Consider the following 144179-nt stretch of genomic DNA (forward strand, 5'->3'; position numbering starts at 1 on the left):
CAGACACTTGAGAATCTGGTAAATTTTGTGGAACTGCCCCCCCAAACAACAACAACAACGCTGTAGTGGGTTGAATGGTGGCTCCCTAAAAGATATATTCATGTCCTAATCTCCAGAACCTGTGAATGTGACCTGATTTTGAAAAAGAGTCTTTGTAGATACAATTAAATTAAGGATTTTGAGAGGAGGAATTTATTCTGGATTATACACGTGGGCCCTAAATCCACTGACAAGTATCCTTATAAGAAATGCACAGAGGAGACAGAAGAGGAGGAAGCAGTGTGAAGATGGAGGCAGAGATGTGGCCAGAATGGAAGCGGCAAGGAACAGAATCTCCCTTAGAGCCTTTGGAGGGAGCACGGCCCTGTTGACACCTTGATTTTGGATTTCTGGCCTCCAGAACTGTGAGAGAATAAACTTCTGTTATTTTAAGTCACCAAGTTTGTGGTAATCTGTTACATCAGCCACAGGAGACTAGTAGAAACGCACATATTCACTCACAGTCTTGTAGATTCTAGTTAGTCCGTGAACCCCCGATTGAGAAACACTGCTCTTATCCTCCTTTCTCATTTACTGATCGGGAACCAGGGACTCGGGTAAGCCGCAAGCTAGGTATTCAACTAGGAGGAGGGAGGGTTGATTACAGCAACCCGAAGGCCCTGATATGAGATAGGATATGGAAGAATATATGGGACAGCCATGCTAACCAGGCCTGGCAAATCAAAGAGTAGGACAGGAACTTTTTCTGTGTATTTCATCAGCATCTCGATACTTCCTGCTTCCTCAAGAGCCCTCCTTTCCCCACCCCAATATTTGCAAACCAGAGAAAATAAACACATTGTCACACTGAAAGAATTTGAACAAAGAGCACTTAAAAAAAAAAGTAAGCAAACCTAACACAATGGGGATGGACGTACCATTTGTCCAAGTGAATTAAGATATTAAAAATGTGGCCATTCAAAAAAGATTGTACCTATATTTTTCCCCTTAAAAAAATCTTTGGGAGAGGAAGTGAGAGCTTCACTGTAGTAGAGATCAAGCCTGAAGCTAGATTCAGAGAAAGATTGTGCTCTCCAAACTTAATAACCAGGAAATGCAATCAGGGACCTGGGTTCATTTGGGCCCTGTTGTGACATGAATTATGTTCCCAAAAAGATATGTTGAAATCCTGACCCCAAGTACTTGTGAATATGACCTTAGAAATAGGGTCTTTGCAGATATAATCAAGTTAAGATGAGGTCATTAGGGTGGGTCCTAATCCAACATGACTGGTATTTTTATAAGGAGAGGAGAAGAGACAGAGAGGAAAATACTGTGTAGAGACACAGTGACACACAGAAGGAAGATGGCCATGTGAACACAAAGGCAGAGATTGGAGTTGTGCTGCCAGACGTGAAAGAATGCCAGAAGCTAGAAGAGGCAAGAAAAGATCCTCCCCTAGAAGCTTCAGAGGGAGTATGGCCCTGTCAACACCTTGATTTTGGACTTCTGGTCTCCAGAACTGTGAGAAAATAAATTTCTGTTCTTTTAAGCCATGTAATTTGTGGCACTTTGCTGCAGTAGCCTTAGGAAACTAAAGCACACCCTTATTTGGGTATCCATGAGACATTTACTGAATTTACTCTGTGCCAGGCACTATGCTAGGAACCGGGGAAAGAGAAAGATAAGACAGGTTCTATTCTTGCTTTAAAGCAGACTTGTCTTCTGTGATGGATTAGGACATTTCCAGGGCCCCACAGGTGCTTTTCCCTACCCTGTGACCTGGCAAACACATATTTTTTTGTCTTATTTGCTCATATATAGAGGGTATATAGTTGCTCTAAAGACTAGATTTCTCCTGGCATTTCTGACGATTCCATTTATCCAACGACACATTCACATAGCTCTCTGTCCCTCTGAAGTGGCCATGGGAGGAAAGTAGGGAAGTGGAAAGGGGGAAGGTTCTAGGATAGCTTTACATTTGGTTTTCTGCCCATATCTTTCCCAATGAATCCATATTCCCAATGATCTATCTCCTGCTCTAAAATGAGGAACTTCTCACACATTTTATGAAACACTATGCAGGGACCACACTGTGGCACTGTTTCATTCCCAAAATTTAATAAAATACACAGTTCATTTAGTGCACATTATGAGGCCTTCACCTCAGGGTTTATGGTGCAAATCTAAGGCCAATTAAATGTCACCCTCAGTAATAGAGCCCAAGCCAGACCTTGCTGCCTCCATGGCAAGCCTTTGACAAACTGATGAAATAGGCAGTATTTGTCTTATTGCACTCCCATATACATAGTTAGGGACCCCCATTTTTTTACCATGCTCCACCTTCTCCCCTCTGCCTACCCCCAGGAAGGTGCCCTTACTTGTGTCCCTGTCATGTTCTTGCTTTGCCTGGCTTTGGTAATTTTGCCCACTAAGGTACTAACTGATAACAAGTGTCAGGTTGAGTTATGACCCCCTCAGAGAAGTATTTTATTTTTAAACAGGGCTATCTTAGAGATCAAAACGCACTCAAAACCAAAAGGAATATGGCTCTAATGATGCACTGACATGCGGTGGATAAATCCTTTGGGGCAGGGGTTCTGTAACCTCTCATATTCATGTATTCAGTTCCAACTGACATGTATTGAGCATGTGTTCTTTGCCTGATCGGACCAGGTATTTTCTTTCACTCACTCAGCTCACTGTATTCTTCACAACAACCTTGTGAAGTAGATACTGACATCTTAATTTTAAGGAAGAGGAAACTGCAGGACAGAGGACTGAAGTGACTTCTCATGGTCAGACAGCAGGAATGTATAAAAGTTAGAACTAGTTACCAATGTCTCTCTGACTCCCAGTCCAATACTCTTTCTTCTATACCCCACTGCCTCATTAAACATGTTATAAATTGAAAGAATACCTCCTTATGTTCAAGACTCTGCCTCGAGCCTTATGGGATGAGGCAGAAACGAGTAGAGCATGTCTATGCCCTTCAAATCACATCATGTAGTCAGTGCCTCAAGGCCAGTCCTGGCATCCCTTGAATATCTCATGGATTGTCTTACACAGGTCTAAGGAACTCTCATTCTAGAGAATCACTCAGGGGTGGGGGAGAAGGAGGAGGTCGTTGATGATGCATTCATTCAGATGCTTTCTTGTGACCAGAATCTGAAAGTCTTCTTCCTTCTATAGCCTCCTGCTAAATCTCCCAGGAAGTCAGCTGGCTCTCCTAACGAGGCTGCACTCTTTCTCTGTTGTAACAGAAATTCCTAGATTGCCAAGGCTTGCCCTCTCCAATGATGGGCAGTTTCTATGGACCGTTCAGTATGATTTTTTTCTCTGCTCATAGCATCCCCTAATACTCCACATACCAACATTCCCCCCATATTTTCAATCCTCTGTCACCATCATGATTTCCCTGCTCTACCTATCAAAACTGCTCTCCAGAGGGATCGGGTATTGAACCTTTACATATCACTGTGAATATGGTCAAATTCATTTATTCATCCATTCCAATAATATAAATACTTTGAAGGATGTACTATGTGAAGACATCATTGATAGAAAAAATTCATGGACATTTTCCTTCAAGAAACTCATTTTCTAGAGGGAAAGACAAACAGACCATTACAATAGAGTTGAATGTCATTATTTTATATTCAAACTATAACCAGAATACTGCAGAGGCCACAGAGGAACATCTAACACACACTAGGAGAATTGAGGGAGCGTTTCCCAGGGAGGCAATAATTTCTGGAGAGAGAGAGAGAGAGAGATTTTTGTAGGTCTCCTGTGATTCTGTCTTGGGTAATGAGGCAATAAGGTAGATGGTGGTGTCATTCAAGGAGATGGGTAATACAGGAAGAAGCAAATGAGAATTACGTGTAGGGATGGAGGCAGATGATATGTTTGGATTTACACATGTTAATTTTGAGATGCCTATGAGACATTCAGGGGATTTCAGCATGCAGTTTGATACCTGGGTCTTATAAGAGATATGACAGATGGTATTGATTTTGGAATCAGTGAACATGTCCCCTTGTTGTTCTGTGAGATCATAAAAAGTCTGACTTCTGAAGGCTCAGTAGCAGGTGGAAGAGACATTGTTAAGGGGGGAAAAACTTGCAGGTATCTTTGAAATACTTTTATGATCTTGGCCACCGGTTGGCCTTGTGCACCCTGCCCCACCGCCGGTCCAACTGAATCTGCTCTTGTCCCAGGATAGGTGGATAGGTGTGTGGACTTTGGTTGTGAAATGTGATGTACGCAGTAATTAATGTATTCTTCAAAGGGTGGTAAATGATCCAAGAAAATCAAACTTGGTACCTGTCAGTCTTGGTCCCTCACTAAATAGCATTTATGCATCAAGGAGAACTTGACAGAATGAATAAGAGGTTGTATACTCCTGCTTTTGGCCTTTATTGTTCTTAATGCTCTGTAAAGTCTTCCTGACCCCAGTTTACAGACCTTCTAAACCATTCTGTACCATAACCAGGTTACTCTTCATAAAATACCATTTTCATTAGTCTCCCAAACCTCCAAAAGAACAAGTTCCAATTGTTCTAGTTGTCATGCAAGTTCCTGAAAAATCTGGTCCAACCTTACACATCTGAACTGAAGTATTCCTAGCCTCTACACAAACTGACAACTCACTTGTACTGAAAACAAACCAGAGTTTTTCAAATTGTAAACTCTTCTAATGCAAGAGTTAAATAGCTATTCCATGAGCTTGAAATGTCCTCTACTAACTTCTCTACGTAGCTACAGTCATTCAAGGAATCTTCATTGAACACATACAATATACCTTCTTTGCCATTCAAAGTTCATACAGCTCTCTCCCTTCTCTTCCTTGCTATATTATATAGCAAGCATGGTTACAGCAACCACATATTCAGGATAAAATGACAGTTTGACAAATAAATTTGTGTTATGAGACAATCAGGAGAGATTATCTAAAATTGAGGATATTCATTCACCTAAATTATATCAGAGAACCCTTTACATATTTATCTTAGCATTTTATCTTTCTAGCTACACTGGAGTTTCTGGAGGCTGAGTCCAAGTTTAGACTTCTTTGTACGCCACATGGCACCAATCACATGCTAGGTATCTAATAGTTGTTCATTGTTCGGTAAGTATTTGTGTTTGGACTAAGTACTGATGTACTTTGTTTGAGTCTGGCAACGTTCTTTAGGTGTGGCCCACCCTCAATAACTAGGAAGGTAGTGCACGAGGAAAACCAATGAAAGGAAGATTAAATTCGGCAGAAAAATACATTTTAACAGAGGAGATTAGCCCTTCTGCTGAGTAAGCTGAGCCTTAGTGAACTGATCCTGTCTTCTTCCAAAGAGCAATGGAAATAAATCACCTTGTGGGTGAAACAGAGTTAGTCTCCATAGCAGGGGGATTTTAAGTGTCTCCATGGTTTAGTCCTCCACAGAAATCTCCCCATATTAACATCTGCTCCGTCTTCAAGTTACCTTGGGCATTTTTCTAAGATTCTGTGAAAATGAGCAAAGAGCTCTCACTTTCCAAAATGTCCACCAAAGTCAAAAGAATATTAATTAGAGGCAGAAGGGGAGGGAGCAGGGAGCTGGCCTCACCAAAGGAAGTTCATTTATTCCCTGGGAAAGAAATGAAATGTGAGTTCAGGAGGTAGAAGAGAAACCTTTTAAACTCTTCATGGCCAGGCTAGAAATTGAATGGAAGAGAGAGATGAGATGGTTAAATGTGGCAATAAATAAGTCAGAGATTTCCTGTAGCCTTGGAAGAGAAGGTGATAGGGTCAAAACTGCTTCAAACTCTGTTTTTGGATATTGAGGAAAAGTCTAAGAGTCAGCAAACTTTTTTGTAAAGGGCCAGCTAGTAAATATTTTAGGCTTTGCAAGCTATAGACCTATAGTCTTGGTTGCAGTGCATTCTCCTTTGTTTCTTTTAACAACTCTTTAAAAATGCTTTTAAAAGAATTCTTAGCAGCAGTTTGTCCACCCTTGCTCTAGAAGGTGGTGTGTGTGTAAATTTCAATTGCATTTTAGCTTGAAGAATGCTTATGGTGAAGAGGATTCTGAATGAGGGAAAGACTAAACTCAAAGCTAACTACCCAGTGATCCTCAGACCCTAAATAGGGCAACACTCCCAGCACGAAGAACTAGTTGGAGGAGGGAGCCAGATTTGAGTGAATCTAACGGTCTGTGCAAAAGCTGTTCAAAGTGGAAAAAAAATCGGTGAGTGTGATTTGAGCAGGACACTGAGCATCTGGCCAAATTAAAGCTGGGGAACTCCCCCAGGAGCTTTCAGAGCAGGCCCAAACGTAGTCTGGACGCTGGGGTCAAGGAGAGGCAAACGCTCAGGGTGTTTTTTGACCGCAAAGCAGGGGAAGTCCTGGGCTTTGTAATTACCAAGCAGCTGAGACTGCACTTTGGGAATAAGTAAAAATCTCTGCAAAATGTAACTCACCTGCCTGGGATCAGTCTAAAATACCTTATGGGGTAGACCCTGATGGATATAAAGAAATCATGCCTGAAAAATTGGAGTCTGGGGACCCTGGGAGTTCTGGTGCAGGAGAGGAAGAGGTTAGAAATGTTCCCTTCCCATTCCCCCACAGGAACCACTTTTCACTAGGGAGGACAAAGCAGGCCTGAAGGTAGAAAGTACAGAGTATCTAAAGAACACCTGACAAATACGCTTCTGAGAAACCAAGGGAGGGGCTCCCCCCAGATGCTGACTGAAAAGACCTGAGGGCAACAAGTCTTAAGCTGAGATCAACTTGTCAAGAAGATAGGAAGAACAATGCTTCCCCCACCCAGCTATAGCCTGGGGCTAGAGCATTTAAGACTAAATAAATGTTTGGTGCCTAATTGCAAGGAGGAAGGGTTAGTGTGGGTGGTAACCACAGTAACCACAGGTGTCCTGAAAATAACCATATATTTCAGTTTCCAAGGTGTTTTCACCACCACTGTTTGATCTGAAGTTCACAACAAGCCAGTGTGGTCCTAAAACATGACAGAGATTATTCTCCCAAGTTTTACAGAAGAGGAAATTGAGGCTCAAAAGGGTTGAGCTACTTGCCCAAGTTCTCACAGCTTGTAAATAGCAGCGCCACACTCAAATCTCTCAAGAGTTCATATCCAGTGCTACTTTTACACTACTGCCAGTGTTCTTAGTGACAAAACACCAAGGTGGGAAATGGCCGGCAAAGAAGTACATCCACGGGGAGAGGTGACCCACTTGGGAGCTGGAGAGGCTGGGGACAGAAATGAAGTTAGAAGGTCAGGATGGTAGGGATTTCCCTGGTGGCGCAGTGGCTAAGAATCCGCCTACCAATGCACGGTTCGAGCCCTGGTCTAGGAAGATCCCACATGCCTCGGAGCAACTAAGCCCAGGTGCCACGACTACTGAGCCCGCATGCCACAACTACTGAAGTCCACATGCCTAGAACCTGTGCTCCGCAACAAGAGAAGCCACCGCAATAAGAAGCCCGCACACCTCAACGAAGAGTAGCCCCCACTCGCCACAACTAGAGAAAGCCCACGTGCAGCAATGAAGACCTAACGCAGCCAAAAGTAAATAATTTATAAAAAAAAAAAATAGGTCAGGATGGTAGAGCTGTGAAAAAACTTCAGGCTTTCAGAAGGCTGGGAATTGAAAAAGGTTTTACTTTGAAATAGTTCTGAATCCAGATTCTGCATTCCAAGGAAACAGGGAGATGAGTTTTTAAAATATTGAGGGTATCCCGGGAAAGCCACCAAGATAGGGTTGGAATGGCTTCAGGGTTTTTTTACCTGGGGCAGAGGGGTACACCGGAGCAATGACTTTGCCTGCTCGGTTCATCACAGATGCTGAGAAAAATAGCTTTGATTTTGGTTTTAAACACAAAGTGAGATGGGGAATTGGAAAGGCTTATAAATGACTCATTTACACAAAAAACCTGTGTCATGAAATATGTTTCCTTGACCCGACAAATATCTCCTAGGTACCCACTATGGGCCAGATACAGGGTGTGCTAAGTGTTGTGGATACAGCAGTGATTAAGACACTGTCCATGACCTTCGGGGAACCTAAAGTCTGGTTGGGAATCAAGAGAATAAATAGCTACAAGACAGTATGAAAAGTAATCTGATAGAGAGAGGAACTAGGAAGGGAACTGGAGCCTACGGAAAGAGGGAGGGAGCTAGGGATGAGGTGCCGTTAGCCCACAGCACACCCTGACTCAATGCCTGTCCCACTCCCGAGGGAGGGGAGTGGTAATTGAAATGTTGGAAACCCTATAGTACATGAAACATGACACCTTGTGAAATGAACTACATAAACTGTGAAACAAAAGTTGTGGTTCTATTGTTCTGCAATGAGGTAAAAATTGAAAAAAAATTTTTTTATCCAACTAGAAACCATGAAGCATGAAAAAGTATGAGCAGCCTTCCCTTCTTTCCCACCCCTCTGACACTATGCTTCTAGAAAGGGGGCTAGGGGAGTAGAGGCATGGAAAATCAAACTTTTGTAAAACGTTTGGTTGGTTAATGTCACCTGGGGAGGAGCATGCCAGGAGTGGGTGGAGGGGGAATATCATGATCCCAGATTTATGCTCTTTGATCTGGAGATAACGAAGAGGAAAGTTTATCCAAATGGAGGTTAAACCTATGGCTTAGGGTCACCCTGGGTTAAATTTTGCCACAGAGGGAACTGCTACTAAATAATAGGAAAAAATATTGCCACTTAGGATGGAAAAACTCATACAAGCCACCTGTTATTACTAATTACATGAATCTCAAGTACTTTGTTCAAGCCATCTATTATCTCTTACGTAGAAATTACCTGGATTCACCTGAGTTTATTTCCTTGTTTCTTTTTAACAACCCTTTGTATAGACATTTGAGTTTGTATAGAAATTACCGGGCTTCACAGATGTTGATTGCTTTACTAAAAATATAATAATAATAACTACTATTAATACTATTATTATTTATTGAGTACCTACCATGTTCCGGGACTGTGTGGACAACACTCTGAATCCTCACAGATCTTTAAATATCTACTCACCATTCCCACATCCCTCCAAAATGTAAGGGCAGGGATTTTGCCTGTTTTGTTCACCAATGCATTCCAAGTGGTTAGAACAGTGTTGAGCACATAGTGGATACTCAATACATACTTGTCCAACCAACAAATTATAATTCAGACTTGACAGGTTAAGTGATTTATCCAAGGTCATATAGCCACTTGAATGTGGGGATCTTAACCCAGTTTGGCCTGAATGAAAAACTGCTTTGTTTCTCCCACTATACTAGGCTGCCTTTTGGTAAAACTATTCCTGGTTTACGGTTCTGATGGGAATACAGGAAGCGACACCATCCATAAAGTCATCTGGAACAATCTTCTTGCCATCAAAGGCCTTCAGCCAGCCAGTCACACTCAAATGAATCTACTCCCTAGCGCTCATACTTACACTGTCTTCCCTCTGATCTCACAGCACTCATTTGCTAGCCACCAAATAAATATACCACCTTGTGCTTAAACAGTTCACACCCACATTTCCTTGCCATACTTCAAAACTCCCCGTTATACACCAAGATCAAGGAACTGGGAGGCAGGAGGATATGGATGACACTTCTGACATAGCTTCCCACTCCAGCATTCGGCAAACTTGTCAGCATCTGACAACTGTCAGCAGTCAAGAGTTGCAAGGAACCCTAAAGATCATCTAGTTCAATGTGCCCACCTAGTACAGGAAGAACTCTAACAAATGACCAACTCAGGCCAGCCCATGTGTATCCCTAAGGAAGTACGCAAGAGGGTGCCAGGCCATACACAAAGCTATAGGATACGCCTGAAGCGTCTTCCTGGACCAATGATTTTCCAGACTGGAAGACAAAATTAAATAATTTACCTATTGAATAATTTAAGTATTATTTGTATACTAAAACCACTTCTGATATAGTTTATCACATAGAATATGCAATTCACATGAATGTTTAAACAGGAGACTAGGGTAGAGGTTCCTGCTTAGGGAATATTTCCCTGAAGAAGTGACATTTAAGTTGAGGCCTGAGAAATAAGATTGAGTCAGCGAGGTGAAGAATGGAGTGGAGAGAGGTATGTGTAGGGTCCTTGTCAGAAAGAATAGTATGGGCAAGTGTTCTAAGGCAGGGAAAAGTGTGAGATTCAAAGAGCTGGAGGCCTGAGTGTTTCAGGCCCACACTCCACAACAAGAATACTCTATTATCCCAGAATCTCCTGCAACACCTCCTAGGAATCCCTGTTTCGTTCATATCCTTCCAAAACACTGTGAAAATCTTGGGAGAGGGGAGAAGCTCCAATTGCCTGGAACTGAGATGTCTGTAGCTGCTCCAGCGGCACCCCAAATTCCTTAGCCAAAACCAGGAAACCAGGAACACATCGCTGTTAATGCTTAAGGATTTTCAACACTCTTGCTAAAACCATTCACTAGTAACTGCTTGGTATAAAAGTAAACTCTAGTCAGCCATTGCACAAAATATTAGCTAATATTTGCACATGGCTGTCATTTTATCCTCATCACTCCCCCAGTGAAATAGGTGCTGTTATTACTCTTTTACAAATGAGGAAACAGGCTCCAAATGGGCCCAAAGTCACATAGCTAGTGAGTGACAGAACAAAGACTGTGACACTAGGTCCATTTGGTGCTAAAACCCATATGCTTAGTGCGACACTGCCCCACTGAGCAGGGTTAGTAGGGAAGAGTGATTACCAGAGCCTTAATCCCTGTAGGCCACTAAGCGAACCCATTGTCCTAACTCCTGGAATTCCCTAAGAAGATTGAACAGAGGGGCATAAAGAAACGGTGTTAAGTGACTACTAAAAGCCAGGAATCATGGTAAGGCCCCTAAATATGTTATTTCATTTAATCCTTACAGCAACCCCATCACGGTGGAGAAATTATTATCCCTACTTTACAGATGAGGGAGACGCGGCCCAGCATGGTTAAGTAATTTACCTCATTGGTGAGTATTTGAGCTGTGACCGAAATCCAGGCTTGAGTGACTCCAAAAGCCTACACCTTTTCCATCAGAGCACACCAAAGATGGCTTAATATTTAACCCTTCCCAGGTTACATATTTGCACTTTAACAGGGGTCTTTCCTGTGCGAATCTCACGGGACCGTGGCGAACGTGAATAGAAGGCTAATTGGGGGCTGCAAGGTGAGCCTGCCTTAAATCACACCGGAATGGCATTGACCTACCCTCTCCGTGTAGTTACTGAAGTGGGGCAGCATGCCAGAGAAGATAAATCTCTACTCCAGTCACAGCCTTCTTCTCCAACTGGGATAACAACTCTCAGACACTCTGGCAACTACAGAAACAGAGAAAGCGCCGAATCAATCAAGAGTTTATTTGCAAAGTGTAATGTCAGAGGATGAACTTCCTTTAAATCCTGCTAACTTTGTACAGTTAAACAGCTTACTGGCTCAGGAATGTGATTTGCCTCTGACTTGCTTTCAGCGATTTATTCTTTATCATTGACTAAATCGTCTTCTTCCTCTCATCCCACCACCTTTTAGAGTGCAGACTTTGATGTGTGTTCCTCGGTCTCCCTACCTCCCTCTTGCACCAGCTAACCTAGGACTTTGCAAACAAACCCTACTGAGAAGTATGGACAGTCTGGGCCTTTCCAGAAACTCAAGCTGCTGAAGGAGATATGATATTTAGTTAAGCTGAAGTGAAGCCCTGCATAAATCATAAAGAGGCGAACCCAGGTTACTCAAACAGGACCCTAGGAGGTGCTTGGGGAATAGACTTGCAGGCAGCTTTATTTTTCTACAGCCGATTTACTTCCAAAATGCTGGGGCCCACAAGTACCCCAGGAGTAACTTGGCTCCCAAATGCTGGAGCAGGTCTTGGCCTTGGAGCACAGTTCTGGTGTTGTTTCCTGAATTCCCACATTGCTGTTTTCCACGCATGGATCAGGCTTCAAACTTCCTGTGTCTGGACTGTGTGTGTGCGCACGTTTGTGTGTGTGTTTATATGCTTGGGAAGGGTGGAAGGGGGGAGGAGGGGAACCCAAAAGGAAGAGAATTTAACTCAATGCTTGTATTGCATATGTATCCCTTTGATCCTTTCCTGTTCAGATAAAGCTGCTATTTTCTAATCAGCTGGCTTCTATATGTGCAACGGCTAGTATCCCTGTGAATAAATAAGAGACTGACTTTAAGAGGTGTCCTGGAGAAGGCTGCTTTTCAGTGTTTGTCGAATATATTTGAAGGGTATTTTTTTTTCTGGAGTTGGGGGGAAGAGGGAGAGTTATGTGGACCCATAAATCCTTAGGATTTATTTTCCCTGGTGTATGTGCTTGCCTCTGCTTTTGTTTCTAAATACATTTAAATGATTGAGTTGTTCACCAGGCAATTAGAGGAAGATGTGCTCATTTCACACTCCCAGTTGACTTGGTGGGTGGGGAAGAATGTCATTCAATACAAAGCACTATGGTTTTGTGGTCTTTCCTTCTAGAAAAATCTAGCCAAGGATCAAGGAATCAACTATAAACCATGTTCTCCTTTGTACTTTTCCTGTACATTGGGGAAAATATTGCATGCAAAGGGCAGATTTTTTAATTAAAATATTTATTAGTTGCCGAAATAAAAAACCAGGAGGTTTTACATTAAAACATTTGACTTCTGGTTTCTCTTGAAAAATCAGATGTCCTCGCTACATTGGGCCTGCATTTCCTGTGGTGTTGACCAAGCTGCCCCCTTTAGAGGGGTCCTGCCTTCTTAGCAGCCTCCATAATTGGCCTTGTCTCTTGACACTGAGCCTGAGGGTTGGTATCTTAAATTTTTTTTTTATTTTGGTAAAATATACATAACAGAAAATTTACCATGTTAACCATTTGTAAGTATACAATTCAGTGGCATTAAATACATTCAAAATGTTGTACAACCGTCATCACTATCTTGTTCCAGAATTTTTTCATCATCACAAACAGAAACTGTGCTCATTAAACAATAACTCCCCATTCGTCCCTCCCCTCAGGCCCTGATAACCACTGTGCTACTTTCTGTGTCTGGGAACGTGCCCATTCTAAGTAACTCAGATAAGTGGAATCACACAATATTTGTTCTTTTGTGTCTGGCTTCTTTCAGTTAGCATAATATTTTTAAGGAAGACCTTGATTTTTTAATTGCCTTTTTTTTAGCGCATAGACATTGAATTTTATTGCATTTTTTGGCCACGCCCCTCGGCTTGAGGGATCTTACTTCCCCAACCAGGGATTGAACCCAGGCCACGGCAGTGAAAGCACCGAGTCCTAACCACTCCTGCTTTTTATTGCATTTTAAAGGAGGAGTTGCATTTCACTGAAAAAAGAAAAAAGTCAAATAGGACAGATAGTTTGGGATGAAGATTCTTGACTTCTTTAAATGATCATTACATCCATTATCGATATGTGGAGGTTCTTAATGTACTTAGGTAACCCTGCATCTTTACACAGGTGTTTTACAGTTAGTGGTTAATTCTCCTGGTATCCCCCAGAGGCTTCTCTATATTTTTACAGTCAGGATATGAAGACACAGGGATGCTCTGGGGATTAGTTAAATGTGTGTGGCATACTTCGCTGTATAAACTCACTCTCTGGAACTAGTTTTCGCTCCCTGCTCTCAACTTCCACAGCTTTTACTGTCAATCCCATTCATTTAGCACTTAGCATATGCTTGTTAGTTGTCTTTTTCTGTATATACCCTTGAAGGCAGGAGCCAAGTCTCATCCCTCTTTGTTTTTTCAGTCTTGTCCATAATAGCAGCTCCATCAATGTTTGCTGATGTTGGCCCCCCTCCCCCTTCCTTTTAAGTAGAGCTGGCAAAGCATAGCTTTACATTCAGACTCAGTTTAAACAAACTGAAGGGTTTTCAGGGTAAAAACAGAAGGAAGTCTTGCGTGGCAGGGGAGAAGGAACACCTAAGACGCTTAGAAGACCTGGGCAAAGACGAGGTATTAAAAAACCTGTTATTAGCCACAGGCTAAGAAAGTGACTCACACGGGGCCTGATCCACCATGAAATTCAGTGCTGTGCTCTGCTCTACCCCAACAAAATTCAAAATTGGAGGAGATCAATAATGCCCAAGGCAGGATTTGAGGAGGGGGGTATTAAAAGAATTAAGTGTTTTAGGGGTTTCCATTGTATGAAGGCCCCACTAGCTGTGGGGAAGGCAGGTCTGGAAAAGTCTTGGGAGGGCAACTTCAAGGCTGGGGACAGGCATTCTGCAAACAGAGCCACCAGACCTTTGCTACCAGGGTTTGTTTCCCAGCATCTTCTGTAATGGCCTGAATCACCTCTCAATAGGGGAATGAGTAAAAGAATTTTGGCACATGTATGCATTGGAACACAGAACTATCATGAAAAAGAATGAGGCAAAGGAAGTTATCCTGAGATGGAAGGATATTTAAGAGACATTGCTGAGTAAAGAAATGCAAAGTGTGTGCGTGTATGCAAATAATATATTTTGAAGATTATACACATGTATGGAGAGAAAGGGACTATGAGAACAGAGTGGTGGAGAGGAACTCTTTATGGTCCTACTTTCAGTACTGTTTTCAGTTTACCATGTGCATATTTTTAGTTTTTAAATATTTATTTCTTTATATATTTTTGGCTGTGTTGGGTCTTCTTTGCTGTGCGTGGACTTTCTCTAGTTGTGGCAAGCGGGGGCTAGTCTTCATTGCGGTGTGCGGGCTTCTCATTGCGTGGCTTCTCTTGTTGCAGAGCACGGGCTCTAGGTGCGCGGGCTTCAGTAGTTGTGGCACGTGGGCTCAGTAGTTGTGGTTCACGGGCTCTAGAGTGCAGCCTCAGTAGTTACGGCGCACGGGCTTAGTTGCTCTGCGGCATGTGGGATCTTCCTGGACCAGGGATTGAACCTGTATCCCCTGCATTGGCAGGCAGATTCTTATCCACTGCACCACCAGGGAAGCCCACATATTTTATTTTTCCCACTTTAATAGCAGTGTTAATTTTAGCAAGTATCCTATTGCCATTCTGATCAGTAGTCGTCTGCAGCATATACCCATCCTATCCAGCTCTGCTGTCCATCCCTCCAAAGCTGGAATAATCTTCCTTTGTTTCACAAACTAGATGTCTCCATGTCTTTAACACTCAAAATCTCACTTTCTCCAGGAAAAGTCACCCAAATAACTTCATCTCACACATAAACTGAATCATATCAAGAATCCACTGTTGCCCATGCTCTGGCTTCTGAATTCTTGCAGCAGCTCTAGCAGAGCCCTCTGCACATTGAGGCTACCCCACTACTTTTCCTGTACCTGGTTATATTCTGGGACCCTGTTCACAGTGAGATGGTATTTCCTCTGAGCACATTTCCTCTTGCATGCTTTGGTCCACAGCCCCTCAGAAGCTCCCGGTAGGCAGGCTTGAATTGGGTGTCATTTTCTCATTGGCATGAGTTCCTTATAATAGTTCTGCATTGTCAAGGCCTTACATACAGACTCGCTTCCTCCTTGTAGTATTTTCTAGGAAATACGGATCTGCAGAGAATGGTGGTTTCCATGGTAAATGTTCCCTCATATTTGTTTTCTTAAGTTCTCTTCAGAGATACACAGTATGATTTCCTCTTTCAGTACCAGCACCACAATAGACTTAGGTCGTGGCACCACTGCAGAACAGTTTAAAGAACAAATCTCACCTACCCTGGATAGAAAAGGAGTAATTTATTATTCTAACTTCAGGGAGCCACAAAGTATAGGAAAAGAGTTGACTTTTTAAAATAAAGCCACAAAACCTACACACCTTGGCTATGAATGCTTAAAACAGATGAGCAGAATATTTGATTCCCAAACACATGTGAGAATCTCCACCATGTGACAGACACAAGTAGGAACACATAACACGTGTGGAGTGCTTTGTGGTTTACAGAGTTTTCACACACAATTCATTTTATTTTCATATACCAGTGCCAGTAAGTTAATATGATATGTTTTATAGCCTTTATTTACAGATAGGAAAATGAAGGCTCAGAGAAGTTAAGGGACTTAACGAAAATCGCACAACTAGCTGGTAAGTGCTTGAGTCTGAAACGAGTTCTTCCTTTAGTTCCAAATTCCATCTTATCCTGCTATTTCTTTGTGCTTTCGTTTCCCGGTTGTAAAATGGTTGATTTTCAGTGTCCCAGGAGGCTGTTCTCAACCCTCTGTGTTCTTCAAGCAATATCAATTTTTTCGCAGCCGGGAAATGTGAACACCACATTGACACTTCTCATACTTTCCCCCCCTCTTGGCCTAATGAATTAAGGGGGGAGAAAAGTTACCTGTTCCCAGAGGGCCGGGCAGTGCCATAAAGGTGTACTAGAGCCGGCCGACACACTGCCGCATTCTCTTAGGAGACTGAGAAACCAAGCGTCTCATCTTTCTTTTCTCAGCAGTAGCTGGGGGAGAACCGAGAGCTAGACAATGGCCTCTTGTTTAGTTTTATTAATTTTGAGGGCGGGTGGAACAAAAGAATCGGATCGACGACGCAAGTAACCAATCGCACAGGAACCCTAGGCCAGGATTCGCCAACCGATAGCTGCCAAAGAATGGTGGGCGGGATTTACTCCTTGGGCCGGCTCCGCCCAGGCCTGTCCTCTCAGTCCGCCCCAGAGGCGGAGGCTTGGCAGAGCTCCGCCCACGCCACCCCTGCCGCCAGCGCGGCCTGCCAACTGGAGGGGGGCCGGGACGCAGGGTGGCGCGGGGGAGGAAGGGGGTGGCTAGAGGGAGTGGAGGAAGAAAGGAGGGTGTCTCGCCGAGTTGCGACCTGGGTGGGGGCCTGCTGGTCATAGGAAGCAAGAGGGGAAGGAAAACCAAGGATCGCTGCTCCTTCCTGAATTATTTTAAGCAACCCTTGCAAGAAGCTGCTTTTCAGCATTTCTATTATTTGTTTTTCTTCCTCCCGCTGTGGGGCGGGGAGCTGCTCTAGCTCTCCCACGCGACTCCGCTCCGCTGTTGCCGTACACTACTATTGGAGTCTTTGCAAAACCCTTTCGTTCCTCCCAGCCAGTCCTTGCTTAGACTCTCAGGGCTACTGTAACCGAGTCGTGCCACTTTAGTGGGAGGACCAGAGTGAGGGCCCCCCACCCCAACTTTCGCCGGAGTGGCCGGACCCCGCCGATCAATTGTTTGAACTTCCCCGCCCCCTAGCCCCGCCTCTCTTCCGCCCCCCACCCCCCCACCCCGCCCCGAGGGTACAGGCCGACTCCCTCCCTTCTTTCCCCGCCCTCTACTCCGCCCCACTCCCTAATCCACCGCCCCCCGGCTCCTGGGCGGTCCTAGCCGCTCACCGCAAGAAGAAAAGCCACCCGTTCGTCCCCCTTGCCTTACCTCCAATCCTTTGCCCAGGAGCTGCCTTCATCGCAGTCACGCCCCTTCCTTCCGAGGAGCTTTCTGGCTGCCTAAGCTGGTAGACCCCCTGATTTATTCCTCCATCTCCGCTCCCTTTCGCCTCATCTTCTCTTAGTTCTCACAGCCCCCTCCACCCCCACCTCCAGTCTGTCTCGCCTCGGACCATCCGCTGCTCCACCCTCCGGCCCGGTATCCTGCCTGTGCACTGCCACCAAGGAGAGCCCGGACGGAGCAGCGAGGAGGGAAGCAGCCGGGAGTTGGGGCTTCCCTCCTGCCTATCCCTGGCCTCTGGCCCGAGACCGAAGCCACTTGAGCGAGCAGAGTCGTCACCTTGTCTTCGTTGCCTTCAGGGGTAGGAGACGCGTGGTTACTTTTCGCGGGGAACTGGGGCAGGAATCCATGGTGGCATGAACTTGATCGTAACCTCCGCGTGAGTGAGTCAATCTAGATGCGTGTGGGGATGCCTGTGTTCTACTTTGCTGGCCGAGAGTTTTCCGGGATGTGCAGCAAGTTAAATAGGTTAAAGAGTCTGCGCACCTTTCCGCGTCCTACAGAGATGCTAATGGGTACCACTACTAGATGGTACTTTTACTTTCTTGCCTCCTGGGGTCCTTGTAGGTCTCTAGGTCATTAAGCACAAAAGGAATTAAAGACCAAAGGAAACTTGAGCTACGTTTAGCTCATCTGGAATGTACGCGCTTATCTCAGATTGTTAGATGCGTTACTCCTAATGCTTGGGGTTGGGGTGGGGGCTCACACTCCCCTCCGCCAGGGGCTGTGAATTCTTGAAGCCTTAGCCTGGAGTGATCTGCAGTGCGACACTCTTTTAGGTATATGAGTGTGTGTGGTCGTGAGGAGAGGGTTGCCCCTTATTTGCTTTATGGATGTTAGTAACTAGTTTTGCCTGATCATGCAGGTGTGTTGAGGGTCCCAAGCCTGGGTCACTGTACGTAGGTACTTCAACAGCAAGATGGACTTATCAGTATATGCAAATGAAGAGAAGGAAAAGTGAGAGGGAAAGTACAGTCTTTGTAGACCGAGCAATCCCTGGTAAATTGCCACTAATAATAATATAATATCAATAGTAATTTGCAGCAAGGGACTAACTACAATTAAATGAGAGAGGAAAGGGCAGTTTGTGAAAAACGGCATTTCCAATCTCTAGCATGTATTTTAGAATTTCTGACACCTTGTGTATCAAGTATCTAATTTAGTTTTCCTTCATCCTCCCTGTCCTCCCCCATCCCCATGAAGAGTGGAAGTCGGGAGGCAGATTAAAGCTTTTTAAAAATGTAACCCTCTTCTCCCATTCAGAGAGGAAGATAATTAGTCACCATAATCTTCAATAATGGAGGGCTAAGTGTATGTAAGTCTCCTTGAACTAGGCTTTGTGAAAAGTCCTTTCTTAGGACAGTCTTTGTGAAGCTTTCCCAGTTAGACCTTTCAGCACCCTCATTTACTAGCTAAGAACAATTTGAAATACCATTTTGGCTGTGGGATAAATCTTCACCCATCTCCCACCTACCTCCAGTTGAGCAAGCACGGCAAACTTATAAGAATGGTGGTGTTCAAAAACCAGTTACAAAGATGTCCCCAACACATTGCTTATTTGGGAACAAATTATTTACTTATATTTTTACCTAAGTTCATTAGTTGGTTTTAATGGGGGAAGAGAAAGCAGGAAGGAGAGAAGGAACGCTACAGGGTGACAATTTTAAAGGCTATCATATTTCAGATCAGCTGGAAAGGAAAAGTTGGCCTGACCAAACTATATTTTATAACTGGCCTGGGACATTTTAATAGCCAGGTGGTTGTAGAGTAGTTGCATCTATTTACAGATGATAACTCAGGTTCCAGCTATTCTGTATGGGTTTATCCGGTGTCATTTACAGACACTTTCTGGCACTACATCATACTTCATTTTAAGATACTTCTTTCTTTGGAAAAGTCTATGGCTCCGTAAAATTGAAAGTGCTTTTTCTTACTTCATAGTCTAGATATGAAGTAAACCTCTGACCATGCTTATATGTAGAGTAACTTTTACGTGAAAGTTGTGGATCTGTTTACCTATTTAAAAGATTTTAGAAGGGAATTTAAAAATTCACATTCAATACTGTTTTGGATTTGGAAATTGAAATCTCATTTCTGGTTTATGAAGTAGGATTTATTAGACTAATGCATTAGTAAGGCGTTTTGTGGAGTTGCTTTTTCTGAAGTTTTGTAAAGAACGAATCAGTCTCTTTCTAGAATGCCTTAAGAACAGTTTATTCAAAAAGCAGAGGGATGGATGCTATGACCTTGAGGTCCCACTGAGTGCCAGAATTCTAAGTGGGTACATCTGCTTCTGTGCCTCTCCTAAGAGCCCTCTCCCAGGGCCTGTGCCTTCTTTAAAAGGGTGTCTTTGTAATTAAGCAGCCCTTCTCCCCCATCCCCCTTTCTTCCTCTGATCCAACTTTTTAAGGGCTTTTTTCCATTTGGAGACAAGAGGAGTTTCTCACATTCTTCTACTTTCCTCTTAAGGTTTCTTTTCCTTTCTCCCCCCAAAAGTGCCCCAAAGTTCTCAGGATGGTTAGAAATTTTGTTTTGTTGGGGTGGGGGGGTGTTACCAATGAGGAAGTGTTGAGGATATATTCCTTCTTGAGAAATGTTTGTGACCAGGTAGCCTCCTCCATGGAGACTGAGCATTTGGAATGCATGAGAACAGTCTATTCTTAGGGACTGTCTGGAAGAAATTGTCCTTTGCACCCATTAAGCCCAGCTTAAACCCACTGAAAGGAGTGGAGAGAGGTGTGTGTGGTCGTGGCTGAGCCTTTTAGGATGGTAAATGGGTAAATGTTCCCAAATCTCCTATTACATCACCTCTTTCCCCCATGGATTGAGTGGGTTTGGAGATCTGCTTGACAAGTTAATTAGCTTGGGACTAAACCAATTTGTTTAGAATTGTGCTCCATTGATTTCCTGTCCCCAGGAATTTTCGTTGGTGGTTTACTATGATGTGTTGTCTTTAGTCTTGCTTACTTCTTCGTTTCTTGCTGCCTTTTGTGGACTTTGGTCCAAAATCTAGGGTCCCACCCCCAAGTCAAAGGTTAGAATTTGGTCTCAGGAACTAAGGGGGCATTAAACAAGCTGCCCATACTGCTTTACTCTCCTCCGTGGTGGGCTTCTGACCCCTTTTAAAACAGAGAAAGGAGGGATGTCTCCCCTTCCACACACAACACACAAAATCTGAACTAGAAAAAAAGGAAAAAGCAGGAAAATAGGAGGTCATTTGCTTTATAAAAGAATCCACTACAGTTTTCTTTGAAAGAAATAGCTTTCCTAGTTAGTGCCTTTGAACTAGTGCCTTGATATATAAAAATTCACTATAACTGAGACTGCTCAGAAACATATTTATTGCATAAAGGAAGGCATTAGAATTTTGTTGTAATGATTATTTCTTGAATTAAGTGAGGCCGTTATTTGGCCTTTGAAATCTTTTAGTTACATGGCATGGAGTTAATTGTCTAAATCATTCTGGCTTGTAATAATGCTGGCCACGTTTAGCCCCAGCCTACATCTACTTGTAGAAGAGAGCTAGTATGATTTTCTGGAAATATATCAGACTTCATGGATTTTGGTGAGTCTAAGGATGGGACTCTATCCCATATAGGTAAAAGATTTAAATTCTAGTTGTTGTATTTGAATAACCGAAGGATCCAGAAAATTTTTTTCTGGTATTCTGTTCATGTATCTAGCAAGGCTGTCGAAAATAATAGCAACTGATGCCATTTTTAATCAAAGAATCCACAATAAGCTTTCCTAGTGAGCCTACTGGTGAGAGGGACTTGGCTCTGGGCCCAACTCTAAATCAGTTTACCACCCTTAGCAAGTTTCCTCCTCTGTAAATTGTGGGAGGTTGGACAGGGTGATTTTGAGAACCAGTTATCAAAAGCTTATGGTTCTCTTCTTAGGCCTCCATTTCTGGTGTGAATGTGAATGATTCCTACTAGAATGAGGTGTAACGGTTGTTAGAAGTGCAATCATGTAGTCACCTGGATGTAAAAAAAAAAAAAACCACAAAAAACAAACAAAAAACCTCTAAGGAGATATCAATAATCAATATATCAATATAAATGCATTGTATTTTGTATTTTAACAACATATCAAATTAAAAAGCTAAGACCCTGCCCAAAACTTCATCAAGAATCCCATCATCCTAACAGATCACCTGTGTTCATTTTATCTAGTTCCTTTCAAGTCCTTGTTTCTGTACTTGTATGAATTTTACAGAGTGAAGGTCATAGAAATGTACAATGCTGATTTTAAATTTTAAAAAGAGCTCACCTAAGACTTAGCTTTGTAAACCTATGTGGAGGAATGAAGTCAGAACCTGTCTGAGTACATATGAGGAATCACACACGCTTGTTCCTCCAATGCCAGAAGAAACTAACAGATTTAGTAAGTAATCCCTAAACCATTTCTGTAATTTAGGGTGTTCATGTATGTAGCAAGGCTTTTAATGCTACTCCCTTGACCTCATTACCCTTCCTCCACTCTTTTTAAGCAGAAAGAGAACTAGGATTCACTGTTTACTTTGTCTAAATCATTAGCAATGATTCTTAAATCACTGTATCATGATATCCCATCAAGAGAGTACAAATTTGGGTAGACTATGAAATCTCCCGAATGAGAAAGGAAAAGCGGAAAAGCACAAAAATTTTTAATAGCTTTGAAAATAATATGTTTAAATTAGAATAAATAATAGTAAGGAAACTAAGGGCTTTAGATAATTAAATAAAAGACATGTAGGTGTAGCAGGATGACCCACACATAAGAGGTTCTTTGTTTGAGGCTTTACCATATAATGAAAGTTCAGTTACACGGTCCTTTAATTTTCCTTTGATAATGAAGGTATAGTATACATATGATCTCCAATTTTGGATGGACTCACTCCTGGAAACCAATGGCTCTTCATAAATTAGATTAAATTTCATTAGCCAGAATAGGAAAGTAAAGTATGGGTTTTAGTACTTAGAAAGTATCAAGTTAAGTACAGGAACATTTTTTATGATATGTGTTCATGGGGAAAATGCAGATGGATATATTTGCTAACATCTCCTAAGGTGTTTTTTGAAAATCTACTTTTTTTTAACTGTATAGGCTGCCCTTGACATTTGTTAAGTCACTTTCACTATTGTCCCAACTCCATGAAATATCATTAGACTGCATGACTTGAAGCCAGGCTCTGGGTTTCTCTGCCCAACCCTTTCTGACTTGCCACGTGACCAAGGGTAAATGAATTAGATGCTCTGAGCTTCAGTTACCCTTCTGGGAAGCAAGGATATTAATATTTCACAGAGGTGTTTAGGCATGCTTCATATTAGGCACATGCTTTGAGGTCATTGGATGAAAGGTGTCTGCACGATGGCGGAGCAGGCTTATTATAGGGTTCTGAGCAGGTGTTCACTTTAATGAGCTTTGCTCTCTTATACAGTGCCCTTTGGTGCCTCAAATCCCTTACTGACTATAATTGATTGTCCCAACATTTGTATTATTGACCCTCTTGGCTTTTATAAAAAATTAAGCATTGTCATTCTGTGTGGTAAGTTGAAGTTCTAATAAGAGGACTCTAGCATCTGCTGGGGTGATGAAAAATAGCTTCAAAAAGAGACATTAGTTGGTATGTGCCATAGAGATCAGTGAGTTCTTCAAAGCTCTTCCAAAAGATTAAAAAGAGTAAAAAAAAAATTCTGCATGTATCTGTGTGTGTGTGTGTGTGTGTGTGTGTGTGTGTGTTTTAAGGGGGAAAGTTTTGAGTAACATTTGCTTGTGACACATACTGATGATAGCCAGTAACTGAAACCCAGCCATTGTAGTGTTTTATACACAGCTGGTTTTTATTAATGATGGAATATTTATGCTTGCTGTACAATTCGTGGCTCATTTCCATGTGTATGTCAGAACTTAAATACCCCCCAAAGCAACATTAAGATAACATTAAGTATAAATGTGGCCAAGCTAGAAAGGGTGGATTGGGGGAGTCCTCTTTATTCTTTTTGGTGTTGCTTCAGATCACAATAACTGCCCCCCAACTTTAGGCATTGATGCTGATCTTTTTTTTTTCCTTTATATATCCCATAGCAAACTTCATATTTTGATCCTTTTGATATGGACAAATGATCCCCCCCCTTTCATAATGCAGATGAAACTGATGTATGTGTTTTTTAAGAGCATATTTTCCCTGCACATGCTTCTCATTATCCGAGAGGCCTGGACTCAATCAGTAAAGGAGCAGAGAAACCACATAATTGAAAGGAGAATGACGGTGGTGCATACTTGGAATATTTGTGGGAAGGAGATTGCTGACATCAGAAAATGTAGTGGCCTGAGTGTTAACAGCATTGAAGAGAAATAAGCTTTCCGTGTTTCTGTGCATTGAGAATTATTTTTAAGGGGATAAAAATATGGGCCAGGTTTGACATCCTTTTATGAAGTTGCCCTGGAAATTTTGATGAAGGCTGTTATAGAATGGTTCAATTAAAACCTTCCCCATTAGGAAGCTAATTAGTACATCACTTACTCATTTTGGTTGTTTTCAAGGGGCATGGATTTGCATTGAATTAATGACATTCTTTTCCATGTGATAGCAAACTAAGATAAAAATCACAGATGGGGAAAATTATTTAGATTGCCTATTTTGAAGAAATCTAATCTCCTTTTTATTACATTTAGGTTTTCAGTTCAGATTTTTCTTTCACTCTGTTTATATACAGTGATCACATTTTAGTTTAGTAGCTAGTTTTACTTTCTGGATCATGGGCTGTAAACCAAAGCTTGTTAATTTGAGTTTCCCATATGAACTGAAGAAATATGACAAATGACAATAAACCATTCTATTAAAATAACATTTGGGGTTTTTTTCCTCCTACAACTAGTTTCTCTTTGGGGTGTGTGTGTATGTGTGTGTGTGTGTGTGTGTGTTTGGTGGAGGCAAATTGCTTTTTTAAAAAATAAATTTATTTATTATTAATTAATTAATTAATTTTGGCTGCGTTGGGTCTTTGTTGCTGCTCGTGGGCTTCCTCTAGTTGCGGCGAGCGGGGGCTACTCTTCGTTGTGGTGCACAGGCTTCTCATTGTGGTGGCTTCTCTTGCTGCAGAGCATGGGCTCTAGGTGTGCGGGCTTCAGTAGTTGTGGCTCACGGGCTTAGTTGCTCCGTGGCATGTGGGATCTTCCGGGACCAGGGATCGAACCCTTGTCCCCTGCATGGGCAGGGGGATTCTTAACCACTGAGCCACCAGGGAAGCCCCTGCTTTCTTTTTAAAACAAAAATTTTTGGAGCTAAGAAAAATTTGATGACCACCCCCCTCCCTTTACCCCCTAGAACATTCTGTCTGCCTCGGGCTCTCAGTTAGGCTTCCATTAGGACAACGTGATGACTTTTCTGTCCTGGTACTTTTTGTGACTACACTGAGTAGTTCTCCCTTGGCAGCCTGAAGGAGAGTGGTTATGACGGGAACTGGAGTGCAGGACTTCTAGCATGTTCTTTCTACTGTACTCCGTCTTATTTAGGGAAATGAATACTTGCTCCTGAGGGTTCAAGGCCATTTGCAATAGAATAAGTGCTCTGTAGCTAAATATGTAATATGGGTCTGCTGTAGTCTTCCTTTCTCCCATAACTAGTAAGGGACAGTCATTCTGTACATATATTCCCTGATGTTATGCCTGCGGCATATGTCTGCACTAGGTCTGGAGAGTAAGTGGGGGTGGGGGTTGGCTGAGTTATCTAATTTGTAGTTTAACTGATTTCACCCTACCCCTTCCTGAGAAGTCAGGGTCTAGATTTAGTTTTGCAGTGGCAACTCAGTCAAGACAGGTTCCTGGGGCTTGCAAGTCAGAGGGAGGAGGGGCAGCTGCCTTTGGGGAGTGACTCAGGCCCTTTGGTATGAAGATATGAAATGCTGGCTTCTGTCCATGCACCTGCTGGATGCCACACCTGCAATCAGCACCTGAGCCCCACGCAGACACAAAAACCAGACTGAAGGCAGATGGAGCTCCCTTCAAAAGGGGTACAACAAAACGGGGAGCTCCCAATTATGTTAGTGGAGCACGACTGTGAATGATTACATCCAGCCGTTCTAGTGTTGGTATGGGGAAATGTCGTAGATATTTTCTTACAGGTGCAGTGCACTGGCTTGCTCGAGAGACTGTTGGAGTCCCTAGGGAATTTGCTTTCCTAATGAATTTCTCCTGTGAACTGTCCTCTTAATAATTGGAGAGTCAGCTCTGTAGAAGTTTGTGTCTAGTAACCCAGCACAGGGCAGCAAGTCACAAGACTTGGGTTCTGATCCTGGCCTCACCAGTAAGCCACAGTGAAACCTTGGTCAAATTAATTATCATGAGCTATCTGTCCTGGACTTAAGCTTCTCCGGTTGTAAAATGGAATTAATCACATCGGCCTTTATTTCCTCACAGAGCTGCAGAGAAGGACAAATAAGATAACAGAAGTGAAAGAGCTCTTGTCTCCTTAGAAGAAAGGCTGAGAAACTTAAGGTAAGAGTATTATCGTTATTGCTATTCTATGTCTTTCATTCCTTTTCTTCTCTTTCTGTTGCCTCTAGCAAAGTCTTTGGAAAGTTATAGGCAATTATTAAACATGCTTTATGTACCAGTTGATATTTTGGGTGTTGGGAATGATACAGAGGAAAATCATGCACCTAGTCCATGCCCTCTAAGATTGCAACTTCCATTTCTGGCTCAGCCTATTATAATGATTTCTACCTGGGTACTTAGAAGCATAAAAGACAAGAATTGACTTCATTTTTTCTCTCTCCATTGTAACTGGGGACTTCTGTCCCTGGAGCGGTGTACTACAAGGTCTAGATTGAAGGTATGCGGGGGAAAAACCGTGCAGTGTAAATAAAGGAATTTCTCTCTCACTCCCACATTAGCAAAGTACCTGCCCCTTGAATGATCACTTTTTTTTCAGGCGTCTATCCTGAGCTTCATCCTTGATTCTGTTCTGCTCCTACTCTATATGATCCAGCCCACTCTTTGACCTTAGCTGTTATCCATATGCTAATAACTCCCAAAGATGTATATCAACCTATCTTTGACTCCTCCCTTTCAGCTTCCCCAACATTGGTTATCAGATTCTATGTCTCCTACTCAGTTCATGAGTTTTTTCCTCTAGGAAGTTTTGTTCAGGTGGCCCAGAGTTTTTTTGCAGGGTCCTCTGCATTGCCTGAGCTATCTGCTCGTACCTCTGGTTTCCCATTGGATTGTGACCCCTCTGCTTGACTGGGAGCTCCTTGAGGACAGGACCCTGTTTTATTTCTCTTTTTTATCCATCCTAGGGCCTATACAGTACTTGGCTATAGTAAGTGCTCAATAAAGTTTGTGGAAAATATGGTGATAAATGTTGTGATAGAGATGTGTGTCCAAAGTCCAGTAGGAAGACTGAGAAGAGAGAATTAAATTTCCATATTGAGCAGAGCTGGGGGCAGGGGGAAGATGGAGAAGGACTAGGGAAAAGTCTTCAAGGAGAAGGTGGAGAGCGGAACTGCCCTCTTCTGAGAGTTCTGACAAAGCAGCCCAGGAAAGAAATGCTTGTTGTGTCTGCTCTTGCTAAGCCAGGGGCATCTCTGGACAGTTGCCTCCCCTGCCTTAGGACTGGATGACTTTTATGGTCGGATCTGCAAATAAACCTCTGTCTATAACACATTGACCATGTAAGACAGGTGCCACTTAGTCATATAATATTAAACAAGGCTGACCTTAAATGTGCCTCTTTAACCGTGGTTGAAAATAGAGGTACACACACAGGCTCATGGGTCATGTATGCTTAGTTCTATACAGCAAAATACCCTTTAAAATATATTGAAGATTGGTTCTGAAAATTAACAGATTGAAGTCTCAGAATGTAGCACATTGGGTCACTAGAACTGAATGTCTTTGAGCTGACTGTCAGATCTTTCCAAGGGCAAAAATGAAACATGATATCAGCCATTACAGGCCATGAACCTGTTCTCACCCACCTGATGCTTTTACTAATTAGCTTCTTGGCTGGGTGGCAATTTGGGGCAAGTGCATGCAAGCTGGATTCACAGGGGAGCCCACATTCCGCTCTGCCATTTCGCAAGCCACTGGGATACTACACTGCTCCTCTTGGCTTCTTTCCCTCCCAGGAGTCCTGCTCTGCCCTGGTGGAAAAATGGGAGCAGGAGAACTTTTCATTAAATGGAGAGATTTCATGGGGCTTTGGTGTTTTGTTAGTTTTATTTATTTATTTTTTTAGTGGGTTGTCTGAAAACATTCATGTTACTTGACCCATTAATTTCACTTCCGGGATACTATCATTAGGAAACAATCCAAAATATTGAAAAAAAGGCTAAATCACAAAGATGTTTTTGTAACATGATTTAGACTAGCAGAAAATGAAAAGCAATTTAAATCTCTTAATAATTGGAGAATGGGTCGGTGAATCTTGATACACTGGTTTAATGGACTGTTACACACAATGTTTGTTAAGAAGTCTATGCCACAGCATGGAGAAAGTGCTGATGACCAAGTGAAATGTCGGACCCAAAATGATATGTACGTTAATATTCCACTGCTTTGTAAAAATACAAAAACACATAGGAAAAAACTAAAGGAAATATTCTATAATGCTAACAATGCTTGGGTTGAGGTGCTGGGATTATGAGTGGGTTTTTTTCTCTTTGTTATCAATATTTGCATGTTGTCCTTATATTACTTGTAGAATAAAGTAAAAATAAAAGTGGGTAGTATGCCAGTGAAGACAGGAGATTGGTAAAGCAGGCAGCTTGTAGGTATATTCTTAAACTTTTCTTGGTTTATGCTCAATCTGATTTCATGGACTGTTTATACTTTTTCTGAGGCAAGAAGAAATAGGACATTATGGTGTGATCTGTTCCTCCCTTGGAATGGGTGTGCGTGGAGGGAGGTGGAGGGGTGGTGGCAACAGGATTCTCCTTGTTACTCAGTGTTTCACTGCTCATGTACACTTTAGGGTTAATCACCTTTGTTGCCTATTACCCTGTTCAAGCTAATTGTTTTAGAGTTCAGAAGAGTAAAACTACCAAATTGACCACGCCTTGAGTTATCTGTGAAACAGATAACTGACACTGGTCCAAGATTTGGAAATGCCAAGGACTTACCGTGGTTCTTAAAATAATTTTCCAACCTAATCTAGATAGAAGTAGAGATAGGAGCAAAGAGGTGGGGCCAACTCAAAGCCTGTTCTTAAGCTAGCGCTGAACTTAAATAACAGTAAGTGCCAAGTTGGTATGATGTTGACAAGACCTAGAACAGGGTCCGGGAAACATTGATCAGTGGAGATTCCTGTTGCTCTCCAACCTACCTGCATATCATAGCCTAAAGAGGAGAGATTTTGCAGGGTCCTTCTGCCATACTTCTGGCTAAACGCCTTCCTCTTACATTTTTGAATTTTCCCTCCTGCCTTTAACATTTTACTTACAATGGAATTGGAAAATTGAAGGTAGCATTAAGCCAGGTTTATAATCTGTTAAAACCAGAGTCAATTCAATTTAATTAATATTTATTAAGCATCTTCTATGTACGAGCTAATATGCTAGATAATATATTGTAGTGGAAGTGCTATTACCCTAGAAGTAATAAAACCTGCACTCTGGTCCTGGCTCTGACCACTTTTAAGCTCTAGGAGCTTCATCTATAGAAAGAGAGGGTTGAAGCACTAGATGGTCTCCCAAGAGTCTTTCTACTTCTAGCCTTCACTTATCTAAGGACACCTGCACAAAAGACTGAGTTGCAAATAAAGGGTTTAAAAGAAAAAACCCTTACTTCATAAAATTGCTGTACCCTTCTAGAAAAAGACCCCTTTGAAAAAATAATATTCATAGATAATATTTATTGAGCCTTTACTATGTATCAGGCTCTGAGCTTAGCACTTTACATAGATTACTTCCCTTAATCTTTATAACAACCCTTTGAGGTATGAGCACCGTTAGCCCTATTTTGAAGATGATGAAATTGAGACTTAGGGAGATCAAGAGACATGTATGAAGTCAGTTAGTAAGTCATAGATCCAGGATTCGGACTTGGGCAGTGTGACTCTAGACCGAGGCTTTTAACCATGGTATTTATACTGCCTGCCCATTACCCAGTGAAAGTTTAGGGATAACCTGCAAAGGGACCATTGTTTCTTACCTCCCAAAGGAAGCAATTAGTATCTTGCATTGCAAGACTCTTGGGAAAGCAGTTCTCTAGTACACTTCAGGCCACAATATGGACCAACGTGAGAGGACATGAGAGAATTCAGTGGGCTGTTTTGCATCTTTGTGTGGGAGGTTGTGTGTGAGTGTGGGTGTGTGTGGGTGTGTGTGGGTGGGTGGAGGCTGTGTGTGTGTTTTATGCACAAATACGTGCACGTAGGTATAGGGAAAACTTTGAACTGGCTTCTTTCCATTTAGCTGGAAGTAAAATGGTATGAAACAAGTTGACCAAGATTTAGCAGAGAAACAGGTTCCCTAGACTTAGATTCTTTATCCTGGTTGGTGGAGTGAGGGGTGGGGGCAGAATAGGAGGAGGAGGTAGAAGGGATAGAAAGAAGATCTTATAGGCAGATTTCAAAATTAATTGAAGGGTAGGAATTCGGTCTGCCCTGCCCACCTTGTAATGTTGATTTTCTGGGTCTTGGCTTGGGAAATATCTGGGCTCTCACTAATGTGTTTCATTTTGGCTCGGCCCCTCAGGTATACTGGGAGTGGCCGATGACTGCAAATGGAGTAAGAATTTAGCTTGGCCTTGCTGCCCTGTTGTTGCTACAAAAGAGTTGAATATATAGATTCCAATTGCATTTTTAAAGAGAGAACCATGGATATCCTTTCTTCCCCTATCAAGTATCCTCAGGGAGTGTCTGTTTGTCCAGGGGAAACAAGGTTATTTTATTGATTGAAGATGATGTCAGACCCCTGGCAGTGGCATGATTAAAGCTGTGGGCAGATTAAAGGTTGCAGAGTTCATAACTATTTTAATTCTTGCGCATGAGACAAGGAATCTTTTCCTTTCCTTTCTCTAATAAATAAATGGAGTAGTGTTCCCCTTCTTATGTGACTCTTATCATGTAGATGAACATAAGTTCTTTAAGGAAAAAAAAATCAGTAAACTGGAGAGGAATCAGCAAAGCTTTTTTCTTAGACGGATTTCTTTTCCTCTTTTAAACAGAAACAAAAAAGGCCAGGGGGTGGGGTGGTGGGGAGGGACAATCTGTGTCCGGTTGACATAAAGTGGTTTGGGTTTTGAAAAGGATATGGAGGAGAGGGGACAAAATTAAAGGAAGAGAGTAAGATTTTGGATATGTAAAGTTTTCTTGGTGAGGAGCTGGGTGCCAGGAGCAAGCCAGTCAAAATCAGCATGAAGAATCTAAATAGTACTGGAAAAGAATTGTAGTGGTTTCTCACCAGGGGCTCAAGTTTAAAAGCCTTGGGCTGTTTTCTGCGTGTTTCAGTTGAAGAAAAAAAAAAAAGACAACTGTTTTGTTCAAAATTGGACAATAGAAGCACAGCGGTTATTTACCATAGCTCTGTTAATAGCCCAGCTTTGATTCCAATTAGAAGTTGTTCCTCTGTTTTGAAATTAGGGGAGACACCCAAAAATAATTACCTTGCATATTGGAGGTGATTTTGCTTTTGCTTGTGATTATACGTTGGACCGAAACAAGATGGAAAGACAAATTTCCATGTTTGTTCACTGTATATCTGTTCATTTTATTTTTGGCAACATTGCAAGGAAATAATGTTAAATTAATCACTGTGTGGTTTTGTGGATTTTCTTTTTTAAACTTGGATGTTTTGGACATGCTCCCAAAATACAGGGATGCTTGTGTGCTTCCTTTGCATTGCTTTGCTCCTCAAATGGTGTCCCTGGTGTGGATTAAAGGCTTTCCTTTAAGTGATACGAGTGAGTCATGGCTAGGCCAGGGAAGAAAATAGGAATGTAGAACATGTGCCTCTCACCTAAACACAAACCCTTCAGTTTCATAACCATTTTGGTTGGACCTGCAGGGCTTTTCTGAGGGTCAAAGGAGTAATTCGAAATGAGGGCTATGTCAGATCCATATCTGGTGGGCGTTTGCATCTAGTCTCTATAATGTGAGTCCAGTAGTTTCCTTTTGTGGAGATACTGGGGCAGTGGAAGTGCTGAGAAAGCAAGTTGAGGCATCTTCTTGGAGAAGAGTTGCTGCTATGTGTGGAGAAGGGCAATCACTTTTGCTACTCCAGTAAGAATGGATGGGCCATTGATCAGATTGTAAGCTCTGTGAGGGCAGGAACTATGTGTTGTGCGTCCTTTGTAACCCTCATTGTGTTTAGCACAAGGCTGGAAAATGTGTGGAATAGCCAGGATGCAAGAAGTACTTAATGACTTGGTTGAAGAGAAGCTTGGGTTTTCTTCTGCCCCCCTGAGGCTGTAGCAGTTAAATCAGGAGCTTCACCGAGTGTTCTTTTTTTGTCTAAAATCTACCTTTTGATGACTGCCTTCCCTTCTGGGATGTGGGCCAGTGAGTCTCACTTACCTTTCCTGCTACTGATAGCAGATTAAATGTTGCACCCAAAAGGTGACAGTAGTTATAGCTTTTGTCGTCACCTACCATTCCAAGTCAGAATGGAAGCAGCTGCTCCTGGGGGCTGTGAGGCTAGAGCAGAGCAATCCTGAACATTTCCATCCCCTGGAGACTGGACGAACCCCTGAACACAGCCGCTGGAGAGTGAGGTTTCTTTTTGTCCTTGTGGAAATGGACTCTGCCACTCACATAAAAGGCAAGCACACGGCGGGTAAAGTCATCCCCTTGGAAGGACTGGTTTGGTTAACTGTTGGCCATTGGTGGCAAAATAGAAACGACGTTTTTATTTCTCCCTCCCTCCCCTTCCTGACCATTTCAGAGTGACCAGTGGTTGGACTCTTGGCGGCGCTTACCCTGAACCTGAGTGTTAGGGGAGAGGGAATCTGCCGTTGCGGTTTCTGGAGCTGCTCATAAGCAAGAATTCCCTATCCTGAGCAAGGCTTTAAGCCTAAAAGAAAGCAGAAATAGGTATGGACCATCGGTGTGAGTGGGTGCCGGTGTGTGAGTGCGAGCCCGGGTGTGTGCAGGGCGGGGCGGGTGTGGGGTGGGAGGGGGTGGTGCGCTCTTCAGAGTCTGCATTTCCCTGCCTTTCAGGAAGGGTTTCTAAGTGATTTTGTTTGAACCATACATGCTCCCATTTCTATTTTTTGGAGAGAAGAGAAGTAGTTTTCTAGTCATCTTTCCAGTTTCAGGCACCAGCAGAAATTTATATGTTATACCTGTCAGCCTAATAGAAAATCGCAATCTGACAGTTTAAGTACAGGAGTCCCAGAGGGTCACTGCGAGAGAGGGAAAGTGGACTTAAGGGCAGGTTGCTCAGCCCCTTGGTGCGTACTTCCCCCCAAAATATGATGAATGGGATTTAAAAGGGGCCTTTGGAAGGTTAACTGTGGGGTGAAACTGCTCAATAAAACAATTAGAAACCAGGTAGCAGTAATCACGCGAGAAGTGCAAAAGGAGGGGGGATGACCTTTTTCCATCTACCACACGCATCTTCTGGGTCACTCCCTGCAAGACTAAAGGAAAAGGGGTCATGTTTCCAGAGAGACTGGAGACTATTTCAAATCATAGAAGTCAGGGCCTGGGAGCCAGGACTCCAAAGTTCTCATCTAGGAACCCGAGGCTGGTTAGGTTGACCTAATTGTGACTTTTTGTGTGACATCATGTCCATTCGCCAACACTACTTAAGATCCTTGAAGTGAAAGTTTCACTACTGAATATTGGTATTGAATTGCAGGACTTAACATGACAGATTCTGTCCAAAGATTTTATGAGCCTCTAATGAATTTGCATAGACTATGCTGTGCAGAGAGAGAGAGAAGAGAGAGGTCACCTACTACCATTTTTCAGGTGGGAAAACAGAAGCCAAGAAAAGAGGAATCAATTGCTTAGGTTAACCTGTAAACCCACACACAGCATGATTAGAATTTGAGTTTTAAGTTGTCTTTACTACTGATATCCATTTCACTCAACCCATATTATTTCCCTAAGAAGAATTGGGGTGGGGGAAGGGATATGGTAATCATACCCTTTCCAGAAGGATGACCTTTTAGTTTTTCAATTTCTAAATGCTGTCAGTGGCACACTTCAAATAAAGAGGGCTTCCCCTTTAAGCTCCTCCTACCCAACAACAACAACAAATTCTCAGTGACTATTTCTGGATGGCTGAAAGAGAAACTTTGTCAATAACAATTCTCCCAAGCCCTTCTCTTACTAAGCCAAGGAGTATCCAAAATGGACAATACAAAAAGGATTTAAAAAAAAAAAGATATGTTTCAGAGTTTTATGAGATCAGAGAAAAAGATTTGCATCAAGCAGAGATCATTTCTATCTGGTGCAAGCCAAGCTCTCTTCACTTTTTATTTATTTGAGTTATTATTTGGCATTTTGTAGCTCCCTCCACATGCTGAACAGCTTTACAGATCCTGCCTATGGGGTAATTTCCCTCACGGTCCTTCCCCCGCTGCCACAACCATAAGAGTTGGATTTTTCATTTCAGTAGAATACAGAGAGATGAACTTTGTAAGGACCTAGGAAAATTGCCCTCTCTGATCACCCTACTTGGCTGCTTCACGTTTCCCCAGTGCTTTTAGGAGTTAAGTCAAGATTGAATACTTAACCCAGGCTAAAAGTAAAAGAGGAAACAGAGGGCTCTTATGCCTCCAAGTTCCTCATCATGTCAATGTTAGAGCCAGAAGCCACCAACAATTAACTGATTAATTCTAGATTCAGTTCTCTACTTTGTCTCTGCAGTGGAATCCTCACCCCCAAATACTCATTTTCTTCCCCTTTAGAGGACTGATTTATCCATCACCTGGATGTTAAGCTTCCTGTTTCCCCTTCCCAGGTCAAGGGCAGCCCAGGTGCCCAATTTCTCTCTCTCTTCACAAGGCACCACCAGCAATAGAGATGAGAAATTCTGAAGAACAGCCAAGTGGAGGAACCACAGTATTGCAGCGTCTGCTACAAGAGCAGCTCCGCTATGGCAATCCTAATGAGAATCGCAACCTGCTTGCCATACACCAGCAAGCCACAGGGAACGGCCCTCCTTTCCCCAGTGGCAGTGGGAACCCAGGCCCTCAGAATGATGTGTTGAGTCCCCAAGACCACCACCAACAGCTTGTGGCTCATGCTGCTCGACAAGAACCCCAGGGGCAGGAAATCCAGTCAGAAAACATCATCATGGAGAAGCAGCTTTCCCCTCGAATGCAGAATAACGAAGAACTCCCGACTTATGAGGAAGCCAAGGTCCAGTCCCAGTACTTTCGGGGCCAACAGCATGCCAGTGTCGGAGCTGCCTTCTATGTCACTGGAGTGACCAACCAGAAGATGAGGACTGAGGGACGCCCGTCAGTTCAGCGGCTCAATCCTGGAAAGATGCATCAGGATGAAGGACTCAGAGACCTTAAGCAAGGACATGTTCGCTCCTTGAGTGAACGACTAATGCAGATGTCACTGGCCACCAGTGGAGTTAAGGCTCATCCGCCTGTTACCAGCGCTCCCCTCTCCCCACCACAACCCAATGACCTCTACAAGAATCCCACAAGTTCCAGTGAATTCTACAAGGCCCAAGGGCCACCTCCCAGCCAGCATAGCCTGAAGGGCATGGAACACCGAGGCCCCCCACCAGAGTATCCCTTCAAGGGCATGCCACCCCAATCTGTAGTGTGCAAGCCCCAAGAGCCAGGGCACTTCTATAGTGAGCATCGTCTGAACCAGCCAGGGAGAACAGAGGGGCAACTGATGAGGTATCAGCATCCCCCTGAGTATGGAGCAGCCAGGTAAGAGAGTTCCCTTTCTGTCATTCCCTGACCTCATCCCCAACCAGCTTCTGCTGTGTGTTGGGAATCTTAAGGGAAGGAATGGGCAGGTGTTTGGTATAACAAACTCTGCAGTGCATGGCTGGCCCCTGGCTTAGCAAATTTCCTGCCAACCTGAATTTCTAGCCTCTTCAGCAGTCACTAGCCCTGTATTAACATACCCTTGACTTTATAGGTTGAGCATGGCCCCAGCTGCCTAGTGGCTGAACAGGAGCGCAAGTCTTGATTTCAGCAGCTTTTCGCTGTCCGGTCTCCTCAGATATTGAAGGAAGAGTCAGTGTTCCTCTTCTTGTGAGTTATTAAGCCCTTCTTTGAGGGGAAGTAAATTATCTTGCGCTTGAGTCTGGAATATCCTATCACTTTCATTTATTCTCCTCCACAAAGCTCTCTTCACTAATTTTTGCAAACAAATCTTTCTGCAGAATTTGTATGATTTTCTCAGACACTAAACAAACATCCAGATATTGTTGGGAGAACTATATATGTGCAGGTTCAGAATGTGACTTGCCGTGTACTTCCTTGCAGTTCCTGAAGTCTGGACTGCTTCATCTTTCTTCTGTAGAGAGTTTGTTAGCTGCCGGTGACGTTTTTAAACATCTAAGTCAAATTCACCTCATATCATATAGATGCTAAAATGCAGAAGGAAAAATATTCCCATGGCTTCTGTACAACTTGCCATTAGTTCAGGAGGACTGTTTTGTATATTCATTAATTCCTAAATGTACTTCTGAATTATTCAGGGACCGATTGACTCATTGCTGTATCAACCGGACCTTAGGATTCTATGATTCTGTTCATTGTTCCTGTTGGGGCCATGTCTCCAGTCAGGAGTATTTCAGCATATGGGACAGAGGGAAGGTTTCAACCTTGGGCAAAAATGATGGCAGTTATGTGTGGTATTCCTGCCTTGTTACCATGGGTAGTTATGGGTGGCTTTTTTCCATAGGCAGCCCCTAGACGAGGCCTGTGATCTCTTTGATGCCTAACTTTTTGCCTCCTGTCCCCTCGTACTCATTTGGGAAAGAGTCTCTTGGCTTGAAGTATAGTGGGTGACTCAAGAAAGAAGGCAGTCAGTGGGTGGAGTAGGGTGAAGGTAAGAGAATGCACCTGGCATTTCCTGGTATTTCATTTTTTTCACCTCTAGGCCCTGTTTTTTAGCCAGAGGCAATTCACTTTGGGCTCCACCCCTAACTTTGCCAGTTTAGGATTTTTTTAATTCCTTAACCCAGGCTGATTTCCTAACCTTTTTCAACCTCCTCTGTGCAGCATTCAAAGGGCAGGAGCCTAATGTCTGATAAGTGGCTTGAAACAGGAAATGGGGTAATGGACAGGGCCCTTCCGGTTTAAATGAGCAAGAACCCAATTCCCATCTGCCCAACGAAATGGAAGACCCAGGGAGGGGTTGGTCCATTGGACTGCTTAGCTTAACGGAAACCCATCCAAACCAGCAACACGGCAGTGAAGCTGGGGGGTTTTATTTTGCTCTTTTCAGCAGCATGGAAGAGCGTGTGGGACTCCCTCCTGTATGTGAGTGGGCTGTTAAGTGTATTGCCTTGTGGGAGGGGAGTGTGTTGGCTGGGGTGTGGAGCAGAATCCAAGCCCCGCTCAACACATGGCCCGCCTTCCCAGGAAAGCTATTTTCAGAACTCATTCACTAGCATTGTTTGTGATCTGAAATGACTCCCACAGTGTTTGAAGCTAGATAGAAAAGCCCTTTGATCTGCCTAAAAAAATATTAAGGAGCCCAAAGAGAGATTTTTTTTCCTCCCCATAGTGATTAAACCACCAGAGAAACTTAGCTGCATATATTTAACTGGAAGGTATTTGTATTTTCTCCTCCCTCCTATGTTATCTGTGGCTCTCTCGCTCTATTCCCCAAAGCAGTAGATTCCACGCTGATTACCCTCTCTTGAGCGGTATTTTAATACACAGGGTTGCTGGAACAGTTTTTTTTTTTCCTCTATGGGAGAGGAATAGGGTGCTTGATATGCTCAAAGAATAGTCAAGCCTAAGACAATCCTAACCAGAAGATGCTCTTTGTGAGCTTTGGGTCTGCAGCAGACAAACTCTGGCAATAAAATTTTTGCAGAGCCTGGGGTGAGGGTGTGGCACGTATTGACAAATTACTGGCAATGGGAGGTCCTTGAATTGCTTTCCGTAAGTATACCACTTTTAGGTGGTGGCACATTCTTCCTCCTTTATTTCCTTTAACCAACTAGCTGGACAGTTTGTGAGTACCTTTCCAAGTAACTGCCGCTAGCACCAAACGATTAGAAGACAAAATCCTTAGTTCTTAATCCACAAATTACAGATCAAGATTCAGAGTAAGCTCTTTGAACAAATTGTTCAAAAAACCTTTGTTGGCCTTTAGAGGTGCGGTGAAATGCTAGAGATTTACTGTTAAAATGAACAAAACGTTATAAACAGTCTTTTTTATTACTTCATCTTCCCTATGCCCTCCTCCCCACTTAAAAAATAAATATCCTGAATGCCCAGAACTCCAGATGGGAAACAAGGCCAAGCCATCTGAAGAATTAAAACTTTTCTGAATCTTTGTCTTTCTAAGTGCTGAGCCTTTTCTGCATCCGGGGTTTATACATTTATCAACTGCTTTTAAAAATTAAATCCTTTCTGTTTGTAAAGCAGCCACCTCCTTTCAATTGTTGAAATCATGCCCAGATCTGAGGTTTCTTGAAATCCTTTTTTAGTGGAATCTAAGGGTGACCTAACTCTGTAGTTCAGAGCGGAGCTGGTTGTGCAAGAGAAACAATCAGGAATTTGCAGCCCTCTCCAGGATTCAGAGAGTAACCATCACAGAGCCTGGGAAAGGCACAATTTCTGTGGGGAGAATAAATTGGGTTCCAGGCTGTTGGCACCTGCTCTGGTGAGAGTGTGCATGTGCGGGCTTGCACACGTGTAGGCCAGGAGTGTATAGTGTGCTTTGGGGGTGTGGGGGGGGGGGGCTGTGTGTCTGGGAAGGGCAGGGGCTCCAGTCAGAGAGGTGGCAGGGTGGAAGTTGCTGTGTCAGCTCAATGGATCTGCTTTTGCTTTCCCTTTGTGTCCTCACAAGCTGTCTCCGGGAGGGATTTCCCCCGGCTTTGAGGAGATGCTGATTTTGGTCACTGGCCTCTGTCCTGCGTATATGTCAGGTCTCCTTTTCCGCAGAGCACCTGGGGCCCAGGTTGTCTTAGGAAGGAGAAGGATGAAGGGAGGGAAGGGGCAGGGAGGCAGGTCAGGGCGTCCATGGGATCATGTGATTGTGTGGTCTACAGGCGGCTTGTTGTTCCTGGTTAATGTGTCAGTGGGGAGAGATTCCTGCTGCTGTGCAGTGGAAGGACCTGGGGAGTGTGCCGCTCACCCAGCTGCCACCTTTATTATTACTATTACTTTGATTATTTTTTAATCTTGAGTGTAGTTTTGCTTCCTCTGACATTCCCCCAGCTCGCTCCCACTCCCGTCATTCCTCAGTCCCCTTCTCTCAGGGGGAAATTCACAGGAGTGTTAATACTGTCCTACTTTTTCATGGTGGGCGGATGCCGGAGTCCAGATGGAGTTCGTTGGCTGGAGGGCTTTCTCTCCTTTTGCGACTGCCCAAACCTTGCTTCGTGTTTGCAAACCTGCCAGGGACGGACTGCGTTGGTTTTCCCAACATCACGGTGCACTGAAATCTGCTCCCTTTTCCAGCCTGGGGAACCCAAGGGGCAGCTGCCTTTTCTCCACTTATCTTTAGGCAGAGCCCAGAGTCGTGGCCGGGGCCACTGCCATCCTGGGCTTATCCTACCCTGGAGACCTCCTCCCAGAGACCTTGTGGTCTCTCCTTTCCCGAGGCCCCTGGGAGGCCATGTTCTGTCCAGGGCATGGAGGGGCCTTTCAGGAGGGAGGCCAGTGGCTGGTCTGTTTGAGAGAGAGGTCTGGGTTGCCGATGGGACCCAGGGGAGCTGTGGGAAGGAGGCCCAGTTCACAACTGGGCATTCAGTCTTTAAAAGAGAACACCTCCCGGGCCTTGGGTTTCCAAACCGTGGCACTGAGGATGAAGGTTAATATGGTCATTTACCCCTTAAAATTTGAAAGCTGGATCGAAGAACATGAAATTTAAGCCCCTCTTTTCTGCGCAAGATATACAAAAGCCCCAGCAAATCCCAGGACATCATGCTTTAACTCTAGGGATGTATATAAATTATAATAGCTCTTAGTAGAAGTGGAAGGAGAGCACATAGTCCATTTTACCTCTGAGGAAACTGAAGATCCACAGCATGAAAAATGCAGAAAGACTCTCCCCCAAGTAAGTTTATAAACAGCTCCCAGGCTTTTGATTGAATGAGTGCTTTGAGCTCTTCGACATAACGGTTATGTATGGTAGCAACTTTCCAGTTGTAATCATAAAAACCATGTAAATTCTTCTGTCTACAAAAACTTTTCCCTCTTCAATATTCAACAATTATTTATAGTGACAGATGTGTGAAATTGGAAGAGTGTGGGCACACCAGACATATTGATGGGGCTGAGAGACAACCTTCGGCTTGAGCAGGTTCGAGGGCTCTGGCGAACATCTGGGTTATTGGATATCTGTGAGCAAGTGTTTGGAATGGTTTTGTAGCTGTAAAAATCCCTCATAGTGAGGATCTCTTGTAGAGAGAGATAAATGAACAGTAATGACAACTGGAGTGTGTGTGGGAGGGATGTGCTTTAGCATCTGGAATGCCTGTTAAAAGTTAATTGCTCCTGGTGATGCGTCCCAGTTTCACCACAAATTTTATGCAATTTAGTGCAAAGATTAAGTGGATATCCCATAAGTAAAATCACTAACAGGGTCAACCATTCTCATTGGGAGGTAGATATGAGACTCTTTGTAATTCCTATGGAGCTCAAAACTGAGAAGAGTCCAGTATTTTTGTAATTCATTTGTGACCTCGGGAACAAAATAGGTTCATGCAGATGAAGTAACTTGAGCAAGGTTACACAGCTAGTAAGCAGTAGGAAAGGTCTCCAAACTCTGTTGGGATCCAAATCCTGTGCTCTTAGCCATCTGTCTTCCCTGGATTGAGAAATATCAACTGTAGGACAGGCATCCACAGGATGTGGGAGTATATGAGGGTAGCCGGGCATGGGCTAGGGGGTGAACAAGTTCTTTTGTTTTCAGTGTATACCGACATATTCTTCCTGGTCATGGTGATGGTAGAAGTGATCCATCTGCATACTCTGATTGTTTCCCTTAATGGCTGATAGTCCAGTATTAGGTACAAAAATGGAAGAGTCACATTAAACCACGTACCAAAGTTCTCTTTCTAGAACTTTCTATAAGCAATAGGCTGGGAATCTGAACATCAGTGGAAATCATTGCATTATAGTAGTGGAAAGAACCAGAAAATGGGACTTAGGTTCTACCCTGGAACTGCCACTAACTCACCCTGTAATATTTGGCAGATCACTTCCCCTCTCTGTACCTCAGTTTCCCCCTCTGTCCAATGACAGAGTTGAACTAAAGGATTTCTTTAAGGCCTTTCCAGTCCTTACATTTTGTGATTCAGTTAAGTCAAAAATAGTATGGTAGTGTTGCCTGTAATCCCCTCCAAATCTTGGGATTATTGCTGCTAAAAGGCATCATTCAATTATTAACTGTAATCAACAATAATTATTTGGTGTCTCTAATGTAATAAGTACCTATATATCCTCAAGTAATTTTCTGTGACTATATGAATTATCCAAGAAAGTTGCAGATAACACGATGAAGGGTTGTTTTGATGACGGTTTGCCGTTTCCTTCTGCGTAAGTGGAACGAACTTTCTAACTGTGACTCTTTCTGTGTGCCGGGCCACATGTAGAATGCCAGCAAAGGGTTAGTTTAAAATCCTGAGGTGACAATTACCTAGTTGAAGACGAATTTGAAATGCTTCCCCTTGAATAACCAGTGTACAAGGATGCATCGCTTAGATTTTCATAAAGCAACCTTGGAGGTCATCTGGTTCCATCCTGCATGGGATCACACCTCTGTCGGTCAGGTATTCACAGGACCCCGTAGTCTAACCCTTCCTGCTCCTCATTTCTCAGCTGCCTGGGGGCCCTGGGAGCCTCGTCTTCTCCCTTTCTTGTTCCCCTCTCCCCAGTGCCTTTAGAGGGATCTTAACCTGAGCACACCCTCCATGTTTTCCAGGCCAGCGCAGGACATCTCATTGCCGTTGTCAGCCCGGAACTCTCAGCCTCACAGCCCTACTTCTTCCCTCACGTCTGGGGGTTCCTTACCCTTGCTGCAGTCTCCACCGTCCACTAGATTATCTCCTGCCCAACACCCCTTGGTCCCAAACCAAGGAGACCACTCAGCTCACCTGCCTAGGCCGCAGCAGCATTTCCTTGCTAACCAGGCTCACCAGGGGGATCATTACCGTCTCCCCCAGCCTGGCCTGAGTCAGCAGCAGCCGCAGCCACCGCCGCCGCCACACCATCACCACCATCACCAGCAGCAGCAGCAGCAGCAGCCAGGAGAAGCCTATTCAGCTATGCCTCGGGCTCAGCAGTCGTCTGCTTCGTATCAGCCAATGCCAGCCGACCCTTTTGCCATTGTTTCCAGAGCCCAGCAGATGGTTGAGATTCTCTCAGATGAGAACCGGAACTTGCGGCAGGAGTTGGAAGGATGCTATGAGAAGGTGGCGAGACTGCAGAAGGTGAGGCCCCCCTATGGGGATATTTGAGTCTTTTTGAAATCTTATTGGTTTAATATCGATGTAAAAGTCTCCACTTGTGGGTCCCTGCGTGACTTATGGGCGCATCTTCAGGATTCTTATATTTCAAGGTTATAGATGGAGCAAACTTTGGAAAAGCGTTCTGCCTGTCTTTCTAGCAGAAGTAACATTTCGCAGACCCCATAGCCCTCAAGAAAGCTTAATTGAGTGTTTGAGAAATACGAAAGGCAGAGAAACTGCTTCAGAAAGTCAAGAACACTGGAGAGGTCTGTGTAGGTGAAGGACCTGCCAGCATAAAGACTTTTCCTTTTGATTATATTTTCCCAAATATTGATTTTGAATGTTAAATATAAACCCATAGTTCCCAGAAAAATCTCACCACTGAAGTTAGATCCTGCCCTGCCTTGTTCTGGAAAGGGCTTAGAGTACTTTTCCGAGTGGCAGTTCTCACAGTAACCCTTTTTCAACACCCTTTCCTTTTCCCTCTTCTTGCTTTGGTCCTTCCCTGCAGATCAAATTCAACATCTGCTCTCTTTCTCTGGTGTGTGGGGGGGGGGCAGGAGGGGCTTAGCACCACAGCTGGGTGACAGGTGACAGCCCTAGGCTGAGGAAGTAGCAAAAGGAGTGTATGTCCCAAGTTCACGTTCTTTCCTGGGCCCCTCCTGAGTCTACTGCAGCTGGGACTTTAGCTCTTGAGTGCCCTAAGCTAGGAACCTTACCCCTTGGCTTCCAGTGGCTGTTGGTGAATGGGGTTATGCCTTTGGCAGCCTCTTTACAGCTTTTGTCATTGTGGAGCTCCTGTGGTTTGATCTCCTGACAATGCAGACTGTTCAGGGAGGTGAGGGTGAAGGTGGAGGAGGGAAGGAATGTTGCCTGGTATTGTTCAGCGACTCTGTCCTTAGAAGACACCCAGGAGTGGAAATTTCAGGGGCCTGAATGAAGCTGACAATATGTAAACACCAGATCTGAGTCCTAATGAAGAGGAGGGCTTACTATCAGCTAAGTATTTTTATGTAGCAAAAAATGCTTACCACCTACCCAGTGTTCCCAAGTCTGGATGGGGGTTGTTGGGTAAGAAATGTTTCTTCCCAGCTTTGCCCACAAGTTAAAATTTTCTCCCTCCTCTCATACCTGCCCCCCCATCACATTGGTACAATAAATTAAGCATACTCACACACTAGAAGCAGACTGGCCCATTGGCTGATTAGGTTTAACAGTTGACACCGCTCCCTAAACTCTCTATTCATGGTGGCCCTGACCCCATCTTTGAGGCAGTAAACAAAGGATGATGGACCCAGATCTTCTGCAGGCTCTCTTTGCCAGAGGATGGTGGATTTTTTTTGAGGGGGAGGGTGGGTGGCAGGGAAGCGGAGCAGAATAGGATTTGGGTTGTTGTTTTGTTCCCCAGTATGGGGAAAGATGCCTCAGCCAAGCATAATCGGGACAGCTTGAGTGTTGGGAGAAGTGAAGGCCGACCCAGTGCTGCAGCGCATTAGAGGCACAGGTTGGGGAGAAGAGGACAAGGAAAGTGGAGAGAATAAGGTAGATATCAGCTGGTGCTAGAAAAAAGAAGGCCCGAGGCTCATGAGGGGAATAAGTAGACAGAATAAGTCTGGAAACCTACCACCATCCTCCCTCTCCCCTGCCCGCAGACCAAACCAATGGATACGCCCTTCTGTGACTTCTTTTCCTGGAAGGTCCTGTTGACAGATGTACAACTTGCCCTTTTGGAGGGAACAGTATCTACAAAGAGGGTAGGGAAAGGATTGGTACAACATCTTGAAAGAGTCCTCTGAACAGCTTGAGTAAAGGGACAGCCTTCCACGAGGATGAGGAGAAAAGGGAACCCTTTTACACTATTGGTGGGAATGTAAATTAGTGTCGCTACCGTGGAAAACAGTATGGAGGTTTCTCAAAAAACTAAAACTAGAACTACCATATGACCCAGCAACTTCGCTCCTGGGTATATATCCGCAAGAAACAAAAACACGAATTCAAAAAGATACATGCATCCCAATGTCCATAGCAAAATTGTTTACAATGGCCAAGATATGGAGGCCACCTAACTGTCCACCAACAGATGAATGGATAAAGAAGATGTGGTATGTATACACACACACACACACACACACACACACACACACACACACACACACTGGAATACTACTCAGCCATAAAAAAGAATGAAACTTTGCCATTTGCAGCAACATGGATGGATTTGGAGGGCATTATGCTTAGTGAAATCAGTCAGACAGAGAAAGACAAATACTGTACATTATCACTTATATGTGGAATCTAAAAAACAAAACAAACTAGTGAATATAACAAAAAAGAAGCAGACTCAAAGATATAGAGAACAAACTAGGGTTAAGAGTGGGGAGAGGGGAAGGGGGAGCGGAGAGATAGAGGCAGGGGATTAGGAAGTACAAACTATTGTGTGTAAAATAAGGTACAGGGCTTCCCTGGTGGCGCAGTGGTTAAGAATCGCCTGCCACCGCAGGGGACACGGGTTCGAGCCCTGATCCGGGAAGATCCCACATGCCGCGGAGCAACTAAGCCCACACACCACAACTACTGAGCCTGCGCTCTAGAGCCCACAAGCCACAGCTACTGAAGCCTGCGTGCCTAGAGCCCATGCTCTGCAACAAGAGAAGCCACCGCAGTGAGAAGCCCACACACCGCAAAGAAGAGTAGCCCCTGCTTGCCACAACTAGAGAAGGCCGCGCATAGCAACGAAGACCCAAAGCAGCCAAAAATAAATAAAATAAATAATATTTTTTAAAAGCTACAAGGATATATTGTACACCACAGGGAATATAGCCAATATTTTATAGTAACTATAAATGGAGTATAACCTTTAAAAATTGGGAATCACTATATTGTACACCTGTAACATAATATTGTACATCAAATATAATTCAATAAAAAACCATAAACAAACAAACAAAAAATGGGGACTGCCTTCCAGGTGTGGCATTCTGTGGGGCACTGGAAACCCTTGTACCCTAAAGGCTGCCCAGAGCAGACCAATACCAAGCCTGCTCTTTCAAATGGAAATAATGTGTATTTTCTCTACTGAGCACTTGAATTTCATGCAAAAGCTTTATCAGGCTCAGGCCTTGCAGATCTTGTCTCTAAATGCCATTCACCAGTTTTCACCTTCTGTGCTGCTATCTTGGTGCCATCTGCAAGGAGAAAAACACTCTCAAGTCTGCTCTTTTCTGTGATGTAATCCTCACTTGTTTGCAGGCAGTCCTGCCTCAGGCATCATTTTGGAGCTGGGACAGGTGGAATCTAAGTTGTTTGGTAACCCCACCTTTCTCCGAGTCTCCCACGGGGGGCCTGATATTTCTCCCCATAAAGTACCCTGAGCTTTGTTAAGGAGGATAGTGGAAAGCTGAGAAGGAATGCAGAATGGTTGCAGGAGTCAAATTTTATTTGAAAATTGCTTAATAGGCCATGAGGTTTACTTATCTTATACAAATCATATGCAAATATCTCTGTGGTTGTGATATGTGCAATGAAACTCTACTGGTTCCAGAAAGACTCTGGAGTCTAATTTCTTATTTTCTTCCAGATTTGGGCTGATTCAGGGCAGGACCCTCTCTTTGAGGTTTTGTGTGTGTGTGTGTGTGTGTGTGTGTGTGTGTGTGTGTGTGTGTTTCCCTTTTACAAGATTTGCTGGGGTGTCATAAAACACAACTCTGATCATGAGTTTCTGTTAACAACTCTGATTGTGAGTTTCTGTTAAAAAATCTGTTCTGGTTTCCCACTGACTACGGGATAAAGTCCAAATGCCTGGCATTAAAGCCCTTTTATGATCTGACTCCAGTCTGTCTTTGCAGCCAGATCTTACCAGCTTCCCCCTGTGTACCCCACAGTGTCCAGCCAAACGAGACTACTGGTCATTCTGGGAATGCATTCGCTCACTCAGAATAGAATACCCTTCCCCTCACCTCTGCTCATTGAAATCTGACCCAGCTTTCAGGATCCGACTCTAAATGCCACCTCCTCCCTGAAATTCTTCTCCTCTCACTTCACCCCCAAGCAGGAATAACCTCTTCCTCCCCTACACTTTATAACTTTACTCCTACTTTTCTTAATAATGTATCTTTCCCTATATTCTTTTACTTGATTAGACTGAAAGCTTCTTGAGGGCAGTTATAATGTCCTCATTCATATCTACACACCCTACAGTGCTTTAAAGAGTTCTTGTAATACTTGGCCCCTGGTAAATGTTTGTTAAATTGAACTGAACTAACTACATGAGGCTGAGGCTTCGGGTTTTTAGGGTTCACCTCTGCCACTGACTTGCTCTAGAAAAGGCCGTTGAAGTCTTCTCTCTGCTAAAATGGGGAGAGGTACCCTTGTGTAGGCCAATATCATCCCGGATTGAAATAAACATATGAAAGCCCTTTGAACACTCTGCAATAACTATATACATTATTATTAATATTTTCAAAATTAAGAAATTCTTATTTGGAAAGGAAAATCATTTATAACTATACTTATGAAATTTATCCTCTCTTACCACCTTCTCTGAAGGCAGAAACATGTATTTGTTTTTAACCTGAGGAAATCTCGTGACCTGGTGAGTTAATTACTGAGCTCAGAGTTGAACTTAGAAATTCTTCCAGGAAACTTTTCTCATCTGACTGTGTTATGCTTGCCTCCTGGCCATCTGTAAAGCCCTGGGAGAAGTTGTCATTAAGGATTTACATATATGTTTTCAGATCGTCTTCCCCATCAACTTCCTGTCATCATCACTATCTTTCATTTTTGTTGTTGTTCAGGTGGAGACAGAAATCCAGCGTGTCTCAGAGGCATATGAGAACCTTGTGAAGTCATCCTCCAAAAGAGAGGCCCTGGAGAAAGCCATGAGAAACAAGCTTGAGGGCGAGATTCGAAGGATGCATGACTTCAACAGGGATCTGAGAGGTGAGGGAATCACTTCTGAAGCATCAGTCAAGATGGTGAAGGGAACAATAAGGTCCTACTGTAAACAACGAGGTCCTACTGTATAGCATAGAGAAGTATATTCAATATCCTGTGATAAACCATATGAAAAAGAATATGAAAAAGAATATATATATATGTATATATATATATGTGTGTGTGTGTGTGTGTATATATATATATATATATATATATATATATATATATAAAATCATTGAATCACTTTGCTATAACCAGAAACTAATACAACATTGTAAATCAACTATACTTCAATTTAAAAAAAAAGGATGGTGAAGGGAAGGGCTAAGCTAAGGAGCACATGGCGAGGCTTCTAGGTCTTGTCCAGCCCACTAGGATAGTCAGCAAATTGCAGAGCATAGACCAGGCTAGGTTTTCGTGACTACAATAGTGTCTGGTCCTAAGCTTTCTTAATCAAAGTGGGATGAACTGATGTGTGAATCAGACAGTATCCCTCCCGGGTCTCCTGGACCCACTTGGCCTGTCCCCATAGTCTGTATTACCTCTCTTCCTTTCCAGGTTTAAAGATTTTGTAATAACTTTGATGATTTTTTTTCCTGGTGAATGAAAGCTATCATATATTCAGGGATGGATTCCTTGGTTGGAATTTAGAAATCTGCACTAAGGTTTTGTCAGTGAGGAGTGAAAGTAGTAAAGTACTCACCTCCTCCTTCCCCGTCATGGTCTAGTATGGTTTTGGGATCCACATTTGCAAACCTATATCTGTGTCACCCCTTCTTGTGTAACAAGAAGAGACAGGCTTGTTTTGCCCAAGATCACTGTTTAGAGGGCAAATAGCATGTGCTTGGAAGTTTGTCCTTAGGGCCCTGTTGATTGTCTCCAAATTCCACAGAGCGTCTAGAGACGGCCAACAAGCAGCTTGCAGAGAAGGAATATGAGGGGTCAGAAGATACCAGAAAAACCATCTCTCAGCTCTTTGCAAAAAGTAAGTCTGAAAGCTGCAGCAGCAGGTATTAATATGTGGGTGGGAGTGAGGTGTATGAAAAGGTTACACAGTTCTATTTAGCCTTCTAGAACAGCCAGGGCAGAGTGAATGTCATCTAAGGATTCTTTTTCCTGTTCAAGCATGAAGTTGGGAGATTGTGTTCTTTTCCTTCCGGCCAAGAAGGCTGCTTGCTGCAACATCTAGTCACATCAACATAACTCCTTCTGTATTGAAACAGAGAAGCCCCTTGGAATCCCTGCTTTTTGTCATGCTAGCTGAAAAGGACCTTGATAAACTTGGGGTTCCTTAATATTGAAGGGATTTATCATTGAAGGCTGCATGTGTTGGCTCTGGAAGAGATGGGATTAACATGCAGGATTAATGATTAGTGCTTAGAATACCCAACTTGTACCTGGGGCTCCCTTAAACACCCTGTATTGTATCATATCATTCCATGTTGGGGGATTGCAAGGGTAGCTGGAGGGAGACCGCTGCTAAGGCCTCAACTAGTGACTCTGGTGTGGAGTTGGAGGGTGTGGGGGAGGGCAGAGCTATGTCTTCCTCCTAATAGTGTTTCCTTTGTCTGGAAATACTCCTAGGACCCTGACAATGAATTAATCTTCTTCTTTATCGGGTCCCTAATGGACTCCACCCAGCTAGACAATGCCTCATTCTTTCCAATTGCCACAGTAAAACCAGCAATAAAAACTACACAGTGGATTGAGTCCATAGGGAGAGTGAATTTCGGGGAAAACAGATGATCTACCCTGACTCCTGCAGATGCCCATAGTTGGTATCCCCTACCCCTAGCCTCCACCAGTGTGGTTCCCAGCTGGAGGGCGCTTGGTGGGGACTTGTCAGGCCCCATCTTTGCTGGGCCTCCACATGACCCTTTCAAGTCATTCCATGCGGCTTCCAGTCAGCTTTTACAAGTTGTTTGATCTTCACTTAACAATATCTCCCTCCCTTCCTGGGTTGTTCTCTTGTGCTTTGGCTTTAGAACTGGGGCTTTTTTTTTCTTCCTCATTTCCCTGAGCCTCCTGTTCCTCTGTCAGTATGTCTTAGAGAAAGGAATGTAGTTTTTCTGGTGTCATCAGTGTTTAGTGTAAATTGTTGTGAAGTTGCTTTTGCAGTGTCACAGTTACCTTGGAAGCTACTTCACTGGTGGGGAGAGGGTGGCAGCCTCCCAGCATAAAACAAAACAGAAAATGTATGGATTCTTGGCCCTGGATCTGCTACTTCACACTTCTCCCTGCATGGAGATGGTATTTCAGGTGTCCTAGGAGTTCTGCTGCTGGTTTATAAAATGTGGTAATTTAGTAGGTCAAATTGTATTCACAGCAGGGTGAAAGACTTTGTCAAATGGTTCTAGAAGGGAAAAGTGGACTCTACCTAGTAGGCAGGGAAGAGGACATGACTTTAATTTCTTTTGCCTTTGGGCGTCAACAGGGTGCCACAGGGTTGGAAGTGTGTCAGGAGCCAAGAAAGCCCTCTTGAAAAGGCCCCCTAGAGAGGCCAGACCAATGCAATCCTAGGAGAAGGCCGTGTGGTACAGTATAAAAAGCTTAGAACAGCCTGGCCTTAAGTGTGGGCTCCACTACTTACTCTCCAATTGTGGGACCTGGTACAAGTTACTCAAGCCCTCAGAGGCTGTGTTTTCTCACATGCACGATGGAGAAGAGAATAATACAACACCTGCCGTGTATGGTTGTTCTGAGGATTAATTTAGTACAATACTCGGTATGCAATAAGTATTCAACAAATGTTTATTTCTTCCCAAGGTACATCTGAATAGATATGTAAAGTCAGAGTGGGAAGGAAGGTGAGGCTGTCCTATTAAAGTCTTTCCTACAAACTTATATATCAATGTCTTGAGAGGAAGGGCACTCTACCTCCCAATGAGAATCAAAACCTCTCATTTGAGTTTCTGGTATGAGGTCTGTCCTAGTTAAAAGGGGAGGGACCTAGAAAGGCATGAGGCATAACTACATGTGTCATGGTCACCTGTAGCTACAATGTGATCATGGATTGACCTCAGTTAGAAAATCATGTTAGTGAGTAAAGGTTTTATGCATTTTATGAAATACCATTTTTATATCAATTTAATATACTGTCACGAGGAAACAATGGGGAAAATTTGTGGAGGCTCAATTGCTCATTGGCCAAGACAAGACTGAGAAATAAAATTGAGGAGACAAGCCTACCTGTTCTTCTGACATATGTGCGTGTGTATGTGTATGTGTGTATATTCTTCTTTGTATAATACCTTCCACAACACTTTTTACATCTACTTTCTCACTGCTTCTGCACAACCACTGTTGTTAAGTGGCTTCTGAATTTATACAGCAAGTTAGTGGTAGAGCCAGTGATAAGAGTCCAGATCTCGGTGTCCTGGTTCTTGTGGTTGTGTGTGAGGACACTAGAGCGTCTAGTAACGGGGATTATTGTCAGTTTTGCTCAGGTAAGGTTTTGAGCTAGCTCTGGAATGGCAGTATTGATATTTCATGTCCTGATAGATAAGGAGAGCCAACGGGAGAAGGAGAAACTGGAAGCGGAGCTGGCCACTGCCCGTTCTACCAACGAGGACCAAAGGCGACACATTGAAATCCGAGACCAGGCCCTGAGCAACGCCCAGGCCAAGGTGGTAAAGCTGGAGGAAGAGGTATGTGTAGTTTCCTCGGGTAGCATATGAGTCTAAGGGTAGAAGAGCTGGGGAACCAAGGGCACTGGGGGCCCCCCACTTTGGCGAACTGGCAGCTGCATCATCCCCCAACAGGAAGGTTCCATCTGCTACTTCTAGTTATAACTGTGCTGATGTGAGTAGACTTTGATTTGTTTTTTCTTCTCTTCAAGTTCCTTCTTTTTGCTCCAGATTAGAAAGTCACCAAGGTCAAGGATAAATTTTCATTTGCTCATTCATATAATAAGCTAACCACCTGCCTTCCCTAAGTTCTGACTGTGTACCTAGCCCTGCCTTAAATTAAGCCTATGACAGATTTTATATATATATATATATATATACACTTACATATGTATGTGTACACGTGTGTGTATGTATACATACATACATACACACACACACACAGACACACACACACACACTTTTAAGGTACTCCAAGGATGTTGAAATCAGAATGGTCCTTGTCTCCCCATGCTCAGTGGGAAGTTGGTCCTCTCAGGCAAAAAAAATGAATCTTGAGGGCTATGCCTCTTGTTGGATTTATTTTGCAGATTGATTTTTGAATAGAAGCAATCTTGGGGTGCCTGGCACAGGATGGGATCCAAGGACCATTTACAGTTTATGGTAGGCCAAGAGCTCTGCCCTGGCTCTTACTGGCTAGGTTCTGGAATGTAGGTATGTGGTAGGGTGAAGTTCTCAGTTATTTGTGTGCAAGGATGGAGCCTTTCCTTGACAAATGCAAGGGCCCCCAAACTACTAAGCATCTGATTAATATGTATCTGATTACTCTCAATGTAGATGTTACTCAATTGCAACACTAAGCTGTGTTTATATGAAATAGAGGGAACTTTGCTGCTGGCCTGTCATTCATTAATCTTGGATGTCAGTCGTCATTGTATTGGAGTACTACTAGGTCTTAGATGTTTTGCACTTCAGGGAATGGGTATATTCCAGCAAAAAAATGATGCTAAAATGTAACTTGGTAAAGAAAATTTCACATCTCACTGACTTGTCTATTCTAAAATTGGAATTGTTTTAAAAGAAAAAAATAGCCTCCATTATAAGAAGCTGAACTCTTTATAAACTTGAGATTACAAAAAAGTGTTTAGTGACCAAACCTTGAGCATTCTGGCTATTGCAGGTGAGGTATCTTTCCTACTTTCATTCATTGCCTGCTTCCTCTCCCTTAGTAAGAATGTCTAGTTCTTAAAGATCTCCCGACTTACAGATATCCTTTGATTTCTTTTGTGGGTGTTAACACACTTGTTGGAGCTATATTGTGGGCTCATGATTTTCTAGTAGGTGATGCCATCTAACCTATGATGTCCTTTAACCTGAATTGCTTAATTGTTAAACTTCAGGTTGTATAAAGTCAGGCTGATGTTCTGCTTCATCAGTTGTCTAGATCAGAAATACTGCCAAGTTGCTTTATTGAAAATGAGGGATACTTGTACATGCTTGGTGTCCAGGTCTTAAGAGCTTAGCACACCCTTTAGCCAGCCCTTCGCCATACCTCATATATTCCCTTCTTTTCCCTTTTTGCAAGGAAATGACAGAGTAAATTATAGGACAGGGATAAGACTGTATTCTTTTAGAGAAGGGAAAACTGAGAGACCCGCTGAGTAGTTTGCTCGTGGTCACATGGCAAGTCTTGGGCAGAGCCAGGAATAAAACTGGAATCTCATGACTCTTCATTCCCTAGACCCTGCTGCCTGTCTCCCTGTCTGAATCATCCTTTGGTTCCACTCCCAAAAAGAAAATGTGGGCGCCTGTTCAGATTTAGTAACCTCTGCATCTTTTAATTTGAAAAGAAATTGCTTTACCCATTGGACCCCTGTTTTTCAACAGACTATGAGAAGCTTGTCTGGACTGCTTTGAGATTGGGGTATATAAACAGCCCCACTGCCCCTCCTGGAAGGGTGCCCCTCCAGTTGGAGATAAATGGAAACAAAGATTCTGCAACCATCTTGGTTTGCAGTGTCTGAGGGCTCAGTGGTAACTGGTTGTTAATCGTGGAAATAGTATACTTGTACGGAGAGGATCTTAATCTGTAGTTCCCACCGGGCAGCCCTCACTGAAACAGTTGCCTGACATATATTTCTGACTTCAGACTTCTGAGGCTTTTCTGGGAATTTGTTCCAGAGATTTTTAGTCATTTTCCAAGGCCCTGCTCCAAAATATGTAGATTTACAATTTAAAGAAGAAGCTCTAAATATTGGGCTAGGATTGAATGATGGCATCTAGTGGTCAGAGATATCTCACATGAACTCATCAATTATTGTTAATTTTTTAGTCCTCATCCAACCTGTTCTTTTGCATGGAGTCTAGTTGTTGGGAAATTCTGAGTTGCTGTTGCTAAAGGAGGCGGAACCTTTGATGGGGAGAGCAAGCTTCTACCCAGTGGAATCAGAGGCAGAGGCCATGTAATGCCTTCCAGACTCTCAAGCCACCTCTAGCACATATAGGGGCTTTAAACCACATCTCAGGGAAAATCCACAGATTCCTATTTTCCTTTTCATTTTAGTAGCCTATCAGAGCTAAGTCTGCTCCTGGGTGGTATTTGTCCTATCTTCTCCATAATATTCAAAGGAAAACATTCCTTTCCTTTATCTTCAAAGACAGGAATTGATAACTGAAGTTTTGCTTTTTTGCTGTGACTCAACCCCCACTAGGTCTCATTTTTCCTGGGGTAAAATTTTTAAGTACAGAACGTTTAGGAGGTATTTAAGGTGAGTAGGTAGCCCTGGAACTAATCTAGTAAGGTTTCTTCATTGTGATTCCTTCACAAAATTAGTGAGCATTTCTAAATCAATAAGAGTATTCACAAATAGAAAATATATCCCTCTATCTGTTGGAGATGGCTCAAGTCAGGTCATGTTGGAAGGCAGAGGGATATGTCAGATGCCTGCCTATGTCTCATAGAAACAGATAATTTAGTTATGGCTTACAAATGGCACCATGCATTTTCCTTAGAAGTTCTTCTAGGGAAAACCTCTCTAGTCTACTTAGCAAATGAGAATTAGGGGAACTTTTCCAAATTAAGCCTTTATTCTAGGGAGTATTTTCTTAGCCTACTAAGTGCAAGGCCACTCAGGTTTAACTATTTTGCATTGCATCAAGATGGTCAGGTTGACACATATATTGACTCATTATGTTGTACACCCGAAACTCATGTAATGTTACAAGTCATTTATATCTCAATAAAAAAAAAAAGATGGTTAGGGAACGGTTATGACTACTTTAATGGTCTGAAGACTCTTGCATATATTTATGTCTTTTTCTTTACAAGGTCCTCATTTAGATACTTTTCCTAAAATCCATTCCATCTTTTTAATCCTATTAAGTCTTTTGCCCGTGACACTCAACATTCACTGTGCTCTAAGCTCTATACAGAAATGGTGCCTCAGGCTTACAGAGAACTTTCTCCTGCAATCACAACTTCCTTCCTCTTCCAAGTTCAGCACAGATTCTCTCACAGACCCCGCTCTGCTGACATCGAGGGATACGGTATCTTGCTGAGAAGGGGATAGCACTCTAAAGAGCAGACCTGTTTTTTGGTGATTCACTATAATCCAGGTCTTGCCACCAATCTACAGCTTATGCAGCAGGAAGCTGGCTGGCGTAAATGGTGCCTTTCCATCCCTGCCCTTATCTTTCGGGACACGTAGGTCCTGTTGAAGTGGAGGTTCATTAAACTCCAAGTCAAAAGAATTCTGTGTCCTACAGCAACCATGGTATTCTCCCATTCAAAGAGACCTCCCTCTGCCCCCCACTAATTTGACCTCACTGGAGAGTTTTGACAGATGCCTGGCATATCCACTCACAGGGCTCAAGGCAGCCCAGGCTTCTGGCCGGCTGCTGTCTTATGATGATCCAGAGCCGAGCCACTGCTTGGGTAATTGTTTCAGGGATGGTGGGAAAAAGGCCCTGGCAAGATCAAAGAGGGAAGATGCTGCGGGTGGGCTGCTTACTGAGCAGAGTGCATAGGAAGGGATAGAGCGAAGTGTGGGAGGGCTGGCAGAAAGAGCCAGTGAGCCTTGTTCTTTGGCTTTAGGCTAGATTGACAGCCACAGAGATTCAGGGGAAAAAAGGACCCAAGTGTTAACCTTTTCTCAACTGCAATGTCTGGTGCAGACATTTAGACATTGCAGTGAAATCTCTGAGTGGCAGTGCATTTTCCAGAGTCATTTTGCCACGCCTCTCAATTCTCTAAAACTAAATTCATATTGTTTCACCTCATTTCCACCATTATTCTTCATGGTTCATATTTTCTCTTATTTCTAGATCTCTTGCCATTTATTTGATTTGTCTCTTTGGTTTCAGAGATACATCATTTTCTGTTATCACACTTATCCACACAGCACCATAACTAGTCTCCTTCTTTCCCAATATTAGAGGAAGATGTCCTAGGCATAGACATTTATATGTCTAATCCAAAATAATCCTCAAACAGTAGGATTTTGTTGGTATAGGTAAAACTCATACAATTGTTATAATGGATTATAAATGTGATAGAAGATCTGAGGGTATGAATTATGTGTGCATTGAGAGTATTGATAGGAATTCAGATAAAATACATATCTACCCAGGAATCTTCCAGAGTGTTCTGTTGACTTATTTGAAGGGCATTTCATCTAAGGATGACTTTTCCCATATTTATGGCAGCATATTTTCTTTGAAGTAGGTATTGCTCCACTCAGTATAAGAAATTGTGTTCCCCACCCCCAATAGAGGTGGAGCTACTTCTCAAAGCTTGATTTTCTCAGTTTTTCCTACGATTTTGGCTTTTGAAATTCCCAAATTGAAAGTCTTGTGTATTTTTCTTTAGCCTCCTTAAGAGAATGAACTCCATTCCCTTGGTAGCAAGTTTCTAGGCGTGGTTTTTTTTTTTTTTTTACTCTTCAATTCTTTTAATATCTACCAGTAGACCACAGCTTCTTGGCAGAGGACACAGGCAACTTGCTAATACCAGGGTAGTGTTACCAAATTGCTTCAGAGGGAACTCTTACTTGGAGCCGTGGGCTCCTGGGCAAGGCTAAATAAGATCAAATGGAAATCACTGAAGGCTCATGGAGTAACATATAACTTAGTTGTATGAAGGAGAGGAGCAAAGAAAGTACACTTCAGTTGTGACATTTGTGACACCATAAGTGTTTGGAGTTCTGGGTGATAGAAGGGAAGATGAAAACCAGACATAATGAAGGATGGCCTCTGTGACACTGGACTTAGTTCTGTATTATTGGTCTCAATGTCCTTTAGTCATCAGAGTGTGTGTATATGTTGGTGTTCATCTACCTAATAATAGTAGCCCACCCCCTCTATCCATATTATATATTTTTATTATTTATTAAGACTTTACTTTTTTAGGGCAGTTTTATGTTCACAGCAAAATTGAGGGACAGGTACAGAGACTTCCCCATATACTCATTGCTGCCACATATGCACAGCCTCCCCTGTTATCACCTTCCCCCACCAGAGGGGTACATTTGTTACAGCTGATGAACCTACACTGACACATAATCACCCGAAGTCCATAGTGTACATTAGGGTTCACTCTTGGTAGTATACATTCTGTGGGTTTGGTAAATGTATGTAATTATATGTATACATCATTATGGTATCATACAGAATATTTTCACTGTGCTAAAAATCCTCTGTGTCCTGCCTATTCACTCCTACCATGTATTTTTAACCTTTCAAAAATATTTCCAAATACTTACTACATCCCAACTATGAAGCTTGGAAGTTTCAGTAGAGTAGGAAATTAAAGTGCAGACAGTTTATACAGTTAGTAATACATCTGGAAGAAAACCCAGATCTCTTAATTCCAAAATATCCCATACTATGCTTTGTCCACCAGTGAATAAGTGGAGAAGGTCGATGATTAAATCACTTCCTTACAAATGCCTGAGACAAATGGGTAGCTTTAGGGGCCCTAGAGGTAATTTTGTGTATAGCCATCCTTGAAAAAATAAATTTGAAAGACATCTGCAGTTGTTGGAAGGAGGGAAGAGATGCCATCACGTGGTATTCATTTGCAGGGATCAGATTTTCCTGAGTCAGAAGGGGGTTAAGAGATCTGCCAAATGCTTGGGAATGGGTTCAAATTATTGCAGAAGTGCAATGGAAAAACATGATTGATTGAACTCAAGAGTATTTGCTCTATTCTTCAATAGGTTGCCTTCCTGCTGTTCTTCCTCCCAATTTTATGACTCCCCTTTAAAAACGTATCTCTTAATAGGAATGATCTGAAACCCTTATCTTGACTTTCCAAGCAAAGTGAATACATTTATGAATGTGTGTGTTTATTATTTTTATATTTTCACTGTTACAGCTAAGCTATGGTCATTCTTGTTTTTGTATTTGACAGTTATTTAATATTAACTGGTCACCAAGAGTGTAGTGAAAAATGAACTAGATCTAGAACCTAAGAGAGATATGAAGGAAAATAGAGGGCCCTATCCTTAAGTGGCTTATGGGGTACTGCCCTTCAATGGGGCACAGACTTTGTCTTGCCTCCCATTGCATCACTACTGCTCTCAGATGTAGAATAGGGCCTGATGTGTGATAAACATTTAGTAAATATCTGTTGAATGAATGAATCCACACTTGAACAAAATCTTATAAAATGACTGCTAATAGAGTGCACGTTCTAAGAGGCTCTAGGGAAAAGCAGCAATCAGGGTCAGGTAAGATTATTCAGGAAGAACTCCTTGAGAGTTTACTGATATGGTGAGGAAGGATGAAGAAATGATCAGACTAATACAAAGGTTGATCATTTGCATAGTAGGCCTGGTAGAATTGTAAGGCAGTAGGAGCCTAGAACATTGACAAAGGCATTTCTAAGAGGCATATCTAGGATGGACAGGGGACAATGAGACAGTAGATCGGGGGGTGAATTGAAAAATACCAAGTGGTTTAAAATATGGATGAGAAAGAATAGCTGTGGTCTAAAGAAGTGAGAGAGGAGGTGTAAAGTTGCCTTCGATATGTAGTAGGTACCTAATCAATAGTAGTTCAATGGATGTGCTAGCAGTAGATTGCTTTTGTTCTTAAATAAGGCAGTGCCATAATGTTCTACTTGAGCAAGTCTGTTATAGCAATTGTATGTCAGATGGACTGATTGTGCGTGTGTGTATGTGTGTGTGTATTCATCTGTGCATATGTGCTTGTGTGTAGATGGGAGAGGGCAACAAAGTAAGAAGATCTATTAGGTTATTATTCTAATCATTTAGTTGTGAAATAAGGACTTAAACTATGTAGGCTATGAAAATATAAGGAAATGAAAGAATATGAGAGATGTTATTTAAAATTAAGATATAGTGACAGATTGGATATGGTGGTCAAAGGAAAGAGGGAAGAAAGGACAATAATTCCAAGATTTGGAGACTGGAAAAACAGGATAAATTATTATAATGGCTGAACTATTGAAGGGATATCAGTTTGGATAAAACTGAAAGCACATTGGGGCACATTGTTTCAGAGTGAGAAATCTTGCCCTCAGCTAGGGGTCTGTGACTAAAGAGAGTAATAACATTAAAATATGAATGTAAGCAGTTATGAGAATTGTGGCATGAAGGAAATCTCCAGTAGTGCTGAAGTGGAGAGCAAGGTTTCTCAACCTCAGCATTATTGACATTTGGGGCCAGATAATTCTTTGGTGATAGTGATGGAGGAGGCTGTCCTGTGCATGGTGGGGTGTTGAGCAGTATCCTTGGCTTCCAGTCACAAGACACCAATAGCAACCTACCCCCAGATGTAACAACCAAAAACGTCTCCACACATTGCTAAATGTTCCCTGGGGATAAAATCACCCCCAGTTAAGAACCATCAGTATAGAGGTAAAAGAGTAAACTACCATAGATTGGACCTTTGGGGTATAGCAGGAGATGGGGATGAAATTGGAAGGGAAGGTGGGTCTAAAAGATCAAGACAGAAAGTAAGAACGGTTTAAGGAACCATGTTAGGAGAACACAGGTTTAGGGAAGCTAGGGAAGGGGGGTTTTGACAGGTTTTTGAAAATTGGCATTTGGTAAGAAAATTTAAATGGATGGAATGAGTTCCCCCATTCACTGAGTATCTAGAGGGAACTCGGTTCTGGCTTCTTCTAGAGATCTGTGGGTACTTGTCTCTACACCAGAACCACTACCTTGGCTTTAGAAACTTTTCAAGTGAACTTTCACTTCCTTGAACACTAAAGGCATAGAAAAATAAATCATCTAGGATCCTATGGAGAGTACACACCTTATGTGATCTGTCTCTTACATGTACATACACACAAACGAAGGCAGGACTTTTATGGGGTTTTTTTTACCTCCAAGAATATGCCTATACAGATTTCTAGGATCCCATTTTGTCCAGTCCCCTTAGTTACTGGTCAGTGTTGAAGATGAAAAGGGGAAGCTTAGATTCATAAAATATTTGTGAATTGAAAGACTATTAGATAGACATCTGTCTATCCTACTGTTGCTGGTTTTTTGTTGCTCTTTTTAAACTTCTTAAAACCTAGTGGGCAAGGCGTTCCTAAGAGAGAGAATGCCATATCCAAAGGCAATGAGGGCTAAAATACAAGGGGGTCCTCGGGAACCTAAAGTTATTTAACCATGCTGAAGTGTCAAGTGTGAAAAGATGATGGGGTGAGGTAAGATGGGAAGCCCATTCTTTAGGGCAAAAAGACAAAGCACAAGAACATATATACAGTAGACCCTTGAACAACACTGGTTTGAACTGTGTGAATCCACTTATATGCAGACATTTTCAGTAGTAAATACTATAGTACTACACAATCTGCCATTGATCGAATCCCTGGATATGGAACTGTGGATATGGAGGAACCGCATATATGGAGGGCTGACTATAAAGTTATACATGGATTTTCGACTGCAGGGAGGGCCAGCACCCCTAACCCCCATGCTGTTCAAGGGTCAACTGGATATTCATATGTATCTTCAAAGATGTAACAGCCTTTTTTTTGAAATTTTTATGTAGAACCCTCATTGTAAAACACATAAAAGTGGAGCCACTTGATACAACTCACCCATTGTAGTGGCTTCTGAAGCACTCCTTAGAACACTAGGACTGTGGAACACAGTTTGAAAATCACTCCAAGGGCTGGCACCTTATTTATAAAGGACCAGATAGTACATATTTTCAGTTTTGTGGACCGTAGAGTTTCTTTTGCAACTGCAACTGCTCAACTCTGCCATTATGGCAGGGAGGCAGCCCTAACCAATAGGTAAATGAATGGGCATGGCTGGATTTGGCCCACTGCTGACCATTTTGGTTTGCTGACCCCCCAAAACCCCCATCATTTTTTTTTAACAAATGGGGACTCTGAGGCTGAGAACAGGGAAGCAAATTACTATTAAAAACAGAGCTAAGACAAGAACCCAAGTCTCCTGATTGCCACCTTGTTCCTTTACCTTTCAATTTGCTGTCAAATAGAAATTCCTGGTGTGTGTGTGTGTGTGTGTGTGCGCGCACGCATGCGTGTGTGGCAGGGAATGAGCTCTGCCTAAGTGTCTTTAGTTAAACAGTACCTTTGACTATAGGTAAAGTATCTCTCACAAAGTGGAGGTGCCCTCTAAATCGTGTCATTTTGAGAGAATATGGTGTCCTTGCAGCTACTCAGTACTCTCTTCTAATTGTATCTCCAATGAAAGGCCTTGCCCTATAAAGATATCTGAAGCTCGGGGCTTCCCTGGTGGCGCAGTGGTTGAGAGTCCGCCTGCCGATGCAGGGGACACAGGTTCGTGCCCCAGTCCGGGAAGATCCCATATGCCGCGGAGCAGCTGGGCCCGTGAGCCATGGCCGCTGAGCCTGAACATCCGGAGCCTGTGCTCCGCAACGGGAGAGGCCACAACAGTGAGAGGCCCGTGTACCGCAAAAAAAAACAAAAACAAAAACAAAAACAAAAAAAAGATATCTGAAGCTCTGTTGCATGAAGGGTTTGAGGCCTAGTGTTATATGTCTTCCTGGGGAAAAATAGCTGTGTTTTTAATGTCTTAATTGATGTGTTAATTAGAGTTATTGAGATAATGAGAACCATGTCAAGGCTATCTGGAATGAATGTTCAGTGTTGAGAGGACTAGAGTATGTGTGACTTGGGATTAACTTTTTCTTTAAAAAAGAAAACTCTGTGCACTTTTTGTGCCGGACACTCTACTAAGCACTTCATTTGTTATATCATTTGCTCCTTTTAGAGGTATATCAAATTATCATCATCTCTATGTTATGTATGAATGAGTAAAGGGAAGTTCAGGGAGATTAAGTAGCTTTCCTCAGGTTGCATACCTAGTAAGTGGGGAGCCAACATTTGGACTGGGGTAGCCTGAGGCCAGAGCTCATGACCTTAACAATTTTACTGTATGGCCTCTCTCTTTACCTAGAAGGAACCATTGACATTTCCGATGGCATTGAAAGGTGAAGTTGGGGATCTAGGATGTCTTAATTACTGAGCTAACATTTGAGGAACTTAGCACAGGAGATAAGTTTATAGAAGAGAGGCAGAAAAGGGGATTTACCATAATGAAGGAAAAAGTGAAGCATATAAAGTTCAGGATAGTACAGGTGTTAATAAGCCGCATAGACCTTTGTTCCTTTCTATGTATAGACGAGATCTAGAAAACATAGAATATGTAACTTAGAAGATAGCCTACTTTGTGGATTGCATCTTTATAGGGTCTCGCACTGGTAGCTTCCAACAGTTGTCCTTTTGTACCCTAAATTACCTAGGTATTAAGCATTTACTAGGCGATCTTGGTGTTTATGGCTGAGCTGCACTTTTTCTTGGTCCTGTATATGGGTATTGTGATTCATAATTGGACATAAAGTTAAGAGATTTGTTAGGGAAGATGTAAAAGTTTCCCTCAGAGAAAACTATGATAGGCAAAGTGTTTGGTGAATTTTTAAATTATCTGGAAAAATTCCTGGGGATTTGGATATTATGTTGTAAAATTTTCTCTCTTATTAAAATAGTTATTTTGGGGACTTTAATGTCCGTGACTCTTGGTTTTAATATCTGCAAATGTCCTTGATTTTCCATACTACTAGATTGTTATTTGGATCTGCTGACATAATAGATTGGCACTTTGCACAATAAAAAAAAAAGATATGTGAAAAAAAAGGAAGTAGAAGAATTATGCCAACAATAGAGGTCCTGGTACCTTGTGGAAAATCATCCCAGTGGCAAAGCATGATGGGATTTTCCTTGGCCTGGTTTGTGGAAGTTGTCTGACTTGTGTGACTATCTTCAGCCAACTCAGAAAACTCTCTGGGCCTTTATTGCTTTTCCCTTCCAGACAGTTGGCTCAGTGACTTCCACTGCTGGGGATTCCTTAGCTAAGACATTGAGGATTCCTTTCTCAAGAAAGGCAGGGCATAGAGAAATACACCTAGTCCTGACTGCTTATTTTTCAGTTCTCTGAGCTTATGTTGCAGTACTTTACCATCAAGGCAAGAACTGCATACTATCTAACTTTAATTGCCTTTAAGTATAACTCCTGTAAGCCTCAGTAATTATAGTTAACACTGTCTGCATTAACATTGCACTGCTCCCCTAGGGTTTTCAGAGCGATTCACAAATAAGTGCATTCAACTTTAAATAGCTCATCAGGATTATAGAACCCAAAAGGCAAAGGATAGAGGATATTTCCTGCTCTCCAATTATTCAAAGCTTAGCAAATAGGAAGGCAGAGGCATCCATGGCCTAAAGGTCTTGATTGACCTAGTCAGTGTTATTACAAATAGTCGCATTTCCCAGGAAAGAAAGGTTTAAGCTTATTGAGAGGATGAGAATGGCAATTTTTGTTTCTTTTATTAACTAGGGAAAGGTCTAATGGATAAAAACATTTAGACTTATAACTCACCTCAACTGGTTTACAAGGCTAGATTGAACTAGGCCTTGGAATGAAAGGAAATGTCAAGAAGTGTAGCACGAATTTTTAAAGTTTTCCCAGTCACCTAGGCAAGGCATAATGCAAGTCTGGTAGGAAAATATAAGTTTTCTTCCACCTAGAGAAAGTTCAGCAATTCTAATTTGGAGAGAGAGCAGTTATAAGACAAGGAGAGTTTCCCCATTAGCACATGCTATTGCTGTCTGAGTGGACATTCTAGAGAGCAGTGATTTGGACCCATTACCACGAAGGTCTTACCTGGTTTCTGCAATGAGGGTGTCAGGTTGGTTCTGCTGGTCTGGCCCCAGCTAAATGGATGTGGGCAGTGCTGGTAAAGTGGGTAACCTCTTACATTGCAACTGTCTATCTAGGTATCTCAAGGGCTTGAGAATTTGTTGGAAAGTTAGAGTTGAGCTGAATTCTTGAATTTCCTTTGGACCATGTTATCAATTATATTTTCACATTTAAATCTTAATAATGAGAGTATCCCTAACCGCAGGTTTCACGAAAATAATAATAACAGATGTGACCAGCTTGGAAGAATTTCTACTTTAGAAAGAGTCCATGCGTTGATTTTATTAGCAAGAGAGGCACCCGCACAAGTATTATAGGTATGAAGAAGCACCATCTGCTCATTCCTAACAATTTGGGAAGGCTGCACTTTCCCCTATCTTCTTAGGTGTTGAGGGTATGTATGCCTTCTTTAAAAAGCTCTGAAATTCTCTTCATTCCTTCATTTCAACGGAGTCGGGGATTTACCATGATGGGATTTGCCTTGGAAGTTACAAGGGTACAAAGAACTCAAACTCTTAGTCCCAACCTGCTTCTACCTTTGTTTTTGGTTATGGTTCATAAGCTTGCAAAGAGGAAGAATCATAATTGATCTCATTTAGTCTTAGATTTGATTCATTACTTTGCATCTTTAGATATCTTTAAAGGTCCCAGAGTGATAGTTGAGAGATTACAGTCCAATGTTATCAACTCAGGCTCATGAGTGAGGCAGAAATCACAAGTGACCTGTGTTCTTTTAATAAGAACTGGGGGTGGGGGCAGTGCTGGTCAATAAAGAAACTAAAGATGAACCGTTGCATGGCAGCTTCACTGTTTTTTTTTTTTTTTTTTTTTTTTGGCTACACCGCGTCTTAGTTGCAGCATGCGGGATCTTCATTGCGGCACGCGGGATCATTAGTTGCGGCGTGAGGGATCTAGTTCCCTGACCGGGTATCGAACCCGTGTCCCCCGCATTGGGAGCGCAGAGTCTTAACCACTGGACCACCAGGGAAGTCCCAGCAGCTTCACTTTTGAGGAGCAGAAACATTCCAGGAGAGCAGTGATGATTACATTGAGTAATTACCAGGACTGTAGAGTTCAGAAAGACAATTCTGGCCTCCCTCTGCGTGCAGCAGTTGACCACCCTTTTTCTCTCACTTGGAGAGGAGACAGCTATATAAAGTGGGTAGGCTTCCTTTCCATTCCGAATTAAACTGTTCTCCCTGGAGAGCCCCCCTTTTATTTTTTTTAGCATTCCCCTACTATAATGACCAAAGTAAGATATACCCTCTCCCAGAATATTACAGTTTATAGAGTGAAGAAGAGCAGAGGTGAGGACATCCATAAATGGGAATCTTAAGAGCTTGCCATCTAAGACAGACTCTACTGATAGAAATAGACTTGGGGAAAACATAGAGATGGGGAAGGAGGGAGAGATGAAAAAGGAGCTCCTAATTCCTATCCCTTGAGACATTATCTGTATGGTAAATACAAGGCAGCCCGATACTCATGAAGGACCTTCTTGCCATTCATGCTTTTCTGGAGCTGGACAGGAAGAGATCTAAACACAAGGCTGGATTTGGGGGCTGTATAACTGACCCTGTTGTTCTCTTTCCTTCTATCTTGTAATTCTCCCAACCTGGATTTTCAGCTGAAAAAGAAGCAAGTGTACGTAGATAAGGTGGAAAAGATGCAGCAAGCTCTTGTACAGCTCCAGGCAGCGTGTGAAAAACGAGAGCAGCTGGAGCACCGTCTCCGGACACGACTGGAGAGAGAACTGGAATCCCTCCGAATCCAGCAGGTATAGAGAACTTCAGGAAAATGAGATTGCTCCTGATTGCTTATTTGTCAGATAATGTCTGACATGAGAATCCAAAAACACACTCTTACTCATCTTCAGGTTTTTTGCCCCAACTGATCTTACTCCAGAGCGCCTCCCAATTGTAAAGATGAAGTTGGCTTCCTTAGCTTCCTATCGCAGCAAAATCCTTAATGCCTATTATCTTGCACTTTTTGTTTTCATATGAACCCCAGAAACAGTAGGCCCTATAAGAAGTGAAGACACTATACAGATAGACTCCTGGACGTTTTAGGATTGGAAATGGTCTTTAGAATCATTTGGCCATACATCACCTCATTTTTAGATGAGAGAAAATCAAGACCCAGGAAAGGTGGCATGACTCCCTTAAGGTCACACAACAAGTTTAGGGGCAAGGCAGAGACCAAATCCTAGATTTTTAATTTCCGTTTCTATGGAGAACCATGCTGGCCGGCAGGGCTAGTGATTTTTAAACCATTGATCCACTTTCTGAGCAGCACGACCATTTGACATGGCAGGCTCCTTTCGTGATCGAGAGTCTCATACTCAAGCCCGAGGTAGAAAGTCCTATGAATTCCCCTTGCTTCTGAATCGGAATCCAAACTGAAGTGGCTTGGGCAGTAATCCTTTCCAAAAATAAGGGCTCTTCAAATGGGACTCAGCCACTGTGGTCCTAACTCATTAACATCTGGGGTCTCGGCATCTCCTCCAACAGCGCCAGGGCAACTCTCAGCCCACCAATGTTTCAGAATACAATGCCGCTGCACTGATGGAGCTCCTTCGTGAGAAGGAGGAGAGGATCCTGGCCCTGGAAGCTGACATGACTAAGTGGGAGCAGAAGTATTTAGAGGAGAATGTGATGAGACATTTTGCTCTGGACGCTGCGGCCACCGTAGCTGCTCAGAGGTAAGTAGCTGGCTGGTAGAGTCCCTGAATGAAGGGCAGGGGTGGTGTGGAGAACAGAAAAGTGACTGATAAATAGACTTTCCAGTGTTTTTTTGCCCATAATGTTCTGTTTCTTTTTTCTCAGTTTCTGCTTAAGTGTGTGGTTTTTGTTTTTTTCAATCTGGTTATGCAGAGACTGAACAACTGTGGGGCAGAGGGTCCAGGATTTGTAAATTAAAGTTACTGACGAACTTACTGGAATCATAGTTCAGCTTTCTTCAGGAGGCAGAACATTTGCAGATGGGATCAACTGAACGTCCGCACACCTCCTTCCGCAAAGCCTCAGGTTCTTTCAGCCACATGTGTAGGTTTCTTTGTTTAGCCCCAGGACTGGAATGAAAGCTTCTCCAGAGAAATGCCACTCAGAAACTAAATGTCACTCAGGAGTGGCTACTGCCATTTGATAGCTCTGGCTTGTCCAAGGTATGCCAAAGACTGTGCTGAACATGAATCCATCCCTGCCCTTTGAGAAGGTCTATATTTGAAGCCCACATTCTCTGTGCCTCCAAGTTCATCACATGTAAGCAGTCACATTCCATTTGGTAAGGGAGAGAAAGTGGCAGGAGGCGTTTTCATTTTTTGCCCTTTATGTGTTCCCCTTTTCTCATTATAAACATTCATTATTGCTCTTTGGAGGACACAGTGCTCTTATCCAGTTTGTCTCGCTGCTGTTTGTAATCATCAGTTGGGAAAGAAACAAAAACTAAATTCAAATCAGGAGATGATGTGGATTGTTGGGGATACAGACAGGGCCATGGTCTGGAGTTGGGTATCTAAGGCAGGCTATAGCATATTGCACCCAGATAGGTCTCGATCCAGAAAGTTACTAAAAAACCATGGCGTTGTTTTTAGCATTCTCCTAAATATGGTGAGCTGGCAGAGTCTGGTAGCACTTGCCAGACTTTGGGTTGGAATATGTGTGTGGAGGGGGCAGTGGATACACTTATTTTCGAGTCCTTCTCATCCCAAATCAGAGGAAGGTCAATGCTTAAAAGCTGGACTGGTGGTTTGTAAACCTATTCCCAATTCTTCAGGAAGACACCTTACGTTTCTCTAACATGCTCTGTCTGTCTCCAGATACCCCCTATAAACCTTAAACAGATTGAAATTGCCTGTGCCTTGATTTTGAGGTCCTCATGGGCTTAAGCTTACCTGTCTTTTTTTTTTTTTCTTTTCTGAGAACGGTGTGCTCAGTCCATGCCAGTGTAGTAAGAGAGTGCAGAGAAGCCCCAGCTGGGCTGGAAGATGGTTGATAAGTTTGTAGGCAGCTTAGAATCAGAATGAAGTGTAATTTTAGCTGTTGGTTCCCAAGAAAACACCTGTGCCCAGTGCTTGTTCAGAGGTTATTCAGGAAACCCTAACACTGACAAAGAGGTGCAGGGCATTTTTGTCATCTTTGAGCAGAAACTTAGAAAGATACAGCTCATGAAAGTGTGCGGTGTAAGAAAATGTTGGAAAGCCAGGGTTCTTGGTGCTGGGAAGTTCACTGTTGAAACTGACTTCAGCATAGACTCCAAGTCAAAATGCAGGAAAGCTAGGAGGTTGTCATTTGGGGGCCTTGTATAAAGAAACTACCCCTTTCCTTCCTCCCTGGAAAGTTTTGAATATTGGGAGAATCCCCTTTCAGATGGATTTCTTTCCAGAATCTGTTGGCTCCCATAAAATAGATTTAATTTAAATTGAATTCCTTTAAATCACCAGGTAGAAAGTTTCCATGCAATCACTGTTTTCAGTAAATGCTTATCATTTAATATGGTAAAAAGCAGCCAGTTCCCACCTAATAGGAACACTTTGTAATAGTTTCCCGGACAAACATTCCATATCTGGACTGTGTACCTTTTGCATGCCTATTAATACAACCCACAGAAGAGACTGAGAGATTGTATTTGAATTCCTGTAAAATGAGAGAATTGGACTAGGTGATTGTTCCAGACCCTTCTATTGCTAAGATTATACTATTTTTCCGAAGATTTGCTCCTTATGCTCTGCCACGGAGATTAGTTTCCTTCTCCTCCTTTCTTTCTTTCTTTATGAGATTTCAAATTTGGAAAGTAACATTCAGAAAACTTTGTTTCAGAACCTGTGGGCTCTTCTGCCTTCCCTTCCAACATCTCTTCTTGCCATTTCTTTTCTGTCCAGTGATTTCACTTTCCCTCCTCCCAACCCTAAATGTACTGACCAAGGTTCTGTTCTTCACCCCTTTCTGTAGTAAAGGCTTTATATTCTATTTTCTTCCAAAATAATTTTTAAGTGCCTAGGATATTGGCTGCAGATGGAAAGTGCTCAACATATGTTTGAGTAATGAAGGAAGGAAAAAAAGGAGAAAAAAGAAAGAGGGCAAAAGGAAGAAGTAAAAGAAGAAAGGAAATGCTTTCTAACTCTATACAACTTAAATCCTTAAATCTAGCGCCACGTTGTACCAGCCTGCTCAGTTTCTGTGTATTCTGCTTATTATCCTGAGATATTAAGTATCTCAAACTTAATATATTTGTAAAATAATAGCTCATACATAAGTAATAAGTTGTGCAATTAGGAAATGTTGCTGGGGTCATACAATGGTAGTTGTAGAATTTTTTCAATTGAAGTATTATTCACATATTTAAAAACCACTTATTTTAAGTGTCTGGTCTGGTGAATGTTGGTAATTGTATATAATAATGTAGCCACCACTACCATCAAGATAGAGGACACATTCTAAAGTGCCCTTATGCCCCTTTAACTTGATCCCCTCCTCCCATGCCTGACCCCAGACAACATCTGTTGTCATTGTAATTTTGCCTTTTCTAGAACGTCATATAAAAAGAGCCATATAATATGTACTTTTTCTGTTTGATTTCTTTCACTCAGCATGATTACTTTGAGCTTGCTCTAAGTTAATGCGTATATCAATAGTTTATTCCTTTTTATTGCTGAGTAGTGCTCCATAGCATGGATGTACCACAGTTTATGCATTTACTTGATGATGGATATTTGGATTGTTTCCAGTGTTTGGCCACTGTGAATAATAAAATATAGATTTTTAATGTAGGAATAGACATCTGTCTTTTCTCAGGTGAGAAGACATATTGGGTTATCTGTTTTATACCCATTCCGGCATTTTGATTCTGTGAAGCATCTCTTGTCAAAGGGAAAGCTGTCAATGCAAGAAATCACATGTAGTGTTTACTATATAAGGTACGCTTCTAAGCGCTTTACAGTTATTGCTTATCTTCACAATAATTCTTTGAGAGAAGTACTGGTATCCATTCTACAGATGAGGAAACTGAGGCACAGACAAATTAAAGAATTCCCCTAAGATCACACAGCTACTAAGAGGCAGAAGAACCAGGACTTAAATCTACATTTTTGACACCTTGAGTGCTATATATACTCTGCTGCCTCCCAGATAGGATGATTTCAAAGATGGTGAAATAGGGAGTATTACCTGTTCAAGAGTTACTATTTGAGGCTTATTATTTAGTTTCTTAGACTATTATAAATAATCACAAAAACATGGCCTATATTATAACTTCATATTATTGTGTTCCTAGAGTATTCCTCTCCAGATGCTTAATGTAGATGAGGGAAATTACTACCAAGTAGGAGTTCATCTCAGAAGAACTGATTTGGCAGTGCAGATTTTTAGTTTCAGCTCACAAATGGTGATTTATTTCTGAATAGCAGCAAAAAGATAACACACCCGATCAACCAGTAATTTATTTCTTTGCATTTACTGAATCAGGTTGTTACCTTTCTCTGAATGTGCAATGTTTCACTTTTATTTGGGACAAAGTAAATCTGGGAAAGAAGGAAGTAAAGAAAGGGAAAGCAGAAGGTAGAAACTGGTCACACACGTGACGCATGTCTACCTAGTCTTGCGTTGTGGAGGCCTTTCTCAGGTTCCGTTCTCTGCTTTCTTCTCATTCTACCTTCTGTCTTAGTTATCTTGTTCTCTACTATAGCTTCAAATAGTAACTCTGACATCTCTAAGATTAAAGTTAGAATTTTCAACAACTTGTTGGATGGATATTGTCATATGGCTATCCATAAGACACTTTAAGTCCACTGTAACTAAAATCAAAACCCATTATAGGGCTTCCCTGGTGGCGCAGTGGTTGAGAGTCCGCCTGCCGATGCAGGGGACACAGGTTCGTGGCCCGGTCCAGGAAGATCCCACAGGCCATAGAGCGGCTGGGCCCGTGAGCCATTTCTGCTGAGCCTGCGTGTCCGGAGCCTGTGCTCCACAGTGGGAGAGGCCACAACAGTGAGAGGCCCGCGTACCGCAAAAAAAAAAAAAAAAAAAAAAAAACCACTATAGGCATTTTCCAAAAAGAAAGAAAGTTCTCCTTGGTTTCCTATCACAGAAAACGAGCAGTATGCCATCTTTTCTAGTCATTTGAATTAGAAACAACAAAGTCCTCATTCATTCTTCCCTCTCCCTAACACCCACATTTAAATAGTCTCCAAGTTCTAGCAATTCTGCTTCCTGTAGCCTGTTTCCATTTCCCTTGCCACTTCGCCGGGTCCTGTTTTCAATATCTCTTGCTGGGATTATAACCTTTCTGACTGGTCTGCCCGATTCCAGTATTATGGCTCCTCTAATCCCTCCATTACATTTCAGCAGAGATAATGCTGTCTTCCTGAACCACAGCTTGGATCATTTCATTCCCTTTGAAAAGCTCTAATAAGCTTCACTGCCTATTGGAATAAAGTCCAAACTCATTTCTGTAATAGTTAATTATTTACTTTTTTCCCCTCCCCTTGCAAGTTCCCTACAGTCGGGGACTAGTCTTATCCATGTCCATCCACTCTCCAGCCTCCCAGGAACTTCAAACACACTGCTCCACTCATGGTTGAGTTCCCATTTTAAATAAACAAAAGGGTGCTACCGATAGGAAAAAGATGGACTTGAAGTTTAAAAGGCCGCTAGATGTTTTAATTAGGAGGTCATGGGTGACATTCTAGAAAGCAGTGTAAGTAATGTGACGGGGATAACTTCATCAGAGGAAGGAGAGAGAAGATGACTGGAGGAATAGTTGCCAGAAACCATTTACTTAAGAATTTGAGGTGCAGGATAGTAATTCAGGGATAATGTGGTTTGGGGTCTGTAGGTTGTCATTTCAAGCCCAGCATCTCTCTACTGATGTGCTTAAGGGTAGGCTCAGAGTACTGGAAGTTAGCAGGCCAAGTTGCTCCCTCGAATGCTGTGCCTGCTTGCTTTTGTTTAAGCCATTGCTCAGTAGCCCCAGTCTTCTAGAAGGAAGATTGATGTCGAAGGCCATCCTGGCAGCTCTGTAGGAATTCACTAAGTGCCCCACATTTTCAGGCTCCATTCCTGAGGAGTTCACAGTGTCCATATCAATTAGCTGGCAGGGCTCTGTGTCCCCAGAATGGTCTTTTATGCAATGAAAGTGGCTCCCCCAGGGACAAACCGTACGCTCAAGTCCCCAGTGTCCATAGACACTATGCACTTTTAAAAGAGGCCTGCCTCTGAAGCCTCTGCCATCACATTGGAACTCTGCACTGCGGGGATCGCCTCCAGGATCATACCAAGAGCTGGAATTCATTCAACTCATACTCTCTTGTATGTTATTCTCTTTCTACCTACACTTTTCTCTCTTAATAATAACTTGTTGAGTGTTTTTACTGTGCCTGGCACTGCATGTTTTACACGCACACTTTCATTTCATCCCCCCCCCAAAATCCCATGAGATATAAGTATAATTATTATCTCAATTTTGCAAACAAGGAGCCTGAGGCTTAGAGCGGTTAACCCAATTCCTGAGCGCATAGAGTTTGTTAGTGGCAGAGGACTAGGGAAAGTGGAACTTGACCCTGGCATGGCCTATAGTCAGGGCCTGTGCTCTCAACACCACACAATGCTGCTTCCTCTTGGGTACTTTGGAACACAGGGGCCATTCCCAGTAGGACTACAAGCCAGTGAACTGTACCAGAGCAAGTGTAGAATTCCGAGATACTAAAATATTTTGAATTTAGCAAATGATGAAAGCCACTGTGGTCCTTTCCCTTCTTGTTCTCCAATTATTTCACCATTCAAATGAATTGTTTCCGCCTTGCATATGAGGTGCAAGCATTTTGGGGAACAGTAGTTTTGCAGAAGCTCACCAAAATTCCCCAACTTTAATACCAATCTTCTGGTCACAATCTCTATGCTAACAGGACATAACCAGCTGCCAGCAGAAGAGATGCCTGGAGTTCTCCCACAGATCCTCATTCTCAGAGGAAGTATAATGCAGCAGTGCCAGTTCATTGTTTCCTCAGCCTATAGTCTGGTTTTCTTTAAGACCAATATAATTACATCAACATTCTTCCTAAACTCGTTTTCTTTCCCTCCAAGTTACTCAAATGCGATCCAGTTTTCTTTCTTCCCTTCCGTCTTTTCTCTACCACTAGTTCTAAATGAACGAAAGAAAGATGCATGACGTCACTTATCAGGAGGGTATAGGATTCCCATTATGTCTTTGACTTGTGCTGTTTAAACATCAGCCTTGCCCATGGGTTACATCCTTTCCCCTCCTCTCCTCTCTCCTTTCCTCACTTCTCTTCTCTCTCTCTCTCTCTCTCTCACACACACACACACACACACACACACACACACACACACACACTCTTCTTATTAATTACCCCTTGAGTTAATGGCCTGAGACACTTTCAGATGGAACATGATGGTCCCTCATGCAGTTGGGACTCTGGCAAGAGATTAGTCACTTAGTTGGGGGAGACTCATTGATTTGGCACTTGAATGTTTCAGATATAGCTTAGATAGGAATCAAGGGGCACGGACTCAAAGGCCCTGCTTCTCACTCAGCTCCCATGCCCTACCTGAACTTGGCTATTGACATGTCTAGAGTTCATTTCTAGCAAACACTCAGGTGGAGTTACTGCTGTTGAATGTAGCAATAGCTCTTTGGTACTTTCTCTGACTTCCTTCAAAGTCTAGCCTTTTCCCTTTCATGACTGTCATGAGAATAAAGTGGGCATATCTCATATGTAATATAAATAATCATATAAAGTGGAAATATGAATATCTTCCTATTGCCTGGTCATGATCTACAAACTTGGAGGGACTTTCTGCCAGAGGTTTTGGGAGGGTGTCTCTCTAGTTCTGAAGGCAAGCCTGTGCACTTCTCATAGAATTCATCACTGACTTTTGCACTTATGTCTGTCAATAACCTCTTCTAGCTCTGAAAGCTGAACCTTCCCATCTTGGAGACTCATATCAGTAAGTCACCCAGAAACCGACCTTTCCTAATAAGTTTGATTTCAGTGTAGGGCCTTCCAGCCTAAGGCTTTTGACTTAGGACAGAGATTTTGTTGCCCTCCCGTCATTATCACTGCCATTTTCCTTCCCAGGGACACAACAGTCATCAGCCACTCTCCTAACACCAGCTATGACACAGCTCTAGAAGCTCGCATCCAGAAGGAGGAAGAAGAAATCTTGATGGCCAACAAGCGTTGCCTTGACATGGAGGGCAGGTAAAATGTTGATCTGGACTCTGGTGGATCTGAGAAGTTGATATGGAGACCAGATAGGTCAGTAGGGAAGGGCAAGCATCTTCATTCACAACAGGGGAACCTGATAATGCAGCCTCCCCCTACCCCTGCACCCCTGCCAGCCTGTTATTTAGGATTTGAGATGCAATGACCTTTACCTTGATCATTCCCACTAACTCTGGAATTCCAAGTAACACTGCTTTTCCCATTGTCCTTGGTAAATTGCTTCCATATGCCCTCTGCCAGAACTGAATTGTTGGTATTTGCACTCTGAGGTATTCTTTCTAGCATTGCACCTCAACTCTGTGGTACAGCAGAGTGCTCGGTAAAAGAACATCCACTCAGGGCTTCCCTGGTGGCGCAGTGGATGGGAGTCTGCCTGCCGATGCAGGGGACACGGGTTCGTGCCCCGGGTCCGGGAAGATCCCACATGCCGCGGAGTGGCTGGGCCCGTGAGCCATGGCCGCTGAGCCTGTGCGTCCGGAGCCTGTGCTCCGCAGCGGGAGAGGCCACAGCGGTGAGGGGTGAGGGGCCCGTGTACCACAAAAAAAAAAAAAAAAAAAAAAAAGAACATCCACTCAAACTCGGAGATAGGGCATCTGATGTCTCTTACAAGCGTGTGATCATTTACTTATTAGCCGAAGTAGCCCATTCTTAGAAGTTCTCATCTTCTCACTGACTGACTCATCATTTCCATTGACTCAGATTCTTCACTAAGGTACCCACTACATCAGTTTACTCTCTCATATACAGCCCTTCTTTTCACAGATACTTTTCTTTGGCTTCCTAAGGTTTAACTGACAACTCCTGGATGTTCCTCTGTGCCCATATGGGTGTGCATTAAAAATTGTTGCACACTGTCTCTTGTCTTACAACTCAGAAATAAGTAGACCACCCCCGAGTCAAAAATATAACGGACGCCCAAGTCCATGCAGGAAGTGAGACCAGAGCAATGTTTTATATGTTCTTTGTCTTTGGCTCCTAGGATTAAGACCCTCCATGCCCAGATTATTGAGAAGGATGCCATGATCAAGGTACTCCAGCAGCGTTCCCGGAAGGAGCCAAGTAAGACAGAGCAGCTGTCATCCATGCGGCCAGCAAAGTCTCTGATGTCCATTTCCAATGCTGGATCAGGCTTGCTCTCCCATTCTTCCACCCTGACTGGCACCCCCATCATGGAAGAGAAGCGGGATGACAAGAGCTGGAAGGGGAGCCTAGGTAATGACAGTAAATAAGGAAGATTAAAGTGACACGCTTAAAGAGAGCCCTGACTTGGATATGTGCCCACGTGGCAATGAGAAGGAGTAATAGTCCCACTCCTAGAGAGGAAGATATACCTGGTTGGGTTTTGTCCTCCTGAGAGGCTGACTGCATATTTAGGAGACACCATGAAGTCTCACTGAGAGAACACTGGTTGAAGCCACAGCCCTAGACGATAAGAATCCTGAGTTCTGTTTGGGTGGGAAAGAAGATAACTTCAATTTCCTCTTAAAACTTCTCAGCTTTGGCCTTGGCCATGCGGAACCTTTTGTCTTTGTCCAAAGCCCATGTGGCTTTCGTGTCACTGAAAATTTCAAAATTCCAGCTTTTTCTGTGTTCTTTCCTCCCATATAATAGGAGGACGCAGAGTTCTAGTTAAGCTAAATGGAGCTGGGTGGCAGGTTTTTGTTACCAGAATATTCTGAGATGAGAACAGAATGTACTTTTTCATTCCATTCCTGTCCATTCCTTCCCCTCTAATCAAAACCCCAGAAGTACTGTGGATACCACGAGGCACATTTTTGGAGCCTGAGGAAACAAGCTATGTATATTTTAATTTTAGCTCTCTTTGTTGCTTCTAATACCTTTCTTGGTCCTCTGACACTTGCAGTGTCCCTTGCTTAGAGTAGGTATTTGGGGGACCATGGTCATGGTTAGAACCTTAGATCACACAATTACTATCACACTCCTCTGTGACCACAGACTTCTTTCCCTGATCCTTTCCAGCTGTTTGGTAATGGCTGGTGTCGGTTATAAGTGGAACCAAGTAGAAGCATTCTGACAGCTCGTTGGAAATCAATCACCATTGGAAAAATAAATCAGAACAGATACCCAGGACACTTAAAGGTTTAATACGTTTCGCTGGGGGATTAAAGAATGAGAACCAGAAGGGATCTGCCAAGTCTGAAAGAAGCTTTTAGCCACGGTGGGAGGTGCCTGACAAACTGATTCCTGGGTTCACTGGAGGCAAAAGTAGAGAATTTGGGACCATTCCTATTCCTCCTGAACCTCCTGCAAGGAAGAAGAGGTAATCAGATGTCTATATTGGAATAGCCTGTAGTTTTCTAAGCTCTTTCCCTCTTTCCTTTGTAGGTATCCTCCTGGGTGGAGACTACCGTGCCGAGTCTGTCCCTTCCACCCCCTCGCCTGTGCCGCCCTCGACTCCCCTACTGTCAGCTCACTCCAAGACAGGCAGCCGGGACTGCAGCACGCAAACAGAACGGGGAACGGAACCCAACAAAACCGCAGCTGTCGCTCCCATCTCTGTTCCTGCTCCAGTTGCTGCTGCCGCCACTGCTGCCGCCATCACTGCCACCGCTGCCACCAACACCACCACCATGGTAGCTGCTGCTCCAGTGGCTGTCGCTGCTGCCGCTCCAGCCGCCGCCACCGCCGCCGCCCCGTCTCCAGCAACTGCTGCTGCTGCTCTCGCTGCTGCTGTTTCTCCAGCTGCTGCTGCTGCTCAGATTCCAGCTGCTGCCTCTGCTGTTGCTGCTGCTGTTGTTGCTCCTGCTGCTGCTGCTGCTGTTCAGCTTGCTCCAGCTGCTCCGGCTCCGGTTCCAGCTCCGGCTCCAACTCCAGTTCCGGCTTCAGCAGCGGCTCAGGCTTCTGCTCCAGCTCAGACTCAGGCACCAACTCCAGCTCCGGCTGCAGCTGCTCCTCCAGCTCCAGCTCCAGCTCCAGCTTTGGCTCAGGCTGAGGCTCCTGCAAGTCCAGCTGCCGGTTCTGGACCACGTCGTTTGTCTATACCAAGTTTGAGCTGCAATCCAGATAAGACAGGTAGTAATTCTCTGGATCAGGTAGCCCTGGGTTCTGCCCTCAGTGACAGATTAATTAATTAATTAAAGCCGATTAATCAGAGGAGATAGGGGCAGAGAGTCTGTAAATGACTTCTCCAGGATAGAACGGGGATGAGTCAAGGTCATTTTCCCAGTAAAAGTAAATGCTCAGGTGAACAACAGGGGGAGTGTAGTGGGCCAATGTCACTTTGCCTTAGGCTTAATGGGGGCTCTAAAGCCACTTCTAAAATTTGAGTTTTCACCTTGTCCCTAAGTGTTTTCTAACCCCTTATTTCCATTTAGATGGCCCTGTTTTCCACTCCAATACTCTGGAAAGAAAAGCTCCCATTCAGATCCTGGGACAAGAGCCTGATGCGGAGATGGTGGAATATCTCATCTAAATGGCCTAATCAAGAGCTGCAGTTTATCAGCAAGAATGCTTTTAATCATTTTTCCCTTTTGTTTGTTCTTATTTTGAGGGTGAGGACAAGGGTTGGGTGGGGGGATGTTTTTTAAAGGGACTTTTTATTGTAACAACATAGTACTTAGGTAATACCATATGAACTCCAGTCTGTTCTGGTACGCTTAGAGAGTACCTCTAAAGCCAGATCAATCAGAATGTGCTCTAAAGTTTATTGTTTGGATTTCTACAAATTCTGGGACTGTTAATAGCTGGATATACATCAGTGTTTTCAATGTGCTGAAATTTGTTTAGCATTTCCATATTCTGGATCATTCTTTAATCGAAGAGCACAGTATGTTTGGAAGACAGTGTGTAACATGTAGTTCAGAAGTCGAAGCCAGAGAGGATTTGGGTGTGTGCTGTTTTGTATAGTTTCCATCTAGGCAGCATCCAGAAAGAGCTCTCGCCTCGGGCACACGAAAGGGAATAGTTTTAAGAGCTATGTAAACTGGAGAAAAGGTAGGGAGTATTGGGGTGTGGAAGGGTGCTGGAGCTAATTTTCCCTCCCAATTTCCCAGCTACCCTGGGCCAGGAGATTGTGTTTATCTTTATTTCAGTGGTGCTTTGGAAGTGGATTCTTTTGGTTCCCTTGTGGAGGTTCATACATTCATATATATACTGTGGAGTAATTTATGCATTTGGATAATTAATATATTGCTTTCAGATGCTAGGAGAGTAAATTAGCTGAGTGATGTACAACTTCTTCTCTCTTAGGGAGTTAGACCATCCGAGGCCTTGATGGAGAGTTGCACGAGGTGCTGTATGCAGACTTGTGTGGTCTGTGTGTAGCCAGGAACATAGCTCGCTTGCCTTTCCCAAGACCAACCTGCTTAGTGTTTATTTCTTCTCCAGCACAAATTCACTGGCTGTGTCACCAGTCTCAAATTGCCAATCATTTGCAAAATGAGGAAGCGTTTTCGTTGACAGGTTGAATGCTTTGAATTTCTGGTGACTACTTTGAAATAACTCGTGTTGTTTTCCCAAATTCTTAGCATACGTCTTAAAAGGCATATATGACTATCACCTCCAAGGGAATAGCATCAGAAGCCCAAAGTACTACGCTGCAGTCCGGGGAGAGGGAGGCTGCAGCAGTATCCTCAGCTACCTCTTCTCACTGCCAGTGACTCCATCTTGGAATACCTTTGGGGAGCAGCAGGAAACGCACATGTGGGCAGGGACCAAGGAGGCCATGGCTCCAAGCTTTGCCTTAGGCCTGCCTCCAGGGACACAGAAGGGCTGCCTGTTGCCACAGGTCTCTGCCCTGTGTCGCCTCTCTGCCCTTCATTAAGGTGATAAATCCATAGACAATGTCATTAAGATCAGTTTTCAGGGGTATTGGGGGGGGTGAGGGGAGTGGGGGTATTAGGTAAGGGTGGGGGAGGGTAGAGGTTTGGGGATATGTTAGTTAGAAACCAAATTCATAGAAGAGTAGGCCTGATATATTACATCGTGAGGCATAGTGGCTGGAAGGAACTTTAGCAATATAGCCATACCCCCTCATTTTAGTAATGAGGAATCTGAGACCTGGAGAGGTTAAGTGACTTTTTCAAGATCACACAACACAGCTTTCCACTCTGCCGATTACCATGCTTAATTTGGGAAACGCTTATATACAAAAAGCCCCACTTTAAGAAAAGACATTGACACGGTCCAGGGCACATGCATTTTGGAAAATGTCCCTGGCTTGAGTAATTTGTCCAAGGTTTTGAATTCCTATCTTGCCTCTCCTGCAGTGCCCTTTGCAAGGCTTTCCCTTTCCTGATCCTTATTTCAACACTGAGCCACATGAAACATCCCCCTAAGAAATCAACCTCGCTTTTCTTGCTATGGGATTGGCTATCTTGGATCATCTTACAGGTTCCTCTGCGAGTATAGGAATGGTATATTTAACAATGTTTTTCTGGTCATTCCTAAAAGGAATTATTTTGTATGTGGTGAGGGAGAGACAGGAGGGAAGGTGATGTGATTTTTCAGCCAGTCTTGACATTTTCAAAGATGAAGTGATCATCCTACACGAGTCCTCAGTCATCAAGTGAATCCCAAATAGAAATTAAAAGTGCAGTTGTGTTAATACTCATACTACCCTATAGTCACAGGGGAAAAAAATCCTTCAAATAGTAGAAGCAACAAGTAGCAAACTTCAGGACTGCTACTTTCTATTCAAATAAATAAAAAATAAATAAAAAGAAACCTTTCATCTACTCCTTTCATGGTTATGACACATTGCCAGAATTTTTGCTAGCTCTGGGAGCCATCGTTTTAATCACATTCTGTAAGGTGACAAATGTCACACATTCCACACTGTGGGGCAGCCATCTCTTTAGACTCATATATTTTGGGGAAAGGAGGAACTTCTTGGCCAACTACTATTTTGAACTTTCCACAACTTCTCTGCCCCCTCACACCAGAGGCACTTCCTTTTGGCTCAATTTTTTATCACAGGTAATTTGCTAAAATAATATGGAACATCTAAGAGGTGGAAGAAGTCCATGTCAGTGTATTATGTTTACGAGGAAGATAGATCCAGCCTTTTCAGAAAATCTCTAATAGGTGTCATTTAAAAACTTCAGGTTTATGGGAGAAATCTCAAGTTAGCCACCTTTTCATGATTGTGTGGATGTAATAACATTTGGGGGATCTTTCTGGACTCCCATCTATCTATGCATTTTACTGGCACCTCAGGACAGGAGGGTGACCTTGTTGTCTTAACTTGTACTGCCTGGTGGTCTCTGGGGACCTTCTAAGTCAGTTGTACACCAATGTCCCATGTACAGAAAAACTTCATTAGAACAAACTTTACTTGATATAAAATTCCTATTAACAATTTTTTTATTAAATAAAAGTAGCTTGAGCTATCTTTTAAGATCATGTATCTTGATTGCTGTTTTAATGAAGGATTTATTCTCAATGCTGCTTTTGAGCTTCAGGATGACAGGATGGCAGGAACCTGAAATATCTGCCGTCATCTGCCATAGGAAACACACCGAGAGCCCCGTCGTGCATTCTTTTTCTTGTCACACAGTTGGGTTGGGGACACCAATTGGAAAATGGAACAAACTGATTGTGCAGACTACTTTTTTTTTTTTTTTTTTTTTTTGCGGTACGCGGGCCTCTCACTGTTGTGGCCTCTCCTACTGCGGAGCACAGGCTCCGGACGCACAGGCTCAGGGGCCATGGCTCACGGGCCCAGCCGCTCTGCGGCATGTGGGATCTTCCCGGACCGGGGCACGAACCCGCGTCCCCTGCATTCGCGGGCGGACTGTCAACCACTGCGCCACCAGGGAAGCCCCAGACTACTTCTTATGAAGAGCCTAAACATAATGCGGCAGCTTCAAGTGTATACATATGCACTAACCTTTATAAATGATATTCTCATGTCTGTTAGCCATACCATCTCCTGTTATCTCAATTGCTCATTCACATATGGAATGTGTTACTTAAAATGTGTGCATTCTTACTGAACATGTTTTCAAAGGAAGGCATCAGCTATGGGCTAATTGCCACCAATTTTAGCCCGCCATGATCCTTGGCACTATAGCTTCCAAGTACCATCCATCATCAGTTGGACAAGTGTTGGGAGTTTGTTTATTTTTTTCCGGTAGCAACGATGGAGCCATCAAACCTCCTTCTGGCCTCCCTTGTGGTTGATGGCATGTGTTTGTAAAATGGATAGCTGGGGTTGGCAGATGGCTAGACAGGGATCACCTTTGGTTTAAAATGTATGTGGCCCCATAATGATTGAGACCCCATTCTGTAATTGACTGAGCTAGTTCCAATAAAGTTAAGCAGGTTTGAATCCACTTTGTGCCTATCTTTTCACTGACAATAAACTTCGCTATTTTAAAATGCAACACTGTGTGGAAAATGCTTTGGTGTTTACCCAACAGAGGCTTTATTTACGCTGTGTCAGTGATTACTTTCAATTCAGTATGCAGTGAAATGGCCTTTCAAGGGCAGCATGTGGCAGAATTTGCATTTGCTTAAAGTATGGAATGTGATTATAAAGTATTAAGACAACACCACCACGGGCCACATGGTCTAATCAGTTCCTTTATATACTCGCGAAGCATATATTAAAAGCTTTGCATCTTTTTATCTCCTGGTTCCAAGGGATAAAATGATGGCCACCCAAAGCAGAGAATTCATCCTTTGGTTAGCATTTTGGAAGGCCCCTTGATGTTCCTTTTGTACCCTTGTTCTTATGCCAATTCATCAGTTTTGGTTGATGGAGCTTGTTATTAAAAGCAAATCAAAACCACAAACAAGTTGGCTCTTTTCACTGAAAATGTTAAAGCTGCCTTTACACTGCCCTCTCTGTGCCTCCTGTTTACCACTGAGTCCCAGCCTGACCCGGGAGGATAAGATCCCCACAGGCTTTGTAATGACACTTTTCACAGTGAAATTGGGCTTGATGGGTGTTGCAGAATGGATAGGGAGAGGGTATAGAATTCATTCCGTTCTAAATTTGATTTTCTTTATTAAATTGGGCTAAATTCCCTCCATATTTATGATGAGTGCTTTGAAAACTGTACGTGTGAAAGCCCACTCCTGTTTTTCAGGACAAAGAAGACAGCATTAAGTTAACCACACCTTCTTACAAAGCTTTGTGAAGCATTTCTTTCAGAAATATATTGTACCTAGTTCTTAATGAGCAGTCACTTGCGGAGAGAAAAAGCAAGTATTCCTTCAAAAGTGACAAAGATCACATTGTAGGAACATTTCTATATATTATCCAGTGTTATAACCAATCTTCTTACCTCTGTGGTACTGCACCTCCCATCCTGTGGGCCTCCCCTGCCATGATAAGCGAGCTGCTCAGTGTGAGTCATTTGGTCTTAGAATAGTTTCCACATTGATTGGCAATCACTGTGGTATTTGAGTGAAGACACCTGAATGACAGGACAGTTTCCAAAAAGAGAAATGGGGCTTCCCTAGTGGCGCAGTGGTTGAGAGTCCGCCTGCCGATGCAGGGGACATGGGTTCGTGCCCCGGTCTGGGAGGATCCCACATGCCGCGGAGTGGCTGGGCCCGTGAGAGCCATGGCCGCTGAGCCTGCGCGTCCGGAGCCTGTGCTCCGCAACGGGAGAGGCCACAACAGTGAGAGGCCCGTGTACCAAGAAAAAAAAAAAAAAAAAAAAGAGAGAAATGTTCTCCACAGCACCAAAATTTCATCCAAGTACTCACTCAGATACACAAACTGGCCAAGTCCAGGGTATTTATTTTGTCTCCCGTGTTTTTTCATTAGCCTATTGCCTCTATCAATGGTTTTAGTTGGTGGGAGCTGTTGAATAACTCCATATTAGATGTTGCCATTATGTACGAGGCAAAGGAGGGAATGATTGTTGGAATGAAACAGAGACTGTATGTGTGTGGGAAAAACGAAACTGAGCTTTGAAAGATGCGCAGGTGTTAACCTGGTGAACTAGGGGGTGGGAACAAACATTCCATGCAAAAGAAATAGCATGTGCAAAGGCAATCTCACTTTGTCAGACCTGCAACCAAATGAAGACTGTTTCCAAGATCAAAGTCCCTAGATAACTACTCTAAATTTTGACGACCACTTAATGGAAACTTAAAAACTCACTCAAGTAGGTGGTAGAACATACTGGTCCAGAAGTCAAAAGAACATGGAGTTCTGGTCCTAAGTCTGCCGCTTAGCAGATGTTTACCTTTGGACAAATCCCTTAACAGGATCTGAGAAGTTTATCAGTAAAATGGGGATAAATAGTTATCCCTGTGAACCTCACAGAGAGGGGATAAGAGAGCTTCACAAAGTGAGAATATAAAAAATGCAAGTCAAAATGATAGGCTGGATCTATAAAGATGAAGTGGTTTATTTAACTTTTATCAAAGAAAAATTCAAACTTGCACAAAACAGAACAGTGCAAGGCACTTCCATGTCACCATTACTGGGCTTCAGCAATTCTCAACACATGCCAAATCTTGCTTCATTTTTAGCTCCCACCCATCCATCCTATATTATGTTGAAGCACATCCCAGACATCATAGCATTTCCTCCAAAAATATTTTTGTATGCGTAAAGATGAAATTTTTAATAGTGAAAAATTTAAAGTGCTACACCTGGAACCAAAACGTAGAACTCACCAACCAAACAGAATGATATCACATTTGGGCTTCGTTTTGCTTGCAAAACTTGTTTGTTTGATACCACAACTCCTGCCTTAAACTGCAACTTCAAGTCTCAAAAATGGAGGAGTTCATTTTCCCACAATTCACATATCAAAGGGGAAGATATTTTCTTTAAAGGCTCCCCAGTGCAGGTTCTAAGCTGTTACTTCTCTGCCACTCGTATAAAAAGCTCCGGTTCCTTTAAAGTCCCTGCCATCCAGCTAGTCTTTGTCTACTCTCATCTAACAATTTGGTCACTACCCTAAGTGCGATGATGATTTTGGCCCCCAATCACAGTTGTCCTCTCCAGGCTCAAAGGCCCAGTTAGCATCCTGGCCTGTTAGCTCGTTGCCCTCTCCAGCTCCACAGACCCCCACATCCATTCCACTTGAGTCCTCTGTGCCCATGGCGAACACAGACCTTGGCATCACGCAGAACCGCTCCACCGTAGAAATCACATACACCAGGACCCCACTCTCTGGCCACAGTCTCCCATCCTCCCAGTTCTCCTACTTCTACTCTATCTGCCCTTTGACTTCTGAGAGACTTCAAAGTCATCTGACGTCCCCATTTCCTCGTAGGCTTTTAGCCTTGACCTACCTGATCTGAACCTCATGCTCAATCACCTGAACCCTCAAATCATTCATACCCCTTAAAATGTCAATCATTCATCACAAGCCAGGAACTCATGAGTCATCCTTGACACCTCCCTCTCCTTCAGAGCTGACATACGACCCATCACTGATCCTAACAAAATAAATAACAAAACCCATTCACTACTCTCCAACTCTGTCAGCAACATATTTTAAGCTATCATTATCTTTCCCTAGACTATTTCAATAGCATATTAACTGATCTGCCATGCCTGCTCTTGTTCTACTCTCTTATCTGTTTAGCACAAATATTTATATTTTTTCAGCAACAAATATAATTCATGTCACTCCCCTGCTTAAAATCTTTCAAAAGCTTCCATTGCAAAGTGAGTAAAATGAGACCGTGAGAGTTAAACAACTAACCCCAAATTTTACAGTTGATGGTTGTGAAACTAAAATGCAGATATCTTGGACTCTTATTCCAGTAGAATGATTATCGTGCTTTATTCTGAGTACCTTCTTTTTCTTATGCTTATAGGACACTACTGCTATGGCATCCTTATTTTCTCTGATACTAATCTAGAAGAGTACTTCTTGAAGTCCTCTCCAAACAATCTGTATCAGAATCACCTCAGGCAGGCAGTTTATTCAATGCACACTCCCTGGCTTTTCCCCCAGAGAACTTACCCTGTAGTTCTAGCATAAGACCCAGGAATTTGCAATTTAACAAGCTTCCCAGGAGACTTTGATGTAGTTTCAGGACAAACTTTGAGAAACATTGGCTGAAGATTTCCTGGCATTTATCTTACTTCCCTTCCCCTCTTCAGTTCCTCAAAGTCCAGTTTGAACATTAGCTATCACACACACCCTTACTTCAGTAGGCAGCCATTTTATTTTCTTCATTCACCCTTAGTACCTATGGTGAAATAGCTGCCTATATTCCCCAGATGTAACTCTTAAGTGGTTGGATTCACTGCTCTGATCAAACAAGACGTGTTGGTTGCTTTTGTTATTTGTTTACATGGTTTATAGTCCTTGAGACAACCACCAACATATTTATGATCTTGGTTAGCTCATTTAGCTCCAATGACTGTTCTATAATATGAAGTCACTGGATTACGATCTCTAATGTCCCTTTTGCTTCTTCTGTTCCCTGATTCCGTAAGACTAAATACTACCTCCCAGGTTATAAATTCTTTCACATGTATCCAAAATTGGCTATGTGGCACAGATAAAAGACTTTAAATTCTAAATATACTGAAAATGTTCTACAGGCCTAAAATCTATTAATCAAACTTCAATTTTTTTCCCACTGGTTCTGCCCACACTTGACATTTTATTCCCCCATCTTGGCTATACCTACTTCATTCTCCTACTATACATGTCATTTTCCAAAGAAGACACATCCACAAAAATAAATTTCCCAGAAAAATCTGAGAAGATCAAAACAGAGGAAAGGAAGGATAGTTTACATTTCTTTCAAGCCACGAGTCTATGGTAACTCACATTTATCCAGTTGTAGGGGGCTGAGTCACACAAACAAAAGAGGGTAAAAGGGGAAGTAATCAAGGCGTGTGTCATGTTGCAGTAGATGGCCAAGAGAAGGATGGTATTTGCTGAGCCACCATGATACCCATGGAACTAACTAGAGCTAGGAAAAGGGGAAAGGGAAATAAAATTTTTGTAAACTGCTAGGTGTTAAAAACTAATTCTGTGACAAAAAATGTAACATACGTATTCTTCCCAACAAGCAAAGTTAAAAGATCCAAAAAGCAAAAACAAATGTATCTTTTAAAACTCTTTTCTTTCTCTCACACCCAGGGGCTAATCCACATCTTGTGAATTGTGAAACTTCGACAGCTTGGAGGCCCTCTTTATGAAAGAGAATCTTTTTCAATTATAAATACACAACCAGATATTAAAGTACTTATTTAGAATGAGAAATCACAACTAACTACAAAATTTTAAAAGCTGACAAATACCACATACATAACAATAAAAAAGAAAACCAACGCGGTATTTTTTTTTTTATGAATTAACTGCCCAACACACCTCTATAATACTTTTTTCCTACACTCTTGGCTTTATACTTTTGTTGGCTTCTTCATATAACAGTGGTTTTGTAATATCGTTTCCTATCTAGAGAATAGGAAGATAATTTACTCTTTCCACTAGCATAGTTGATCAAAATGTATTGTTATTATTGATAGTTGGAAAGCCGAAGCATGCAACTTCACACACTTGAAGTAGAACTGATACTTGTAGAACTGATTCAGGTTTGTGCTCTATACACAGAAGAATTCTGATAAATTATATTTTATGCAACTCCCATCGCAGAATAAATAAAAGTACTGTGCATAGTTGTATACATTGTATTATTGAGTACATTTCTGACAGAAGAAAACTTCCTCTGTTTTCAGGCATTAGTGAGAACCAAATACTCTGCATACCGTTTTGCACACCAGGGGATTGAAGAAATTTTCCTCAGATTAGCTTCTGAATCCATACATTTCAAACCTTATTTCAGTACCCACACACTTTCAGTGCCAAGGACCGTAAGATGCATTCATACAGTGGTAAGACCTCTGGCTTTGCACCTTTGTATTACCATGCTGGATAAGTCAGCAGAGTGAGCGGTGGAGGTATTTCTGGAAGTCATTCCTTTACCAGGATAGTTTAGCAATGATTTATCTATACACAGGACTGACTGCAAACCACATAAATATGTCACTGAACACAAACTAAATATATCTTCCACTGAACTTCCCCTTTGCTGGATCTCAAACATGAGAGAAAGTGTAAGGGAGGGAAATGAGAGTGGAATGAGATAGCAGTTATATGAGTCAGGGTTCTCCAAAAAAGCAAAATATAAGGGAGGGGAGAGAGGGAGGGAGGGAGACAGAGAGAGAGAGAAAGAGAAAGAGAAAGACTGAGAAGTTATCAAGTTTGAAATATTGAGGCAGAGCTGCTTTTACTCTGGGAAACTTCAGTCTTTGCTCTTAAGGCCTTCAGCTGATCAGTGGGAACTACCTATATAATGAAGGGTAATCTGCTTTACACAGTCTATTGATTTCAGTGTTAATAACATCTAAAAAAATATCTTCATAGCAACATCTAGACTGGTGTTTGACCAAACAACTGGCCACCATAGCCAAGTTGGCACATAAAATTGACAATCAGAGCAGTCTTAACCAATTTTAACCAAAAGGTTAAGCTCTCCTATGTTTGTAAATATTATAGAAACACACTACCATGTGAACCCATTGCTAGGAACTCTCCTAGGGCATTGGAATTCATATCCCACATCCAAGCCATCAGTAAATCCCATCAGTTCCATCTTCAAAATACACCCAGAATCTGATCACTTCCCTTGAGTTCTGCTAGTTTCACCTTCTGTTATATCACTATCTCTTCCAGAATTTGTTCATCTCTGTTTTGTGTTCTTCATTCAGAGAGTTGGTTACCTCATTGTTTTCTAAATATATGGAGGAATTTTTGGAAACAATTTTCATCTACTCAGTGGCAAAATTGTTTACGGTGTTTTGTTTTTGTTGCACATTTCCACCTTTTAAAAGATAATATACTTTTTTTAAAAATTAATTAATTAATTAATTAATTTTTGGCTGCATTGGGTCTTCATTGCTGCACGCAGGCTTTAGTTGAGTCAAGTGGGGGATACTCTTCATTGCGGTGCGTGGCCTTCTCATTGCGGTGGCTTCTCTTGTTGTGGAGCATGGTCTCTAGGCATGCAGGTTTCAGTAGTTGTGGCACGCGGGCTCAGTAGTTGTGACACACAGGCTTAGTCGCTCCGCGGCGTGTGGGATCTTCCCAGACCAGGGCTTGAACCCATGTCCCCTGCATTGGCAGGCAGATTCTTAACCACTGTGCCACCAGGGAAGCCCAGATAATATACTTTTATCAATACTATGTCAGTTCCCTTTTTATTATCCATCCTTGAATGATTTGGATTATCCTGTCTCAGCTATTTGCAGGACATTCCAGGGATGGAAAATGGGCCAGAGTAGCCTTCCATGTTTCACTACCCCAAAGCTCTACCCCCTGCAGGCAAAGATATCTTACGGCAAATATGGCTCCTCTGTGAGGTTCTTTCTCTAGTCTCGTTTGTCAGCTTCTCTGAGTCAAACCTAGTCTAGGAGGATATCTGCCCCTGCTGTGCTCATCCTAGTCCTTGGACCTGTTGTTGCCAACTAGAGAATTAGCTTTCATACCTCAGGATGTGCCGGTCACCTTCAGGAAGTATACTTTCTTTGGAGCTTCCTAAGATCTTCTGTGTTCTTTCTACACTCTCAGTGCTTCCTCACTTCCCATGCCTTCTTCCCATTCCTCCCCTATCTCAAATACTTTCTCGGCAGCTGCAGTTTGGAGTCTGGAGATTATATCTGTCTTGGTAGATAAGTGGAGCTTGGAGAGTTTTTTTTCCATTCTCCTTGTTGTTCTTGCATAGTTTTCAGGAAGTGAAAGGGAAAATGCTGACCTATGCAGACATATTGATACTGTAAATGACCCTATTTTTGTTCATTATTATATCCTCAGAGCCTAGAATACTGCCTGATATAAAGTAGGTGCTCACTAAATTATTTTTTGATAAATGAATGAATAAATTAAACTGCATTCTCCATTCCTGTATCTGAGCTGTTGTGGTTGCTGAAGAAGGATAATGAAATTGGCGCCACTACACAGCCAGAGGCTCGAATTCCAGCTGAGAACTTCTGTTTTTGCCCTCGGCCAGTTTCCTGTTCCCCTCAGGAAGTATTCCACACATAGCACTCTTCTCCCTGAAGCCTGCAATTACACGCCTGCCTCCCTCCCTCACAGATAGCCTCAACTCCCACTTCAGTGTGAAAGCAGAGTTTTCATTTGGGAACCCAAGGTTATTATTAAAAATATATAACAATAGGTATAGGGATGTATTGTGCAACATGATAAAGATAATGAACACTGCTGTGTGTTATATATGAAAGTTGTTAGGAGAGGAAATCCAAAGAGTTCTCATCACAAGGAAAACAATTTCTTCTATTTCTTTAATGTTGTATCTATATGAAAAGATGGATGTTCACTAAACCTATTGCGGTAATCGTTTCATGATGTATGTAAGTGAAATCATTACGTTGTATGCCTTAAACTTACACAGTGCTGTATGTCAATTATATCTCACTGAATCTGGAAGAAAATATTTAACAATAGGTAAAGGACTATCCCTGCCCATTCAGAAAGCACTTCAGCTTTAACAGGTGATGTCACCATGTTGGTGTTAACCAGGTCAAAATCAGCCTCAGGAACAATTTCAACTCCCAGCCCTCTCCAACAGCAAACTTATCGACAGCTCCCCGCTCAGCTCACCATTTTCCTTCAGTCTCTGTGCATAAGGCATCCTTCTTCCCGATCAAGATCAATCCCATTATCTCCACCTTTGCTCTGGACTTCATCCTTATCTCCTCAAGCACTTTGGTCCACCCACGAAATCCCCTTTCCCTTATCAATTCCTCCTCCCCTTTAATTAAAGGGCTCAAGCTGCAGGTTCATCTCTTGCTTTACAAACTAGGGCACAGGTGGGGAAGAAGCTGGGATTCAGATACTAACAGAACAAGGAGAGTGCCCTAGTGCAGAGCCTCAGTGATTGGAATTTGGGATGGAGGAGGCTCAGGCTGGCCACCTGAGTGCTTCTGACCTCAAGCATCTGTCGCTCTGGAAACAGGGGAAGGGCTGAGTCCTTGGGGGTAAAACAGTGGGCCCAGCTGTCGGAGAGCCAGGGCAGAGGCAGAGCCAGAGACAGGGAAGCTTAGGATCGCGTGGCTGATGATACCAGTTGCCTTCAAATATTTGGGAGTTTGTCAAGTGAAAAGGAAAATTTATATTGTGTGGCCCCAGGACTAGGTCTAAGAGCAAAGGGGTGGAAGCAAAGGAGATACAAGGTAAGGAAGAGCTTTGTACCAGAACTATCTGGAAAATAAAATAAGCTACTTAGAAGATAATTAGATCCTCATCATTAGAGCAGTACAGTTCAGAAGCCAAATGATCCCTACCAGGCATTCATCAAATGGCATTATTTATTTCTTCAGGAGACTCCTTCAGGGTGGGGACACATGATTTATTTTTGTATTCTCAGCATTAGGCCCAGTGCCTGGTTCAACGCCTGTTACACAGTAAGTGCTCAATCGGTGTTAGTTATTCATGATAAAAATAACGGTAAGTTCTCAGTGAATATTTCATAAAATGAATGCATTAAAATAAGCATCATGAGAATGAGAAGACAAAATGACTTTTCCTAAAGTGATATTCTGGAGGTTGTCATAAAGACGAAATAAAATAGTATATATGAGAGCACTTTGCAAACTGTAAAGTGCTATACCAACAGTTAAGTATTTTCAATGATTTCATTCTCTTGGCCCAGCCCTATGCTAAGCCTTATGGGCAATTCGATAATATACAAACCTAGGTCTCTGATTTTGAGAAACTCTCAATTCAAGGAGGCCAAATAAATGTATATGAAAGAATAGGAAAGAAATTCAGTGCTAAGTTGTGTGGTGCTGTCCTCATAACAGCACTTCTGGTGCCCAGGGGGTCAGTGTGGCCCTGTTAATTTATCAACACTGCTTACATTCTTTAAGAGTGCAGTACTGGTTTCAACACTAACTTGGTCTACGACCTTGGGCACTGTCATAGGTCATTTGTACTTGTTTCCTCATCTGTCAAATGGGACTAATAACTCCTGACTTACTTTGATCAAATAGGTAATGTACCAGAACGTACTTAGTCAAAGTAAACCACACTCTACAAATGCAATTATGATTATCATTATGCAAGGCTTTCATGTCTCTGCTCTTGTGAAACCTAGTTAGTATTCATTTTTCTTACTTATCATGCTGGTAATTGGTACCCAATATATCCAACTTCCCCTTCTCCTTAGAGGGAGAATAATTGAGCCTTAGAGAGTATAAACGCTCTGGCCGGGGTCCCTGTTGAAATGGGGGTTAAAGCCATATGCCTTGCCTTGGCAGTGTGTACACATCTGGCCGTCGGGGATGGCCACAGGTGTGGGCGGGGGAGGGTGGGAGTTGGGGAGCGCAGACTGACTGGCTCGGTGTCAGTTGAGTTTGGGCTCCTTCCCTCATCTGATATGTGCTTTTCTTTCCCGGTTGAGCCTTTCCGGAAGGTGCTTGCAGGCCAGTCTAGGTGTCTCTTTGCAGTTTTCCTACACTGCCTTCTTGCTATGGACTGAATTGTGTCCCCCGCCATCCGCAAATTCATATGTTAAAACCCTAACCCCGGGCTTCCCTGGTGGCGCAGTGGTTGAGTCCGCCTGCCGATGCAGGGGACACGGGTTCGTGCCCCGGTCCGGGAAGATCCCACATGCCTCAGAGCGGCTGGGCCCGTGAGCCATGGCCACTGAGCCTGTGCATCTGGAGCCTGTGCTCCGCAACGGGAGAGGCCACAACAGTGAGAAGCCCACGTACCGGAAAAAAAAAAAAAAAAAAACCCTAACCCCCAATATTTGACGATAGGACTTTTAGGAAGCAATTCAAGTTGAATGAGGTCATAAGAATGGGATCCTAATCTGATAAAAATTTGTGGCTTTACAAAAAAAGGAAGAGAGAGAAATGTCTCTTCCCATGGGCGAACACTGAGGAGAGGCCATGTGAGCACACAGTGAGAAGGGGGCTGTCCGCAAGCTAGGAGGAGAGCTCTCACCAGAAACTAAACCCTGCTGAACCTTGCTCTTGGACTCCCCAGGCTCCAGAACTGTGAGAAAATAAATGTCTGCTGTTGAAGCCACCCAGTCTATGGTATTTGTTATGGTATTTGGTAGTCCGTGCTGACTAAGATACTTGCCAACACACTTCAGGCACATGCAGACGTGCACACAGCGGCCATGGAGGAAAGGGCTACAAATCAAGAGGAAACTCCACCCTGATCTGAGGCCCCTAAACATGGGAAGCAGTGGTGTGTGGTGTGTGAATGAGTGGTGCCTGCCTTCCCAGACAAGGAGCATCACAACTGTTTTCCAGCAGGGGGTCGTTTGTGTTTTAAACTAAAGCCACATTTCTGAGCAAATCCCTGAATCCTTTTGTGGTACAATTGTCTCGATTGAACCATGAGAGGCTGAGTTGTTGAAGCAAGGAACAGTCTGTTTCTTTTTTTAGTGGTCAAATTCTGTAGAGGCCTTCTGTAGCAGATGGGATTATTTCTGCACCTCCTTTTGCTGTGCTTTCCCCCCGCCTTGTTTCTTTAGAACTAGAAATATTAAAAATTGAAGTCGATTTACAAATTAAACTTTTTCTTTTTCTTTCATTTTTAAAGAAAACAAAATTGCTCCTTCTGATTCTGTGCTCCATTTAACAGATCTATTTATTTCCAGGCACCCAAAGGAACAGTGGCTCCTTCAGACTATATCACTTTAGCAGTCAATGCATCAAGATGGAACGAAAAACCACAGGCTTGGGGACTGCTTCCTGCACAGGCTTCACCAAGCTTGCCCTACCAAGCTGCCCAGGAAAACATTTGGTTTCCAGATGCTATGTATGACAGGGCCCTTGTTCTCTCTCATGGTCCATGTGACCTGAGCTATGGATGCCTCTGGGATATGGTCAGAGCTACTTGCTGTAGACAGTATTCCAAATAAGTATGTAAAGGTTAAGACAACAGGACAGGTAGGTGATAGAGCCTAGGAAGGATTCAGTGGCAGCTACTGGTCAATCTTGACTACCCTTAAGGCACTGCTTTAGAGTAAGGGCAGATTTTTAAAAGTGCAAGGCCCTGGACCTGTGTTCCCGGAGGATATGATTGAGTAGTTCTGTTAGAGGACCTGGGTATCTGCATATTTAATAAACTCCCAAGTTACTCTGATGCACAGTCAGGATTGAAAACCCTTGCCTTAGAGGGCCTCCAAAATTAACAGGTGGACATATCCACAAAAGCCAACCTCAGCTTTCCTTAGCTAGATCAGTTGCAGACCCTCAGGCTGCCATGATTCGAAAAAAGGAAGCTTTTTCGTTCTGATGCTTTATATGTAAGGCAAAATGAATGATCTGTCATGTTTTCTTTCAAATGAAGGACTATGAGGCAGCACATGGAGCTAAATGAAATGGAATATGCCATTTTCATATTGCTATTTAAGTGCCATTTATTAAATATTTATTAAGTCCCCAGAGTGGGCAGGAAGGAATTTTCCATTCTACTGTTTGGTCAGAAAAATTGGTCCAACCTGCTGATATTATATCAGCCCCAGAACTTCAACCCAATTTTTCATTCTTCTGTTTGTTTATTTATTCATGTTTTTCTTCAGACCCATTCATTCATTTATTCATTGACTCATCAGACCATGCTCCAGAGAGCTATGCTGGCTTTGGGGATATGCTGGCTTTGGGGATACACTGAAAAAGTAAATTCTCTGCCTTTAAGGACACTAATGATTTTTTAACATCTTTATTGGAGTATAATTGCTTTACATTGCTGTGTTGGTTGCTGCTGTATAACAAAGTGAATCAGCTGTATGTATACATATATCCCCATATCTCCTCCCTCTTGCGTCTCCCTCCCACTCCCCCCCCCACCCCTCTAGGTGGTCACAAAGCACGAGCTGGTCTCCCTGTGCTATGCGGCTGCTTCCCACTAGCTATCTATTTTACATCTGGTAGTGTATATAGGTCCATGCCACTCTCTCACTTCATCCCAGCTTACCCTTCCCCCTCCCCGTGTTCTCAAGTCCATTCTCTATGAAGGACACTAGTGATTTTTAAAAAAAACAGTAGCCATCTGGCACAAATGTTACCAAAGCAAAGATGCATATAGGGTGGTCCATACACATAGGCAGAAGAGGCAAGGGCCTCAAGGGAATATATTTGTTATCATAACCGAACAGTTATGAAGGCACTGTTCTAAAAGTTTTACATCTATTAACTCATTTCATCCTCAAAATAATTTTAAGAAATAGATACTATTATTATCCCATTTAATAGATGAAGAAACTGAGACACAGAAAGATTACATAATTTGCCTAAGATCACTCAGTTATCAAGAGGCAGAGCTAGAAGTCAGTCCTTTTCTTACCCACTTTTCTATATTCCCTTCCCTTTGATATCTGAAATCACCATTAGAGTCATTGTTTTTATTCACTATAACAACCAACAATGGTAGTATTTATTAAAGACTTAATATATATCAAGATCTGTTCTACGCATTCGCAAATATTGCTTATCTCATTTAACGTTTACAATAGCTATCCTTATTTTACAGAGAGGAAGCTGAGAATCAGAGAGATTAATTCACTTGTTCAAGGTCAAATGGCTAGTAAGTGGCAGAGCTTCGATTTGAAACAAGTTCTGGCTGAAGAGCCCATACTGCCTTCCCCAAAGTGGTGACAGAATTATGGAAATGTGACACCAAGAGAGCTGTGGTCAAGAGCACACACTCTGGAGCCAGAATGCCTGAGTTTGAATCTCTACCACCCACGAGCTGTTGTGACTGTGATTTAGACCCATAGTATTTTCATCTAGAACATGAGGATTATTGTAGTACCTATCTCATAGAGCCGTCATGAAGATTACCTGTGTTAGTATACGAAAACACTTAGAAGAATGCCTGTCACATGGTAAGCACTATATAAGTATTGTCTATTACTAGTATTATGTTTTGACAAGAAGTAGCCACCAGCCATCTCAGTATGAATGTCTATCAGATGTCAGCTAGCTTGCCACCTAGCAAAGCTCTGACAAGCTGTGCTACAAGATTTGTTGTGGGGAGGGTAGTATGGGGAAGGGCATTCTAGGCAAAGGCACGAAGGTCAGAAATAGCTTGATGTGTTTGGAGTTGAGCAATGCAAGGTGCTCAAGACAACTAGGGCAGGATGTATTTGAAGAAGAGTGTGCAAAGCAGAAGTCACATCATACGGAGTCTTACATGCCACACACAGGGATTTAGACTTGACTTTCTGCAGAGTTATAGGTTTTAAAGCGGGAAAGGGACACAACCTGCTCTGCAATTTAGAAAAATCACTCTGGCAGTCTGGTGGATGGATTGAAAGGGGTAGACTTGAAGCAGATTGTTCCCATAGTTGCTTTTTTTCTTTTTTGATGAGTAATAATGAGTGCCTAAACCAGGGCAAATAGTAGAAATAAGAATGGAGAGGAGGGGTGGATTTCAGAGATAATTAGGAAGTGACATTCATAGGACAGAGTGAGTGATTGAATGTGGTGAGGGTGGTATAGTGGGAGGAATCTAAGATGACTCCCAGGTTTCTGACCTGGGTGTCTTGGGGAATAGAGGTGCCATGCAGTAAGAGTACATAGGGAGAGAAGAAGGTTTGAAGGAAGGGAATAGGGATAATTGATTTATTTTGGGACCTGTTGATTTGAGGTGCCTTTGGGGTAGCCAAGCTAAGATGGTAAGCAGGCAGATGAATATATGGGTCTGAAGCTCAGGAGAGAAATCTAGACTAGAGATAAAGATTTTTTGATTCACCAAGAAGAGTGTGTACAGTGTGAAGAGAAAAGGAACAAAGAAAAAATCTGGGGTCACAGCAGCATGTAAAGGGTTGACACAAGAAGAAGGGTTAGTAACGGAGCCTGGGATAGAACAGACTGAGAGGAAAAAAGAGAACCAAGAGAAAAGGTTTCTGTTGGGAATTGGGGTGAAATTTTGCTTGCATTTAGGTGATATTTGTCTATAGTACATGGAAATGTTGAAATTTTTTGCTGCCAATCAGCCCTTTCCCCTCATGAGATTCCCAAGGGAAAGATTTGCAAAGAACAGTAGCCAAATGGAGGACAAAACATCACTTTAATAGAAAAGCTGAAAATTCAATACATGGTTCTCTAGGAAAGTTGGGTTGGAGTACATAGCTTAGGTCAGAGGCTTAAGTAGGGCTTCCAACTCCTTCTAGAACCTATCCCTCTCTGGGTAGAATCTGAAGGATGCTGCGAGAACAACAGAGCCAAGGGTAAATTCAGTGACCCCTTTATCTACCCAGGCGCCTGAAAGAGTGGCAACAGGAGAGAGAACCCCGGGTTAATGGGAGAGAGCTAATGGACGAGAGCACAAGAGGAGCGACAGAAAGAAATAGTAAAACAGGCCAGAGATGGAGGAGAAAGTGTGGAGAGCTCCAAGAATAGAGTGGTCACCGGTGTGTAAGGCCACAAGAGAAGTCACATAGATAAGGCAGCAGAGGGACATTCTAGACTTCTCTCCTAATTTTCATTTCCAGTCCTCACCCCCAAACCCTGCAGCATCTGTGGTGGAGCCCGATATCTTTTTTTTTTTTTTTTTTGGCCATGGGGTGGCACATGGGATATTAGTTTCCCGACCAGGGATCAAACCGGTGCCCCCTGCAGTGGAAGCACAGAGTCAACCACTGGACCACTAGGGAAGTCCCAAGAATCAATGTGTTTCACATGGTAGGTGGCATGTAGATGAGAGGCCTCCTTTCCCCAGTTAGAACATGTAATCATGCATATCAGCTGGGAAAATATGGTCATGGCTATAAGAAAGGCAAGTATGGCTTGGGAACATAATTTTGGATGGATAGAGGTGGGATACTACTCAGACCCGGGCTTATAAACAGCCTCCACTCTCTATGAAGTCCCAAAGGTAAGGCAAGAATAAAGAACCCAGAAAAAGATATCCATCTGAAACCAATCAGGCAGAAGAAAGGTGGTGCCAGACAACGACCCAAATCAAGCAGACTCTCTCGTTAACTTCTTTGGCTTTCCTCCTTCTGATAAATGGCATGACTCTTCCCCAGATCTCAGGGAACTTCAAGTGGGCCAACATCCGAGAGAGTGAGAGTGAGAGAGAGAAGAGACCAGCCAACTCTTATGAAAAACATACCAAGAAAAGCTGTTAAAATGATTAAGTAGTCAACCTAACTAATTTGAACTAGAATGAGCCCAAAGCGTATGTATGTGTGGAGACAGGGATGGGGAGTAGAAGACTTTCTGAGGAAGGCATGATTCAACCTGGGCTGGAGTTTATAAAATGGGTACATGACAGAACATACCTTATGGCTAGCAATGCATCCTAGAGACCCTGTGAGAATTCACTAGGGTACCAGGTGGAGGAAAATATGAGCAAGTACCAAAAGATGTCCCCTCACTTCCATGTGGAGATGAAAATGAGAATCCTTCCTGATTTAGAGTGAATGTGTGTGTCCCCCCAAAATTCATATGTTGAAATCCTAACCCCACAATGTGATGGATGGTATTAGGAAGTGAAGCCCTTGGGAAGTGATAAGGTCATGAGGGTGGAGCACTCATGAATAGGATTAGTGCCTTATAAAAGTGGCCTCATCCCTTCCACCATGTGGAGGAAGACACAGAGAGAAGGCACTGTCTATTGAACTTGAAAGTAGACCCTCACCAGACACTGAATCTGCCGGCCCCTTAATCTTGTACTACCCAGCCCCCAGAACTGTGAGAAATACATTTCTGTTGTTGAAAAGCTACCCAGTCTATGATATTTTGTTATAGCAGTCCAAATAGACTAAGATACTTTCCTTCTAGCTAACTTAAAAAAATCTTGGTTCTAATTATCAAAACAATACAAGCTCACTGTAGAAATATAACAAGCATGGTACAGGAAAGTGTTATAAAACAGATGAAAAACATTCCTGATTATTCCTCCACCTAGATGCAGCCACTGTTCATGCTTTAGTCCAGTTTTATTACAGTGCCTTTAAAACACCTCTAGATAATTGAGAATTGTATATATAATTTCTACCTTGTTTTTTTCCCCACTTGATCTTAAAATTTTCTCTATATCATTTTGCAAACAAGCATTTTGCAAACCAGCAGGGTTGAGCATTTAGACATTCTCAAAGGTTTTGCTATCATGAATACTATTCCAACTGATATTTTTATTCATAAATATATACATTTAAAATTCTTTCCTTAGGAAAAATATAACCAGGAGGTGCACTACAGGGTCGAATGGTTATGCTATTTTTAAGCTCTTGCTACATATTTTTGTCTGATTTTTAAGATCTATATGAGGACCTTCATAAGGGTTTTCATTATCTTATTTTTTTCATTATCTTTATTATTTTTCTCATTTAACAAACATTTACTAGCACTATATGTCAAAGCTCTGAGGTGGATAACAAAGAACTTAAGGAGACAAACTCTGTTCTTTGGAGCTTGCAACTTATCTAAAAAGACAAGATCCAAACACATAAAAGTTTACCAAATTCTATTGGTAAGGATATCCCCTACAGCAGATAGAATGCAAAAGTTCACCAAAAAGTATAAAGAAGGATTTTCCCTGCAACTTTGTAATAGCAAACAAAATTAAAATAAATAAACCCAAAATACCCACACAAAACTAATCAAAACCAAAACCCAAAACGTGGATATTACCAAAATGTCAACCAGTAGGGGACTTGATAAGTAAATATTAATGCAACCATACATTGGAATATTGGGGGATAGCGAAAAGAAAAAGTTAGATCTGTATCGGCTGACGTTAAAACTTCCCTAATATAAGTTATTCAGGAGAAAGGGAAGCAAGAGCAGAACAGTATGTATATAGTACCCTCTGTGTGTGTGTGTGTGTGTGTGTGTGTGTGAGAGAGAGACAGAGAGAGAGAGACAGAGAGACAGAGAGACAGAGAGACAGAGAGAGAGAGAGAGAGAATATGAATACAAAGACAATCCCTTATCTGCTCTTCCTTAAGCCTAAAACCTCTGAAAACAGAACACTTTTTTTCCCCCAAAACTTGGCACAAATTCGTTTGGGGAAAAACCTGATATTAACTGACATATGGCTATTTGTAATCTTCATTTATCTCAAAATAGTGTGACAAATTTTAATGTGTTTGATTAATATTGAACATGTCTAATCTGTCTTTGCTCTCCCAAACCCCACTGTGGGAGTGACATGCTAAATGTCACAAGCACTATCTCACCATGTTAAAATCTTAAAAATTTTGAATTCCAACATACTTCTGGCCTCAAGGGTTTAGGATAAAGGATTATGCTCTGTAATATAGATATACATATGTATGCTGGTATATGTTGTTTTCTTTTTTTTATGGACAATACCATATGTAATATTTTATAGTTAACTTGGGGAAAGAGACTAGGGATGGTTGGGAAAGAATTTTGCTTTTCATTTGGTACCTTTCCATAGTTTGAATTTTCTAACCTTTATATGGGTATTACTTTTACAAAAAAACGTGAACAGTGTTAGAAAGGGGAAGATTATGGTTCATTCTTGTTTTCTTCTTTGCATCTCTCCATACTTAAAATCAATATGAAAGTAATGAAATTTTAAAAAGGAAGCGTATTTAAAACTATAAAAATAAGGGTAGCTAAAATGAGAGAGCAGTCTATGATAAGATTTAGGAGGTGACATCCCAAGAGCCATACACATTCCGAAGCGTGAGTGATCTCTATAGCCTAAGAGACCTATGGAGAGCCTTCATGGAGGTGATGGAGCTTAAGTTAAACTTTGCATATAGGTAGGATTTGGTTGGCAGAGATTTTATGGAGTTCAGATGGGGAAAGCGGACCACATAAAGACAAGAAAGTGAGACTGAGTTCCTGTAATCTAGAAATTTGGGAGATTGAGTAAAGTGAGGGACACCACCTACCCAGAAGGTACAAAGGACAGAGGAGTGAAAGGGTGACTCCATTTCCCACTTGTATTTGACTCTGAGTGTTCTCCCACCAAACTGGGAGGTAGAAAGTTACAATCTGTCTCCTACTCTCAGCCATCTCCAACCCACCATTTACTTCCTTTCTCCCACTCCTTTCACAGGCCTCTCATTAAATAGCCTCTTTAAAAAATTCTCAGGATGCCAGCTGATGCTCTATAAACAGTTACCACTGACATTTCCGTGCATATTAAAGATATGCACGGAATCATTTTGGGAAGAGAAAAGCCTCTGGAAATCAGCTAGCCCACGCCCCCCCCCATACTAGGAAGAGACTATGAGGTCATGAGAGGTGAAGCATCTTGCTAAGTTACATAGCCCACTAATGCAGTTTCACATAAAACCCAGTCTTCCACCTTACAGACCAGTTTTAGCCTACTCTTTTTCCCTTTGTGTTTATTGGTGGTACAATTGTTGCTCAGACTAGCCTGTGATCTGCTAAGGCTCCAGCATGTTATGTATGTCCAGAAAAGGTGAAACAAACATAAAAGCTAGGGAACCGGTGGTCACTAAAGAAGCATCATGCTTGTGTAGATGGGAGTCTGAGTACTAGCGAGTTACCATAGCAACATCTGGGCATGCATTTCAGGCTCAAGGGAGAAGATAGAATTCTCACATACTGCCTGGCCTCTCATTCTTGTCAAGATGGGATTCGACACTCCAAGAGAATGGGCCTCCAACTGTCAAGTGTTAGGGGTGGGGGAGGGCAGGGTGGGGTGATAAGAAGGTGGACACTCTCTTTTCTTCCTGTTTGCAATGTCCCCATTTTTGAAGGTGAAGGAAGGGAAGGAAGGAAGGAAGGAAGAAAAGAAGGAAGAAAGGGAGGGAGGGAGGCAGGGAGGGAGGGAGAGGAGAAGCTTTTCTTTTCATTGGTATTTTGCTTGCAATATAAAATACTGTGCTGCATTAACCCTTCCTGGCCTGGAAAAAACCTGTTCTGGCTGTAGCTGCTTCCTTAGAAATCCAACCCTCCTTACTCCTTTCTCCTGATTCCACCAACAGTCTGACACGGCTGAGAGATTCACAAGCTTTTGTGGCAAAAATAAATATTAATTTTCTTAAGGGCTCTCCCCACCTGGGGCAAAACCCAAGAGTCATGGTCAGCAGGGAAGTAAGAAATTTAAATGAGGGCAGGAATGGGGGTGGGGTAAGGTTCTGGCATGGATTTGAATTGCTTTTAGATCCTAAGGTAGGGGATAGCCCTACTTTAAGGTAGGGAATAGATCCACTTTGGCTCAGACTTCACAAGGCTTACTCTCCTGACCTAGCCTATACACCTTGCTAAATCTCAGTGGGGGTGAGATTTTGGCCTTGGAAACTGAGGGTCTATCATGTGGCCATGGAGCCCATGGTGGCGGGAGCCCGGAGGGATGATTTAGAAAGCAAGATCATCTAAAGTGGATAGACTAGGGCAGAAAAGCAAAAAATTGCTGCTTTTGGATTTTGGTGGCTGTTCCAGGACCAAGGCTCAATTGCTCAATCTGTGAGGTGGGAAGGATAATGCTATCAGCCTGAGTTCCTATTTTTCTCCATCATTGGCCTCTGGACCGATCAGGACAGTCTTTTCCCTTTACACACACCAGGCTCATTTCTACCTTCCATTTCCTTGATTTCCTCTACTTAGATTTCTCCCTCCTCTTCCCCTTTGCTTATCTGAATGATCTATGGATCTATGTGATCCAAAATCAGCATACTGTCTCCTCCATAGAGCATTCCTTTATTGCCCCAACCCATGACAATTACCCCTTGCACAAAGCTCACTTATATTTTACATTACCTAGTTATTTAATCTCTCTGTGCCTTGATGGGGTAGGTGAGGAAAACAACAGCATCCACCTCTTAGGTTTCTAGTGAGCATTAAAAGAAATAATGTATGTGAAGTGTTTAGGGCAGGGCCTGAAACTTAGTAAGTGCTCAATAAGTCATGTCTGTTATTATTAATGTGGCGGGGCAATGCATAGCTCCAAGTTGAGGCCATCACACATTGCTCTATATGATACATAGCAATGGCCTTGAAAGCAGCAGGTAAGGTATCTAGTTGTGCTATGGATATACAAGAGGATTCTTTGCCTCCCAGAATAGGTAAAGAGTAATAGTTAACATTTCGATGAGTGCTAACTATGAGCCAGGCAATGGTCTAAGTGCTTTACTTATATTAACTCGTTGAATCCTCATAACACCAAGAGTTCAGGGCTATAGTTACTATCTTCATAGTAACTATACTATACTTTCTACTGAGGAGGAAAGGGGCCCAGAGATGTTGGGTAACTGGCAGCAGGCCACACCGTTCAGCTAGCAAACAGTAGCAGAACTGGATATGAATCTAGACAGCGTGACTCCAGAGCCTGAATTCTTAACCACTGTGCTGTCCCCTCGCAAATTGGAAGCTGAAACCCTAGGGAAGTCTATGGGGAGCAAGCAGGCCATTTAGAAAAGTGAAGGGGATTTAGCTGGAAAACGTCCAGACTCTTAAGAGAACACAGGTTTTGGGGTGGCCCCCTCTGTGGAGAATGAGCAAGCTTTGCATGTGAACTGCGTGTACTGATGCTCTCCTTGCTGCCCGCCCCAGAGTAGTCTCAGTTGCCCTTGGGAAGCCCAGCCTGAGAGTCTGGGGTCATCATGACTCATTGTGAGGAAGGAGATGAGAGGTAGGGAAACGGAGAGTGGCATTCCAAGGTTGTGGGCACCAGAAGAGCCCTGGCAAACCCTAGGACGGTGGCAGCGAAGCTGGAAAAGAGAAGTCTGCCAGCTGCTGCCGGCCACTGAGGGATACGAGCAGTTTTCAGAAACTCGACTTCATCAATCAAACCTCACAGTCTTATCTCTCACTTCTTTCTGGGCTCCTTCTTGGGCACAATCCTGTTGTTTATCTGGAAGGAATTTCAAGTGTTACACAAAGCTGAGAGGGAACACAAATACTTGGTTTTGATGAAACAGTCCTCAGAGGGGGACTGGAAAGCTCCTCGGAGCCAGGGCTGGGTGGGGGCTTTTGGAGAAAGGGAAACTGTCACAGCTCCCAGACCTTGAACCACAGGAGCTGGGTGGTTAGGAATCCTGGCCTCCCTCAAAACTCACAGCTCTGTGGTGAGCTTTCTTACTCACTTTGCTTCAGGCTATTCTCAAATCTCTGGTGACTTCACAAATACTTGGAATATTAGGTTCCACCAGAGAAACTGCTACAGACCTATAGGTCTTACCAGTGGGACACATGGTTTTTAGTCATAGAGGATGTTAGAGCCTCATCCCTAAAATCCTAGCCACCACCATACCTGTCACCTTACTGTTGGCATGTAATGTCTTTGAGTCATAAAGGCTTTTCCCTAGCTTCAGGAATACCCATCTAAAACCTAGAAGGGCATCTGAAGCTCATCTGATCAAAGCCAGCTAACTTCTATTAAAATGTGACTACCCTTTGATGCAGGTAGTGTATAAATTAACCTGAGGTTTATGATATCTCTGAATTCCCTGAAATTGTATGCAAAGTTGCATGTGCATATGTGTATTTTTTTTCTTTTTCCCCTTGCAAAGGTCTTATCAGGCCTCCCACAGATAGAAAGGGTATTCCAGGCCAAGAGAACAGCATGCACAAGTGCAGTGAGATGGACTCCAGCTTGGCATATTTGAGGAACTAAGAAACATGTGTAGCTGGAATATTGTGAGCAAGGAGGACAGTGGGGCAAGATGAGGGTGGACAGGCAGGCAGGGGCCAGCTTACAGGGCCTGTGGGACCATGGTCAGGAGGCTTTATTTTAGTCTAAGGGCAATGAGAAGCCATTAAAAAAGTTAAAGCTGAGAAATGACATGATCTTGTTGACATATTAGAAAGATCATTCTCGCTACATCGTGGAGAATGAATTGGAAGGGAACAAGCATGAAAGGGAGAAAATCATCATGCAGAATAAAGATAATGATCTCAATCCCTAATTCTAGAGCCTCTAAACCTGTTTAAGTGACATAGCACTGAAAATCACAGAGCTCGTGGAATATCATAAAATATTCATATCTAAATCATAAAATATCTACCAATATAATTCCATGCTAACTCAAGTGCTATCTTTTATATTCTAGCATAGGCACCAAGGATGTCAGCAAAATTTACGGGACCAGAACACATTCTATCCATTAGCTTATTGCTCTTCCTTGAAAAATTTGGGGAAAAGACTATCATGTCGTTTCATCTTCAGTGGCAGAATACTCTGGTTTTGTCCATAATTTGAAAGACACTGTTAAGAGAAGAGCAATTTACTGGGGACTTAGACACTGATGCAGGTTAGACTCAAAACCAGGGATGTTCCTGTGTCCTTTCAGTCTCCTCGGTCCTCTTTGCCAGGATTTTTAGCTAGCTCTTTGAAATGCATTATTACAGTGGGAAGAAATGCAAGGTTCAAAGGTTACACATAGCAAAAGCCTAGGTTCACAGTCCATCTTAACTCATCAGTGGAAAGCCAGATCCTTTCAGCCCGATTCCTAGGTGAGTGCTTTGGTCCCAGGTTGAAACTGTTCAGAATCTACCTGGCAGCCTGAGCGGACAGGCTCCCATGGCCTCCTGTCCTGGAGTTCTTTGAGCACAAAGCCCCCAGCTTCCAGCAGTTTCCCACCCGTCTCCTCTCCTGCTCTCTGGCTTTCAAGAATTCTCTGAACTGTGCTCCCTGCAGGCACTCAGACTTCTTTCCCCGACTTTCTCATGCTGTCTGTCCATTGACACACCTCTCATTGAGTCCTTCAAATGTCCCATTTTTCTAAATAGCCCCTATGTTTCCTTTCATCGTTTCTCAGTCCCCTCCTCCCAACATCACACATCTGGGGCTCTGATGGCAATTGTCCATTCCTGCCCCTCACACTGACTTTGTTCAGCTCATCCCTGCTTTGAACATACATTTGCATGTCTAAAGTCCCATTAACATTATGATTATGCCTTCCCCATTCATCCTGTAGTTTTCTCAACATCACATACATTGAGAAGAGGGAAAGAGTTTCTATAGGAGCCAGGATGCAGGTGTCAGAATTGTGAGTGAGGCCTTAAAGGTGGCACTGTTGGATTCCTGAGAGCCCAGGCTGAAGTAGCTAGGAGTGGGCTGAAGAGGCGCTGGAATGTCCACTTAAGGATTTGTGGGAGATTTTAGGATCTGAGAAACAAAAGCAATATTGTCATCCGTTTTGGACAAGTCTACCCAGCTTCAAATGAAGCCGGGCCTGTGTACTGTCACATCTTTATATCTCTTTGGAGAGCTGGGGGCTTCTTTGGTGGTAGCAGGGGAGGCGGGGTGGAGAGAGCACGAGAGAGCGTGAGAGAGCCAAAGAGGGTACTAGGGCAGGAGAAAGAGATGGATAAAAGAAAAACCTTTTCACTATTTTGAGAAAGCGTTTGAAAAAGTATGGAGGGTACGGGCTAGTCTGGTTCTGGCGATCACTCTGCATGAGATAAGACATTTTTGCGAAATATATGGCCCAGGTGGCAGCTCTTTTTTTTTTTTTTTTTGCAGTACGTGGACCTCTCACTGTTGTGGCCTCTCCCGTTGCGGAGCACAGGCTCCGGACACGCAGGCTCAGGGCCATGGCTCACGGGCCCAGCCGCTCTGCGGCACGCGGGATCCTCCTGGACCGGGGCACGAACCCGTGTCACCTGCATCAGCAGGCGGACTCTCAACCACTGCGCCACCAGGGAAGCCCGGCAGCTCTTTCTTGTTCTGAATTATGAGAGTCATGCTGAACATTTATTAAGCGCCTACGACTATGTGCTAGGCCCTGCGCCAGGCCTTTGACGTGTACTTACCCATTTAATCCTCACAATAACGTTAGGAGACAGAAGTGATTATTATGTTTACATGACGTGGGAGAAAACTGAGGCACAGAGACAGGAAGCAACAAGTTCAAGGACACATATCTGATAAGTGGCAGAAGCAAAATTCAAGCCCGTGTCTGGGCAACTTCGGTGCCCATACTCGTCATGACCATACTACAATGGCATCATTGGCCAGTCAGGGGACCATTGTAGAGGACAGGATGTCCCTTCTCATCCAGGTCACCTCAGTTCTGAATCTCTCTCCCCTCCTCTGCTCCCATCCCCAACATTTCCAATACCTTTTGAGGGCCCCAAAGTGCAGGGAATGGGAAAGACTTGGAGCAAAAGTCGAGTCAGTTCACAGCAGAGAAACATCCTTTGGTGTCTACACTCAGGCAAACACTGATTGACAAAAGAAATCACAAGCTATCTTCATGTGAACCGAATGCTTATTTTGTATTTTTCACAGAGGAAATTAAAAATCTGTACACCCTTCCACGTCTGCTCCAGGTCAAGCCTCTGCTGGATGTGTTAAAGCCCAAGACTCCATCTGGATTTCTTCAACTCCTTGTCCTTCACCCTGCCTTCCTCCCTTTGCCTCCGCTCTGCCTTCTGCCTCTCTGTTCCTTTATCTGTTTCCATCTCCCACTTCTCTCACTCCCTTTTCATATTTACTTGCTAAGCCATGGCCAGAAAAGAGAGTTGTATTTTTACTCTCCAGGGTGATTTCCTGGCTGGTCACATTTTCCTCTTCTAAGCCTCTGATCATCATATTCTCTCAACAGCCACCCAGACATATGTTTAAAATTTAGGAAGTGAAGGGGGGGGCCGTTTCTGTTCAGTAGGGACAAAGCTGAAAATTAGTCTCTTCATTGACAAATGGTGTGACGTGCCAGTTAAAAATAAGGGTGTCACCAACAAACAATGGCCTCATCCTACCTCCCCAGGGTACCTCCAGTAATTCCCTATAGTAGTGTTTTCCAGAATGGGGGCACGACTATCACTGGGGGCTCTAGGGATAATTTTAGTGGCATATAACCAAATATTTTTCAAAGATTAACATATTTATTTCAATGGGGATTCAAAATAAAACTTACATTGTAAACCCATGAAAAAAAAAATAAGCGTGTCACTATGTTAAAATATTACTTTCAATTTCTCAGAATGGTTTTTCAGTCTTTAATATTACAAGGCAGAGTCAAGAATGCGGCCTGTGGAACCAACTCTAGAACTTTCTGTTGTACTACTCTCTTTTGGGCTATGACTCTGTGAGCTGACTAGGCAAGTATGATTAACCCCATAAACCTACAGGCAAGTGACTTGCCCACGGTCATACTGCTAGAGAAAGGGAAAGATAGCACTCAAGGGATCTCATCCTTAACTCCAGAGATCTTTCCACTGTTCCATACCCAGTGGGCATGTTCCTTCCCCCATGTGCTCTGGATTTTAGGAGGGTGCAGTTGGAAGCAGCCCATGGATGGTACTCTTGAGTGACAGGAGACAAATAATAAAAGCACTAACATTGGCTGGAAGTTTCCTGTGCTTTACATGCATTTTTTCATTTAATTCCCACAAAACCGGATGTAATAAGTAGTATTATTGTTCCATTTTATAGATGAGAAAACTGGATTACAGGGAGGTTGAGGACAGTGGTACTTAGGGAAAGTACTCCTTGACTAGCTCAGGCTGACATTCCTGAGTCCAGAATGCCTGATGGGAGGTGTCATTTGCTCCAGTTATAACTTGGGAATTTGCATCATGGCATCAAATGTTCCTCTCTCTCAATTCCCACTTTACAGGCTGAAGCACCCCAGTCTTCATCTCTCAAAATCAGATAAGAAAATTGTACTCAGATTCAACATTTCCTCCAGACAAACTGTGGAAACCACGAAGTGTACAATTTAGTAATAATACCAACAATCTTACCTTATATAATCTAGGAGTTAAAAGCTCTGGAGTCCGTACAACTGAATTCAAGTCCCTCCAATTATTGGTTGTTTGACCTTGGCAAGTCAACTTCTTTATTATCTGTTTTTCTCATCTATAAAATGGAACAATAATAATAATAATCACTTCAAGTTTTGCAGGGATTAAATGAGAAAATGCAGGTAAAGCACAGGAAAGCTTCTAGAAAATGTTAGGGCTAGTGTTATTATACCTTTCAGCATATACTCTCCTGGCAGGGCTCGGGCTCCCAGCTGCCTGTGTATGTTTTAAAGGACTCCATTGAAAACATACGTGCTGTGTTCACCAGCCCCACCCCCTTTTTCTTTTCTTTTCTTTTTTTTCCTTCAGGGAGGAGAAATGAAACCAGATGCTATAAGACCAAGGGAAAAATCCCAGGAAAGTCTTGTTTTCAGTTAATTTTGTATATCTTATTGGCACAGTTTATGTCTTTCTCTTCATCCCCTTTGCGCCTCCATTGCCTTCATCTGCAAACAGTGCCTTCTAAAGGCAGTGGGAGCTGGGAGGTCTCCTCTGGGTTTCCAGGTCCGGACTGGGGTAGATTCCGTGTCCATGGAGAGCGGCTTCCTTTTCTGCGAGGCTTGGAAATATCTCAGTCTCTTGGGCTTCACACAGTCTCAGGTTCCTTCCTTCAGATTCTCTGAGCCTCCTTTGCGGGCAGGGAACCGGCCGCCCCCCTGCCCCGGTCCCATCTTCCCCTCCCCCAAACACCCACTTCCTTTATAGCAGCTGCAGCTGCTGGGTCAGCCTGGGAGCTCCAGCCCCTCCCCACACCCCTTTCCCCCAGGTAAAAATAAATAAAATGTCAGCGAGCTGATTGCTTTTTGGATTGCACCTCACCTCTTTCTTCCTGTTTTGAGCTTTCTGGTTTCTTAGTGGGAACTACAAACCTTGCCTGGACTGTGGTGTGGGTGTGATTTCCTTCTTCCTGGCTCCTGTCCCATTCTTCCCCTACTCCCTCCTTTCCTGGCTTAACTCTCTTATCTTTCTAATTGGGATTTCTCACCAGCAAAGGGTTTCCATCTTCTCCAAAATTAGTGTCTGGAAAGGATGGTGGAACTAAGTTTTCTGTAACCCAGCAGTTGGAGCTAAGAAATGGAGACTTCTAATTTATCTTTTACTCAAGACTCACTATGTGACCATGAGCCGTTCTCAGTGACAATGCCATTTGGCCTGTGGAAGGGGATATTAGCCACCCTCAAGTTACCCCAAATCAGCTTACAGAAAGTGTGCTTGCTTGCTCTACAAATACACCTTCAAGACAAATCCCTTAATCTTTACCAACCCCACCAAGCCCCTTCACATAAATAGAGAATGTGAACAAAAACAGTAAAAAAAAAAAAAATATATATATATATATATATATATATATATATATATATATATGGATGAGGGGGCAGCTTCCCCATATAGAAATTCTGGAGCTACCACTGTCCATCCACTTTAGATGCTACTCTCTTTCTCAAGACTGCAAAACCATACCAACATTTAACATCTTTGGAATGGACTGCGATGTTTGTAGAATTTACCTGGTATATAGGTCCCAGATTGTGGCCTGGACATATCAATCAGGATAACAGCCTCTGTGGTGCCCTTGCAGTTCTGTTTGTAATCATTATAAAACTGTACTCCATAAAACAGTTAACAAGCATTGATTGGAATCCTTATGCAGTGTAGAACCCCATTCTATTCACCTGAAGTGCTCTGGGCCTCCTCAGGTGGATCTGGAATGCATTAAAGGCACTGAGGCAGTGTGAAGGGGCAAAAGGGCAGCTGGAGACAGGCTTAGAAATGTAAAGCAAGTTGTTTTAGGGCAACGTGGCTGAATAGCTGGGGGCCACTGAGGGAGGAGAGGTAAAGTGCTACTTGTCTAAGCAGAGCTGAGGGCCTGAAACCTGTGTCCCTCTCTCCTCTTGGGAGCAGAGCTGAGAAAGTTAGAGATTGTGAGTCTAATTTTTAGTTCCTGTCTTAAAGGAATTTATGTTTAGGGATGAGAAAAGTGTACACAGATGTATAATGGTTAAGAACATGGCTCTGGTGCCAGGCCACATGAATTCAACCAGATCTTCCACTAACCAGCCAGGTGACCTTGGGCCAGTCGTTTCCTCCTCTGACTCATTGTATCCTCATTTAGAATAGGGAGGCAATAGTTGTATCTACCTCATGCGGACAGTGAAACAAGCTTATACCTCTAAAGTACCTGGCACATAGTGAGTGCTCAACTGACGTCAGCTTCTGTTTATTCAGTGCTTACTAATTGCCACGCTCTGTGCTACATGGTTTCCATGCGTTGTATCCTTTACTTCTTACAATTATCCTATAATGCAGAAACTATTATTATCCCCCATTTCCCAGATGAGGAAACTGAGGCTAAGAGCAGTTAAGAGGATGTTTATAATTGAGTGTAGAAGGTGCTATAATAGACAGGTGCAATAGGAATACAAAGATGGACGTGTCTAACCCCTCCTGGGGAAACCTGGGGAAGGCATCACAGAAGAGAGCTCATATAGGGTTGGCTTTGAAGGAAAAACAAGGATTCACCAAGAGGGGCAGACAGTATGCAAAGGTGAATGCATGGTAGTTGAGCATAGCTGGAGTGCAGATGTGGGCAAGGTGGGTATCGGCAGGAAATAGGCCTGAAGGTTGACTGAGACCCGTTTGTGTCTGCCTCACTGAGGAGTTTGGACTTTACACTCGAGAGAATCATCAAAGACGTGGAAAGGCTGCATACAGGGAGGGAATTTAAGCTAGTGATAATGAGGGTCTGTACTAACATAGTAGCGGTGTGAATACAGAGATAAGTTCAATTGCAATGTAGCCTCTACTCTCACCTCAAGGGCCTCACAATATAGTGCAGAAGACAGTTCCCAAATCAAAGGCAAACCAACTGTTCCAATACAATGTGGTATGCTCAGCGGGAGAGCCCCACACACAGGGCTCTGGAGAAGTACAGAGAAAGAACATTGTTCAGGGGTGAGGGGAGGTCAGAAAAGGCTACTCATAAAAGGAACTTCTGGAACTAAGTCTTGAAGGGTGGAAAGAATTATCCAAGCAAAGGATAGGAGTAGTGTTGTCATTCCAGTGGTAGGAGTAACACAGCAAGGGCGCAGAGATAGGCAACAGCATGGAATGTGGGAGGACCGACCAGTATTTCAGTACAGATGGAGCAGAAAGTGCATCAGGGTTAGGGTATGGGGTTAGGGAAAAATGCGGAGGCCAAGTTGAGGAAACTTTATGTGCCATGCCAAGGAGTTTGAACTCAATCTAGTAGGTGAAGGGGAGTCATTGAAGTAATTTATTTTATTTCTTTTAAAATGTATTTTATTAAGGTATAGTTGATTGACAATGTTGTGTTAAGTTCTGCTGTATACCAAAGTGACTCAGTTATATATATATATATATATATTCTTTTCCATATTCTTTTCCATTATAGTTTATTACAGGATATTGAATATAGTTCCCTGTGCTATACAGTAGGACCTTGTTGTTTATCCATTCTATAATAGTCTGCATCTGCTAACCCTAAACTCCCACTCCATCCCTCTCCCTACCCCCACCCCTTGGCAACCACAAGTCTGTTCTATATGTCTGTGAATCTGTTTCTGTTTCATAGATAAGTTCATTTGTGTCATATTTTAGATTCCACATATAAGTGATATCAGATGGTATTTATCTTTCTCTTTCTGATTTATTTCACTTAGTATGATCATTTCTAGGTCCATCCATGTTGCTGCAAGTGGCATTATTTCATTCTTTTTTATGGCTGAGTACTATTCCATTGTATATATGTACCACATCTTCTTTATCCATTCATCTGTCGATGGACACTTAGGTCACTTCCACGTCTTGGCTATTGTAAATAATGCTGCTATGAACATCGGGGTGCATGTATCTTTTCAAATTATAGTTTTCTCCGGGTATACACCCAGGAGTGGGATTGCTGGATCATATGGTAGTCCTGTTTTTAGTTTTTTAAGGAACATCCATACTGTTTTCCACAGTGGCTGTACCAATTTACATTCCCACCAACAGTGTAGGAGGGTTCCCTTTCATTGAAGTAACTTAATTAAGGGCCTACCAGAGGTACTGATGCACCTATTAGACTAGTGGTAGTGTGGAGGCTGGGATTGGAGGGGGTGAGATTAGAAGAGGCAAGACCAGAAGCAGGAAAACCTGGTAGGAAATTATTGTAACAATTCACACTAGAGATGATGACTGACTCAACCAAAGTGAGGCAGGTGTGATAGAGAGGAGGGGAGTGATTGGGGGAATTAAAAGTGGCAGGACTTGGTGGCTGATTTGATATGGTGGTTGATGGAAAAGAGTTAAGCAGGATTCTCAGGTTTGTGGCCTTAATGATGAGTGAATTTTGGTTTCACCAACCAAGAGTGGAGAGCAGAATCTGGAAGAAAAATGATGAGATTAATTTTGGACATCTTGAGTTCCAGATGGTTGTGGGGTATCCAAGTGGAAATGTCCACTGGAAATTTTTTGATATATGAGTCTAGAGCTCCAGGGAGATGTCAAGGCAGGAGATTTAGGTTTGGAAAGCATCAGAATATGGATGATGGTAAAAGTCATCAGAGGGGATGAGATCACCAGAGAGAGGATGTACAGTGAAAGTAGAGGAGGGCCAAAGATAAAAACTTTTTGGACTATCAGTATTCAATGGGCAGACAGAGCAGAGGGTTCAGGAAAGTTTGGTGCTTACCCTGGGCTATATGTTTTAGGAACCGTGGGGTTGAATGAGAAACCCCAACACGGTAGCCCCAATCTTTCCTTCTTGGAACTTTCTAAAACCTTTTTTGTGGCCTATATCATTGAGGATCTTAACAAATTTTAGGACTGCATATTTTTCAACTTCTAATGTAGTAACTTCTTCTGAATATTGTTGCAAATTGCTTTGCAAAAATGTTCATTACAAAGTTTTCCGAGTCCCTTAACTAAAAACCTCTGTAAGCAGAAAAATTCTATTTATTTTCTTTGTCTCATTTACCTAAATGCTTTGAAGTACCACATCCCTTTGACTAAGAAAGAGTTGCTTCCTCTTAGTTTTAACCTAGGTAAAGCACCAAGCACCAAACACAGCGCTTAGCAACATAGCAGGTGGCCAAAACAATCCAAGTGGCATTACCTGAATTCATTGTTTTTACCTAAATATGCACACACTATCCTGTAACTACACACACACGCACACACCATGAAAGTAAGTTAGGTCTTTCTAAAATAGTGATGGTTCACCTTCAATCTTGCCCTTCAGGTTTTTGTTTTAATTTTTTCATACTGAAAGGCAAATTAGAAAAAGGAAAAAAAGAGTCAGTATGTAGATTCCAGGGGCTGTTTCCCTTTAGATTATTACAGCATGTTAAAAACTGATCACAGTTGATATACAGCAGCTTGCCTGAGTCTCTGCAACATGCCTCAAATGCAAAAATCCTTGGTGATGGACGATTGTGGGTAAAAACATACATGCATCAGATTTCTTCTCTGATAGCTTCCAGACCCCATTTTAGTGGGTTTGGCTCTCAAGGCAAACTCCAGCACAGGAGTAGCACTCAGTCATTCCCCCCCCACTTGGCCTCCATTCAGCGGGCGGGCCTGAGTAGCTGCTTACATCCTCTCCCTCCTAAGGGAGAAGGGAAGTTAGAGATCTCCCTGGTGAGTACTGAGCTGCCATCTGTGCATAGGGTTTTACAGGGGAGAACCAAGCGACTCTGCTTTCTCTCAATGTAATTGTAATAAATCTCTGCAAAGACTCTCTGTTTGGATTACCTCAGAGAGAGAGAGAGAGAGAGAGAGAGAAAAGAGAAGAGAAGAGTGAAGAGTGGAGAAGAGAAGAGTGAAGAGTGGAGAGATACAGAGAGAGAGAAGAAACAGAGAAAAAGAGGAAAAAGAGGAGGGAGGAGGAGAGAGTAAGAGGAAGGGAAGAGAGGATGCATTGCCATTGCCATGCACTACTTTCCTGCGTGTGCTTTGTACTTTTAATGGTTAATACCCACATGTGTCCTAAATCCCACGAAGATATTTTCTTCCCAGTGACTAGTGGTAACAATCTAATCCAAACGTGACCCCTGATTTGTTCATGAGGGGAAGATAGAGTCTTTTGTTTCCTACATACCTGTTTTTTTTTAAGTACAGTGTTGAGTTTAATAATAGAAATCAAAAAACAAAAACTCTAGCCCATGTTACAATAACCCACTCCTCCTTACAGCCCCCTACAGAACTGCTGCCCTTTGCTGCTCCACAGGTAAGCTGTGCTCTCATCCAAGGTGGAGCCTTCATCAATCAGCTGACGTTGTTGTCCCCTGGCCAGGCTATAGCTACCACACAAACATCAGCCTTCATCACCACCAAGTCTCTGCTGCTGTTGCCACTTTCTTAACCTCTGTCTCCAGGAGATGAAGGTAAGGGAAATTTATTTTTCAGCCTTTGGCACAAAAAGAAAAGAAAAAAAAAGAAAGGTAAGATAAAGGAAAAAAAGAACAGGAAAAGAGAAAAGGAGAGAAAGAAAAAGAAAAAGAAAACCTCTGTAACAATTGTCCCCAGGCTCCACGCCTAGCTCATGTGGCTTTCCCTGCTTCTCGCCTCAGAAATTCATTAAACAAATGATTGGTTTTTTTGAGCCACAGCCTTTCCATTCTCTACTCTGGGGTCAGGAGAGTATACGATATGATGGAGAGAGGACAGGAAGTAGAACAGGATCACCCTGGGTTCTCATTCCAGGACCTAGCACAGTTTCTGGCCCACAGTGCCAAATCAACTCCCTTTCTTGTATTTGAGTACCCTGTAGCAATGCCAACATTCCTGGGCTGTATATTTTTCTATCGTTATGTGGTGCCAGTAACATCTCACTGGGAATCTACTTTTCTCAAAGGTGTTTGGGTATAAGGGAAACAGATTCCAACTGACAAAGTATTGCTTCACACACACATATGGACACACACTTGTACACATACAATGGGGTAAACAACCCAAACCTAACAAAAGGTATACTACTCCCTATTCTACAAAAACACTCAGTTCCTCATCCAAGTGAAACTGTGGAACCACTGTTAAGCATTCCTTATGTCACAGGTAAGATTTACTGTGGAGAGGAGGTTGGTCCAAGTTGCTCCTGGTTTGCACAGGGTGCTGAGGTAGAGGGTCCTTGGTAGTTTAGGGTTGGTGGCATCAGACCTTGAGCTCTCAGGGGATAATAGCCTTGAAAACAGGTAAGATGAGAGGATGGGAAAGATCACCTGCTTTATAGTCTTGCCTCCTTTGGGGTGTGACTCAGATCATGGGATGGAATTGTCCAAACAAAGGAAAATCTGAGGTCCAGAAAAGGAAGGACTTTGTCCAAGGTCACACACACACACACACACACACACACACACACACACACAGGCAGAGCTGGAATGCTAGCCCCTAGGCCGCCAGCTTCCCAGGACAGTGCTCTTAATTCCCCAGCACCTCCACCAGTCGAACAAACCAGTCTAGGACCTCTGCTTCTGGCACCTTCCACTGCTACTCTATTCCCTGTGTCTGGACTGTGAGCCTTACAGATGTCTTGGGTCCCTAAAAGAGAGGTTTTTTATTTTTATTTTCTCCTTGTAGTGGAGACACGATAGATAGAGTTTGGGGGTCTAGAGAGATAGTTTCAAACTCTAAACTGATCTGAAACACCTGAGATGATTGTTAAACACGTCAGTCTTTCCTAGCTGCTACTGAATCTCAGTGAACTCTCTCCACCCCTTTGAGAAAGGTATACCACTTAACGGAATTTTTTGTGTTTTTATATGATGACTTTCCTTCCAGTGCAGCCCTAAATCTGAAGGGAAAGCACTGTCTTGTTTTTTTTTTCTTATTATAATGTTTCTGTTTGATTATAACATTCATAAACATTTCTTGGCCAAAGTGAGTATTATGGAAGAATATTAGGAAAAATATAAATCAACAGATGTTCTTAAAGTAGATATATATGTATGTATAACTGAATCACTTTGCTGTACACCTGAAGCTAACACAATATTGTAAATCAACTATACTTCCATTAGAAAGAAAAAAGAAGAAACAAAAACCACAAAACCTTTTGCCAACTGTCAAAGAAATTCCCTTTCTAGACACAAGAGGGAGCTTTTAGCTAAAATGAAAATAAAGGCAGTTTAATTCAGGCTCTACTGTATTTTCTTTTCACTAAAAAATTTAAATTTGTGATCTTTGAAAACGCATTAGTTAACTGATCATGGATTTGTATAATGATAGAGCTGACAGGCTCCTGAACCACTGTGACCGGTCTTCAGCAGTTGATATCGTTGTCTATTCCTTTCTTTAAAGGTCCTCCTTCCTTGGCTCCTGAGACACAGCTCTGTCCCTGGCTCTGCTCATAAGTTTTTGACCATTTCTCTCTCTTTGCTCTCCCCTTTTGTGTGGAAGCTTTCCTGATCCCCCCAGCCCTCCTGTCTTCTCATTCTGCAACATATACACGCACACTTTCCTTGACGGACCTCATCCATCCCCGTGGTTTCAATTCCCCACATGTGCTGATGAATAAGTCGCCGTGCATATCTCCCACTATTAAGTCTATGCTGAAGTCCAGATATGCATGTTCGCTTACCTACTGTACAAGCCCAAGAGCACAAAAGGTGCCAGAGGAGGATCCGTTGGCCTGACCCCAGACTACAGAACAACTTGGTTAGGGAGTCTCTGAGTTTTCAGGGTCCACAGGGCATCACCTGATATTTTTGAAACAGAAAAAACAACAACAACAAAATCCCTCTAAATACTACATCACAACAAAAAGGATGGTAAACAACAGAAAGGATGATTTTTCCCATCTTCTTTTTGCGGTGGTACAAAAAGTATCACTTAGAGGCTGAGTTGTCCAATGTAGTAGTCGTTAGTCACAGGTGGCTATTGAGCCCTGGAAGTGTGGCTGGTTTGAATTGAGATGTAGAGTATATGTAAAATACATATCAGATTTAAAAGAAAGTATGTCATTAATCTTTTTTATATTGATTTTAGAACATCTCCTGGCTCATATGAAGTGCTCAATAAATGTTAGCTGCTACTATTACTAGACACTCAATTCTAGTCATTCCAAATTCCTTGATGTCACCAAAACCAGCCAGGAACTTTGATGCTTCTCTGCCTTTGTGAATGCTGTCTCTCCTGCCTGGAATGCTCTATCTTAAGTAAGTTCTTCACCTATTAAACTCTTATTTATCTTTCGAGACCTAGCTTAAATGTCACCCACTGTTTGAAGCCTTCCTCATTACCAGGGGCCATTTTCTCCTCTGTGGCATCGTGTACATATTGCTATTATTGCACAAGTTGTAGTACAGTTACATTTGTAGTGTAACCGATGTGTCTGTTTCCTCCATTAGACTCTTAATAGGGATAGGGGCTTGTCTGCTTTCTCCTGGTATCACCAGAGTCTAGCACATTTGCCACATACTAGGTACTCAATAAATGTTTTCCAAACTGAAAATTAAAATAGCTAATCAAACCATCTGTCTTTACAGATGAAGAAACTGAAGCTCAAGGAGGTGATGGGACTTTTTAGATGAGATTACAGTTTGGATCCCAGTGGGCCAGGGGGCCTTTCTTCTTGTCCCTGAAAAGGATAGGCAAAAAATGACCTCAGAATACAAGTGCAGCAGTAGAACTTAGATTAAATCAGATCCTTTAGTTTCTCTACCTTGTAACAAAATATCATGAGAGAGAATCCAAAACCCTGGTACTGAATTAAGCATGTAACATGTATCAAAACTCCCACTAGTTTCTGATCTTAGGATGTTGGTTAAGAATTTCATTTTCATTTATTACCCCACTTTAGCTACCTAGTCAGCAGGATCTGCAAGTGACTGAAGAGTGTAGGGTCCAATATTGATGTGCCCTTGATGGCAAGAATACTGTAAGTCAAATGGACTGGATGCTAATCCTTGCTTTGCTAATAACTTCTTAGTTAAGTTACCTGAACTTTCAGCAACTATTTTCACATCCATACAAGAGGGTGTGGATCAGATGATCTCTAAAACCTATCAAACTCCCCATGATTGTGACTGTGACTGTGACTACGACATGATCCTTCATAGACAGTGACACTCTTATTTTTAGAGCTTCCTAGAGAAAGGATATATTTCCCTCGGGAACGCCTTTAGTTTTCTTACTTCTCTAGGTTAATAAATGATTATGGAAATACCTGATTGGACTAGCATTTGTAGATTACAAATTACTTTCACATGCAGCATTTCAGTTTGTGAAACCCCCGTGAGGAAAATAGGCTGGTTGTTATACCAATTCTGCGGATAATAGTGATGATGAAGATAAGAGCTAATGTTTTAGTGACTGTGCTATATGTTGTTCTTAGAACTCTGCATGTACTACCATCTTAAGTTATGCTAGATGAGGATTCTAAAGCTCCATAAGATTAAGTGACCAAAGTTGTTAATGACAGAACCAGGACTTGAATCCAAATTGGCTGTAGTTTCTATATTCTATACCAATTGCTCATCTTCCTGCAATATACAGTTTCACGTATTTTTTTTGCACCATTGAAATAAATGAATAATCATCATTTTTTATGATAGCCCTTCACAACTGGAAGCTACTTCTCTTTATCCTTTTAACTTTCTCTTCTCTTCTGAATGACTTACATTTCTGGTCACAGAGCCGGAACTGACTCACATCATCTCGCGAGAGCTAATTCTGTGCACCTCTTCCTGACTCCCCATTCAGTGATATCACTTTGATGGCTTGAAATAGCCCACAGCAAGAGATTTTTATACCATTGGAATATGTAGATGCTACAAATAGAGACCACTTTCCCTGCTGGAGAGCCAGTTGTTAAATTTTAGCAACACATGTCTGGTTCTGGAAGAAAGAGAGAAATGCCTCAACCTTGTTTTGGGTTCCATTGAGTAGAGTGGTCATTTGTATTTGAACAAAGATAGCAGTGTAGACCACAGCATCTTTCTTAGTCTGGAGAAAGAGAGGAGTTATTCCTCCTTTGAGATGCCTTAGCTATATTTCCAGATATACCTAGACTTGAAGAGAGCCTATAGAGCCAAGAAACAATTTACTGCTCCAAACTGTTACTATTTTCCTTTCTGTTGAATCCTGAAAACTGCCAAGGTGCAGGCTCTGATCCGTTGTGGAACTGGCAAAGATTTTTAGATAACCTGCTTTAAGCAACTTATATTGGTTAAGGTGACATAGCAAGTGAATGGTAATGCCTGGGTTTCTTGATGGCCAGTTCATAACTCTTGTCATCCATCACTGTACTTGTACAAGGCATGATTTGGAAATGTTTGCAATATGTATTGATAGTCAGTGGTATATGAACAAAACCCACATTGTATAAATAATCACTCTGAGGATGTTTACTTAGTGTTCAGACTATTCAGTCATCAGAGTCCCTGCATATCCAACTGTTATACGTACTCACATTTAAGGAGAAATTTGTGCTCTTTATAATATTTTGGAGATGGAACAATCTCTGTCATTCTCTTGAGGACAAGGATGATGAAAGTTCTGATTTGACAGTGCACAGTGCTGACCGCAGAAGTACCTCATAAAGTCCAGCTGAATGAATTATGTTCATTTTAGTGAACTGGACTTCAGATTCCTCCCCCAAACTAGTCTAGACAACTCCCTGGAAACCAAAAGGTCTGAATCCCCCAAGGTAGACTCAATTCCAAAATCTCTGTCTGGCTCTAAGTCCTTACAACAGAAAATGTGCCCTACTTTTTGGTTCATGAAAATACCATCAATTCATACACTGAGAGTGGGACTGTTTTGCTGGAAGAGGAGAAGACAATTCATCATTATTTATAAATTTCATTAGGGTATTATTTGGGGGAGCTGCTGTATGGTCTGGATGAGTGAGGCAAAGCTCTTGAACTGGACTGATGGAGACGTGAGGGAAACCAGAAAAAGTCGCTCAAGCTCAGGCCTCAGGCAGGCCCCTTTTCAGAAGTTCCCCCTGAGGAGCTGTGTCTGTGGCCCACTCCCCAGGACCTGCATGTCTAGCCATGTGTGTGTCCTGAGGGTAGGGCCACCTGTTGCACACAGCACAGACAGTATCCATGAGGCCCCTCGCTCCAAACCCAGCTCTCTATTGCCATTGCCACAGTTCCTGAGCAGGTTTCCCTCAGGGCCTTGTCTGGGCCCAAGGCTCTGGAGAGGCCAGACAACTTAGCCTCTGGAAGCAGAAGAAGCCTAATCAGGAGCTCTTGTGAAAATTAGTTGAGGAAAATATCAGGGGCAGGCTCAGAACGTGATTGATGGAAGGAAAATTGAGTAGAATTCCCCTCTCTGGGAATTTCTGCAAGGGCAGGGGCATGAAAACAGAACATTCAGGAAGAATCAAACAGTGAGGTGGAAGGTCAGATGTGTTTGGTTGAAGAATAGCTGAACTAAACCCCCTCCCCTGAGTGTTTCTCTGAAAGTGGAGGAATGAGGACAGAACTTTCTGGAAAAGAGCTATGTGATAAAAGGCAGAGCTTATCAGAGGCTATTTCTGGATAGGGAGACTGATTATCAATTATGAGCATGACTCTCAAGGTTCTAAATAGACAGTGGACCAACTTCTCTTTTATGTGGGTTTTCTTTCCTACATCAAAGCTGGCATTCTTCAGCTCTTTCTGATTATAAGCCACATTATGTGACCGGCTTCTTTGTAGTATCTTGCTCTCCTTCCGCTTGTCCTTTCTCTCTCTTCATATTTTACAATATGGACTCTTTACATCCAATCCCAAGGCTAGAGTGTGTCAGCCTCAGACAATCTTTAAACCAGATAGTCAAGTAATTTATAGATGCCAAGTTGAAGAATCTTGTATTTTTATGAAGTGGAGAGGTGAAATAGAGTGCTAACTAGGGTGGAAAGAACAAGAATGGTACAAGAAAAGGGCAAGGCTTGAGGTTGTGACTGGGCAAAGAAACAGACAAAACCCCAAAGTCCAGGGGAAAGCTTAAGCTCTAGGTGAACGCTGAAATTAATTTCAGTGATATTGAGGATGGATGAGGTAGCCGTGGGGTCTGGCTAATATACATAAATGCTTACCTGAAGGAAGAGAGGATTAAGAAGTTATTGCCAAAATTACATCCAGCAATGTTAGTTTCCCCACTAGTTGTCTGGGTTGTCCGATTCATCAAAGTAAATGCTTATTTGAGGGAGGAGGGGGAAATCCATCAGCACCAAAATTAATCCAAATGATATTGGATTCTGTATGAATGACAGGCTTCATTTCATTGCACTTTGCAAATATTGAGCTTTTCACAAATTGAAGATCTGTGGCAACCCTGCATCAAACAAGTCTATAGGCACCATTTTCCCAATAGCATTTGCTCATTTTGTGTCTCGGTATCATATTTTGGTAATGTTCACATTTTATCTCAAACTTTTTCATTATTATTATACTTGTTATGCTGATCTGTGATCAGTAATCTTTCATTTCACTATTGTCATCGCCTTGGGGCACCACGGATCGTGCTCATATAAAACAGCAAACTTAATATGTGTTGTGTGTGTTCTGACTGCCCCATTAACCGGTCATTGCCCCATCTCTCTCCCTCTCCTTGGGCCTCCCTATTACCTGAGACTCTAGGTGTGTCTGAGACACAACAATATTGAAATTAGGCCAATTAATGACCCTACAATGGCTCCTAAGTGTTCAAGTGAAAGGAACAGTCGCCCGTCTCTCACTTTAAATCAAAAGCTAGAAATTTTGATTAAGCTTAGTGAAGAAGGCACGTCAAAAGCCAACTAGGCCAAAATCTAGGCCTCTTGTGCCAAACAGTTAGCCAAGTTGTGAACGTAAAGAAAAAGTTCTTGAAGGAAATTAAAAGTGCTGCTCCACTGAACACACAAACGATAAGAAAGTGAAACAGCCTTATTGTTGATATGGAGAAAGCTTTAGTGGTATAGATGGAAGATCAAACCAGCCACAACATTCCCTTAAGCCAAAGCTTAATGCAGAGCAAGGCCCCAACTCTCTTCGATTCTATGAAGGCTGAGAGACGTGGGGAAACTGTAGAAGAAAAGTTTGAAGGTAGCAGAGGTTGGTTCATGAAGTTTAGGGAGAGAAGCTGTCTCCATAATATAAAAGTTCAGGGTAAATCAGCGAGTGCTGGTGTAGAAGCTGCAGCAAGTTATCCAGAAGACCTAGCTAAGATAATTCATGAAGGTGGCTATACTAAACAACAGATTTTCAATGTAGATGAAACAGCCTTCTATTGAAAGAAGATGCCATCCAGGACTTTTCAGAGCTAGAGAGGAGAAGTCAACACCTGGCTTCAAAGCTTCAAAGGACAGGCTGACTCTTATTAGGGGCTAATGCAACTGGGGACTTTTAGTTGAAGCCAATGCTCATTTACCATTCTGAAAATCCTAGGGCCCTTCAGAATTATGCTAAATTGACTCTGCCTGTGCTCTGTAAATGGAACAATAAAGCCCTGATGACAGTACATCTGTTTAGAGCATGGTTTACTGAATATCTTAAGCCCATTATTGAGGCCTATTGCTCAGAAAAGAAGATGCCTTTCAAAATATTACTGCTTATTGACAATACACCTGGTCACCCAAGAGCTCTGATAGAGATGTACAATGAGATCAATGTTGTTTCCATGCCTACTAACACATGATTTTTCAACCTATAGATCAAGGAGTCATTTCAACTTTCAAGTTTTATTGTTTAAAAAATATATTTTGTAAGGCTATAGCTGCCATAGACAGTGATTTCTCTGATGGATCTGGGCAAAGTAAATTGAAAATCTGGAAAGTGTTCACCAGTCTAGATGCCATGAAGAACATTCATGATTCAAGGTAAGAGGTCAAAATAAAAAAATAAACAGGAGTTTGTAAGAAGTTGATTCTGACACTCATGGATGACTTAGAGGGGTTCAAGACTTAGTGGAGGAAGTAACCACAGATGTCGTGGAAATAGCAAGAGAAGTAGAATTAAGGTTGCAGCCTTAAGATGTGACTGAATTGCTGCAATCTCATGATAAAACTTCAATGGATGAGGAGTTGCTTCTTATGGATGAACAATGCAAGTGGTTCCTTGAGATGAAACCTACTCCTGGTGAAGATGCTCTGAAGATTTTGAAATGATAACAAAGGATTTATAATATTACATAAACTTAGTTGATAAAGCAGCAGCAGGGTTAGAGAGGATTGACTCTAAATTTGAAAGAAGTTCTACTCTGGGTAAAATACCATCAAACAGCGTTTCATGCTACAGAGAAATCATTCATGAAAGGAAGAATCAGTCAATGTGGCAAGCTTCATTGTTGTCTTCCTTCCTTCCCTCCTTCCTTCCTATAGATTAAAATGCTTTATTCACTTTTATCAGAATTTTATTGATTTTTTTATTGAAGTATAGTTGATTTATTATATTAGTTTCAGGTCTATAACATAGTCATTCGTTATTTTTACATATTATACTCCATTAAAAGTTATTATAAGATAATGGCTATAATTCCCTGTGCTATACAATATATCTTTGTTGCTTATCTATTATATATATATATATAGTAGTTTGTATTTCTTAATCCCATACCCGTGGTTTGGGATTAACCACTGGTAACTACTAGCTTGTCCTCTATATCTGTGAGTCTGTTTCTGTTTTGTTATATACATCCATTTGTTTCATTTTTTAGATTCCACATATAAGTGATATCATACAGTATTTGTCTTTCTCTGTCTGACATTTTGTTAAGCAGAATACTTTCTAGGTCTATCCATGTTGTTGGAAATGACAGAATTTCATGCTTTTTATGGCTGAGTAATATTCCACTGTATATGTATACCACATTTTTTAAATTCATTCATCTGTTGATGGATGCTTAGGTTGCTTCCATTTGTCTATTGTAAATAATACTGTTGTGAAGATTGGAGTGTATGTATCTTTTTGAATTAGTGTTTTTGTTTTTTTTCTGGATATATACATAGGACTGGAATTGCTAGATCATATGGTAGTTCTATTTTTAATTTTTTGTGGAACCTCCATACCGTTTTCCATAATGGCTGCATCAATTTACATTCCCACCAGTAGTGTACTAGGGTTCCCTTTTCACCACATCCTCACCAACATTTGTAAACTGTAGACTTTTTGATGACCATCATTCTTACAGGTATGAGGTGATATCTCATTGTGGTTTTGGTTTAAATTTCTCTAATGATTAGTGATGTTGAACATCTTTTCATGTGACGGTTAGCCATCTATCTGTATGTCTTCTTTGGAAAAATGTCACTTAGGTCTTCTGCCCATTTTTTAATTGCTTTGTTTAGTTTTTTTGATATTGAGCTGTATGAGTTTTTTATGTAATTTGGATATCAACCCTTTTTTGGTCATATTGTTTGCAAATATTTTTCCCATTCTGTAGGTTGTCTTTTCATTTTGTTGATGGTTTCCTTTGCTGTGCAAAAGGTTTCAAGTTTGATTAGGTGTCATTTGTTTATTTTTGTTTTTATTTCTTTTGCCTTAGGATGCAGATCAAAAAAATTGCTACAATTTATGTTAAAAAGTGTTCTGCCTTTGTTTCAGGTTTTATATTTAGGTCTTTAATCCACTTTGAGTTTATTTTTGTATATGATGTGAGGAAATGTTCTAATCACATTCTTTTACATGTAGCTGTTGAGTTTTTCCCAGCACCACTTATTGAAGACACTGTCTTTTCTCCATTGTATATTCTTGCCTCTTTGTCATAGATTAATTGACCATAGCTGTGGGGGTTTATTTCTGGGCTCTCTATTCTTTTCCATTGATCTATGTGTCTGTTTTTGTGCTAGTACCACACTGTTTTGATTACTATAACTTTGTAGTATAGTCTGAAGTCAGAAGCATGATAACCTCCAGTTTTGTTCTTTTTTCTCAAGATTACTTTGGCTACTTGGGGTCTTTTGAAGTTCCATATAAATTTTAGGATTATTTATTCTAGTTCTGTGAAAAATGTAATGGGTATTTTGATAAGGGCTGCTTTATTTTTTTTTAATTTATTTTTTATTGAAGTATAGTCGATTTAAAATGTGTTGGTTTCTTTTATACAGAAAAGTGATTCCTTTATATATATACATATATATATATATATATATATTCTTTTTCATATTCTTTTCCATTATGGTTTGTTACAGGATATTGAATATAGTTCCCTGTGCTATACAGTTGTTTATCCATTCTATATATAATAGTTTGCATCTGCCAGTCCCAAACTCCCAATCCATCCCTTCCCCACCCACCTCCCCCTTGGCAACTACAAGTCTTTTCTCTATGTCTGTGAATCTATTTGTTTTGTAAATAAGTTTATTTGTGTCATATTTTAGATTACACATATAAGTGATATCATATTGTATTTGTCTTTCTCTTTCTGACTTACTTCACTTAGTATGATAATCTCTAGGTCCATCCATGTTGCTGCAAATGGCATTATTTCATTCTTTTTTATGGCTGAGTAGTATTCCATTGTGTGTGTGTGTGTGTGTGTGTGTGTGTGTGTGTGTGCGTGTACCACATCTTTGTCCATTCATCTGTCAATAGGGACTGCTTTAAATTTGTAGATTGCTTTGGGTAGTATGGCCATTTTAACAGTATCAATTCTTCTAACCCAAGAACATGGAATATCTTTCCATTTCTTTGTATCATTTTCAAATTCCTTCATTAATCTTCTATAGTTTTCAGAATATAGGTCGTTCACCTCTTTGGGTAAGTTTATTCCTAGGTATTTTATTCTTTTTGATGTGATTTTAGTATTGTTTTATTTTTTATTTATTTATTTTTTTTTGCGGTACGCGGGCCTCTCTCTGTTGTGGCCTCTTGAGGCGCACAGGCTCTGGACCCTGCCACCAGGGAAGCCCCAGTGTTGTTTTATTTTAAGAAATAGCCACAGCCACCCCAAACTTTAACAGCTACCACCCTTATCAGTCAGCAGCCATCAACATCCAGGCAAGGGCTTCCCTGGTGGCGCAGTGGTTGAGAGTCCACCTGCCGATTCAGGGGACATGGGTTCGTGCCCTGGTCCGGGAAGATCCCACATGCCATGGAGCGGCTAGGCCTGTGAGCCATGGCCGCTGAGCCTGCGCGTCTGGAGCCTGTGCTCTGCAACGGGAGAGGCCACAGCAGTGAGAGGCCCGTGTACCGCAAAAAACAAAACAAAACAAAACAAACAAAACATCCAGGCAAGACCCTCCATCAGCAAAAAGATTTTGACTCACTGAAGTCTCAGATGATGGTTAGTATTTCTTACCAGTAAAGTATTTTTAATTAAGTTATGCATATTTTTTAGACATAATGCTATTACATACTTAATAAACTGCAGTATAGTGTAAACATAGCTTTTATATGCACTGGGAAACCAAACAATTTGTGTGGTTCACTTTATTGCAATATTTGCTTTGTTGTGGTAGTCTGGAACCAAACCCATAATATCTCCAAGATATGCCTGTATTCATGGGGTCCAATTCATATAAGTAATCCCTTCTCTGAAGAGGGAGAAGAAAAAAGTCACTTCTCAAATTATATGAGGTTATGTTTGTTTCTAGGCTAGTATTTGTGTTGTTTAATCCTTATAAGTAAATTCTAATCTGAGAGAGGAGGGGAACAAATTCTAATACCAAAATTAATTCTGGTGATATAGGATCCTGGGCAAGTTAGTTATGGGGCTTGATCAATTGTAAGTAAGTGCTGATTTGAAGGAAGAGAGGAAAAAGTATCATCCCAAATGAATTGCAGTGGCATTTGTTTCTAGACTAGTTATTAATGTTGTCTGATCCATATGAGTAAATGCTTATCTGAAGAAAGGGGGGGAATACATGGCCAGCTAAGCTGTATTATATACAACTAGCTTATCAAGAAAAACTTTGTGGATGTGACTGGCATTGGTTTTTGTCCCCAAGTGCAAATTTGGTGAAGAAAAATAATTAAGGACATGAGAGAGTCTCCTAGTATGAGGAAAATACTGGAGTGTGGTAGAAGCAAACTATAATAGAAGTAGTGGAAGTCTTGCCTCAGAGTCAGCAGGAAACTCTAGAATCCTGACAATAGGTTATCCTGGGTCATGCTGGAAAAGAAAATGGACAGCTATAGTGGGCCAGAAACTCCAGCTACAGTGGTAGTAGACAAGAAATCTGTCAGTGGATAGGAAATTCCAACTATAATAGCAATCAAATCTGGTTTCTTAGTGGAAAGGAAAGTGTGCAACTGCATACCCAGGGCATCCTGATTATGGATGAGCAGCCAGAAATCTTACTGTGGAAAGGAATGTGGGCAACTAGTAGAGGGCAAAGAATTCCAGGTAGTCTGGAATCATTGATCTTCAAATGAGTAGGTCTTCAAGTGAGTAGAAATGTGTGCAGAGAGTGGCCAGCCAACCACAATCCACAAGGTCAGCAACATAGAGGGAGAGATCTTGACGACTGGACCACTGGACTTTTGAGAGAAGTGCCAGTGAGTGGCAGAACCCTCCACCTCCATTCCCAGTTAAGAGCAGCAACAGAAGGATCAGAATCTGAATTGCAATCTGAAGGCTTTCTTCAGATGGGTAAGACATCGAAAAGGAAGTTGAATTTATTATACTAATTTTAGTGAGCATTTGGAGGGAATTAGGAATTGTGTTTTTTTGTTTTGAGTGATATACTCCCATGATATGGCAGTTGCCATTCACTAAAGGAGGGTATTCAGAGTGTGGCCCATCATGCCACGCTCTGGACTTCTCTCATGGTGGTAGGTGGATGGGTTTGGAATGCTATTAATGCCAATTAGTGGTTAATAAGGATTTTCAATCCAGAGATTTTTTCTTATTAGGAGCAGTTTTACATCCCATACTTTTCTAGAAATGACAATGCTAAGCGTAATTTGAATGTAAACATTATTATTACCGGAGGTTAAGATGAGGGTAAAAATCTGGCCCTGAAATTTATCTGAAACAGAATTCTGGTTTAACATGTTTTTCCCTCCCCACTCCTACTTCTTAGGTGAGTATTTCAGTATATAGCAAATCAACGCTTTTCCAACTCTTTAGAGAACAATATATCTCCAGAACTGTGCTAGAAAAACAACCTTAGAAATAGCAGCTCCTTGGAACACCTGTAATTGTATATTTAGCTAAAACTTGTATTGAAAGTGTTTCTTAAAGTGCTTATATATATATTTTTAATTTATTTTTATCTATTTATTTTTTTTTGCGGTACGCGGGCCTCTCACTGCTGTGGCCTCTCCTGCTGCGGAGCACAGGCTCCGGACGCGCAGGCTCAGCGGCCATGGCTCACGGGCCCAGCCACTCCGCGGCACGTGGGATCCTCCCGGACCAGAGCACTAACCCGCGTCCCCTGCATCGGCAGGCGGACTCTCAACCACTGCGCCACCATGGAAGCCCAGTGCTAATATAATATTTCTTATTTCTCTTAAAGCATTTTTCAACTACAGTTAACTCGTTGTGAAGAGATTTTGAGCTTTATCGTCTAACTCCATAGAAAGATAATACTACTCAAAATCAATTTATTAAAAACTTAGAGATACAGAGCTTCAAGAAAATTTTGGTATCACTCATCTTCTGAAGAGACAGGCTCAAAGTTTTAAGTGATGTAATTTAACGTGTAGCTGGGGCTACCCCAAATCTTGCTTCCAGGTAAATACTCCTTCCTTTATCCATATGGTTGAACTTTAAAGTACAGCTATAACACTGCAAACTTAAAATTTCGTAAGATATTATAAAACTTCCAGACACAGTTGTTGATTTTGTTAGCTTTGGTCTTCTGCAAGCAATTGTGTTAATTGGCAGTATTTGGCTGATTCCTTGTGCACACTGTTTTCTTAAACATTTCTCTGTTGCTCGTTTGTTGCAAACATGGGGGAACTCCACTTACAACAGAAATAATGGAAGTGATGAGACTTCTTATAGACAAGAGAAGGAGAATGTGTTCTGTGGTGTTCTCCTTTACCCTATCCCTCCCGCTCTCCTTTCCTTTTCCCTTCTTCTCTCCTTTCCTCCCTCCCTTTCCCTCCTCCTCCTCCTCTTCCTCTTCCTCTTTCTCCTTTTTTTTTTTTTTTTTGCTGCAAGAGTCTGCATAAACCCTAAGTTTTTCTTTATCTCCTAAGCAACTAGACCATTCTAGACCTGCCCTGCTGTGTAAAATTCTCTGTATTTGGACTGGCTGTTAATGCTTTAATGCTGTAACATAAAATCTATATGAAGCAATATATAGTATATTTTTAAAAATAGTTTTTTAGTATAAAATCTAACAGATATAAGAAACTCCATAAAATAAATGTATAGGTCAACCAGTTTTTATGAGGCAAACAACATTATAACCACCACCACTAGGTTAAAAAATAGAATTTTGCCATCTACCTACCCTACCCACAACCCCTTTCCTCTTCTCAAAGTTAATCACAGTCCTGACCTTTATAGTAATCATTTCTTTATTTTCTTTATAAGTTTATCAGACAAATGTTCATTCCTAAGCACTAGTTTAGTTCTGTTTCCCACTCTCCCATAAGTCTCTTTTAATCTAGAGACTGTCCTCTTTTTTCTTTGTAATTTGTTTGTTGAAGAAATGGTGTTCTTTTTCTCCAGAGTTTCCCACAGTCTTGATTTCACTTGATGACATTCTCTGTTGCAGTTTAATATGTTTCTCAGTCCTGAATTTCCTATAGATTAGTGGTTGGTTCTACAGGATGGATCAGATTTGGGTTTATTTATTTTTTTCTTTTGACTTCTTAGGTGATGGTGTGTTCTGTTTGGAGGTGCACAATGTTGGTTTCCTCTCTTTCCTGTCATTTTAGCTGCCACTAATGATCAATGCCACCAGGCTTTAGGTTGATGATATTTCTAGATGTTTTGGTTGTCAGAAGCTCATCCTCTAAAATAAGGAGAGAATTGTGGGGACAATATTCCCTGAATTCTCACATGTGGAAACATTTGTTTGTAGCCTTTCTATTTGAAAATCAGACTGGGTATAAAATCTTTGGCTCATCTTTTCTTTTCTTGAGTATATTAACTATGCTATTCCATTTCCTGCTGGCATAATGATTTGTTGTCAAAGTCTGACAACAATCTGGCTTTCTCTCCTTTATGAGCAATTTTGTCCTTTTACTGACATTTTTCTCCTTAGAGTCTAGTAATTTTACTTGAATATGTCTCATTGCTTTGACTGGGTCAATTTCCTTTTTTACTATGCAGTTTCAAATCCTATTTCAGATACATTTTCATGAATTATACTTTTCTGAAATTGTTCTGTTTCCTTCCTTTGATTTTCTTCTTTGAGGATTGAGAGCCTGTGAAAAGTGAAACAATTTTGAACAGCTGTTTGAGGGGCATCAACACAGGGATGAGCAGAATAAGAAATGCCAATCAGTATTTAGGGCTGAACTGAGATTAAATGGCATTCATTTGTAGTGGAGCCAACTTTGTATTGCAGAACTCAGCAGATACAAACGAAACAGATGTTTGGGTATGGTGACAAGGCAGTTAGCATGGAAGGGTAAGGGACTGAGGGATTCTAGGATGCTACTTAAAGTATAGCTGAAATAGTTATCAACAAATTCATTGCACAAATAAGTAAAAAAAATGCAGGTATTTCCAGAAGAGTTTCAATTTGTTACTATTTTATTTTAAATAAAGGGAAAGTAAATGTATAACTAAGTGCGGGTTAATTCTTACTTACTTGTAAGAATGTTCATAATACATTAGCAAATCAGAAAAAGAAATCTTGATAAACCATCTGTCTTGATTTCTGGTTTGAAAAAAAATAGTCCATATCTGTATGTTATCAGCCAGGCCACAAATATAGTCACACATGGATTTTTGTTATCACAGTAATAATGTCAATGAAAACAGTGCCTGGAAGTGAGGACTTTTTAGTTGGAAATTCCTTCTCAGTCACATTGGCAGATGTCTCAAAAACATTATTTCTATTAAATTTTAGGTCTGTGGCACTGAAAGTATCACTCACTTAGAAAATGAGCAAAGTTGATCTTTGTTCATAGACTACATTTCTGAAGTGGGGATCCTTCAGTTTCTGGGTATTTTCTACACTTACACTCAGCTTGAGGTAATACTAGACAAAGTTGTAATGTTAGAAAAGTGTATTGGTTTTTGGCCTCTCTTTTCCTCATAGAAGTGGTAAAAGGGCCCCTTGGTCAAATACCTTTTTACTCTCCTTTAAGATTCCCAGTGTTCCTCTTGTCACATCTGACACCATTGATACCTATTGATTGATTGGCTTTCTTCGTCACTTTCCACTAGGCGCCTGTTAAATAAGAGCAATGTAAGGAGTTAAGATGCTGATGTCATCTCAGATAAAAATGTTTATGTCCACATGGTCTTGCTCTGAATGTCAGAGGAGGGAGGAGGAGGAAGCTAGATATACATCAAATCTCATCCATATATCCAAAGGAATTCTGCAGTCAACTTTAGAATCTCACATGAAGTTTTATTACTTCCAGCCACCCACTCTTGTGCTTTCTGTTACTACAAAGTCCATTCTTTCTTGAGCCTCTCCCTTGCAATTGTCCAGGCAGTAGCCATTTCTTGCTTACCTTGACAAGGATGGTGAAATGGATTTGGGATGCTCTGCGGTGAGCCAAGTAGGATCGTAAAGTGAGCTTCTTGACTAATTTGCCCAGCTTGCAACAATCTCCTTCTAGAGGATATCAACCCATTTCTTTCCCTATCTATTTTTAAGATGTATTTTGCTGCTACTCTCCACAGATGGCTCCAGGATAATGATGCTTTCACCAGGAACACCAATGTCTATACTCCTTGTTGGACCAAGGTAACATTGCAGATGCTGAATCCCTCATTGTGACAATGCTGCAGATGCCCGCACTTAGACTACTGACGCTGTATCAGAGGTCATGCCTCACATTGCTGCCAAAGCTGTTGGCACCCATGCTGCTGATTCTTTGGTTTTCAATATCCTATGGAGATTTACTCTGTTTACTGCAGCCTCCTTGCTAAAGGATTTGGACTTAAGTCTCTGAGGCCTGACCTAAAATACAATCTGATATACACCATGCGATCATTAAAGTCTACCTCCCCTCATCCTCAGATACTAATTTATTTCCATTGAATCAAATTTGCTCATTTGCCCATATAACTCTTTCCCAGAAGAAACCTTAGGTCCTACAGTAATATCCTTTCCAGCCTCACCAATTATCCTGACAATGCCCAAATTGTACCTGGAGCCCCTTCTACATTCTTCACTTTCCCATTAACCCCAGTAAAAAGTGTGCTGTCTTTATTAAGAGTCTAACCCCACTCAATAATCAGCCTGAGTAATTGACACTTCTTTCAGTGAGAGCTTACACAATACTAAGGCACTGAGAAGAGAGAAAAGTGGAGCCATCTGGTCTTGTCTATTAGTTCATGCAAGTTGCCACAGCCCTGTTGCTACTCTCCCTGTTCTGATGACTCATGGGGCCCAGCAGGAAGCTGCTGTTCAGTGCCTGCTTGGGACATGGCAATCTTTCTGTTGGGACACTGGTATATTTTATGAGATTTCTTATGGTCCTATCTTAGACACACATCCCATAGCCATTTCCTTTCTGGAGTCATGAGACCTCACTATTCACACTGCCAAGAATCAGGACACAGGCCTTTGTTTTTGATACCCACGTACTTCTTGCTTTCCATTTTCCCTGTCTCTTAGCTCAGGGAACTATCCAAACTGTGGGGGGAAAGCCCCATCACCCCATCATTCACAACACTTACGTATTAATTTAATTCAACATACTTCTCCCATCTAGCTCAGCTGGGGTGGGGGTAGGGTAAGGTTTACAGGAACATTTGAAGTAGCTGTTAGAAAGCCTTGGAGTGGGTTTCTAGCAGCTGCTTGTTGCTTTTTTTGGAATTTGTATATGTGGAGAGGTAGTTCACTCTTACTATCTTCAGCTTTGGGATTTTTAACTGAAATTGTGACAGAAAAAGTCCCATTTGTAAGTCTGTAAATCTTCACCAGTAAATGTCAATCTTCCCCCTAGGTATAGCAAAAGTGCACGTACTTCCCTAACTCTTACCTGTTCTCTTAGGAACAGTCCTCTTCCAAGGCTGGAGAGGTCCCTCTCTAGCATCCTGAAATACAGGCAACGCATAGTGTAATCTGGGATGGATGGCACTGTGGGACTACCCCAAGCAGAGTGCTGGTCAGAGATAATGAGAAAAATAAAATAAGGAAGCATGTTAGTCATTGTATAGTAGGACAAACCAAGGCTATGTGATTAAATTGCTCTCATTGATGTAGTCACTAATTAGTGTAAACAAGTCAGTTGTTAACACAGAATTCCAGGGGAGATAGCAAGCTGCTATGGCCCAGGGATAAGAACACCTTGATGTCTCGCTAGGGATAGGTAAAGAAGGGCAGGAGATTGGCACTGTGGAGAATACAGGCAATAGAGTGCTTTGTAAATAGCAGGTTACTGCAGTAGGCTAACATGCTCCTTAGGGGACTATGTTACTAGATAGAGACCATGCTCAGTTCAACTTTGGGACGCCATGAAGCACAAAGTTCATAGAAAACATGGGAATTAAAAGATTTGAAATGTGTGCAACAGACCTTATGAGTAAGCTCCAATGACTGGAGTGTACATGTGTATATGGCAATACTGCAAATTTTTGGAATTTTGCAAGACAGGGATGTCTGAAAAACCACTCAGAGAGAAGATAGTGTCAAATGTAAGGTGACCATCTTATCGATCAGTTGATTGATTGATCGATTGGTAGACTTTCCTCTTCTCTAGCATCGCCTGGCATTGTGTAGTGACCCACGGTGGCGACTCCCTGACCAATGTCTACCTGTGCTGCAGTCTTTTAATGACAGTGCCCTGCAGCCCTTGGGCTCAGTTGACTGACTCTCCTTTGGACAGTCTCCACAGTTTTTGGAGCGATGCCAGAGGAAGCAAACCCCAGGGTTTCAAGGGAACCCTTTGGGTACCATTCAACTGGGAAACCCCACACCAGGACAGCCTCCAGGTGTCACATTTGTGATAATGGTCACAGCACTCAGCACAAGGCTAAGCACACATTTAACCAGAAGGACAAGTGGGGCAAGGGTTCAGTGAAAGGAGTAAGCCAAGCACTGGAATAAGGATGCAGAGTACGCATCCATCAGTGAGTAAACATTTAAACGTTCTTCTTCTTTTTTTTTTAACTCTATTTTATATTGGAGTATAGCCGATTAGCAATGTTGTGATAGTTTCAGGTGCACAGTAAAGCGATTCAGCCATACATATACATGTATGTAAACCTTCTAATGATGCATGATGGTTGTTTGGTCTAATTAACTAAAAGACATTATCCTCTGTTAAACAATAGGAATTCTTTCCACTTATCACAAAAAAGAGGAAAATAAAAAGAAGCTTCCACATGGATCACTCCCAGCTGCATGCGGTGCCTTGTCAATGACTAGTTAAGATAGTCCCCTGAGGATCCATGGGTTTTTGGGTTTTTTTTTTAAGATTTTTTTTAAATTAATTTATTTATGTATTTATTTTTGGCTGCATTGGATCTTTGTTGCTGTGCGCGGGCTTTCTCTAGTTGCGGCGAGCGGGGGTACTCTTCATTGTGGTGCACGGGCCTCTCCCTGCGGTGGCTTCTCTTGTTGCGGAGCTTGGGCTCCAGGTGCGCAGGCTTCAGTAGTCGTGGCACACGGGCTTAGCCGCTCCGCGGCATGTGGGATCTTCCTGGACCAGGGCCCGAACCTGTGTCCCCTGCCTTGGCAGGCGGATTCTCAACCACTGTGCCACCAGGGAAGCCCCATGGGTTTTTTTTTTCCATTTGAGGTGAGATCTTCTTAATTAGGCAGCCCAAGAGTGTGAAGGCTGCCGGGAGAAGAGTCAGTTTTCTTGACCAAGGGCGTAATAGGACAGATAATGGAAAATAAGTTTCTGACTTTTCAGGATCCACAGGGGATGGATCACCTTGGCTGATCCCATGACATGTGCTGCTGTCCAAACTGAAGAAACAAACAAGCAAAAAATAACTGTGAAAGCTAAATAACAGGCTAATGTTGGCAAAAATGGCAAAGGACATTTCAAAATTCTCTCCTCCATAAAAGCAATGAGAAAACAGATAAAATGTATCAGAATCAATGTTTTCAGAGCTCTGGAAATTAACAAAAACTTATGACAATTTTGGAAATGTTTATTCAAGAAAAACAGCTGTATCTTGATTAGAATAGTGAGCTGTGGTGTTTTAACATCTCTTATTTACACTGCATTCTTTCCAGCTCTGTGGTAGTCATAAACACAATAAAAACCAACATAATGGGAGCACTGGAGGGAGTAGGACAGTTCTGGAGTTCCTTCAAAGCCTCACTCCCAGAGAACTGCTATTATTTGACTAATCCTGGAATGTCCCTACTTGCAAGAATGTACTCAGAGCTCACATAGTCCTAAAAACCCTTTTCTTGGGGGTATTTGTCAAAAATATTTACAAGCATTGTTTAACCTCAGGATTGCCTTAAATAGTGGACAATAGTTGGAGCAAAAAAAAAAAAAAAAAACAACAGGCTAACCAAAAACTTAAAATGAAAAGCTAGAGAATGAGATGTCCAAATGAAATTTTAAAGGCTCTTATGTATTCCTGGGAGTCTAGATGACCACACACATGCCCAGGCTGTGTGCAGCTCATCAAAAATTTGAGAAAGCCCTAAGTACTGAGTAAGGTAACTGTGTAGGTAAATATAACATATAATTACATGTATTTTTGTTTATAAATTTTTTCTATTTAAAAGACAAGTTTTTTTCTATTTAAAAAACTAAAATAAAGAATTTGGACCCCTGCCTCACCTCACACCATATACAAAAATTAACTAGAAAAATTAACTCAAAATGGATCAAAGACCTAAGTGTCATAGGTAAAACTACAAAAACAGACTCACAGACATAGAAAACAAACCTATGGTTACCCTAGGGAAGGGAGGAGGGACATTAGGGGTATTGGCTTAACGGATAAAAACTACTATACACAAAATAGATAAGCAAAAAGGATTTACTATATAGCATGGAGAATTATACCCAGTATCTTGTAATAACCTATAATGTAATATAATCTGCAAGAATACTGAATCACTATGCTATACCTACCCTTGAAACTAACAAAATATTTTAAATCAACTATACTTCGATTTTTAAAAATGAAAAAAAACTCTTACAAGAAAATTAGATGTCAATCATCATGACCTTGAATTAGACAATGGTTTATTGGATATGACACCAAAAGTACAAGTGGCAAAAGAAAAAAAAAAACAGATGAGTGGCACTTCATCAAAGTTGAAAACAGTTTGCTTCAAAAGATGTCATCAAGAAAATGAAAAGACAATGTACAGGATAGGGGAAAATATTTGCAAATCATGTATTTAAGGGTATAGTATCCAGAATATAAAGAACACACAGCTTATTAACAAAAAGGCAAATAACCCAACTAAAAAACAGACAAAATACACGAATATACATTTATCCACAAAAGATCTAGGAATGGCCAATAAGTGTATAAAAAATACTCACTATCACTAGCTATTAGGGAAATGCAAAGCAAAACCACCATGTTATACCACTTTACACCCACTAGGATGGCTATGATAAAAAAAAATATGGAAAGTTACAAGTATTAGTAAGGATGTAGAGGAACTAGAATATACATTGCTGTTGGAATGTAAAATGGATTAGCTGCTGTGGAAAATATTTTGGCGGTTCCTCAAAATGTTAAACATAGAGTTACCATATGACCCAGTGATTTCACTCCTAGGTATATAGCCAAGACAAGTGAAAACATATGTCCATACAAAAACTTGTGCATGAATGTTCATGGCAGCATTACTCATAACAGCCAAAGAGTGGACCCAACCCAAATGTCTATCAACCAGTATATGGATACAACCAAATGTGGTATATCCGTACAATGGAATATTATTCAGCCAGAAAAAGGAATGAGTTTCTGAGACAAGCTACAATATGGATAAACCTAGAAAACATTATGCTAAATGACGGAAGCCAGACACAAAAGTCCACATATTACATTTCATTTACATGAAATGTCCAGAATACGAATCCATGGAGAGAGAAAGTAGATTAGTGGTAACCAGGGCTTGGACAGGACAGGGAGGAATGCATGCTAATGGTAAAAGGTTTCTTTTTGCATAGATTAAAATGCTCTGAAGTTAAATAGTGGTGATTTTTGTACAGCCTCGTGACTATACTAAAATGTGTTGAATTATACATTTTAAAAGGATGAACTTGACAGTATGTAAATTATATCTCAAAAAAATTTAGACAGCAACAGAAGGTATCACATAGAGCTGAGGTATCCAATACAGAAGCCACTAGTGACATGTAACTAATTACCACTTGAAATATGGCTGGCCTGAATTGTGATATGCTGTAAGTGCAGAATACATACCAAATTTTAAATTAGGTAAACTATCTCATTAATAAATTTTAATATTTGATTACATATTGAAATAATATTTGTAGGTATGGCTGTAAATAAAATACACTGTTAAAAATAAGTTCTTTTTTTAAATGTGGGGTGCTGGAAATTTTAAACTTACATCTGTGGCTTACATTTTTTTATTCACATTGTATTTTTATAGGAGAGTGCTTCATTAGAAGGATAGTACATGAAACCCACCACAGTTTTCTTTGGTACCTGGATAGTTAACACTGGACCTTATGTTTCAAGTGGTTCCTGGAAGGAGGCCTGTGGGGTGAGTAGGGAATATTGATTGCTGTGGTGGTGGATGGGTGCAAGAAAAGGAGAGACTGGAAACAATGCTGATTTCTAATGATAAAAAATGAAAAGAGCCTGGGACTACAAGATTGTTATTCATTGGTTTATTGGTTAGAATCAAATTTGGGGAGTCAAGATTACTAGGACTAAAACATTTATGGCTGAATAATATGTAGCAATCAGTGAGGAAATCTTGAAGATTCATGTATGCATGCTGTGCTTGCACTACCTAACTATGACACACTATGCTTTGTTAAAAGAAACCAATTCCCTCCTCTCACTGAAATAAACAGGAAAATAAATGGAAACACAGGCTACCACATTGAATCCTTTCAGCCGTTTATACCTCCATGCAATTGACTTCTTTGAAAGTTTGCTAAGGAAATGTTTTTATTTCCACTATGGTCAGTGCCTCATAAATAGGAAGCCTAGGGGTGTAAAGGCTACCGAGAGGAGGGTCATGTGGCCTGACCCAGCACTAAGGTGCAGTGTTATTTAAAGAGGACAAAAGAGGCAGACGTTGGTCAGTTCACGCTCAAGCTTTCAGAACCCAGAGCACATCAATTGACAGACTGCATGATTTAATGGGCTACTGATGAAATAGAAGAAGAAAACAAAAATAATACATTGAAAGTCTAAATTTAAAGAAAGCAGTTATTTGGATACTACATAACAGGTAGATGTCAGTGATGGCATCTCTAACTTTCAAGACTCACATGGGTTAACCTTGGTTGATTACAAAACCTGGGGGCTATTGTTTACATAAAAGAAGGAAACAAAAGTAAATTCCAAAGACTTAAGAAAATGGGAAATATGTTTAAAAAGGTGAAAAGAAAGAACAAGGAAAAGTGTCTCTTAGATGGATAATGAATAACTCAGGAAGGCTATTAGTCGTATGTGTGGTTCTAGGTTATACAACAAAAGATTTACAGTTCAAGTGGCTTCACAAAGCTACTGGTGGGTTGGGGTGGCAAAAAGGGGGTAAGGCAGAAAACTCACTTATCGTGAATAGAAAGCTGACATGCCAACAGCTTTTTGCAAAGGCAAGCTTTCAGTTTAGAGGCTCCATTGGTTTGAGTCATGGTTTGGGAAGCAGTGTTCTCAGATTAAAACATTTAAGGCTGCAAAATTTGAAGCCACTGGAAAAATGGATGCTTCATTTTCTCTAGTTAACAGTAAAGCTATTTTCTTTTTTTTACAAGATAGGAATTTCTTCCTTTTACCATTAAAGGAAGAAAATAAGAAAAAAAAAAGGCAAGTGGCTGCCATAGGGCACCATCCCAGTCACTTATACCTCCTAAGGGAAGGTCACCTCTGCTTGACCCAGAGGGCTAACATAACTTTCTGTTGGAGAAATCCCTAAAGAGACATGCTAGGGGGGAAAATATCTTTTATTTAAAAAGAAAACAAACAAACAAAAAAACATAAAAATGGGGGGATGGTGGGGAATTATGACATTCAAACTTTCTAGTCATTTATACCTGCATCTTAATGAATTTGTGTTTTGTGGAGACAAGTTTTTATTTTTTAAATGTTTTGGGGAAGAACTTGAAATAAAAGCCTGGTATTGAGAAGAGAAAGAATAAGATGGTCTCAATGCAGAGGAAGGTCAGCTTTGTCAGACCAAAGAGGACAGCATGTGCTGCTGTTTTAAGATGACAGAAAATGGAGACATTCATGGGGACATTTCTAAAGAGGCAATAAGGAAAAAAATGAACTTACAATGAAAAAAGCAATGAACTCTCCCACACACAACACACACATATCCTACACACAGGAAAAAACCACCCCAAAGAGCTCTCATATACACCACTTTCAGTCTTGTATACCTACATACCTGTGAGAGACTTACAAATTTCTTAAGTGTGTGTGTGTGTGTGTGTGCGCGCACGTGCGCGCGCGCACCCGTGCTCGTGTGTTTCTTTGGGGACAAGGCTGGGAGTAGGATCCAAGCTGACAGCAAGAGAATGAGGCAGGAAGAATGACAAAAGGCTGTTGGCTAGAGGGTCACTCTGGGGACACTCTGGGAATAGCAAATCATTGTTAATCAATTATAGAACTTTGAGACATTGGACAGGGAGTCTTCAAGCTTACGTGATGACCTACCAAGCTTTTACGGCTGACTAAAGACTTAGTGGCTCTTTTCTAAATAGGAAAAAACAAACACAAATTTCCCAAAGTGAAGACAACTAAGAAGTATCCCTTTCATGGATAATTATTGAGAACCACCACATTTTTAAGGAGTCATCAGGGACCACTGATTTCTGAGGCGGTGGTGGAGTGCAAGAACGAACAAACTAGTGGTTACCAGTGGGGAGAGGCAAGATAGGGGTAGGGGATTAAGAGGTACAAACTACTATGCATAAAATAAATAAGCTACAAGGATATATTTTACAGCACAGGGAATATAGCCACTATTTTATAACTATAAATGGAGTATAACTTTTAAAAATTGTGAATCACTGTGCTGTACTCTCTAACTTACATAATATTGTACATCAACTATATCTCAATTTAAAAAATTTTTAAAAATAAAGATAAGAAAATAGGTAGACATTGACGAAGGAGAGCATTTTAGGACAAATGATTTCACCTCGACAAACCACATGACTGAGGTTCTGATGTTGAAACAGAAATTTTGAAAAGTATAACATTCGAAAAATGTAGTAACTATTAGTATCCCTTTAGGGGCTAATACCTGAAGGTCATCATTCCTTTGTGAGGTGCCAGGACACTTAGAATAAGACTTTATGGCTTAAGTGGATAATGGAATGAGGACACTGAATTTTGTGGGGGTACAAAGAAGAGGTTTACCAAAATTCTGGCTTCCAGTCAATAAAATAACTAAAATGAAAAGAGCCTCCTGGAAAGGCAAACTCCTTGTTTACTGGCACCATTAGCTAGACCTGAATTTAGAGTCCAAAAGGGAACATAATGCTCAGATTAAAACATTTGGGACTCCAGAGTGTATAATCATATGAGGAAATCTCTAGGTCTTCATGAGAAAATATCTCCAAAGCATACCGCACACTTGCTGTAGCCAACTACATGGTACTATTCTCTGTTTTAAAGATAAGAAAATCCATCCCTTTGCCAAAAAGAGAAAGAATGAAGACAGGGAGTCTACCACATTGAGCCCCCCAGTTGTTCATAATTTAAATTTGCAAAGCCCAAGTGCGAAGTCTTCTCTAAGGGGAGCCCCTTGGCCTGACCCAGGGGGTACAGTGTGCTATTACTTAAAGATTAAAGAATAGGTAGATACTGGTGAGAAAGTCTTTTAAGTTTTTAGGTCCCACAGGGGTTCACCTTGGCTGATGAAACAAAGGAGATATTTTTTAAATAAAAGAAAATAAACATTTTCAAAACTAAAAAATAGCAACAAAAAGTATTGATTTCAGGGAACAAACAAGAAGGTCACCACTCTTTTGTGTAATGCCAGGATTTCTAAGAGAAAACTTTATGGCTTGAATATCTTACATGATGAGGCCTGAGGAGTATTGATTCCTGTGCGTATATGGGAAGGAAGGGGGTTGATGAAATAAAAATTAGCCAAGAAGCCGGCAAACTTCAAGACACAGAAGGCCTCCCGGGAAGGCCAACTCCCCATTAGAGAGTCCATTGGCTAGACCCAAGGACAAGGTGAACAGAGGGCCCAGGGTCTTAACCTTTCTGATCTGTCCTGAGTGTTTGCTTTAGCAAAGCTGAAGTGGTCATCTTTTATTAAAAGATAATAAGAGCTTCCTCTCACTAAAAAAGGAAAATGATAAAAATGATTGAGAAAAAACACACACATACGCACACACACAAACATTGCACACTAGGAAAAACCCGCTAAACTGGGGGCTTCCACATTGAAACCTACCAAAGGTGTTTTTATTTCCTGATGATGTGGTTTGTTTATTTGTTTGTTTTTCTCTTGTGGCAAGCCTACCAAAAGTTTGTTTTCAGTGATACAGTGTTTTTATTGAGGGCTTCCTTTATTCCCAAAGGGAAACATTGGAAAGCATTCCCTACCCCCGCCTAAAGGAAGAAAACAAAATAAATGACAGTAAGAAAAGCTAGGGGGGGAAGCCAGTGGTTCAATAAACTCTATAATTTGTATATACTCTACACTTTTTATACTTTGATGTATATATTGAAAGCTCAATTTTTATAGAAATTACATAGAGTAAGAAAAAGAGCACCTGGAGACTGGATATGTGGGAATTTCACAAAGGGAAGATCAGGTCACATGCATCATGTATCAGTTGCCTTCTTAGGAATCATGAAGAAAAGCTGATGCAAGCTTCAGTTAAAGGTACAGTCCATCTGTGAGTCAAAAATTTGATTGTCATCTCTTATTCTGGGCTAAAATGGAAGCTCTGAAGAGGCAGCTGTTGCTTTGTGTAACAACCCACATTTTAATGATTTCTAGCCAAGCTCGGACCAGATGACCTTCAGGACAATTGGCCCATTAATCAGCAGGATGCCTCATGATTATTTGATGTCATTCAGCTCTTTATTTTCACACAAAACTCTATTATTAGCCTTGTTTCTATCAAAGAGCCACAGGCACAAAGCCAGCTATGGTCAACCTGAATATTTGCATTTATAGGAAGATGTTGTTCTGCAAAGGATGGAAGTCAGTGAGAACTAAAGCTGGCTGTGGTATGAGGGATAAAATTGGAAGTGCATGTCATTGGTAGACTGATAGCTTCAGCAGCTAGTTTTCCTGCCACTGCCCTGGCTTGTAAGTGGTCTTCCCTATAGGCAGTGCTCTCAGAGATTACTTTGAAGGGCTCAGGAAGTAGCCTTGGAAGCTAAGTACTCAGATGTGGGTAACGAGGTTCATTCTGAAAGCAGAGTCTTATGTCAGTTCAGAGGACTTGAGTTTCAGAAAAGTTGATTACAGATCTGGCAAGAATTCTCATTTTATACTTTTCATTCTTCCTCACAGGAAAAACTTAAAAGACCTCCACAAGCCTTGACCACAGCCAACTCTGGATTTTAAGGTCACAGAGCACTCTTGGCAAAAGATGAGATGAAGGAGGTTCAAAGGGTTGAGAGTCCTTTATGCTCCATTCTATTTCAGTGGTAAGAAATATCAGAGACCCTTACAAAAGGACTTGAGTTGTTGAAGCACCATCTCATTGGTCAGAACAGAGGAGCAGTGGGAGGTTTTAGAGAAATGGCCTTATGAATGTACAGGCAAGACACTCTGATAATCTACCAACCTCCTTCTCTGAGGGGGGCTAACCAGACCCCTGGACAACTATATAGAACTTGCTCTTTAGTTCACTAATTTATGGGAAAAAATAAAAAAATGTCTTAGTAGCACACGCCTAACTTCTAGAAGCAACTCAAGTCACCCATTCTCACTCCACAGGAGGATGCCTGAAGGGAGATAGTGCAATGTGGGTGGCTAAAAGTAAGGGCTATGATGTAAATGGTAGGCAAAAGAGAACAAGGATGACCATAATAATATCAGACAAAATAGACTTTAAGTCAAAAGCTGTTCCAAGAGACAAAGAAGGACATTGTATAATGATAAATGGGTCAATTCAGCAAGAAAATATAGTAATTATAAATATTTATGCACCAACTTCAGAGCTTCAAAATAAATTTTGACAGAATTGAAGATAGAAATAGATAATAGTACAATATTAGTAGATTTGAATACCCACTTTCAATAATGTATAGAAAAATCAGAAGATGAATAAGGAAACAGAGGACTTGAACAACACCATAGACAAGTTAGATCTAATAAACATATGCAGAACATTTCATCCAACAGTAGCAGAATATACATTCCCCTCAGGTACACGTGGAACATACTCCAGGATAGACATAAGTTAGGCCACAAAACAAGTCTTAATCAAAAAGATTGAAATCGTACAGTGTATCTTTTCTGATCACAATGGAATGAAACTAGAAATCAAGAGCCGAAGGAAAACTGGAAAATCCACAAATATGTGGAAATTAAACAATACATTCTTAAACAACCAATAGGTCAAAAAAGAAGTCACAGGAGAAATTAGAAAATACCTTGAGACAAATGAAATGAAAACACAACATACCAAAATTTATATGATACAAACAAAAGCAATGATTAGAGGGAAGTTTATAGCTGTAAATGTGTACATAAAAAAGATCTCAAATCAACAATCTAACTTTGCATATCAAGAAATTGGGATAGATTGGGAGTTTGGTATTGACATATACACACTGCTATATTTAAAATAGATAACCAACAATGAACTACTGTAAAAAAATAAATAAATGAAAACATGTTGACCCTAAAGGGATATAAAAAATAAATAAATTGAGAAAAAACAAACAAGCAAAAAAAAAGAAATTATAAGAAGGAAAACAAAATAAATCCAAAGCTAGCAGAAGGAAGAAAATAATAAAGCTTAGCACAGAGACAAATAAAATAGAGAACAGAAAAATAATAGAACAAGTCAATTAAATGAAGAGTTTGCTTTTTCAAAAGATCAACAAAATTGACTAACCTTTAGCTAGCTTAACTTAGAAACAAAGAAGATTTAACTAACTAAAATCAGAAATAAGAGAGGAGAGATTACAAGTGATGGCAGAGAAAAAAAGCTTATAAAATAATACTCTGAACAATTATGTACCAAAAAATTGGATAACCTAGAAAAAAAGATAAATTCCTAGAAACACACAGCCTACCAAGACTGAATCATGAAAAAATAACAAATCTGAACTTACTGATAACAAGTTAGAATTTACAATCAGTAATTAAAAACTTCCTAACCAACAAAAGCCCAAGACCAGATGGCTTCACTGCAAATTTCTACCAAATATTTAAAGAAGAATTAATACCAATCTTCCTGAAACTCTTCTGAAAAACAGAACTAGAAGGAACACTTCTAAGGTCATTCTATGAGGTCAGTATTACCTTGATATCAAAGCCAGACAAAGACATTACAAGAAAAAAAAATAGACCAACATCTCTGATGAATATTGATGCAAGAATTCTCAACAAAATAGTAGCAAACCAAATTCCACAGCACATTAAAAGGATTATACATCATGATCAAGTGGAATTTATTCCTTGAATGCAAAGATGGTTCGACATACACAAATCAATAAATGTAATACAACACATTAGCATTATGAGTGACAACACGTACATGATTATCTCAATGCAGAAAAAGCATTTGACAAGAACCAATATCCTCTTATGATAAAAGCACTCAATAAACCAGGAATAGAAGTAAACTACCTCAACATAATAAAGACTATATATGAAAAGCTCACAGCTAACATCATACTTAATGGTGAAAACTGAAAGCTTTTCCTCTAAGATCAGCAATAAGGCATGGATGCCCACTCTCACCACTTCCATCCGACATAGTACTGGAAGTTCTAGTCAGAGCAGTTAAGCAATAAGAATAAGTAAAAGGCATCCAAATCAGAAGGGTGAAGTAAAATAATCCCTGTTTGTAGATGACATGATTTTAAATGTAGAAAACCCTAAAGATTCCACACAAAAAACTGTTAGAAATAATAAACTATTTCAGCAAAGTTGTTGGATACAAAATCAACATGCAAAAATATGTTGCATTTTTATACACTAACAAACAATCCATAAATGCAACTAAGAAAACAATTCCATTTACAATAGCATCAAAAATAATAAAATACTAGGGCTTCCCTGGTGGCACAGTGGTTGAGAGTCTGCCTGCTGATGCAGGGGACGTGGGTTCGTGCCCCGGTCCGGGAAGATCCCACATGCTGTGGAGCAGCTGGGCCCGTGAGCCATGACCACTGAGCCTGCACATCGGGAGCCTGTGCTCTACAACGGGAGAGGCCACAACAGTGAGAGGCCCGCGTACCACAAAAAAAATAAAATAAAAATAAAATAAAATACTTAAGAATAAACCTA

The 144179-nt window shown here is 41.9% G+C and overlaps 1 protein-coding gene across 7 annotated transcripts; it reads left to right on the plus strand.

Moving 5' to 3' along the window:
* Positions 1–17215: 17215 nt before the first annotated feature.
* AMOT (angiomotin) lies at positions 17216–83153 on the plus strand. 7 transcript variants are annotated; one of them, XM_089904165.1, is made up of 14 exons: positions 17216–17682; positions 25785–25862; positions 32252–32400; positions 34227–35213; positions 41404–41911; positions 46723–46867; positions 47757–47849; positions 50366–50511; positions 64345–64494; positions 65228–65418; positions 72811–72933; positions 73937–74169; positions 75304–75990; positions 76293–83153. In XM_089904165.1, exons 4-14 carry the CDS (start codon positions 34342–34344, stop codon positions 76388–76390), a joined length of 3246 nt encoding a protein of 1081 aa, XP_089760291.1. In that variant the 5' UTR covers positions 17216–17682; positions 25785–25862; positions 32252–32400; positions 34227–34341; the 3' UTR covers positions 76391–83153. The 7 variants fall into 7 exon arrangements, with proteins under 7 accessions (XP_089760291.1, XP_022412403.1, XP_089760292.1 ...); XM_022556695.3 differs by having other exon boundaries at positions 34280–35213; XM_089904164.1 differs by lacking the exon at positions 17216–17682 and adding an exon at positions 25161–25378 and having other exon boundaries at positions 34280–35213.
* Positions 83154–144179: the final 61026 nt, after the last annotated feature.

The sequence above is a fragment of the Delphinapterus leucas genome, chromosome X (assembly GCF_059928025.1).
Source record: "Delphinapterus leucas isolate spDelLeu-1000000601 "Yukka" chromosome X, BTC_Dleu_Yukka2, whole genome shotgun sequence".
NCBI classification, from domain to species: Eukaryota; Metazoa; Chordata; class Mammalia; order Artiodactyla; family Monodontidae; genus Delphinapterus; species Delphinapterus leucas.

Excerpts from the sequence above, each read along its gene's own strand:
- AMOT (XM_089904165.1), top strand. The coding sequence starts at position 34,342 with ATGAGAAATTCTGAAGAACAGCCAAGTGGAGGAACCACAGTATTGCAG. Across the intron at positions 64,495-65,227 it reads AATCCCTCCGAATCCAGCAG|CGCCAGGGCAACTCTCAGCC; the intron begins GTATAGAGAACT and ends CTCCTCCAACAG. Across the intron at positions 65,419-72,810 it reads GCCACCGTAGCTGCTCAGAG|GGACACAACAGTCATCAGCC; the intron begins GTAAGTAGCTGG and ends TTTCCTTCCCAG.